Source organism: Plectropomus leopardus, chromosome 2, assembly GCF_008729295.1.
Source record: "Plectropomus leopardus isolate mb chromosome 2, YSFRI_Pleo_2.0, whole genome shotgun sequence".
In the NCBI taxonomy this organism is placed as follows: Eukaryota; Metazoa; Chordata; class Actinopteri; order Perciformes; family Serranidae; genus Plectropomus; species Plectropomus leopardus.
In genome coordinates this window covers 31,866,359-31,988,254 of record NC_056464.1, presented here as the reverse complement: position 1 = coordinate 31,988,254, position 121,896 = coordinate 31,866,359, and the positions used below count along the sequence as shown (strand labels likewise).

Below are 121,896 nucleotides of genomic sequence, written 5' to 3'. Positions count from 1 at the left end.
GACCGGGATATGAATAATCGAGGATAGGAAACATATTTTCGGACTTTATGACCGCTTCCAATATAGGTGAGTCAGCATTTTTTTTCTTGCTAGCCGCCCTGGTGGGTAAAACTTAATAAATAGTATTGGGTACTTTAGACTTCGTAAATTGAACATAGCAATCAAATCGTAGAGAAACCAGCTGAACTACAACGTGTAGCATGCCTTTAGTGGCAAAAGTTTAAATATTTGACTTATATTTTGATGCGCCCTGCTTAGCTGCTCAGAACTAGCTTAGCTGCTAACATAACCCGGTTTAAGAGGTTATTATAATCTTAAAGCCAAAACCAGTTTATTTGTAATAAGACGAAAACACGCTACCCCTCAACCTCATTTGTTGATATAACATTAAGCCTTTTATTCATAATTGCAGGGAGCAATAGAGGAAGTATGAGTATGACCAGAGTGCGGTTTACAATTGTTAGCTGCTAACATTAGGTTGTCATCATGCTTTCTCAACTATCAAAATCGTATTTTTCGTTTAAATTTTGTGATAAAGGGTTTATATTCTGATAGCATTTATCTTTCATCCCTTTTGCCCAGTTTATAAATTTGCTCATTACTTTGGTTTTTAACTTCAAAACTAATGACATGCATATCAGCCTCAGTTGTAGCCCAATTTGTTTTCCTTGCTAACTGAAGCGAAATACACTATGATACACGTGGCCTGTGGCTGTGAGGTTAAATGTTATGCTAAATTCACAGAGACAGCACTGAAGACTGACCAAAATAGTGAAATTAACATTCAGTTCATTTGCAACCTCTCTGATGGACACTTCCCCAAAACTTGCAGCACCTGTGGCATTGTGTTGTGTGATTATACTGTATATTTTAGAGTGGCCTTTTAATGTGACCAGCACACACCTGTGTAGTACTCATGCTGCTTAATCATAATCTTAATGTGGAACACCTGTCAGGTAAAGGGATTATCCTAGAAAAGGAGAAGTGCTCACTACCAGGGATTTAAAAAAAGATTTAAAAAACTGAACTTTGAGGATAAGTCTTTTGCATGCATAGAAAAAAGTGTTTAATATTGAGTTTATATTTTTTGTTGCTGCTTTTGAAGCAACCAGCTTTACACCACAGTGTAACTTCCTGCATCTAAAAAAGCATAGAAAAACTTATAGGGATTTAGTTAGAGAAAGACAATATGGACAACTCTTGTGGTGCTACAGTCACAGGACAATATTCTACACCCACTAGTTTAGAAAAAAAATTAAAAAATAAAGGAAGACATGCTGCATGTTTGGAGATCTGCCAATTGATAATGCCACAATATGGTAATTATTTAAAATCTGAAAACAAACTGCACTTTCTACAATGGCTGTTGGTGATATAGAGTAGTCCTTCATTGATGGACTTAAAAGATGTAGCGACAGAATCGTCAGTTTTTGCTGTTATTCAAAACCACTTTGAAATAGTATCAGATATCCTACACGGATACACAAACAGCCATTTCCACAGAAGTGTTTGCAGTAGGATATGTCATGTAGCATGTCCAAATATTCAAATTCCTCTGTTGGTTTAGTAATAGTATACTTGGCAGTCATAGATATCCATAAAAGGATAAACCACTAAACATGCAGTACCTGTGTCATGCAGGGGAAAATTTCTCTCTCTGGTGATGGATTTCTTGGAGCTGCTACAGACACTTTGAAACTTTAAATGAATGCATTTTGCACAAATATTCATTGTGCATAGGTGGAGATTTCAATATTATTGAACATGTACGTTTTTCTTCCCTTATAATAACATGAAAGTAGCAGAGGACTTTTATTTTGACAAAATTAAACACTCTTATACTAGAAATAAATGGAGAAAAGGAATACATTGGCGCATAAAAAATCACCAAAATGCAGGAAATAGTGTTAGTGCTTAGGAAGAAGTGTTTAATGCTCAAGTTTTCTGCCGGAGGACCCCCAAAACCTTATTTCGTGTCCGTGTTTTTGTGTCCACCTCACACTGTAAGCAATTGCAATTTTAAATTACAGGACACTACAGTATTTTTTGGAAACAGGGTGTTGCATAGAAAATTTCGAGCTAAGTTCAATTCAAACATCCTGTCTTTGAACACTTCTATGTGAGGTTTTCTAGTGTGCAATTTTAAAGTGAAGGACATTTTGTGTTACTAGGTTCATATGTGGTGTCATTTTTGTGATAAGAGAGCCAAGCTTATTACAGTATTTACACATTTAATCCTGTACTTAACATTGAAACATGCCGCATGCAACTGGAAATACTGAACTGTATGGATACTGTGAAATTACGGTACATTGCTGGTGTCCGTGTTGCCACCTCTTTACTGTTATTTAACAGTGAAATAATTTACAGTGCAGAGTTGAAACAATACTCATCATCTTTGGAGAGCAGCTTCATTTAAAGGACATATAAAAAAATCATCCTTTAATGATTTCCTCTTTAGTAATGAATAAGAGTTGTTAATGTAATTTTAGTAATGTCTTTATTTAAACAAAAAAATTAGGTTAATTGATACTTCTTCCATTTAACTGTCCTTAAATTTGGTCACGGTTGAGTCTTAGGGTGCACACAGAAATTCAGGTGTACTTTATCTGTGTGTTTATGTACGGAAGACAGTGTGTGTGTGTGTGTGTGTGTGTGAATGGGTGTGATGTCCATGCTCATGCAGGTGGAGAGCACTGAGGCGAGTGTTTGAATGGGGCCTGTGTAGACATCGTGTGAAAGGGTAATTGAGGACAAATATTGACTTTTGTTTCAGTGTGGATTCTCCAAAGCTCCTATCATATCTGTGATCTCTCGCAGCACTTGAGTCAATAGGCTTGTTTTGGTAACGATAGGTAACTGCTCATCTTTCCTGTCGGGTCAAACAGACCTTTAGTACTCGGGGCTTCCAGAGTGTAAATGTGAAGGAATGAGGTGTCGGAGATGGATGGTGGATAGCAAACTATAAAATATATGTAGTACTATAGGTCCTTTGTTTTTCGTGACACCGTGATTGTCATCACTTTTTTTGTGCTGCATTCAGACGCCTTTCACAAGCTGTTTGACCATTTGGGACCTGAACAAATTGCTACAAATTGCAAGAAATCAGGTGACAAGAAAATTACACATGTGCAGTCTCACATGTGTATCCTTATGTATGTATGTGTGTGTGTGTGTGTGTGTGTGTGTGTGTGTGTATATATAATTATAAGAAATTTCTATTTGAAATAATGTTACAGAAAAAAATTAATAAATATACATTTTTATTTTCAGCCTATTTCAGGTCATTTTCTTGTTTGTTTTTTCTTTTTAAATTCTAATCATTTATTGAAGTTTCTTGTTTTCAGGTAGTTTTCTTGTACTTGCAACTTTTTTCTTTTACTAATTTCTTGCTATTTTTTTTCCTGTCTTGTTAAGTTGCCTTCTCCCCATGTTTTTAAAGAAATCAAACCAATTTGTTTAGGTTGTAAAGGGTTAATGAGGAGAAGCGCTGTACTGTCATAACTTCACAGTTTTTTGTGCACTAAAAATGAATGCATGTTGAAAACGTTAAAGAGAAAAACACATTTTCAATCACCTTGTGCCAAAAATTCAAACTAAAATTAAAATGAAAATAAAGAACTGGTTGCTGTTGGACACTCAGGAAAATGCTTGAGGCAAATATAAATGTGTAATTTAAAAATCTCTTCCGCTGATTCTTATCTGTCAAAACTCAAATGAACCTCTCCATGCTTTTTTTTTTTGCCCCTCAGAATTTAAGTTCAAATATTAAAAGATGACTCTTACACTGACTTCTTCGGTATAATGCAGAGAGTATATAGTGAGGCTGATGGGTCAAGCGGTGCAGTCAGAGTTGGAGACAGGAAGCAGCCGTGTGTTTTCATACACCATCTGGTTGATAGAGTACCCTCTGCCTTGGAAGTATCAATGTGATTAGATTAGGGATGTTATTTGTCTGGGTGGGAGCACCACAGGCATCATAAACGACGACCAACATGAGCCAAACTTTTTGCAAAGAGGTGGCGCAGAGAATCAAGAACGATACTGATCATTTACTTAAGTTAAAGACGAGTTACTGCAATTTAATGATACTGCATTACAAGCAAAAGTCCTCATTCAAAATTATCAAAACATATGAAAAGTAAAACTGGCCCCTTTCAGAGTAATCTTAAATCATTAGCAGCATTATAATGTTGTAATTGGTCCAGGTGCCAAGTTTTACTATTTTATCCTGTATAGGAAGGCAACATATGTTATGAGATTTTATCTATAAAATCGTTATCTCCAAAGTTAAATATTCGCAACAGCTGTTGGGTAATTGTAGCTGATTAAAATGCAGATCCATCTTAAGTGTAGCAGATTGCAGCTATGAAGTTGCACAAGATAGATAAACAGAGCCAAAGTAATTAAAGTACCTCAGACATTGTATTTAAAGTTAAACCAATCAATATTTTCACAAAAAACTGCATCAAATCCATCACATGTAAAACTGTGACCAACTCTTCATCGTTCTTCATGTTTTATCTTCTTGTAACTTTACATGTCCAACATGTAACTTCACGGTTTTGCGTTACACTCACCGCTCTCATGTGTAACGTTTTTAGCCACAAGCAGCTGTTTTTTTGTGAAAAAGCTCTGAAAAAGCAACTGCTATTGTCCCACTCAGCACCAAAAGAGACAGACACAGTTAACGACGACCTGGTGAACAAAGTGGAGCATTTATTGGCTAAAGATAGATGAAAAGACGGTCCTCTCTGAAGTTGGTGGAGACCAAAAACAGAGCTAATAGAAGGGTGAATATTAAGCTGCTGCTGCACACGCATAGTCATCATCATCATACGCATCAGTTAATGCATTAGAGACTATTCCCAGTCTGTCTCTTTGCCTTGAAAAAGTAAGTCTTAGCTCAAAATGCAACATGCTAAACATGTTTAAGAATAGCTGTTTAAATCACCAGCTAATGTTTCTCAAAATATTACCAGAGCAATTTACAGCAATGTTAAAGCAATCTCGAAACCTAAGGAGCAAGGTTTTGGGCTGATCCAGTGTCCCCAGTGTATCCGGGCCAAGACCTCCTCTTCTATGCACTGGTCATGCCAACTAATCTCTATAAACAGATATTTGCATATGAATTGAGATACAGTTTTTAAAAATAGCTGATATAAATATAAATGTTCGTTGTGAGAAAAAAAAGTACTTCGACTTCATTTTGCCATTGTATTTTGTGCACCTGTCAATTTATTATGTGTAAATGTGCGAATATGATTTTTACCATTATGACAAACCTTTTTTTTAACAGATTGAACATGTACAAAACTTTAGCTGTAAGTTAAAACATTTTTCTTATTCTGCATAATGGATGAATATTACGTACACTGAAAAGCATTGTATTTTATGTTTCCAAGAGAGTGCATAATATTGTGCTCATTCTACCACAGAAGAGACTTGATGATAACTAAAATTAGGTAGGGAATAAAAGAGGATATATTAATATTGGTGTCGTTTATTGGCTAACTAAATTGTTATGTATCTGTAAAAAAAATCTTATATCATGCATCCCTACTCTAGATTAACACTTTTTCTAGATTTTTCTACTTCCTTCTAAGTCCTGCTTCAGTCACAATATGTCTTGTAAAGCATATTGTGACTGAAATGTCACGGCTTTCACCTGTAATATTTTTTCTGCCTCTGTAGAAGTAGCATTATTAGGATCTGTTGGTTGTCCAAAGTACTGAAATAAAGATGTGTACATGTTAGTTTTCTTTGGATTGGATCCATCCGACATCAAAGATGTGTTCCCTTTTCTTCGCCTCAAAGATCCTCCATAAAAGCTGTGAGGCTTTCAAACTTGTTTTTCTAGTTTCTGTTCCAATTCAGGGACAAAGTAATCAGCACTAACATATTCCCAAAGGGATTAACATGTTCAAGCTATCTCCTACATGGATATGATTCACCTGCAGAGACAGTTAAAACCTTAATATACAACTTTTTACCCTGAGGCAGGAGGTGTCCCTCCCTTCTTATCATCAAGTGTTAGTGAATAAATTTAACGTCTGTTGGATGCTTTGAGTTGAAGTTAGTGCATTGTTCTCTGAGGTTGATTTCTGTGTTTTGGGATTTTCTTCCGTTGATGAAAACTCTTCATTTGACTCCAGAGATTCTTGATTTCAGTGACTTCCTTCAGTAAGATATGTCTCACCCTGTGTGTCGTCAGTTTAATACAGAACATTATCAGTAGTGAAATCGGCAGGTTGATTGGTTGGTCAGAAGTGCAGCAGTGCTATCTGTCATCAGTAACTATCTGGCAACACAATAGATGTTTTGTGGTTTTTAGACATGTCTGTTCCTGTGTCCAACTTCCAACTACCTTCTGCTTCAGTTGATTTTTTTTTTTTTTTTTTGCTGCGGTGACATGCAAAGATGCATCTATTAAAAGTTTAATTATTGTCCATGGGAACAATAATAAATAAATACTCAGACATGCTTAAACTAATTTAATTTCATAACGAACAGGATGTGATCATGATTCAAATCTTTAACTTCTCTCGTGTTCATACAGCTATGACAAACATCTAGATTTGCATTCGTCAAGTTATTTTGACTGTTGGTCTGTCATGAAAATGTTACTATAAATTCAAACTGAATAAATTAGTTAAAGGAATACTCACTCTGTAAAAGATCAATTGAATATGAATTACTCACCCCTTCTTACAGTAAGTACATTTACATGCACAGTTAAGTCGATCCATCCATCCATCCATTTTCTTCCGCTTATCCGGGGTCGGGTCGCGGAGACAGCAGCCTAAGAAGGGAAGCCCAGACTTCCCTCTCCACAGCCACTTCGTCCAGCTCTTCCCGGCGGACCCCGAGGCGTTCCCAGGCCAGGGGTGAGACATAGTCTCTCCAGCGTGTCCTGGGTCTTCCCCGGGGCCTCCTACCGGTGGGACGTGCCCTGAACACCTCACTAGGGAGGCATCATGGAGGCATCCTAATTAGATGCCCGAGCCACCTCATCTGGCTCTTCTCAACACGGAGGAGCAGCAGCAGTTAAGTCGAGCTACGCTTAAAACTTGATTAGGCCATTTAATTGGACTGCTGTCCTTGTCCCAGTATACAAGCACCAGAGGAGAATCGATTTATTGACGGAAGTATATCTGACTCCACCACAGCAGGTGGAGATATGAGACCTCTAGTCACAGAATTACGCCCCCTTTCAGCTAGTTGCTGTAGACCCACATTATTTATGCAGCCTGTGATACAGACAGAATCACAACCATAACATCATTTGCAATAAATCAAATAAAAAATCAATGTCAGTTACCATATATGCAATATTTAGAATATTTTCTCGCTTTACCTTGCCGTAAGACAGCCCTTACCAACAAAGTTGTTATATCTAAAACTCCAGACTCCATTGAGAAAAACAGTCATTTTACTCGACAAAACAGGGAAGTTGTGTGTTATGTTTTGCTAAAACCCCGCCCACAGCAGTAGGTTGCTTAGCCTTTGTGGCGGTGTTTATGGGACTGCACTTTATTTATCAGAGGGGGTGGCTGGGGTGTGACTTTGTTGCTGCTAGCTGCTCTGCTCATTGTAGTTGTAAGGCTTATGGCAGACAACACCAAGTGGTCAAGAGTGTGGGCTCCCTTTTCTGAAAGTTTAAAAAGGACTGCTTAACTTGAATCTCCAACTTTCGGGGGGGCTAACATTGGTTATACACAAATCACTGGCTCATGACTACAAGTTTTATAAATTAATTGTTGTGTATACTTTCTGTTAGTATACATACAAACAGTGCATAAAAACAGCCATTATGTTATGTGTTTATTGTTATGTACGCGATTTTAAAGTTTTGTGTAAAAAAAAAAAAAGATTTGCTGGCACAGACTCACTTTCACACACATTTTGAATGCTTTATTCAAATCCAGCTATGGGATTACAAAGAAGCAGGCATCTATTTACCAACAGTTTATGACACTCACGGGCAGAAAAATCATGGTCTTGCAACACACAGCCAGTGACCTGATGGAGATGACATGGAATAAAAACTAGTGTGGCTCTTCTTTTGGTTCGCCTGCTGATCATTCAGCTTGTAAATATGCCCAAGACGGGCATCTTATGTTCACAACTATAGGTACATGTATTTAATCAGTTCATCAGAAAAGGCTTAAGATAAGAAAAAAAATCTATCCTGGGGAAAAATGCTATGCAGCAGTTGCAATACAAAGTGGAAACAGTATAAATATTAAAGCCTTGAAAGCTTTATCTAAGCACAGGACGAAGGATTAAAAACCCTCCACACACTTCCACCTCTGCATGTCATATCTGTCCCTTCTATTACATAACCCCTCCATGACCCCCTCTTAGCCCCCTTCTGTTGTTCTTGTGCACATCTGCAGGATCTGGCATGTTTCTGCAGCGTTAACTGATCTACAGGCAGCATAATGCCCTGGCAAGCTGCCCAGCTGTTGAGGTGGATCATCAGGAAATGGATCATAACGTGAGTTCAGACCTGTCCTTGAGAGGAGTAACGTTGTGGTTGAATGCGTCGCTGTCAATAAAGATCTCAGTTTGCTAAAGAGGAGGCCATTTAATGGGCGCCATTACTCATAATGTACTGTTGAAATGTAATTGGGCAAAGTTGTATTAATTAACTTCATGTATTCTATCAATAGCAGGAATATTATTGTTCCAGGAATATTATGTGAGATTAGAGTGTATTAGAGTGGTGCTCAGGGTGAAAGGACTTTGACTCAGGAGACCACTGTTTGAGTCCCGTGTGAATCCAAAAATCTTGTTGCGGGTCCAGTCTGAATGGACTGCAAGTGACTTTTATCAAGTCTGTAAAAAAAAAAAAAAAAAAAAACACTTTATTTTGAAGTAATATTAATTTCCACTGCGGAGCTTTCATTTTGAAGTACAGATTCTGTTTATTCTTGCAATGTTATATTTAATTTTGTTCTTAGCCAATGCGTTATATGGGGTAAAATATCTAATGTATGCACCTTGAACTAATGTTTAAGGAGGCCGCTAATTTAGATAACTCATGTATATATGAAATTTACCACAAATGTATGTCATCTCCTCAGTTACAGATTGCATTAAATAACATAATGTTTGTCAGTTAAGTTATGTAACAAACATACTTATTTCAACCTCCACCATGGTTTGTATCCTAATTTAACCTAACTGGTAGAGGTGTTAATTTTGGAAAAGCACCTGCGGCTCGCATAACAGGGCAGGAATAAATGGCTTATGTGGATTTGAGGACTTGTTGGATTAACCTCAAAAACAATTGGAAGCGCTGTCATAACTCAGGTCAGAGATGATAACTCACTGCATATTTTGACACTGTGACGCTTATTTACTGAGCAAAAGCTAATGGCGTTTATTGACTTTGCTAAAGCAACTTAGGTGGGTCATTGACACCTGTTTACAGTCGGGCTACCTGCACATGCGTAACTCGCAGTTAACACCCAGTAACACCGTCTGTTGCACCTTTTGGCATATTATCTTTGAACCATGACAATATTGTTCTGGAGTCAAGGAAAAGGTCAAACACTTGTTGAAGAAACTGCCATGCAAATTTTGTTGAAGGGACTGGATGTGGGTGAAGCCAAAAGCAAACAAATGTTTTCTTCTCATAGAAATGTGCAATTATTTGTTATTTTACAAGTAAAATATTAAAGTTATTCAGTTTAAATTACATTGCATTATACTATGTGCCGCGTCATGAAATTACACATTTGTGTGTGCAAGCACTCCTCACAAGTGAACACACACATACTGTATTTATAAATGAAACACACACAATTATGTACAAGCACACACAAATACACCCATTCATACACAATTTCATGCCGAATTGTCTAATGGAAGGATGTTGTCATTGCTCACGGTTTGATTTGGTGTGTCCACAAACACTATGCTGCTGAGAAGCCTTGACGCAGTTTGTGCACACCCTCTCTGTATCTCACAATCAGTCCATTCACACTGTGTAGGTAACCATATCAAACCCACAGCTCCTGCATTGGGAGTAAAAGAATAGAAAATATTTCCTGGAACTGAAAAAGAAAAAGAAACTTAAAGATGTAGCGGTTTGCTATCAGAGGACTGGCCATTTAGTGACTTGCATGGTGAATTAAAAGTAAGATTAGAAGGGAAAGATTAGATATACAGTAGTCTTAAAGTACTTTTATTGTTGTGGGTTACCACAGTTTTGCTAATAACAGGCTTTTCTTTGAAAGCCTTTCAGAAACACCTGTTCTTTCTGTGCTTTCGACAGAGCCGCATTGTTCAGACAGGCTCAAATTACGCACAGAACTCTACTAAAGGAGACAGTTTTTCATTACAATGCATCACTTTGAAGGCAGCAAACAGTCAACACAGACAGTTTTTGCATTTGTGGTCAAGATAAACTTAATAAAGGCAACTTTCAATGGTGAGATGTGGCACTGACGGCAGTTTCCTGTTGAGGTCCGTGTAAAAGTCAACATTCAGAAGTAGGACTGATAAAGATCTCAATAGGTGTTTGTTTTTGTTATTGTTGTTGGTCATCATGCAACTGAAATGCTGCAGTGGAATAACTGCAAATGAGCCAAAAACCTTATCATCCCCTCAGCTTAAGTGGTGCATTGTCACTTTATAATATAGATTAATTACTATATAAAGTAAGAGGATGATAAATCTGAAATGTCTGGCATATTCTTTGAAATTATGACACTGCTTTTATGAATTCTTGCACAGACTCACTTTAAGCAGTTTGGGTACTTTGTGATTTTGGCTTTTTTAGGTTTGCAAAATAGCATTTTGTGGAAAGTAGATGTCTGGACACAAAGGAATGGCAGCACCATATTTTGTAGTTTTAGCATCTACAGTTGCTGGGATAAGGACTATGTGATACATTTGTCGGCCTTGTGTCAAGACACATATTTAGGGTTAATATCATGTGAATGATTACTTTTTTTTTTGTACATTTTTATGCATAAAACATACTACCTCTTTGAAGATTCAGCAGTTCAGAGCCTTAGGAATTAATCCTAACACCCTGAAATCAGTTGGCTTTTCAGCACCTTTGTTTCCGTCAGTAGGTTTTTTTAAAGAGGTTTTTGGTTACAACTACAACATAAAATGCATTTTTAGCTTAGCTTTTGAAGCTTTAATGTGTCTAAAAAAAGGCAGGTGCTAATAAATGGTAATGTGAGACTAAAGAATGTCATCATGCCGAGCACGGCTACATTGCATCGTCGTGGGAGGGATGTCACGTGAATGTGGTTGATTGGTTTATAGCCTAACGTTAGCTCTTTACCTCTGGCGATTGCATTTAGGGTTGAAAAATCATAACAGTTGTGTTCATTTGTGTAGATTACTTTGTTCGACAAAAAGTGTAAGTATTTCTTTTTTTTTTTTTACCGTAGAGCTTATTTTTTTCAATAATCCAAAATGCAATGAAAAAAAACCCATTTGCTTTTTGAAGTGGGAAACAATGTGAAGCTGACTTCTATGTTAGTGTACAGAAAAACGTCATCCCTGGAGCACTCCCAGAAGTTGTAATTCCACTGTTTGGCAACTATGAAAATTGGCTTCAAAGCTCAACGCCCTTCCTGGGGGCCTGCATGCTACCTGTTTTAAGATTTAGTAACAGACTAAAAGATTGCGGCTGTATGACATAGCAGAATTATTTCTGTGTATCAATAAATACTTTCTTTTTTTCACTTAATTGTTGTCTTAATCTATTTAATATTCAAGTTTAGAGACAGCTTTTCCAAGTTAAAGTTAAAATCTAATCATCTTAACTGCAAATTGATTTCATTTTTTTCAAATATTGTCTCTGCAGAATCTCCAACTATGTATTTCCTTCTGCAGCATGTCACGTGAGTCTGAGCCAATGGACTGTAAAACCAGGACCTGGAGTGGAATCCCAGCATGTATGGGGAGAATATGTAAGCTCAACGTACTAATACCACAGTCTAAAGATGGTCCTTTACATGAAGTTAAAGGTAAAGTAAACGTTCTGCATTCAAAATCCTACTTAAGTGATACTGCAAAGCAATGTAAGCAAAATGTTCTGTGTGTATGTCCACTCTTTCGCCACCTAATTTGGAATTAACATCATACTATGCATACTCTTATCATAATGGCCCACCAGGAGATGGCAACATAAAGTACAATGCTTTTAAATGTATGTAATATCCATTCATTGTGCAAAATAAGAGAAATACTTCAATTTAGGATTTATGTTTTGTACATGTTCACTTTGCCAATTAAAAAAGAAAAAAAATGGTTTGTTATATAGGTAGAAATTGGCATGTTTCCAATATTTCATTTTGAAGTCAATATATGCTGATAACAATGACGTGCCAATATTATCGTGCATTCCTAGTTAAAACTGCAGCGCTTTTGTCCGTATGTATGTGCTTCAGTTCATTACAAATGTGTTACAACAATCCCACTGTAATAAGCTCAGAATCATTACTGTGCAAGACACCTTCTTTTCGTCCTGTTTCTACCTGTAAGTCTTTATTTATAACATTTTAACATTCAAAATGTGGATTTACAGTCCAGTAATACTATTAATGCTTACAGTAAGTTAGGCCTATTTCTATCTGAGCCTTACACCGAAGAGCATGAATGAACACATCAGCATTAAAGTGCTAAATAGACTTCTGTCAGTCACCGCTTGAGTCCTGATGATGCAGGATGACAGTCACCAAAATTGTCCAGTCACAAATTACTTGTCAGTCTATATAACCAAACTACAGGTGTGAAAGCACACTCTAACGGTGCTCGTTCTGTAGAAAAATGGCTCCTGTAGCTAATATACTCTACAGCAAGACATTATTACATTATTTTAATATTGATGCAGTAATGCTGTTGTGAGACAATTAATGGGATAGTAATAAAAGTTCTGTTACGTCTACCGGTACTATTCAATTTTGAATTTTAATGTAAAATTTACCTTCTTTTTTTATGAAATGTCAGATAGTTTTAGCTTCTTGGGTGCCTAAGAATTATTTAAATGAAAGCTGAGAAGTTGAGAGGAGAAAAACAAAAAGAAACAGGCTTTTCTGTAAGTCAATCCAAAACGGTTGGGAAACACTGGTTTAATCTTTAACAATGTATAAGTGTATGATTTTATCTAGAAATGATTAATCTGAGAAAAGTTACAGCAGTCAGATAAATATAGTTAAGTGAAAAGTGCAATATTTTCCTCTGAAATGTTTTAGAGTTGTGCAGTAGAAATACTCAAGTAAAGTACCAGGACCTTAAATTTGTAATTAAGCACAGCTATTGGTATTGGTATTGATACTTACAGTAATACACTGACCCGGTCCTGCTTTTATCATCTGAGGAACATAGACAAACTTAGGCCTGTAATCTTTCTAATCAAGAAAGGAAATGAAGATGCTAATACATGTGTTTATTTCATCTCGTTGAAACTACTGCCATTCTCTTTTCACGAGCCTCAACAAATCCTCATTACACCGTTTATAAACCATCCAAAATGCTGCTGCTCGACTCCTTACCCAATCAAATAAATGGTCACATATTACTCCAGTTCTAGCTTTGTTGCACTGGCTTCCCTATAAGTTCAGAATTAATTTCAAAATTCTGCTGCTCAGTTTTAGAGCCTTACATGGCCAGGCCCCACAATATTTCAGCGACCTCCTTTTTCCATGCACTACTAATCAAGCTCTTAGATCTGCCTCTCTGGGTCCTCTAAGTCTTTCAAAAGTCTTTCAAAAAACAGTCAAAACCTTCATATTCAGACAGGCATTTTAATCCTGTGCTTTACCTACTCTCACTTTGTATTTTGTCTTGGTTTTATTTTGATGTATTTGCTTTTGTTTGTGTGTTTGTGAAGCACTTTGTGACTGGTGTCTGCAAAAGGTGCTATATAAATGAAATTTGCTTGCTTGCTTGCTTGCAAAGCTTTTTATATTATTTTTCAAAGTATATGCTTTTGTCTGTTATAACTTTGAATTGTCTGTCTGGTACTGAGGTCAACTAGTAGTGTTTGAGAAGGTCTGACTCTAATCTGCAAGACACATGCCACTAAAGACTCACACACACACACACACACACACACACACACACACACAGGCACACACACGCACACACAAAGTAAACACGACTGCCCTATAAATATAAATTGCAGTCAATGGAGCTGGAATTCCTTTGCACTCACTCACTGAGTCACTTGCCCTCACTTCTTCTCAGTTTGTACACACCCCCAGCAGGTGCTTTCACTTGAAGTGTAGTTTGCAGTTGTGCTTTAGGCTGTGACTTTCAGGTTAAGTGTAATTCCACCAGAGAGCCTGGGAGGGTCCGAGGCCTCTGGGCTTGGGGGCTCTGTGACACTCATCAGGGGGAAACAGTGAAGGTGGCCCGCTGCTGGCTGCACCTTTGTCCTCAGGTAGCGCCCCGGCGTCTGAGCTGAGCGTTGGTGTGCATCAAGGACAAACGGCCATCCTGCATCCTTGGAGAGAACCAGAGTTGCGCTGCATCTTTAATCATCCAGTGAAGTCTTTGCCTCCGGCCATCAGAGCATCTTCGTGTCGGTAAGTAGATGCTGCCTTACGCAGTTTCCTTAACATGTGATGTGTGTCTAAAAAATTACAGTTTTTTTCCCCCTTATCATAGTATTACTTTTTATTGTTAAAGGATCATTTGTGTGACAGTAGTTGTGTTGTTTTCTGTCACTGATGTCAATATCTCGTCTTTCATAGAAAATAAATGGCATCTTCTGCGTGACTTACCTGGTACAGGATAAACAATATCCAAAAGATATGAGTTATTCATTGTTAGACTTAACTTTGACACCCAGTTAAAAAAAGGATATAAATAATCTGTTTTGATCAGCAAGAATTTTGGTTCGTCTTGAGTTCAACTAAGTTAAAATACAATGTGGGAAACTGTCTTTGGCTTCACAGCACAGGATTAATAACAACACAAGACAGTTGATAAAGACAGAAAAGCTGTTATCTAATTAATTAACCTCATAATTTCTCCTCCTTGTCATGTTTGCCTGTTTTACCTGTTTCTGTATATGTATAATTAGCTTTCACACTGGAAGATGGTTGGTGGTTTGACGCCACCACAATAATTAGCTGACATTTAAAATAAACGTGTCAACACTGTGTGGGATAAGACAGTGGGATTTAATTATGATATTTTGATAAAAGGTGGAAATTAAATAAAACGGCTGCTCCCTAAAGACAAGACTATAATAACAGTAAATTACCAGCAGAAATAACAGAACTGCTCAGTTGTTTCTATAGGTGCAGGTGCGTGTTTACTCTCTCAGTCAGATCTATCATTTTATGCTCAACTACGTCATCACTCTACGTCATCACGAAAAGCTGCGCAGACTCTTAAGGGAATGTGCAAAGTTTTTGAGGTGTGGAGGGAGGCTTTACTTTATGTTTTACATCTCACTGCAAATATTTTTGTGGACCTTCCACATCCCTTCGGCAAAGATTGCTGCATCCTGCCTCCTAAAATTTTAAAATGACCTCTTCATAAGGCAAAACACACATTTATGTTCCAGGGTGCACATGACAGTTGACTTAATTTTTTTAATATAATAAATCTTAAAGGAAGGATGAAATTAGACTTTAATAAAGGGTTAGAAAAGTTAGAAAATGCATGAAAGGACACCACCCAAAAAAATAAATAAATAAAAAGCTTGTCCACCCTCCGTTTAACAAGAATTAAAGATTGCATACCCTCTCCCTCTTTCTGAATATGGAATCTCAGACAGTCTGTCTTGTAAAGGTTGGACATGGATGAGACATGGAGAGCTCACCTTTGCCAAGACTCGGAGAGTTACAGATTTGGCCATGAGATGGTGGTTTAGGGAGGAGACCATCTGACAATCTGGAGAAGCTTACTGACAGCTTTAGTGTATACGTTTCTCTTCAGATGTATCCCAAAATTTGAATGAATTCCCAGAAAATCAGAAGAAAAAGATTATTGCCTTATTAAATCCACTTCTGTTTTACATAGTAGGAGGTGAGCACATCAGGATAAACAGTGGGGGTGCCAGTTCCTTTTGGGTGCCACTAAACCAAATGCAGAAGAAGAGGGCACACTGAGATGATGTAGTAGAGCGGTGCAGAAATTAGTCCAAAAACATGGAAATGAGTTAGCATTTTTGTAGTCCTTGTTCTCTCATTTTTTATTAACTTTTCGTCCTGCGCAAGTTATTTATTTATTTTTTGCAATATTTGATTTTTTTCCCCAATTTTTCTTCCACGTAGGTTCTTACCAAACAATAAATAAATAAATAGATAATAGTAATAAATAATTTTCATTATAGAGCACCTTTCATATAGCAGCACAAAACTAGATTTAAAATAAGGGAAATACATGTACTAAATGCTTCACTTAAAAATAGAATGAACATAAAACAGGCCAACTTTATTTACATTTAAATATGTATGCACAAATTGAAAATATGCAACAATATTATCCACTGAAATTCCATAAGGCCGGGTATGATGAAGCGATTTTTTTCTGTCCCATTCATCTACATGGTCACATAGGTGTTGGCTGTAACTATATCTTTAATGACACTTTCTAAAGCAGTGTAACTGTGTAACTTTTAATATTGCCATCAAAAAACCTTCTTTCTTTTGGATCCTCTGACAGTCACTACTTTAAATCCAGCTGCACGAGTTCATGCCTTAGGCCTCACGACAAGAGCCTCCATATCTTCACTATCTCGCAAAAACAGGTTTATTCCTCCATCTGTCCATGCTGCACCTCCAAATCTTCAGGTCCAATCTCAGTCGTGTGAGGTTTATCATCTGCATCACCAACTGTAAATACAGCCCTCTGTCAAAATTTGGAACAACAGCAAAGCTTACTCAGTGGTTTAGTGTTTCCTAGGATACTGGCCTGATGCCAACTGCACCTGACTAACTGCAGAAATTAATTAAAAAGTGCACCAGCTTCCCCCGTTGGCACTTAATACAACCAACTAATGAAAGAAAAAGAGTCGAAGATGAAGAGTATAATAAAATGTGATTACAAAAAGAGATGTGATGGTCTGTAAACTACAAATATTGTAAATAGCAATAAAAATTAGAGGCCACACGCGTAAAACATGCCTTTATTTGCAAATCATAAAATAGGCTACATCCATATAATTGTCCACCAAAAAATAGACTAATGCTACACCTAAGCCTGATTTATAATGTGAAAAGAGCACCTGTACATCTCTGTTGCCATAAAAAAGGGGGCTCAGGCAGCAGGCCAAAGATCCAAATCACTTCCTGCAGCCCACACACTTTCTTCCCAGCAATGGTTATATTGCAAATGTCTTTTTCCTTGTTCTGGGAACAATGACTTCCTTCGCTGGTCCAAGTTTCCCATGAGAAACAATAACAAGGGGAAAAAAATCTCCCTTTAACGCTCACATGGCAAACAGTCACGCCTGGCTGTACACACTCCTTTAACTCCAGACTCAAACAACACAGACCTTTTTTTTCTTTGTTGGTGACGAGCTGAGCTGTTGATGAACATTTTGTTCACTGTTAAAGAGATGATCTCAAATCTCTCACGAGACACTTTTGTTTCCAAGCTCAGATCGAGTCATCCAGGTTAAACCAACTTTTTAAAGAGCAGCCGACTTCAGCTTGTTTGAATCACTACTCATTAACTTTAAACTAAACACTTCTGTCACAAAATGTTTCAACAACAGTGATAGATTGGCTAATAGGTTAATTTCAAGCTAGAATGGTTGTATTGGTCTGCAACTTTTAACCAATTTTACTTCAAGAGAGGGTTTTAAAACTAGGTTTTAAACTTTCTTTTTTGACAATTCTTATGTGAAAAAGGCTACTGCGCACATGTAGGTGAATGTCCACTGGACACAAAGTTATATGAATGGGCAGTATTTGGATCCCAGTCGGATCCTTGTTCAAAAACGCCACTAATTTGTTCATCGAAGGTCCTTATGACTTTTTCAGTTTTGTTTTGTTTTTTTCAGTTAAAAAAAACCCACTTCACTTATTTATTATTTTTCTATTTATTTATTTTCAGTTCTTTTTAATGAAAAATCTAACACAAGTTCACTGTTAAGTCAGTATTTTTCTTCTTTTTTTCCTTTTTTATCAAGTGAAACAAACAGGTCCTGCTTTGGTCATTTTTAAAAAATCTTTTCCCTGTCCTTTCCCCCATTGAAAAATATAATACACAGGTCACTTTTTGGTCTATTTTTTTTTCCTTCTTTTTTTTTCCCCCTTTTAAAATGAAAAATATAACATGGGTCATGCTTTGGTCTGTCTAATATAATACATCTGTCACTTTTGGCCTTTTTTTGTTGGTGTTTTTTTTTGTCTTCTTCCCAATGAAAAATATAAGTTCACTATATAAATAAGTTGCTTTGGTCTTTTTTTCCCTTTATTTATTATTATTATTCTTTGCCCCCACCCCACATAATTCCAATAACACAGCTCCAATCATATAAAATCCAAAGTGATGATACAAACTTCACCTCAGATAATTACCCTCTTCACGTTAAATGAAACCAATCATGTGGAAGAAATATTGTTCCCAGGGTGGACGCCTGCACGGAGGGAGTCCTCCTCTGTCGGTGTCAAAGGCTGACTTTGCTGAGTAAATGGAGCAAGCTCTAATGCTCCTGAAATGAATATCAGCGTCTTGACCAAACTCATTTAGAGATCAGTCAGGGTCTTAATCCCTCTCTGCAGGGGTGTGTGTTTGTGTCTTTTTCTTGTGCCCCCTCTTCCTTTTGGAAGAAGGTAATATGGCTAAATTTGCTTTGCTAATGGGCTTAACGCAAGCTGTTGCAGAGCAGAGTTGACACGAAGCAACCAGGCCGGGATGCCAGTGGCTTTTAATCTGACTCCTGATGAGTGAAAGGGAGTGTGGGTTATAGTTTACGAGAAAGTTGGAGATAAAAGGAAGACTTTGGGGGAGGTTTTACAGTGGGGGGTTGAAGATTGAAGTCTGGAAGAGTAATCTTTTTGAGGGTGGGGAAGATAACTTCATTTAACTTTGGAGAAGTTGGGTAAATGTGTCCATAAGACAAAAAAAGCTTTGAGATGAGCGTTATGAAAGGGTTTGCACTCTTGAATCCAGGCTTTTACAAAAAGTAGTGGAAAGTGTGTGCAGCCAAAATCAATAGACAAAGACATTGTTGCTTTTTCAGCCCGATAGTAGCATGAGAGCTGTGCGTTTTTGCCGAGACATCACTGCTTTTCCTGCCAGATATAGGCACGAAAGTAGTGTTTTTACTAAGACTTTGCTGCTTTTACTACCCGATACCAACATAAAAAGTGGTTCAGTGCCACAAAAAGCAGCTGTTTTTTTTACCAAGATGTTGCTGCTTTTCCTGTTGCAACTATACCCCCCAAAACCAGGTGTTTTAAAGTTAAAACATGATCTCTTCCTTACCAAACTTGAACCTAACCACGTTAACCACAGTGTTGTTGAAATGTTAGGTTTTGACGTATCCACTACACAATAACAACAATTGTGTTTCTTTTGCTCATGTTGAGAAGATGGTGGTGAAATGTTCACTCAGGTTTTTACTTTTTCAAAACCTTTTGCCAGTGAGGTAACTTGACATTCTGTCCTATCAGAAAAGTATAACATCAGCTGGATTCATTTTTAACTCAACCCTCACAGATGGTTTTGGCTGATGGGTGTAGTCGATCATTTTGCAAATTTTACGAGACTTTAATTTCTTTGCGTCTTGGCAAATAAAGCCATGACTGTGAACATGTGCTCTGTGGGAGCACACTTCCTTTACTTTGGCATCAGGCTCAACCACTGATAACCTGGCGGGTGACAGCAGTGTGCCTTCCCATCTACCAGCTGTGGCAGGTACACATTATGGGTGTTATATTGCGAGTTCACCCTGAGATTACAGCACATGTGCTCAACCTGACGTCCATAAATGAACACTTATGATGGCAATTTCCTGTTAGGAAGAAGCTGTCGCCGCTATCAGTCCAGTCTTCATAAAACAGACGTCTTTTTTTCAAACATGGTGGACGCTCTTCTCCACATTATCTAACTTGATTAAAAACTCCAGCTGACAGTGGAGACAGAGGGCTGCAGGGACGGCACCTTGAAAGCCGAGGCAGGCGGCCGAGCTGCTTCAGGTCTCAATACAAGTCAGCTACCCCCGACACATCAGGCATTCTGGGCCACTGACCCACAAATAAGAGACTCAGTCAAATCCATTTTGCCCCATGCCTGTCAGCGCTGTGTGTGTTTTAACGCTCCTGAGGGTCATTTCCCCAGTTTCTCCATCAGGCCCCGAGTTCTTAAAAAGCATCGAGCGACACAGTCTCGCCCCAGTTCTGCCAAAAAACACATTACGAAAAGGGACTCTTGCCTGCAGCTGCTCTGATGGAGTTTATTACTAAAGAAAAACAGTTGGTGTTTTAGCAGCCAGAGAACTGCAGCGGAGGGACTGTTGGAGAAGGTATTTTGTTTTTGACTTGAAGTGTGACAGGATTTTAATCCAAAGTGAACAGCTTGAATGTTGCAGACAGGATTATAATTTTTAAACTATTGTCTGTCAGTGTTTCTAGAGGCTTCCTGCCTTGAGTGGCAACAAAAGTGGCTGTTTTTTCGGAGACATTGCTGCTTTTTTTTTTTTTTTTTTTTTGCCCGGCAAAATCACGTGAAAAGCAATTTTTTTTGCATATTGCTGCTTTTCACTCTAATTCAGAATCAGCCTCAATATTCCTTTAACAAACATTTTACATTGCACATAGGATACTTTTACACGTCTCTCAGTTCATGTTCAAGTAACTATAGATATAGTTTCATTATAGATTAAATATAGAGTTTAACCCTTTAAAACTTGAGCAAATTGGAATTAGTAGAAAAGAAAGTACAAGAAAATTACCTCAAAAAATATAACAGTTCAGTAATATCCTTAACTTTCTTTCCCTAGACATTTTTCCCTAGCTTTTTAAAAATAATTTTCTAAATCTACTAAAATCTTTCAATATGAGGAACATTTCTTACCAAGTTTCTCATTGCCTTTATTTCCCCAGTATTTTGGAAATAAATCGCACTAATTGACTTCAGTTCAAAGGTTTAAGTACTTGTAATAGGCCTCTTAAAGCAGCACTAGAAAGTTATGTCTCTCCAGAGCATTGAGGTGCAGAAGGGCTTGCTTTCGGGAAAGCCTGATCCCTGCAGCCCTTCAACAATAGGCCTCATTGAACGGGCCGGAGTGTGTACTGTTGTCTGTCATTATCTGTTGTTACTGTGTGCTGTGGTCTGATGTGTACAGTTTTGTGGAAAAAAAATCCTCTTGGGGACCATAAATCTAACTTGTCTCCAGGAACCAGTTATGTCAGATCCAGTGGGCAGTTTATCGGAGGGCACAGTGTATGGATCCCGGATCGGGATGACAGAGGACTCCCTCGCCATCCTGGAGCGAAACAGAGGCTCCGGAGAACCCTGGGACCTGGGCGAAACCAAACCAAACGTGGAAGCCCTGGAGCGTGGCGTGCCAGGCCTCTACCTGTCCTGCTTTGACATGCTCCTCACTGAAGACGCCACCTGGCTGGTGAAAGTTTCAGAGGCCTCCCCGACGCTGGCTGTGCCCATGACTCGCATGGGGCCCCAGGAGGAACCGGAGCAGTGCCCCGTCATCGACAGCCAGGAGCAGGGACTCTCTCCTGGGCTGGAGGGGCAGGAGGAGGAGCGCTCTCTGGAGCAGGTGCAGAGCATGGTGGTGGGAGAAGTGCTGAAGGACATTGAAACAGCCTGCAAACTGCTCAACATCACGCCAGGTAGGCTGCCGTTCACCGCACCTGCTGCTGCAGTTTGTCATCTTCAAGAGGGGAGTTACAGCACTAAAGACATTTAACTGACTAAGAAATAAATCTTTAAAGCACACAAGTTTTTTTTCATGACTAAAAAAGATCCCAAAGTGTTGCCCGTTACCTGCAAGTAAAGGGATATTGATTCAACTTAAGCTTCTGGATCTTGCCCCCAAAATCAACACATATTTGTGTGGATAGCCAAGACAAAATGACAGATCTCCTAAATCATATCCTGACTGACGCAGAGCTGTGTTTGCCTGCTCCAGGATCTGTTTAATCCTGACCTTTGCATGAGTTCTCCTGGATTGTGACAGTGCATGATGTCTCTCTCCTGCCAGTAGATAGTGTACACAGTCTTAAGGGCGAGGTCTCTACTGCTCACTGAAAGCAAACAGAGGAAGCATTATGTATTGTACGGCTTCTGGTTGCCATAAAGCTACACAATTCACAGGCATCTGTTCCACTGATTACAATTTAAGTAGCATAAAAGCGTGATTGCCTTGTGGTTTCAGTAAAAGTATTATGTATAAATGTGGTGGAACACAGTAAACACAGAAAAATAATGGGAATTTAACTGACAATATGACTTTGACAAATAACCCCAAACCAGGTCGTTTACAGCAGGCACAGCTGAGAGTTTCTCATCATTTTCCTGTCTGTTTCCACAGACCCTATCGAGTGGAACACAGGGAACGTCCAGAAGTGGCTGCTGTGGACTGAACATCTGTACAGGCTGCCCCACGCAGGAAAAGCCTTCCAGGACCTGACAGGAAAGGACCTGTGTGCTATGAGCGAGGAGGAGTTTCGCCAGCGCTCCCCGCAGTGTGGAGACACGCTGCACGCACACCTGGACATTTGGAAGTCAGGTGTGTCTGTGTGATTTTTTTTTTTTTTTTACAATTGAACTTGCATTTGAGTTTGTCTCAGGGTGTTAATGTACAGCGTGGATGGGTGGGAACAGTTCATTTTCTTTATTTGATTTTTCTTAGAAGTCACAAGTCTGTAAACAGTCTTACAAAGAGTAACAGATATAAGCAGTAATTAATTGAAGGTCAACTTTATTTTTTAATTAATTGATTTTAATCTTGTCTCTCCAGCTGCGTGGATGAAAGAGAGGTGTTCAGTCGGAGATACAAAAACTACCGGTAGGTTTGGTTTCCTCTGGATCTGCCTTCTAAAGACAATTTCAAACTTTAATCAGTAAAAAACTGCATTGGATTTTACCCAGAATTCTGCAAAATACTAATACATTTACACACTTGGAGTACAGACCACTGGACATTTTTGTTTACTTTGTAAGAGTAAAAGATTTTGGATGCCCATTAGCTTAGTTGGTTGACTGGATGCCCCCTCTGGATGTACAGAGGCTATGTCCTTGGCCCTTTGCTGCATGTCATCCCCTCTCTCTCCCCTTTTCATGCTCAAGCTGTCCTATTAAATAAAGGTGAAAAACCCCAAAATTTATCTTAAAAAAAACCCAAGATTTGAATTTTCATGCAAATCACACTTATTTTATGTACAATCCAATCGCCACAATAAATGTTGGCTTTGTACGTTTCTGCAAACCATGGGTGTGTGACGCTTGCACATTTCATATGAAGCAAATATGTTGAAACTTTATATTTTTTACACTTCAATTTTTAGTTTTATGTCAATAATGCTGTGGATAACACATGGTTAAGTTTAGCCACAAAAACCACTTGGTAGGGTTAAGGAAACATCACAATTGGGATTAAAATACCCAATTTGTTGCTGGAAACACTGCTGAACATGTCCCAAACTTGTTAAAAAACTTTTGTTGGTCTTGATCTCACCTCTGTGTCACACCATCTCCTCCAGATGTTCATTTGCATGCTGTCCCATCAAAGTCACTTAAGAAATGTTAATACTATGTATTGTATGAAATGTACAAATGTAACATATATGTGGTTTACAGAAACGTACAATTCCATCATTTTATTCGAATGACTTGGCTGTTGTGAATCTCCTGATTAGTTTAGCACTTTGGCCTTAAATGTTGTTTCGTGTTGTTTAGTTGGCGAGGATCTTTGGTCCGAGGCAGATTCGTCTTGTTCTGGTCAGCCCATTCATCTGTGGCAGTTTCTCCGAGAACTCCTGCTTAAACCTCACAATTATGGACGCTGCATCCGCTGGCTTAATAAAGAAAAAGGTATCTTCGTTATTTTTTAATGCTGCACTTTTGATATGTGTTTTTTTTATTTCGACTCTTAAGACTTTTAAAATTACTCTGGAACTTGACTTCAAGAATCATACTTATCTTGCTTTTAAGATAATCTTTGGAATAAAAGGGAAAACTTATAGTGATAAGAAACTATTTTATATGTTATGATTTATTGTACTTACAATTCAACTGTTTTCATCTCTTACCCTCACATGCGAACACTTCAACTGATTTCATCGCTTCAGCTGACACTTCAGCTCCTTAAGTGCTTCATTTAAAACTGTAACTCCTCTACATCTTATCAGCAAATTCATATCTTAAAGCTGTTTAACTCATTGTTGTTAAAATCTTAAAATAGTTTTTAAATATTTAAATAGCATATCAGGAGCTTTGAACTTCCTAGATACCTGCTATGCTGCTTTACAGCCCGTTCACCGTAGATTTAATCCCAATGAGACTACGGGTTTAACCCTTTGAAACCTGGATTGACATCACTTTTCTTGTGGTACCTTTCACAAGCCTTTAAACCTTTGAACCCTGAGCAAATTGGTTTGATTTCTTTTTTAAACTTGGGAAAAAGGCAACGAGAAACAAGCAGAGAAATTGGAAGATTTTGATTTTTTTTAAAGAACTATATTTATAATTATCATAATTATATATTTCAAATGATATTTTCAGCATTACTATTTTTATGAAGCATTAATAAGGTGCTTATTATATTACTCTACTTTGTTGTTTGTTTTTTGGCTAATTTGCTAGGTAGGTACTTTTTTGTACTTTTTATATACATTTATTTTTTTTGTAATTTCTGGGTCATTTCTTCTTTAATTGCTTTTTGCATTCCTCCCATGTTTTTGGAGAAAAACCAAAACAATATTCTCAAGTTTCAAAGGGTTAAACGGAATGAAATAAAAGAAAAATGCATGCAAATAGAAGACTAACATGGCTGTATGTAAAATCTAAACACTCACTGTTATGTTCGTTTTATTGCATTTTGTAACAAATGTCAAATCTCTTGTGATTCAGGTATTTTTAAAATCGAAGACTCGGCTCATGTTGCGAGACTGTGGGGACTCAGAAAGAACCGCCCCGCTATGAACTATGACAAGCTGAGCCGCTCCATACGTCAGTACTACAAGAAGGGCATCATTCGCAAACCTGACGTGTCTCAGAGACTCGTCTACCAGTTTGTTCACCCAGTATGAAGCGGCAGCGTGATGGGAGGAGACGGAAGATGATAAGGAGGAGATGGGAACCTACGAAACTAAAAGGACAAACTATCTCATCATGCACTTGAACACCTGAGATGAAAAGGTGATAGGAAGCACGTGCACTGATCAACACACACACTTTCACTGCCAACACTGACACTGGCAGCTGTTGCGTGACGGCTTATCTGTGCATGATGTGAGAGGAAGAGACAAAACAAAGTAGGCGATGAGGCTTTTTCCTGCTGCAGAATGAAACAGCCACAAACACAAAAGAAAACAGAAACTGCCTTGTAATTTGCATGATCTGCCTGTTTATTCTTACATAATGTGATTCTCAGTTATTATCATCCATTACAGCAAACAGTTCAAACTGATTGCTCTTTCGCAAGCTTCAGGAAAACGCCCAGGGCCCACAGCTACATTTGCTTTGTCTTCTTGTTTCGCACATCTTGACCACGGTCTCTGTTTGAGTTAAAGCCGGTTTTGCTGCCACGATTGAAAATGTGGTGAGGATTGTTTTGCCTCGTTTTTGGGTTTGGTCCTGGCTGTTACACACACAGTCAGCCAGGTCCTGTGACCCATCTCGTCTTAATCGTACTGAGAGGGAGACTTGAACAGTTTGTTGGATCTGGATCCAGGAGAGAAAAACTGTTATCAAAGGATCCTCAGCACCTGTTGTGTCATATTATTTTTAAAAATTATTTTTTAAGGTGTAAATTGGTAAAGAAACTAGCATGACTGTTTCACTGCTGAGAAGCCCTGCTTTTCAACTCTGGTTTGTGCTGCTGTACGTTGCATTTATGTTGTGGGTGTTTCACTGTGGACACCCAAAGAGTTCAAAATAAAAATAAATAGGAAAAACATTATGAAATCTATAATCATGTAAATAAATACAGGTGAAATTTGCTATACAACTATGACATTGTGAAGTAATTCAGTTTTTTTTGTCTTTTTTTCTATGAATGGCAATGTTGGTCAGTCCACCACTTTCGTACACACTAAAATATCCCAACAACTGAGGTAACACCATCAGCCTGTCACTCAAAACGGCCCACCCTTTATTATTTACAATACAGCCCTGATAAACGGGTAAAAAGACTTCACCCACTATACAGTTGTCACGAATAGAAAAAGTAGTCATAGAGACCAGGCTGTAAACATGTTTATTTCTGCTCTAAAGTTGAGCATTTTAACATGGGGGTCTATGGGGATTGGCTCTTTTAGAGCCAGACTTCAGTGGCCATTAGAGGAACTGCAGTTTTCTGCATTTATGTGTCGACTTCACTATTCAGCATTGAGAAAAAAAGAATTATTTGCACATCATGCAGGTGTAATGATGTGTCACACTGAATGCAAAGCAAGAGTTTTGAGCAAAGTCAGTGCAAAGATGCGAATAGACGCGGTTTCATGTTGGGCGGCACGATTAGAACAATGGATGCGACACAATGGAAGCAAAATGCGTATTTCACATCTTTGTGTTCATCGTGCTCGTTGAAACATGAGTGAGAAATTTTCGTGACACAGTGCAATAACAGCCTGTTAGTGTTAAGATCTAGTTGAGATTCTCCTGACGTTACTGAGATTTAGAAATGATGGACAAACTATGTCAGGGACAGAACAAATAAGCACCTGGAGGGCTCAGAGATCAGTGAGCAAAGCTATAAAGTTGCATGGTAAGCAATGAAAATACACCAGTGTCTTTTGTAAGCTGTTTTTATAACTTTTTAGCAAGATGCTCGAAGTAATTTAAGTTGGTCTTTTATTGTGGAAAGTAAATAACGGAGGGCCTTTAATGCGCTGCTGTGACGATGGATAAGCGATCAAAAAACAGTGTACACTGAGGAAAAAGGTAATGCCAGCACACTTACTCTATGCCACACAAGTTCAACGAAGACATCGTTTCAGTCCGACTGGGATCTGTCAGTTTTCAGTCCCAGAGGTCGCTGCTCTGATAACACTTGGACACACACCGAAGTAGCAACTTGCCATTCACTAGGAAGCCTAAATGACACCTTAATTTCCAAATAAATATCTTGCTGTATTAAAGAGGACCTGAAACTATTGGTTGACACCTTGAACACCTTAGGAAAATATTTACTGAGGTAATAAATCAAGTGAATTATAGGGTCATTTCCTCAAAGACTTAGAAACAGTCAGACTTCGTTTTTCAACCATTGCCCAGTGCCCCTGCTGGACATTAAAAGGAATGCAGGTTTTAGGCATTTTCTTCACTTTTCAGACCTGAACCTGACCTATTTTACGCAGTCTATAGTGAACACTGACAATGTGTGCATGTTTGTTTTAAGCATAAAGCACCACTGTTCCTATAAAGTACAGTCTACAGAGCAGCTAGCATGACTTTACACTCTTGCTCTTGTCAAAACTCAACCCAGCTATATTAATTTTTTAAAATTTATTTATTCTTTTTAAAATCAAACAGTTGATGTCATGTCACTTTTAAAGACAAACAGGGCAGAGCCAGTTATATAATTAGCTGTTTGCTAATTCAACCAGAAATAAATAATTAAATAATTGGATCTGAACTGTGTAATCTGAAAGACAGGAAACTTTACTGGGGGGAAAAGCTGTTCTGAAATAAAGACAGACTGAAAATAAAGATTGACGGAAAAGAGCTTGAAAGGAACAAAAATTACTTACAGTAAACTTTTATTTTGAAAGGAAGCTGGGTTAAATAACATTATGCTTCTATTGGATTATTTCACACTTTCATAGTTCTTTATTTTGTCTGGAATTACTCATATGAGTATGTTATTCTTATACATTTAAGTTTATGATTTCACACTCACTTAAAATATTGCTTATTTTATATTTTGGGAGATTACCTCAACGCCTGCCTGAGCGAGGAAGGATATCCAGGCTTCAAACAGGACTCAATAAACTTTTTTTCTAACTGAATCTGCATCTGTGTGATGTTTCGAACTCAAAAAGGGTGTGTGATAATTGTAAAATCAGCAATGTGTGGTTTGGAAAGCAGATTAAACCCACCTTTAACAGTTATTGGCAGCTGAACAATCGATATGTAATACTTCTTTTTATGTGTATTTTGTTTTTGTTTTCTTCTCAGCATTAACTGTTCTTTCTTCTTTCTTTCATGTAGACCAACAGGTTTTTAAATGTGTCATAACTGCTCTTACTTTGAACAGTGCATATCTGCCAAGAAAAGCTGGCCTTTAGCGATAATGACCAGTTCAGTCTTGCAGGTAAAGTGTGTCGTGGTAAACTTATCCCTACATGTATCTTTAAGGGTCTTTAAATCCCACTGTGAGGACGCATGAATTAGGATCAAGTGGAACTAAGATGTCAGACTGACTGTAAATTATCACTGTGGTAATGTGATAATGCACTGACAATTATGGAGCTGTAGAAAACAAACCGAGTTACTTCTGCACTTCAATGTGCTGCAGGTTGACTTTATTAATAAGCCTCACCCACTTCTACACCGCTGCTAATAACAACAGCTGTTTTAAATCAAATTATAATATGTTGGAAAATAATTTGCCATAAAAATGTCATAGTATCCCATACAAATATCTTGGTATAATATGATATGCATACTGTATGTCATTAAATTATTATTTTCTGCATTGCATTGAGTAATAACGTATGGATGTTGCATTGCTTATACCTTGGCTGTGATAATAATAACAATCAACAATAATAATAATAATAATTATTGCTTAATATTAAGAATAATAATAATGATAACAATGATAAACAACTTTATTGATGCAGCACTTTTCATAACAAGGTTACAAAGTGCTTTACTGAAGAAAAAAACCCAACCCAGAAGATTAAAACAAAACCTCAATAAACAGCAATAAAATAAATGCAAACAACACGGTGAGGAATAATGTGAATTTTTTTAAAAAGTAGAATAAAATGTACAAATATATCATAAATATTAAATGGCCTCTCCAATATTTAAAAGTAAAAACAAAAACAATGCAACACGTGACCTTTAACCTTATAAACTGGGAGCGCGTGCTGGACTCTGCGGGCTGTCCCAGGAACAAAAAACTCGCGGACGCTTCTCTTTTGTAGCCAGCGGGGTAACAAAAACCAGCGCACCCTTCAGCAACACTTCCGTTTGGCGCCAAAAGCTCGCATACGCAGTCAACAGTGGACTTCATGGACAATATTTACAACTTGGATACATTTTAAAATTAAAACCCTTTATTGTTTTGAGGGGTGGACCCTTACGGAGTCAAGGAATACCAATATTCGACGAATGGACATATTTTCGGACTTTATGAGGCTTCAAAGGTAGGTGAGTCAGCACTTTGTGTCTCTTGTTTAGGCTACTATTATTTGAATAAATTGTGAATTATACTTTGGTGCTTTTTGGTTTCCCTGAACTGAACTGGAACTGGAAGATTAAATTTGGAGAATATAACCGAGCTAACGATGTCCAAAGTTTAATGTTGCATAAATATCTTGATGCGGGATGCTAGCCCGCTAAAACCGGGCTAGCTCAGATGTTTTTGCAGCCAACACTTCCTCTGAAGTCAGGCGACCATCTTCGGCTCTTTCTTGTTAATATTAGCCTTTAATTTATAGTTTTAGTGATACATGGAGGGACGGAGAGTGGTGCTGAAAGTGCAGTTGAAAAGTGTTTGCTGCTAGCTTGTCCTAGTTTGTTACGAATAATAATTTTAGCATAACAAATTGCCATTGTTATTATTATTGTTTTATGTCTTACTACAGTTGTGTATGTGGTTTGTGCAAATGCGTTACACCAGCTCGGTACAATTAAACGCTATGCTGTGAGATTTGATATGATAACCTAACCATCTCAGGAAATACTGCAGTTTCAAGGCATCACAGTTTAAGGCATTACAGATTTATTGTTATATGTTATATTTTTGTGTTAAAAGTCTCCCCTTTGGAAATAACTAAAGATTTTCCTTCAGGTAGCTTTTTTTTAATTCAAAGCAAGTGTCCACAGTATTATAACCATCAATTTTAATGACACAGTATACCTTAAAACCGGTAAACCACCACAACTTAAGTACAATTAATGTCAAACACCGCTCTGTCTCTGTTTTATTACTTAAAAATGTATAAGGCTAGGAAGTGGATAATTACAATGTAATATACATAGGCTATACCAAACTTGATGTCAATGGCATGCCACCAAAAATAAGATTAAAGAAGTCTAAGTATAATATGTTGGGAAAAAATAGTATAGTATGCCATAAAAACGTAATAAAAAAATCATAGCATCCCATAAAAGAAATATTGTAGCATGGTATGTTTTAAATATGTTATTAAATTATCATAAAAAGCCATAGTGTGTCATAAAAAAGTTACGGTATATCATGTCATGAAAGGTGAGTGTGTGCACCTTTTCATATGCTGGCTCCCCAAAATGGCACTCAATCATCAAAACTGAAAGAACCCTTGATCTAAAAGCTGTTGAGTTTTTAAAAAGTTTTCCTGGAATATTTGATTACACAATTTGTTGATAGATAAATGGACCTCCCCAAATGTTGAATAGGTGATTAGAGCTTTGTATTATACCTTACGACTAATTAAACAATATCGTGTCTGTTTATCTTGAACAATGAATCTTTTCCCAACATGTGACAGAATGAGTCACTTTGCTTGTCAGAGGCTTACAAATAATAATATGTAGAAATTTAATAATAATAAAAGAGAAACTGTTGTAGTAATTGTCGTAACTGTACAGTAGTGGAACTGTTGCCAAGATGTGAGTGTCAGTTTGGCCAGTTGCCAACAGGAAAAAGAAAAACACACACCGCCCAGCCACAAAACGTTCTCAGAAAAGCAAATAGTAACAGTTGAAATGCTTTTTTTGCTTTTTCTCAGGGTTGACTTGCATACAGGTCATATGAGGTCTCAGGAAATGCCAAAATATCAGCAAAAAATCTTTATTGTCATCAACAGTAATTTCCATGATGACTAATATCCATTCAGCTATTACAACCAATCATGAGCATATTGAAGTTTTAAGGAACAAACAATGGGGAAGTCCTGTGGCACTGTGGTAATTTTGTTGGCTTGTGTTTGAGGTCCATTAACTGGCTGCAGGTGTGTTGATTGAGCAGGGTGATACTGGAGGATTGTTGTTGTTTGTGACTCAACATGATGATTAATGTGTTGAAAAGCTGACTGTGGTCACTACTGACCTCTAGTGTCAGAAAATGTTACTAAATTAAACCCAGGAGGCCACAGCAGATGGGAGCCACAGCCTTAACCTTAAATTAAGTCTTTCTCAGACTAGATTAAAGGTGAGGAAGTTCAGGCTGTCACCATTTAATACTTCAAATTCGCTTTAAAGGAGGCACTGCTCACTGGAGATGTTGAGACATGTGAGCTCAAATCCCCAAACCGGAAAACTGAGAAACAAGATTCATCATCTTTGAAGCCTCCAGCATCATTTATTTATATTCTGTTGGAGTTGTGTGACAAGCTATATAAGTTTTGACTTTGCGTTTTAAATTTTAATGTTTTTGGTTTGACTTTATGGACTTTAGTTAAACTGAGCACTGTGATTTGTATATTGATTTTGAAGTTGCATTTAAGGTGCTCATTAGAAATTCAGGCCTTTTAAAATGCGACATCATATCCAGCTCAAATTGTCACTCCATTTGGTGAGTGGCACAACTTGAATATTGTATGTCTTCCCTATACTATGGCATAAAGTAACTAAGTGCAGTTATGCAACTACTGCATGTAAATGCAGTTTTGAGGCACTTGTATTTTACTTGATTTTTAAATTTTTTTATGCTACTTTATACTTCTACTTAAGGAAATTTCAGAGGGAAGTATTGTAATTTTTGCTCCACTACAATTATCTGACAGCTACAGTTATTTATTCTGCAGATTTTACAATATAAGTTGTCTTCTAGACCCTTAATAACATTTTGGAGAGGCCTAACTCTTTGTTTTGAAACTATACTAAACTACCTTAACTGTATGAAAAGGTTATAAACCTAGCTCTTCCTTCCCGTAAAGTGATGCTTACAAATTAATGCATCAATGACTGACTGTTTCTGGTTAAACAATAACGAAAGGTCTATCTCTGTAGTGATCATTTCCATAATGTTGTCAGACACTTCTAATAATAATCTGAGCCATTCAGTGGCAAAAACCAGCACTTAAAGTGGGCGTAAATTGACACTGTAAACCTGAGTGTTGCAGCCTGTTCTGCAGCTGCCAGCTGCGGCCCTGTCGCTCAATACTGGACCGATTTAAATACATGTTGTTCCCAGTAATCACATAGACACAAAAACATGGGCAAATAGGATCCAGGTTGAATAATACCAAACTCACCCTCTAATGCATTGGCAACAATAACCCAATAATTTAAGATCTAATAGGATGACACAGGGGCAGTTTTGGATTTTTTTGGGATAATGTGTGATTTGCTGATAATGTTATTTATGCATTTTCTGATATCCAATCCAAGACTTTTCCTTGTAATGACGTATAAATAATGGATCCTTACTCAACCACTGTTTCCACAGTATCATGTACTTAACATTATCAAATTGTACATAACATTTTTATTTCACAGAGTCTCGTATGATGCCATCTTTTATTTTCGCGTGTGCAGATGAACAGGCACTACAGTTTGGAAATTACAGCACTATGCTAAAAAAAAGAGAGAAAGCCCTCAAGGAAGTTTTCCTCAACATTGCTGATAAATGTTTCCAGACAGAAAAGACAGAAGCATTTGAGTATTTTTCTTTTTAAATATGATTTACCGTTCTTCAGTGTATCGCAGGGGTTTCACAGTGGATGTTGCAGTCGAAGCTTTTACACACTCTTACAGTACACTTGTTAACAGTCCCATTCTGCTTCAAGTCTTTAAATCCATATCATCTTCAGTCAGACAAAGAGGGCCCGTGTGTGGTGTTGGTGTAAAGTGAGATGGAGAAGCAGGAGTCAGATTCTGTGGAGGCGAGCTCACTTTGTTAAACACGATGGTTGAGAGTCTTTGGAGTGGCGGGGTGGGGTGGAGGATTTTATAGTAAGGCAATATTTATTTCACCCCTCTGAGCCCGGTGCTTACAAGGAGCAACACTTTTTAAAAGCACACAGAAGCACAAGCGCAGTACAAGAAACATTTCCCTCCTGGATCTTATAAAAATGAACTCCTCTCATGCAGCAGGAAAAGGCAAAATGTCTCATCAATATTTCAGAGACGGATCCTCTTTCTGCTTTTTTTGTGCAGCACTCGTTGAAGCCTTTTCTATCTGCGTCAGTAAGACTACCTTCCTCGTAGACAAAGGTGTACCTTTCACCTGTGGTAACCAGGGGCAACAAACCAATCAACATGTACTGTACTGCCACATGCACTCCTGATCTTTTTTTGTATAAAGTTTTCTGATTAAAACATAACATTTAACTATCGATACGCATGTATATTAACCCCATCACTTGTCTTGTGCTACTTTCAGACACCTTTTAACAAGTGTTTAAACCTTTGCATCCTGAGCATACTGGTTTTATTTCTTTCAAATAAATGAGGAAAAAAAGCTATGAGCAACTTGATAAGAAATGTTCCACAAATTGTAACAAAATATATTTTAATTAAGTTAAGTTTTTCAATTGTTTTTTAATTTTAAGATTATTTAAAAATAAATAAATGAAAGGAAAAAATGTTAAGGGAAAAAAAACTAGGAAAATGTATAACTAGCCCCATAACTATGTTTATAATTACCATAATTAGATATTTTCAATTACATTTTTAACATCTTTAAGTACCTTTTACAGGTAATTTTATTGGGGTTTTTTATCTTCTTTTTACTAATTTCTTGTTAATTTTAGGGTCATATCTTCTTACTGTAAGTTTCTCATTGAGAAATAAAGCCAGTTTGCTCAAGGTTCAATGGTTAGCCTGAAGTTTGTTGCACATTACAATAGACCAATCAGACAATGTTACACAAATAATCATCATCTGGATAAGAGTTTTAAATCAATCAAAAAACAGTCAATAATTTGGGAGGAACAAATTGCAGCCATGCATTGGATCAGTTCAGATCAGAGCAGTAAACAGTGTGTGGGAGCAACAACATGCACATAATAATCACAGAGACATTTACTCATAGTAAAAAGTCTCATTAACTGCAGAAAAATAAATAAAATCTTGTTTGTGAAATGAAGCTATTTCCAGGCAGGTTTTGTTCAAGGCGCCGGTGTTATTATTAACACTGTCTGCACATAAAGGCAGGACGAGGAGACACTAACTGAAATGTAATAGCTATAATAACAGGCACCATGTCAGTAATGGGTGTGACAGCGGAGGTTAATGTAAACAACTCTTGCACTGTTTGGTAGAGTACATATTTCCATTTCAAAGCGAGAATCTGCTGAGTGACTGTGTGTGTTTACTGATGATGGGCTGTTTTTTTAATCTTGGCTCAAAATGCTAATCCAGTGACATGCTATGGAGTGCAGCAGGAAAACAACTAAATGCATTAAAGGAATAGTTTGACATATGCTTATTATTTTTATTTACTTTTGCAGAGTTAGGGCACGGTCACACATGAGCAAATGCAGATGAGTGACCCTCACCTGTTGGGGTCATATTCATGCTTAATATGTGCAGTAGTGGAAAGCTAGCTTGCTTCTAAATACTGCAAAATACAATTGTATTTGTATATTTTCCATGTTCTTCAATGCCTATCTTTCGACTCACTGCCAAACAGCAGTCATCAGTATTTTTTATGGCCAATATCATAGAATGTCACCTGGTTAAACACATTTGATGTTTAGTAATAACCAAGTACAGGATGCCAAGATGATGCAGATTTATTTCAATGGAGTTGCTCACCTGGCGCACACACCAAAAACAAGTTTCTAGCTTCCAGGTCTACTTTCACTTTACATCCTGTTTGAATTATGCCATAATTTACAAAAAGTGTGTTTGTCAATTTAAAAGAGAATTTTGCAGGAAAGTCGCAATTTGATGTTTAACTGTCCAAATTTAAGACTGAAAATATCGACATAGAACAACTACGTTAGTTGTATAGGTGACGTCTCACTGTTATCTCTCACTGAAGCTAATTGTCTTGCTCATCCTTTTGCTTCCCGGCTGATAAAAAGACCAGGATTCACTGGATGAAATATATCAAGTAAAATGACTTAACATCTGTGTGTGGAGCTAAGTCATAGTTAGGTAGCCAGTGTAGGTGACGTATATTGCAAGACGAGAGATTTAGTTTGCTGAGTGGCTTTACACAAAACTAAATACTACTATGACAAACAAACTTATATCAAACTTTGACTTTCTTAAAAAATGTCTTAAGTTGACAAATATCATATGTATTTTATGGCACAATTTAACACGATGAAAAAAAAATAATTTTTCGCCATTGACTACTGTATATATATTTTTCCATAATATGGTCTGATGGGGAACACCCGAAAAGGAGGGACTTCACTTCTCTATCCTTTGTCAACAAATTCCCGCTATTTAACTCCATATAAACTCCATATGATAATATTAAACATGTTTGATTTTATTGGATTGGAAAGTTCTGACTTAAGACAGCTCTGAGCTTTATGAGCACCTCACATCAAATGATCAACATCATGAGAGCGTGCAGCAACTTCAGCAAAACTTCTAATGACTCTAATGATTTTATCCTGATATTGGAAATTTGTCTGCAACAAAATTTTGAAAAGAAGTTTGTTTCGCAAAATGTCAAACTATTCCTTTAATGCTAAACATTTAAATATTTCATTGAGGGGAAAAAACACTGTATTCAATGAGAAAAAAACTGTACAAGCATCCAGACTGTAAAAAAAGATTAAAATATATACATAAAATGCACAATGCATAACTCATTCTCTTTATCCAGGCACAACTGACGATACCATATCAATACTGTGATGAGAGAACATACTGTATGGCATGTTAGCGTTACGTCTGAAATCAAACACACTGAAACACAATAGAGACTAAAATATTTTGCTTCAGTTGCGGTATGTTGATGATGATCCTGAAAGACTCTTCTTTGTGATGAGTGCGGAGATGAAGACAGCTCATTGTGCCCGACGGGAAGAGGAAGCTTTGCTTTCAAGTCTCTGGCAATGTGCAGTTATGACTGGACGGTTCAGTCTGGGTTTGCCCTCCGATGAAACAAGTGTCCTCAAATGGAAAAGCTAAATCGGCTCCACGTAATTGGCCGGATAAAGACCCAGCTGGCCGTTGTCTAGACGACCTTTACACCAGCCCTGTTCGTCCTCCTCCTCCAGCTTTGTCAGCTCGTCCCCTTTGTTAATGAAAGGACACAGAATTGTACTACAATTCTAATACGTTCATAAATCAAATTCTTGCTTGTTTGTGTTGTAAAAGCAACTGCAGGGATTCATAGTTTTATCCCCAGGTGTCACACTCACCTGCTCTGAAGCTGAGCTCGTCCTGCTCTTGGCCGTCATAGTCGTACAGCGCTCTCACTCTCACGCCTTTGCTCACGTCTTCGTCAAAGGGGTTCGTCCCTCCGTTGGTGTCGTTGCCTGAGTTCGGGGCTGTCTGGTCCTCGTCCGACCACTCTGTGGAGGCCGTGTAGGCCTGGTTTTTCTCATAGCTGCTGACACTGAACATCAAACATGTAAACCCTGCTTAACCCTCCTGCACTGTTTCAATTTATGACTAATTACATTTGGTACAAAAAATTTACCCTGTTAAAAAGTGTAGTGTAAGTGTTAATTCATCTTTTAGGATTTTAAAAAACACAGGTAAATTGCCCAATCTGGCAAAACAAAAAAAGTAAAATTTACAAAAACTCATCCAGGACCACAGAATGAAAGCCTGAAATTATGGGATGCATGCTTTTATGCTGGAATGACAGTGGGATAGTTTTAATGGGTTTTAGTGGTACAAAAAATGTACCAATAGTGCTATAAGGGAGTTTTTCATTTCTACAGTGTATTATAGACATACTCTATGAACGGAGGCTAAAATCTAAAGGAGAAAAACAAAGCAAACACCTTTGCCAATTTGTACGCAATATGCATTACCACAGCCAAAATGATCAAAAAATTAAAGTTGAAAAAAAAATAAATGTACCAATAGTTGTATGAGGGTTAAACAACTAATGGTACTACAACTACTGTTACTATTAATACAGTCATGGTAAGATGACAATAGTTAAACTACTCACTTATAAAACCCTTCTGAATAAAACTATTTTTTGTAAATATTGATAAAAATACAACCACATATTAAATATTAATTAGACACTATTGAAGAGAGACAGATTGTACCAGATGTAGTATGTGAGGACACACAAATGATTTACATTATCTCTGGGCATCAGGAATATTACAGCATATTTTTAGAGGATCTAACATCTGATAAATGAATATAAAGATATACCAGTGTTTAATCTCACCTTCCGCGGTCTCCAGCTTGAGCGTGCTCTACTGCTGTTGTGACGTTAGTCAGCATGACTCCATCACTGGCTTTCTTTGACTTTTCTTTCTTGGAGATGTTATGGGTAAGATCTGGGTTGTATTCCTGCAAAGATACAAAACATGTTCATCTTTGGATTTATTGGCATTGCACAGGAACTGCTGTTCAATTCCTGGTATCTCCTATACTCATTTATCACCGATAAGGAACAGGTTCTGGCTACCACACTTAATTTTGAACCGTGAGCCAAAAAATAATTTGGCTCTAAACCTGAAATGTTGGTTTCCCAGCTGAAACTAAGATCAGATTTTCTTGACCTGAAATGTGAACTGTGACAACATCAGCTGGGGTGTCATATTCTTCAGGTTGGCTTGGTGTGTTACGGCCTTAAGTCTTCTTTTTATTTATTGTTGTTCCTTTTTTGTGGTATGAACAAATACTTTGTTGGATTTAAATATTTTCCCTCTGTTCTGCATTGTATAGTGTCCTCCGTCCTTGATTACAAAGTAGGGGTTGACAGATTATAGGCCTGGCCGATTGTCGGAGCGGATATTTGGCATTTTGCAGATTATCTGCATCAGGATTTTATTTAATGGATGCTGATAAAATTGATTAATGAAAAACTGCATATTACACTCAACCAGCACCAGGGAAGGCAGTCTGCAACACATGCAAAGAAAGTATCAACATTGGAGGAACTTTTACTTTGTAAAACCTCAGGGAACTATTTTTATTTATTGATATTTTAATTTAAATTTTCACTGAATCTGATAAAAAAAATAGTTGCTGGGAACTTGCTGAATATGATATTAAAAGACTCAGTTTTAATTTGCTACAGGCATTTAAACAAAGTTTTGTGTTGGAGTTTTTTATATTCCAAATTCTAAATTTTGACAAATATTTTTTTGTTATTATAAAAGCATATTGGTTCCAAATATAGGTTATTGGTCTCATTAACTACTAATAATTGGTATTGCTGTTGGCCCTGAAAAAACAATATTGGTCGACCCCTACTAGAAAGAAAGTGATAAGCACACTTCCCAAAATATCAGACTATTCCTTTAATGATTGGATAGCAAATATATCAGAATACTGCAGGTCTTCAGAGATGGATCTTATAATAGAAGTTTCTTATTGTAATTCTGTACCTCAAACTGTGGCCAGTTCATATGCATGCCGGGGCCGTGGATGTTACTGAACCATTTAAGGTCTTCCTGTGGGCTGGACGATGTGATGGTGCGTTCAAGTTCTCTGTACACTGTAGTATAACTGTGCAAAGACAGCAAGGATTTAGTGTTCAAGTAAATACTGATCAGATCATGAAGTCTGATCATATCACACGTCATATAGAATTTATCAACGTCCCAAACCTTTGGTCTTCTGTGAGGTTGAGGTGGCGTTTGACATCCAACAGCACCTCCCTGAGGAAGCTCAGCCTCTTCTCTTCAAACTGCTGGCACTGATCAAACACCTGCTCCATGTTTTCCATGTACTGCGGAGTGCATTTACTCAGCTCATCCAGGGCCTTCTCATACTTCTCCTTGGCCTGGGTGGTAACACACACAAGCAACAAACTCTGAACAGCCTGAAATGTGTTATGTTATATCTCACTGACACAGGAATGAAAAATGTTTTAATGACACAGCATGCTCCTTTTCTGCAGTCAAAAGTGAACTCTATTCACCTTGAGAGAGCAATACATGTGTATTCAAGCACAAGAAAGAATCATAGTTCAGGAATGTGAAAGTCGAGGCAGTGCAGAGTCCACTACAGCACAGAACAGCTGACGTTACAGTGGTGGGGGAAGTGTGGTATTCAGTAACACATTAATAATGCTACACTGACTACAGCCTTTATAACACTTGGCCCAGAGAAAGCAGCTCTACATCTTGAAATAGCCTGAGAGTAGATTTGCTTTTCGCCTGACTGTGGGAAACAATTTTTGCATAATGGTGACTCCACACACAGACCTGTTAGAGATGCAACAGTCGATGCTCTCACCTTCTGTGAGTCTTGTTTGCACTTGTCCACTTTCTCGTGGAGTTTCTTTTGCTGGTCAGCGGTCACGGAGGCCTCTCCCTTACTGTTGGCCTCTCTAGTGGACGCCAGCTTCTCCTCTTTACATGCAATGTGGTAGGACTTCTTGGCAGCCTCAAGCTAAAGATACAACATAATATAAACAAAACTCCAAAACTTTTTGTGCACCAATCATGTGTGCTGTGTAAATCTGTACATGTGAGAAATACCTAATATGCAAGCATATAATTACTGGTTTTGAACTTGCCTTAAATTGGGCTGCAACTAGAGCCGGGCAATATAACAATATCATATTGATATATTGATATAGTTGTAGATTTTGGATATTCTAATATCTTAATATAAGTGTTGTCTTCTCTTGGTTTTAAAGGCTGTATTACAGCACAGTGATGACATTTTCTGAATTTACCATGCTGTTCTATTAGTTGTATTGTTTGCCTTTACCCACATTATACCCTCATTACTGGTTATTATTTATTTCAAATGTCTATTTATCACAAATGTCATAGTGTAAATATTTTGTGGAAACACCATTAGCCAACACAATCATCAACAATATCAATATGGAGGTTTTTGGTCAAAAATAATGTGATAATTTTCGCCATATTGGCCACTTGCAACTAATGATTATTTTCATAAGTGATTGATCTGACGATATATTATCTTGCTTAAGAAATCGTGTAAAATGCTCTTAAAGCCCAAGGTTCTGAAATTGCTTGTTTTGTCTGACCAGCAGTCCCAGACTTAACAATAGTGAGTTTAATATCAGATAAGATATACAAATTGTCACAATTTAGAAACTAAACTAAGAGAATTTTTCATATTTTTGCCTGTTTAGCATTATAAACTTTAATGATTTATTGATAATCTCAATAGCTGATTATTTTTCTAATTTTCAACAAACTTCTCTTTTAGGTCTTAAGTAAAGATGAAAGGATATAATGTGAAGTGACTGCAACTCAAAGTTGCCAGTTTCTTTATTGATTATAAAAGTTACAGAAAAATTACTTGAAATCATTGATTCAAGCTGATGCTATCATTAATTAAATAAAAGGTCAGTGCTTCTGAAATACAATAATATACTCAACCCTATTTTATTTTATTTTATTTTATGTAACCTTTATTTAAATGTAGGCTAAAATTTTCTAAAAGGGAGTCCTGGCTGAGATGTGGAGATATGCAGCAGCACAGGAAAAAAACAAGTAGTTTTAAACAGACACAAAACAGAAAAAATATATAAAAAATCTCATGAAACAAACTGCAGTACAAGTCTCGTGTATCAAAAATATTTTTTCTTGTCATGCAGATGGTCTCGTTTTTAATTGTGAAATATCTGCTGCTAGCAGTGTTGAGAATAAAATGAAATTATTCTCTTGGTGCTCATGTCACGGAAAATTTCTTTTTGAGAATCATAAGAGCGACACGTCTTCTCAGAAACACTGTTGAGTTTTCCAAATGTAATTTTTCAAATCCATCTGCACCACAGAATAAATCCTATTTACCTCTGATGGCAGTCTCAGATGAAGATTTCACTGAACTGACCCTTTAAAATGAGTCCAATGTCTTTGGACAGTCTGAAAATACGTCCACTTGGCTGCACATGAATAGAAGAGTAAATAAAAAAACACACTCTCTCACCTCTTTTAGCTTTTTGGCCCAGGGTTTCTGGGCCTTCTTGAAGCCCTCGTCTGCCTCTTTGGTTTCCTTGAATCCTCCCATCATCTGTTTGTGGTACAAGTCTTTCTGCCAGTTCTTCACCTTCTCAAAGTCGTCATTGATCAGGTTGTTTTTCACTTCCTGGTGAAGCTCGCTCACCTTCTCTGCCTCCGTCATCAGCCCCATCCAAGCTCGCTCTACTGTGCCGTACTGAGGCCCTGGTGTTGGAGGAGATGTTAAGTGATGCTTAAGGACTGCAACTAACAGTTATTTTGATTATCGATTAATCAGTCAATTATTTTTTCGATTAATTGATGAATCGGATTTAAAAAAATAGAAATAATGATAAAATAAACATTTTAAATAAACAGATTATCATTGACAACAGGGCAAAAAGTGCAGCTCGTTTACAGGCGGTTGCTTGAACATTATAACCGGCGTGCCATGCCGTGTCACTTTTGCATATTTTGCCACTAACACACTTCCTTGTTTTGTATAACGTGAAGTGCTCCCAAACTTTTGAAGTTTTTGTACGAAACGTCCTGTATGCCTCCATCATGCCTCTTCAAAACCCTGGCTTCTCCCGTCTGCATGTGACATTAACAGTCCCGCAATATAGCGAGTGACGTAATAATTGGGCGACACAACGAATTGATAATTTTATTCATTGCCAACACATTTAATTATCAATTCTAATCAATTTTATAGATTCGTTGTTGCAGCCCTACATGATATGAGTGTGAAACATTGCTCACCTTTATCAACCAGCTGTCTCCATCTCTTGGACCACTCGGTCAGCTGCTGTGAGTAGGCTTTCTCAATTTTGGCACGCTCCTGGATGCAGTTCATCAGGTCATTGCAGAGCCGGTGACCATCGTCAATCCGCTTCACTGTGCGTTTGTAGTTCCCGACCTTCATAAAAACAAAGTCTCAATATACTTTCAAATATATCAATGGAATAAGTCGGCATTATAGGATAAACTGTGAGAATACAGTGAAACATGCCCTATGTAATTTCCCAGAGCCTGAGGTGACATTTTTAAATAGTCCAGAATATCCAAAAAGTCAAAGCTATCCAGATTATTATCATCTATGACAAAGAAAAGCACCAAATTCTGACATTTAAGAAACATGAAACCACCAAAAGTTTGGCTTTTTTGCTTAAGAAATATGAAAATAACATAGCAAATTATTTTTTTGTCAGTCAACTAATCAATGCGGCTGTAGATTTTATTAAGAAAACTGCCGTTGACTGTACCGCTGTGTGAAGTGCTGCCTCTAAAAGGAGCTCAGCCTGCAGGTGATGCATTGAAAATGCAGGAGAGAACAGCAGGGGAGAGACTGCTGGTGTGAGTGGACTTAAGCAATGAAAGCAGGGGGCGGTTTAATGTCATATAATTTACAGCTCTCAGTGGATGCAGGAGCAGTAAGAGTTCGCTGTTGGCTTTGCCCAGAGAGACAGAGCGAAAGAGAGGCTAAAATTCCCAAATAGCTGGATTTATTTCACAGTTTTGACAAAGAGAAACAAATAGACTGCATCTTTGCTGAATGTGTAATCTGTGTTTATCTATGCATCACCCCAGAAATGACACTCAACAAATCTGAGACGTGGACTAAATGAAAGCAGGCGGGGGGGTGGATGATTGTATTCAACACCAGCGCTGTGCTTCAGCCGAGTCAGCGATCAGCAGGCAGCACTGCAGCAGCTCTGAGTGTCTGTGATGTAGTGACTGCGTGCAGGAAACAGACACCTTTGCTGCTCTGGCTGATTGCTGGTCGGCGAGAGGTGATGAGGATGAAACACAGCTGAGCCTGAGAGGAGATGGATTATAAAAGCCTGAAGTGACAATACGTCTTTTCTGTCGCAAATACTCATTAAGTGTATCTGTCACACACACTGTATCCAAACATGCAGCAACATGAGAGTCAATGTTATCTGTAACTTTCGATGTGCCAGGCTTTTTCCTGGTTTGAACACATGAACCAGCTCTCATAAATAATGGATGGGCTTCTGGGAACTTGTTGCTCAAATTACCCGGGACTGTTTGTACTCGTGTGGGAGAAACCAGTACAACATCCTGTCATCTCCAGCTAAAACAATAAATCACTTATTCATGAACACAATAATAATCTGCCAATATTCTGACAAATGATCAGCTGAGTCATTTTATAAGCAAACTTAACAGTCGCAGCTTCTCAGTTGTGATGATTTGCTGCCTTTTTTTGTCTTATGTGGTAGTGATCTGGATATTTGATGTGGCTGGATTATTTTTCGGACAAATCATAGTAACATGACATCATGTGAGGCACGTCACGTCATTTTCTCGTTTTCTTACTAAACCACTGATTCATTGTAAAAAAAATTATTGTAATATTAGTCAATAATGAATGTTATCATTAGTTGCAACCCATACCATCATCCATCAATTAATAATTTTCTAACTGTTGTTCTTTTTAACGATATATTTATGCATCAGAAAATATTTGGTCTCACCAACGACAGTACCAGACTTTATTTATTTATTCATTCATTTTGACAATCACAGGAAAAATAAAAATCTAACAAATGCAGTTTTCAATTTAATAGGCTGGAGTCATATAAATACAATAGAACTTTATTAGGACCTTAAAAAATGAGAGGAGGAAGATTTTTTTTATTTTATATTGCAGATTGAAAACAGAGTTAAAATCTTGATAACGAAGCTGAACATTCAGTATTAATGCCAGGCATAAGAAAACAGAAGTCTTTTGTTGTTTGGGATTTAGAGAATAAATTTGAAATGTTGAGAGTAATGTTGAAATGTGGGGAATACAGTGAACTCCTCTGCTCCATCAAGTTGTGTCTTGTTATACAACATATCCTCTGTATTGCATGCAGGTGTCTCCTTCTCCTTCTGAACAGATGCAATTTTTGGCATAATCCCTTTAAAGTCCTAAAGCTTATTACCGCACTGTGAGAAATAACTTTGATGTTATTAAAATGGATTCTGAGGTACAATTTCACCAACTCAACTACACAAAACATTTTGTAGAGGCAGCCATATGCGCTAATGTTAGTAGTTTGATTTATTCTCAAAAATTTGACTTTAGTACTAAGAGTCTGACTTTATTCTCAACATTTTGACTTTATTCTTATAATGAAAAACAAAAAAAACTTCCTTCTTTCATTTTTCTCTCATTTTATCTCATTTTCCTCTATCCTGGCCCGAATATTCTTTAGATAGCCTGTGGCTTCAATTTGCAACAATTACTTGTATCTTCAAACAGGAGACAACTGAGGAGTCAGTACAGAAGTAACTGAGTACATGATGAATCTTGTACAGTGTCACTGCAGTGATTGGAGGCAGATACAGAGACTTTAGCTTGATAAGCCCAACACCTTACTTATGAAGAAGCCAGTACAGCTTCAACTGACATTAAACTTTTAAGGAAAGTTTAAGGAAATATTGTGGACATAACCTTGAACACTCTGCATTAACTGTGCACTAGCTAGAACTCTAACAACTACAACCAAATACACTGTACAAGCAAATTAATAAAGCAACTACACTATATTTATCATCCATACTGGTAACCTGTTTCTGGCATTGTATGTGTTGTATATTGTAAAACTTAAAATATACGCCTCGTCACAATTAGGCGCCCAGTTCCTTTTACAAACCCGTTGTGGCTACACATTTTGACAAATAAAGGCCATGCAGTTCTTCGGATTTATAAAACTGGTTTGTTGGCTACCTGCTGGAGTTAACGTTAGTTAGCTGCTTAATCATGTATACAAATACAGTATGTATATATGTTTGAACTTTTGTAAATGTCGACATGCTTTTCACAGATTTCTTGCTTCTTCTTGAATAAAATAAAGCCAATTTGCCCAGGTCTTAAAAGGTTAAATAAATAATTTGATTGTATTTCCCATCTTTGCTGAACAACAGTTTCGTGTGAAAGGAATTTAGAGCCCTTCCCATAGAAACCTGTCCCAAATATTAGCCTGTTGAGTTCAGTGATTTAAGAAAACTATAGCCTGGGCTATTAATTAAAGTTTTACAGTATTTATACCTTACTGTTTTCTAGTTTTTTATATTCTGCACCTTACTCATATGTAATTTTATTCTATTTGTATCTGCACTCTTCCAACTTTACATTGCAGTTGCTGCACAGCAATTTCCCTCAGAAGTGATGTCCCATCTTATCTTATCTTGTCTGGTCTTATCATATCTTATCTTAACTTCAAAGGCCTCATTTCTAAAAGCTTAAATCTGTGCATAAGGACTGTAGCAATTGCAATTGCAGCTCACGGAAAAAGACATCAGTGTCATCTCAGTGTCCACAGATGAGAAAGTAGTCGGCAGTTATTGGTGACAAGTCCTTGATGGTTTCTCCGAGAGAGCAACCACATTACTGGCTGAACCAAAGCAATAATTCATTTTTAATTGTCGCATTTAGTCAAACCATTGCAAGATTAGCTGGCACCGTCAACTCAATTAGAAATAATGGCACTAAAATGTTGTCTCTCATTATACTGAGTAATTAAAATTAAATGTCATCAGCAGATCTGTGCTACCTTGGAGATCAGGTGCTCAGTGATTGATCACTATTGATAAATCTGATTCAGTGCATCAAATTAAGTGTTCATGTGTAGTCTGTGAGGCCTCGGATCTTTCCTCTCACCTCCCAGACGGAGCAGGTTCAGTGAGAGTTCATCTGAAGCGGTGTCAGTGTTAGGTTTAATCTGTCAGAGACTGTTCCCTGATGTCTCACCTCCCAGAAACTGTCTGTGGTCTCCTCCAGGCTGGCGGACTCGTCGTAGGCTCCAGACATGGTCTCCAGATTTGGCAGGACGGCTTCAGGCTGTGGCGGTCTGCAGCAGAGTAACGCTCCTCATGCACTGTGAGAGAAGACGAGCACAGAGGAAGGTAAACAAAGAGACTGTGAGAACAGTCGCATAAACACTGAAATTATGAATATGGTTATGAGCTGCAAACAATGTTGCTACAGTAACAGTGTCTCTGGAATCATCGTCTCACACGTTCGAGTTAACAGCATGAAGCCATGACGCTTTGATTTAAGCTTTTTTTGTGTCAGCCAGTCACATACAGATTAAATGCTTATTCCTGCAGCTCATGTGATCACAACATCATTGTCTTAGCATAGATGCTTTGTTCATGCTCTTGTTTACAAGGTAATAAAAGGAACAAATAGTTGAATAATTGTATTGAACAGCTAAATCTGATTCAACTGAAATCATTCTGCATCAGGTACAGCTGTACAAATATTTGGCATTGCCCAGATTACACAGGTTTTGGGAACTATTTTATGAAATGTAGTCTAAAGCTGAATGGACAGTTGTTTGCTGCTGATTGTTTTCCGATTAATCATCAACAAAAAATTCTTAAAATAATGTGAAAAATGTCATGATTTCCTAAGAGCCCAAGATGATTTTTTTTAGGATTGCTCGTTTTGCTTGTGCAGCAGTCCAAAACTAAAAGATATGAAGTTTACAGTAATATAAAAGATAGGATAGCAGATAATTCTCACAACTGACAAGCTGGATCCAAGTAATAAAAGTATTAGAAAAATATTATTTAAACGATATCTTATCAAAAATATAAAAACAAATAGTAGCTGACTTATTTTCTTACTTTTCTGCAAATAATGATAATTTAGAACTTATTTTAGCTCTTAGCAGCAACTGACATATTTTGATCAAAAGAAATTCCCCTCCTAATATTCGAGAGCCCAAGTTAACATCTTATAACTGCTTATTTTGTATGGCCAGAAGTCTAAAATCACAATTATATTCAATAAATGATGTTACAAATTGGAGAAATTACTATTTAATTAATTATTTTTGCTTGAAAATCTTCTATTCTGTCAATCAAATGATTCCGTCAGCTCTAATAATTTTCGCAACATTGTTAACAGATACTGTAGATAAGTCAATAAATATACATTTGTACAAAGTCCAAACTAAAGGTGACAAGATAAGCAATTACTATCAGGGAAATCGAAAGTTCACATCCAAGCATTTTGCTTTACATAATACTTTCTGTACACCGATAACATTCAAAATCACAAACACACTTATAACCTTGTGAGTGCTTCTGGCTTTTTCTCCCTCTCCTCCCCTGAGATGACGCTGTCAGTAGATATAATGACTGGCTGGTAATTATCATTCACATCAACTCGCCCAGCTTCTGTCAGAACACGGTTGACTAATTGCAGAGTAATCTTTCATCATTGTAGTCAGCTAACATTATCACAAGACTTTGCTGGAGTACCTTATGCTGCTGCAGAAATGAATAGCTGTGACATGGCTGCTAATGATGACGTGCTGAAATTAGGGCATAAACATTGGAAGGGGAAAAGAGAAAATGATCCATCTATCCATCCATGGATGGACTGCTGAATGGTCCTACCAGGCACAAGTACTGGGGTTTATGGGCTTCTTGTTTGAAAGTCAATCAAATGACTAAAACAACATAAAATAGCATCACAGAGACAAAAAAAGAATAGATGCAAAACAACAATTAAGAAAAGCAAAACAGCCACAGATAGATGCAACATATGGGGTTTGCAAAATGAACGTAAAACAACTACGAAGATGTACAAAGCAACCACAGAGACGCAAATGACAGCAAAAACAAGCAGAAGCAAAACAACTGCAGAGAGATGCAACATGACCACAAGGATGCAAACGTGAAACTGCTGCAAAGACACAAAAAAACACCACAGAGATGAAAACTGAGAAGCAAAACAACCACAAAGAAGCACAGGAAGACCACAAAGAGACACAAAAAGACCCTGAAATTAAGCAAAGCGACCACACAAAGAAAAGCAAAACAGTTAACAGAGAGCTAACAGAAGCTGCCAACAGGAAGCAAAATGAGATACAAAACAACTACCAAGATGCAAAAAAGAACCACAGAGATAAAAATGTCAACAAACAGCAGCAAAACAGCCACAAATAGAAGCAAGACAACTACAGAGAGATGCCACATAACTACGAGGATGCAAAATGACATGAAACTGCTACAAAGACACACAAAACCACCACAGAGATGCAAAATAACAAGCAATTACAAAGAGGCACAAAAAGACCATGAATAGAAGCAACGCAACCACAAAGACAAGCAATTTCATTTCTTCTTAAACAGTGTTTAAAAAAAATGACAGTAAATATACCTTGTACTTGTACCTTGTAAAAAAAACACTAAACAACTAACAGAGAGGTGATCGAGATGAAATGAGATTCAAAACAACTACAATGATGCACAGAACTACGACTGAGATGCAAAATAGAAAGCAAAACAATCACAAAGAGACACAGGAAGACTATGAAGGGAAGCAAAGTTACCACAAATAGAAGCAAAACAACTATATAGAAATGTGTAACAACTACAGAAAAAAAGGAAATTACCACAGAGAAACACAAAAAGAGGTAAAAACAACCACAGAGAAACAACACCTGCAAAGAGACCAAAACAACTACAGAGAAATGTAAAACAGGAGACACAAGCTTTTGAGTACAGAGGCCCAATTTCTGTAAATCTGTCCATGTATCTATCTAACTGCAGAGGGAGGGGTTAATACAAAAAAACCCACCAAATAACACAGAATATGTCGGTAGTGATGTATGTTTAATGATGTCTGACAGCAGAAACTCAGCGTAATAAGTGAGTGAAGACACAGACAGTCACTGAATTCATCGTCCTGGTGCTGCTGCAGCCTGATCATCGCATGTTCAGCTTCAATTCACAGCCCACAAAGCAGTTTAAAAGGAGACTATGCTGTTAAACTGCCACATGTTCACACAGCGTACTGAAATTATGATGAGCTCTAAGTAAGAGGTAATTACTCGCTGCCAATGAGTTTTGTTACGGCTTCATAAAACCTAATTGCAGAGAACCTCTGTTCTTGTAATGATGTCTGATGCCGTCGCCAATTCGTGACCCTAACCTTTTAACCGACCAAAAATAAAAAAAGATACAAAAAAGTAATCAGATTTGAGTCAAAGGGGTTTTCAAAAAGGGTAGTTCTGTCATTTATTGCCTAATAGTAATTAGTCTGATTTTGGTTTTGATTGATTATTAGGCATCATCATTCAGTAAAACCTGTCTCCATTACCACAATATCTTTAGTATAAATGTTATCGTCAGCTTGAGAGAATCAAATAAGCTTCTTTTTTTTCTACATTCTTTTAAACACTAAGTCTCTTGAATCTGTCTGAAATAAAGCAACAGTCTCCCCCCTGAATTAGTTATTGTAGCTATATGCACAAGAATCTACTCTGGGAGAAACTACATGACTCTCCCAAAAATATGTGTTATTTCCTGGATCTCTGCAGTGACGAAAGTTACAGTCAGAATGGACACACTTTTGGGAAAAACTGTTGAGAAATATCTGAATTTTCCTTTAAGCCTTTATTTTCGGAGCTTCCCATTTGCACATGAGCTCACCGGACTTTTTAATCAATCTTTACTTTCAATTGCACTTCCCCTCTATGATAACACAAGCCCATACTTATTGTTTACTTTAGATATTTGCACAAGAATAAATCACAGAAGTGATACAACACTGAGATAAAAAAAAATGCATTACCAAAAGTTATAGTAAGATATGTATGTGTACCGTTGGTGCTACAAACAAAACACAAACACACCAATGAACAGAAACGGAGATAAAGATAAGATGCAAAGTGAAAATACAAATGAACTGGATGACAAATATGAGATGGCAACAAAGCAGCTAGAGGAGTTATTTGACAAAACTGTTATCAGCACAGTAAAATGCCAGCTGCAGCAGCAGACAAGTTTTACTGAGCCTCTGCTGGAATAAAAAATATCAATAAACAGATTATACTGCGAAAGCGTTTTATGAAGGTTGTTGTTCTGATGCTGTTATTATGCATGGCTGCAATATGTGAGGTCATTTTTCTCACAGAGCTTTTTAAAAAACAAAAGTATGGTGAGAATATATTATCTAAACTCTGATGAAGGATAACATTTACATGTGGAAAAGTTTGATAATTTGGTATATACTATTCACTTTCTTTCTCAGACTCTTAGACTTTGTGCCTGACTGTACAGACAGGCAGTTTATGTGTTGGACTATTTTTTCATTGGGAGAAATGAATGTATATAAATCTGGTTGATACATCTCTATTTCCTTCCATCGTACAAAATTTAAGCCAAAATATCCCAACTTTTGTGGCAACTTCATGTGAAGTCATAATCTGGGCAGTAGTAAGTTCATCATCATCATCTGACCAATCGCGAGCAGCGCTATTGATCACGAGCACACAGATTGGTTCATACATCCTGCCAATCATAACGTAACAGCATCAAATAACGAATAAAAACCAAACATGTCAGAAAAAGGAACACTTGAACAAAAATTAGCATGTTAAGAACGACCTAAAATGACAGAAACCATCATTGGAGAAAATTTATTTTATGTGGACTTTGAGTTTTTATTGTGGCTCATGTCCCGTCCACTAACATGAGGGGGTTATGACCTCTGCTGCAGCCAACAAGCAGGGGTCATCGAGCTGTTTTGGCTTCGCTTTTAGGGAGTTGTCATGTTGTACATCTTTATATACAGTCTATAGCTTTGGTCACAATAGTATAGCCTCTGGGGGGGAATGGCCAATATTTCAGGAGATCCGATGTCCTACACAGATATCCTTGCAAAGACTTTGTTGTCCGTGCGCCGGTCATTTTGGCTAATTTCTACAGACGGATATCTGCATATGAATGCAAATGAATTTTAAAAAAGCTAATACAAAGACTATAGCGGATGGTTTCTGAGATTGTACGTCTGCCAATGCGTACTGCTTCTCCACGCAAACTGTTTACCTGCCGTTCAAACATCATTGATCAAAAAAATGCAAACAGACTGCTAACCGAGATCATAACACTTCCAACAATAAAGTCTTGTCCTGTTGCTTACAGATTCTGCATGCATGCATGCGTGTGCAGATATTCATAGAGATCAGCTCAAGAAAACATAAAAATCACAATTTGAGTTTCTGAAGCATTGATACACTGTTCCAGGTCAACACTATCTATGAACTCTATTTTTAGCTCATGTCTCTTTGAATGGCCTTCTCCAGCTGAGGCCACTGTGTAAGTAGAAAATGTAAGATGATTTTCTCACAATAAATAGAAAAATCTCACAAAGCCAAAGCTGCCGATGAAGAAGGATTTGATGCACAAGAGCCGTATATGAAACAATAGGTAGAGAAAAGGCAGAGATGTGTTTTGATAGGAGGTCAGGGGGAGGGGTGTAAGCTGCATGGGTATTTGGGTCAACTGTGGACCAATGGATGGAGCAACACTTCTGACAATGAAGGGCAGTGATGAAATGAGAAAAGGGAAGTGAAGGAAACTGTGAAATCCCAAAAAATCTAGTTAATTAAGGAGGAATTTCCTCAGCCATCTAACCCAACGGCTTCAGGCAAGACAAACGCCTCGGCCGGATGCAGCGTGGAGTATGGCATGAGTGGGTGTTTATCATGCTTGGTTAATCCATTAGCTACATGCCGAGAGGGGGCTTTTGTTCAGGGAAGCCCTTTGCTTGCCTCGCAGAAAGGCAGATAGTAGTGTAGGAAAACACTTTTTAAATCAAAGCCAACAAGTAGAGAAGAAACTAAGTTAAAAAATAATGCGATTAATCTGTCGTTATTTCTAATTTAATAACACCCATTCACACACACAGACCCAAACACTGGCAGCCTCCAAACCCAAGTCACCATCACTCTTCTTCTCTTTCATCAGTACAACCTGCAGTCTCAATCAAAACATTTGCATCCTCACAAACAAGCAAGCAGATTAAAACAGCATCACTGGGAATCCCCGTCCCTCTAAACCAAGTGGCATTATAAAGCACCACAACTCATAGCAGCATGGCGAGACAGCAGCATCAGCACGTCAAGAGAGTCAAACCTCGAGACAAAGACCGTCAACACACCCGGAGAGAGGGAGAGACCACAGCCCCCCGCCACAGCAACAAAAGCTTACCCCCAGTCCTCCATTAACAGCGGCTAAGGCTACAGCTAGGAGAAAAGAGACACGTGGGCTCCTCCAGCAGTCAGCCCCTCTCCTCCTCTTCTCCCCCTCCTTTTCGTTTATTTTTGCTCGGCGTCCTCTCTGACTGACTGAGCGATGGAGCATCAGCGTGCAGAGCAGAAGAAGAGGAGCACTAATCTGTGATCTGAGATCTTCCTGCCCGGGAGCACTGTGCACTGTGTGTCTGTGTCTGTGTGTTTCTCAATGAGTGAGAGATAATCCTGTGGTGCTTTGCTTGAATGGCTCAGACAGAGCAGCAGGCCAGAGAGCGAGGGAGCGAGGGAGAGAGGAGAGGGGTGGGTGGAGCAGGGGGGTTGCTGCTGTTTATGAACACTGTGGATGCTGTAGTGTGGATGTGTGAGGAGTTTAATGATCAGCCTTTGGTGGAACGGAAGATGGTTGAGACTTGAAAATCTTTAAAAGAAGTCACACACAATCATTATTGAGCTTAAGTTTTTAGTCATGGACATTTTATTAAATGCTAGGAAACACACAGATAAACTAACTAACAAAAAAGCAGGAAGACTCTGGGACTGGTGTACAATCACACTAAAGGTGGATAATTTGGAAAATTTTATAACTGTACCTGACTCAGAATTATGCCAGTTGAATCTGATTTGACTGTTTAATACTAATATTCAATGATGTGTGTTTGCTATCCATGTAAAGTTTTAAAGTTTGAACAGGATCCGCAGAATGTTTAATGTGACTGAGGCATTCACATCATATAGTTAACGTACGGTGCGTTCTCTTTCTCCCTTTGTGCCGCTGCCTGCATATCTGCAGCTGCACTTACTCTGCAGCAAAATCTGGGGACCAAAACGTCCCCAGAAGTACACTGCACAGATAAAAATACAACTGCTATACTTGAAGCAATCTCTGTTGATTGAGGGTCTCTGACTTTTAAGGGACAGACCTAGAAAATTACTTTTACATGTGAGAAAGTGCCACAAAATGTTGTTGTTTTTTTATGTAAACATCATTGCATTTCCTGCTGGGATAGTGCCACAAAAAAGCGGTTTGTTTTTATCGAAACATCGCTGCAATTCCTGCCAGTATGGTGCCACAAAAAGCGTTCTGTTCTGACTCCTTCCTACTCTCTGTTATGACCTATACTGTGTTTTAAGACAGCCAAACATATGATTTAGTTATCATTTAGACATTTTTTTCTGTGTCTGTTGTTTGACACCATAATAAAAAAAAATTCTGATCCATTGCAGGTCATGATGCTGCTCCTGATCTGCTGCAGTGAGACTTCAAACATCAATCGTCTATTGACATTTACGGTTACAGAAAGGGTAAGAGGTGACATAAAATTGTCATTTAACTTTACTACCACAAAGGCTCTTGGTGTAACTCATTGTTTTACAAAAAGCTCAGTTTTATATATCTATATAAAGGGCAGCTGGAGTTTTCAGATTTATACACTCTGGAAATGGACTCTGGGGAAACTCATTTTTCGGTGTCACTGGCTTAGTGGAGGCAAAATGCAGAGAAAACAATGAAAATATAAATGTTTTTTTACTTATTTTGACCTAGTGTGGTTATGTTCTGTTTGGGAGAAAGGAAAGACCAGATGACAGAAAAAAACTGTTTAAGGTGGATGAAAGACAGTCTCCAGATTTTGGTTTAGTGATCCAGATAATAAAAGAGGCTCTGTTTCATTATGCCATAAATTCCTTCAGTAAGCTCCAGTGAAAAACAGTCATGGCACAGGCTTGCTAATGGGAGTCTAAAACAATAACAAGCTGAGAATATGAAGGGTGGAGGTGACCCTAAGGTACATATCTGCGTAAGCTGCTCTGAATGTGCTTGAAGGCCAGAGAGCAGATCTGTGCTGACTTGGTGGCCATAAAATGATTAATCATTAGACAGCTATTCATAAAACAGAACAAAAGTCGAGCTATACAGCTGTAGAGAATGTTGGGTGTTACTGCAGAGCAAATAAATTCATAAAAAGGTTGATCACAAATGTTCCAAATATAATATAGTAATAATATAAACAGAAAAAAGTTAGTCTTCTTTGACAACACTAACACCTCACATCTGAGACATTTCACCAGCCCTCTCACTGGCAGCATCATTTAAAGCTCAGTCATTATCCGAGACATCCTGTGCATTCAAAAACTGGTAGAACAAGAGAGGAAGACCTCCGTCACAGTCTCGGCTGCAGCTCGGTCACCGTGCCAACCAGACTGACGTGATGTCACCGTCTGATGTCCTGACTGTCACGTTGAGACAAGACCCAGTGGAGCACAGAAAGCAGAGAGTGCTGACGAGTGTTTGGCTTTGTTGAGTTGTGAATGAGACAAGGGAGATGAGGACGATGATGATGAAGACGACGTGGTGACTGCATTACAGTCTGTAGTCAGTGCCGTTACAAATCCAAAAGCACAGGCAGCAGCTCGTGGTTTGAGATTTACATGTGCTTAAAGTCATGCAACAACTCTGTGAGGTTGTAGTTTGAGCAGATGGTAATGTCATTAGTTTTTTAGGTATATGTGTAAACCAAAGAAAGCTTTTGGCCTTATGGTGGAGCTACATGAGACGATGGTAGTATTAGAAACTAATAACTCGAAGCGTACGATAACATGACAGAATACTAAGTAACTTACTACATAAATAAATAAAACAAGAAATAATTTGATCCCTACGATTATATCTAATAACTTTAACAAAAACATAATAAGAGGGAGAGAGCAACATAGTTAAAACATAAAAAAGGGGATAATTTTACCTTTTCGACTTTTTTACTGAGAATGGCATAAATGTCTGTACCAAACTGAAAGGTAATCCGTCCAATAGTTGTTGAGAAATTTCACTCAAACTCAAAGCAACACCAGTTTAAACTGCTTGTTTTGCTCTAATTTATTTACTCCTCTTTTGACAGTTCCTGTCTTTGTTGATATGTTTTAACTGCAAGAGTGCAAATTTTTGGGTGCCCCAGTAGCTCTCCTGAAAGTGCGTCCCATTTACTAAGGCTGAGTCCTGAGATTTGTTTCTAACCCAGTGCGTTTTGTTGTGTGCCGTCCCCACCTCTTTCTCTCTTCATGTCCCCCTTTTCTGTCTATCTTTGGTTATTATAAAACCAAAAAAACCCACAAAAGGATTTAAAAAAAGAAATATGACAAATTTTCGGCAGAAATCAACACAATATGTGCTGATAAAACTGCACAACTACGTGTCATGTTAGAAACTATATTGTTAAGCTTAATTTTAAACAAAGTCTTCCAGAAAAATTAAGCTTCAGCTCACAATCAAACCTTTCTTACTTTGCATAGTGTTTTGTCTTCTCTGGCTCTCGGTGAAAACTTGTGAGAAACAGTCTTAAGTCAGTTCTTTATAATTGAGGTCTCCACAAGAGAAGTAACTGAAAAATAAAGAGCGTGCATGTTTAAAGGTCTTAAACTAGGTCACTAAATTTCAAGGAAGTATCAAATCTCAGCAGGTGGAGCAAAACAAGCTGATTAAACTTGTATTCCCATTAAAAACTCTGGAGAGTCCACAACAACAAAAACACAATGTCTGCTACAACAGGAAAAAACAGAAACATTTCTCTTGGCTACACCTAACCAACAACTACAGAAAAACATGGACGGCCATAGATCATAGTTGACAGGCTCTTTAATAAATATCCACACTGCATAAATTTTTTGATCAAAAATCAATCCAAGACAGACTTTGTACTAAGACTACTTTGCATTAAAAACAGCCTCAAAATAACAATAAGTGCAACGACTCATCAATCACACTGAATATAAGATATAAGACAGCAGGAAAGAGAAAAAACACAACAAAGGCTGTTGCCATTTTGCAAAGCAGTTAATAAAAATTAGGTGACACCTCAAGAAAAGCCAAACAAACCCTAAGTCACACGGTAGCTTTTAGTGCTGTTGAAAAAAAAATGAGCAGAGATCAATTAATGATTTCCACTTTCTTTAACGTGGTATACTCTCACACACCAACATAAACAGACACACACTGTATCTCTCTCTGGAGCCGCCCTCTGCCCTCTGAGCACAAATGCCTCCTATACGGTAAAATCCTGGCCACATTATTCAAATGCAGCACTTTTTTGTTCCCCCAGGACAAACGGCACTGCTGGTGCTGCCCTCATCGCATTCAAGTCCTATATATAGAGTCCCATTCATCAATAATTCAGGCTGCTGTAAACAGATAGACGAGATCACCAACCTGAGTCACGTGGAGAAACTCTTAAAGGTTTGATGTAATCTCACGTCACTGTCAAGACAACTGGATTATGAAAAAAGAGATCAATAGAAAGAACTGCAGCACAACAGGCCTGATAAGAACTTAAAATCTGTTTTACACAATTGGGGGTATCAGAAAGCTAAACGTCACAGCTAATCCCAACAGCACAAAACACATACTGAAAACTAAAGCCCCGCTCAGTGTGTGAGCTTATTTGTAATATAGTCATATCTTGCTAACAAACAATACACCTGTCTTGTGTTTAATATCACCACTGACAGTCCCTGATAAACAACTCCAGCCGTGCAAAACATCCTGTAGTCTCAGCTGACGTCTCTGCTGCAAACACGAGTGTTGCAGCAGGTAAATAAAATGTGAATGAAGAAAGAGAACCTGCACGGCTCTCGCCTCCCTCGACAGCTGTTAGTGTTACAGAGGAAGCCTCGATAAAAGACATTTAACCCTCAGCTGCTCTCTTGGTGTTGGAGCCAGCAGAGGGGGATTGTAGTTGTTGTCTCCACTACAGATTTGTGTAGCTGTGTGTAAAAAAGTAGGCTCAGGCAATCAGACACATGCAGAAAAAGTAGTTGATGCTGCATCCAAACAAATAAAAAGATTACTTCTTGTTGAAACATTTCAAGCAGCTGACAACGACTTTTCAAAACTTGACTGACTGAAACTCACTGCTGCGTCTCTACAATATTCATGCATCATCAATAATACAGAAGTTCTGGACACAAGCAGACTTAAATACCTGTACATTGGCCCTAATTTGAGCTATTACCAGAACACACTCAAACCTCCGACTACATAGTCTGCAGTCAAGATGCATTGTGGTGATGTTGGTGCAGGGTTTTGATGAGGAAGAAGAATGCATGGATTAAAAATGTCTGTGTATTCTAATATCCATGCTGCCATACTATTAAGTATGCCAGAAAAAAGATTTTGTATATCCCAATATATAGTATGTTAAATGTAGTTCTCCAGAAATACCAGGATGTCCTACTGCTCCTGGTCGCATTTTGCAGTACGATATGCAAGCAAGCATACTCCTCTGGCTGTTCTGACCCACAGTCCTCTACTCAGTGGAAGATACGTAACATTGACTGAGCCACAGACAGATGACAGATGCCAAAAAAATGTATGACAGTGCATTCAGGTGACTGATGACAAGTCAAATACATAGCACAGATAGGAATAGGATTTTTTTACCTGAACAAAATAATCAAAATATGTGACAACACATTCTCACTCCCAACTCATCAAAAACTGATGATGACCCTTTAAGTCAAAATACTATGCACTAGGTACCCATCCTGTGTCAGTTTGGGACGTTTAGGGATGGCGTGTCAGTTTATACCTGTTACATGCATCGTTTCTTTTTCAAGTAAACTTAAAACATTGGTAAAAAACCCTTCATTTATACGTTTACTTCCTGAGGTTTATGCAAAAACATAATGTTTTTGCTTAAAATAAGTACATTTGTTCCTCAGGTAATATAACATCACGCGACAGGCGTCACTAGCTTGCTTCACACAGTAGAGACCCAGTCTTTACTAACGGGTGAAAGTCCAAGGTTTGTTTGACCCATACCTGCGTAATACTGATGATACTGACTAATGAGTTGGGAGTGAAATCCCGTTGGTTGTGAATATATTCCTGAATTTAGGAATCTACAGTGTATGCAGTTATTACTTAAAAGTAAAACTACATAAAACGCATATACAACAGCAGAGCTCTCCAGGTTGACTTTGATGAATTGCATTTTGTATCTTTCCACGGTAACTTTAAATGATACTATTGAGATCTGCTGTGTTCCAAATAACATTTTCTTTTGATTTTAAATTTCATGCTACAGACTGTGACAGATTATTGAGGGTCGCAGAGGGTCAAAGTTCAAGGTTCAGTGGTATGACAAAGTAGTATGTCTGATAGTTTTAGCAACAATATGTGCTTTGTAAGAGCAGCTGCAGTACATACTGAAAGTAAAAAGAGGAAGTATGCAATTATGAATGCAGTATGATAATATTTTTGAGTCTTTTTTGTAAGTCTAACAACAGTTACAGCAATTCAGTGCTTTATCAGTGGAGCATCTTTTTAAGTACATACCTTCAGCTAGATATAACAAAGATCAAGGTCTGTGTGTACTTAATCTAAGGTGACTTTCTTGGCTCTTTTCAACCATAACGTGTTTAAAATAACACACAGTAAAATGCCCTCATCTTCTGTACAGAATTCATCATCTGTTATACGATAGCAAAAACTAGTGGAAAAAGCTCACAACTATAAATCCAGCTACACAACTGCAAGCGCAAACTATAAGGTCTAAAAGTAGACATGAAGACATGTTGTTACAGATCAGAGCACTTTACTGAACCTGGTCTGTCCTCTGCGGCTGCTCAGTCCTCGACAGTGTCCCTCCAAGTAATCTCTGACACCTGAATCTAACAGCTAAGGAGCGTCACTGCTCAGGTGCAACCATGACACATTCTGCGGTCTTGCACACACACACACACACACACACACTGAACTTTGACATATCCCTGAGAAGACACATTCGGCCATCAATAATTAGCTAGCTGCGAGGCAGGGTGGAGACTTGAGGGCTCTCCCTTGTCACACACACATTAGACAGGTGTCATGTAGCCAGGCAAAAGAGACTGATAGAGAGAGAAGGACAGAAGAGACAGAAAGTTAGTCATCGCAAAGATAGAAGAGGCAGACAGAGAGGGAGAGGGGAGACAGTCACACAGGCGGGTAGATAAGGACAGACAGGGATGAGTCAACATCAAGGTATCAGGTCAGCCGTGCTGCATCCACTCAATCAATACAGATTTGCTGATGTGGAATAAATTGCAACATGTGGAGGATGAATAGTGAGTGTCTTTCATTTGAGGGGGAAACATGTCTGACATCAATATTTTAAATAGAATTACCTCTATGCGGTTTTAGCCTCCGTGCACCACTCACGTTGCACACAGTGTCCTAGACCCTTGACCTGAAAGAGCAAGTACTGTTGCAAAACTTTGCAGGTGAAACTCGCACTCCAGAGTTTCTGTTCCATGCCTGTAGGTAGTGGATATAAATGCACTATTTTGACTGTTTAGGTCACATGACGTTTCGAATGGATTTTGCAAACTGGTCAGAACGTCTTGTCACATGACCTTGACCTTTATCCACCAAATACTAATAAATTCATTCATTAATCCAAGTGGATGTTTGTGCCACATTTCAAGGAACTCTCTCAAGGCCTTCATGAGATAGGTCACAGTGACCTTGACCTTTGACCACAACAATCTAATTTGTTTTTCATTTAAAAAGTGATGCATGAATAAAAGACTACTGTCAAAGTAACAGAATTTATCTTAAAATTCTTGAAAATATAATATGTGCTTTACACACAACTTTTTTGTTAGTTGGTGTGATACTGTGGATAAAAAGAATCTGTGTGTGTGTGTGTGTGTGTGTGTGTGTGTGTGTGTGTGTGTGTGTGTGTGTGTGTGTGTGTGTGTGTGTGTGTGTGTGTGTGTGTCATCTGACAGCTTCCCACTGAGGCACGTAGCTACAACATCCGCACCACACACAGCAGAGGATAACAACTTGCAGGATTGCTGCCTGAAATCCTTTAAGTCATGAAAAGCCTTTAAATAAAGCGAGCCGTCTATCCACGCAGACAGATGCTCGTCTCCCCATTATGTACCATCTGTGTATCATCTAATCATGTTCCTCCCTGCGGGGCCCACTCCATTTGACCCCGGCGTTCTATCCCATTATTGCAGGAAGTAATATACGACCCCTGTGTGGGCAGAAGAAAAACTGAAAGGGCTGTATGTCTGGTCTTGTAGAGAAAACACAATCTTATTAAGGTGGGCGTTCCTGCTGTGATTTTATGACGCGAGGTCACGAATAAAAGTCCCCCCCACCACTGCCTACCTAAAATATTAAAAAAAACTTGGATTATTTGTAATAATTGTATTTTATTTATTAAATAAGTATATATTTGCTATTTTTCTCTGGAATTCAACCAGTACTGAAACCATAAACTTAACGCAACTTACTTAAAACTTTGTCTCTTTATTTTGTATTTAACGAGATTATGTTTTAATCAATGAGGAGGCAGATTTTTTTTTTACCTTTGGACAGAGAGTGTTAGAGATATCGGCCGTAGAGATGTCTGCGTTCTCTCCGATATACAGTTGAACTAGATGGCACTTGACTCGTGCGGCTCAAAGTGACAAAAACATACATTTAAAAAACTCACAGCAGTGTTTCTTTCCAGAAATCATGACCCTGTTACTCAAGATAATCCACAGACTTTGTTGTGAGCAGTTTCATGTAGAAACTATTTTCTTTCTCCCAAACTACGTTCATCAACTGTATCACCTTGCATAAGGAAGCGTGGATCTGCTGCTAGCTCGCCTAGCACCACTGGGCTAGCTAATGTTAATCTATTATTTGCGTTGTCTGTCGAATCTCAGAATATAGTGAAAATTGTGTATTTTTATTAATATTTAAGTTTCCCAGAGCCTAAATTAACATCTACAGATAATTTTTTTTTCTCTGACAAATGCACAAAAATCAAAATGTATTCCACTTACTATCACATATGTTAGAAATCTTTACATTTATGAAGCCATAACCAGAGAATATTTTACATTTTTCTGTTAACAATGACTGAAAAAAATCCTTGATTATCATATCTATATATCCATATTTAAATTTTCACTTGGCTTATTGTTTTACCACCAATTGTTTCAATGTAAATGTTTTTGTGTGTGCTACAGTAGGTGTTGCTTGCTTTTACAAAGAAGCAGCAATATTTATACCTGTTTATTTTTTGTTGCTTTCAGCACCGCAAGCTGAATCCCATCCTGTTTCATTATATTGGAAAGAAGACAGACGTCTCTATGGCCGATATCGCGATAACTTTGCAACTCACACCAAAACAATCCGGACTGATAAACAGCAGTGCAGGTAAGAGAAGAAATATGTATTTTTGATTTTGGAGTGTACTGTCCCTTTAAGGGAGAGAGATGAAAATGGTGTCAAGTTTCTTATCTCAATTTTAATAAGAATATGTATGTTTAAGTTTGATATTCAACACTAGTTGGATATCCAGAATGGCCACCAAAAGGCATATTACTTCATCTGACATGCCACAAATATTGAAATGTAATGAAACTCAATGTAGATATGGTGATGAGTTTCATGCAAATCAAAAGAAACAAACACGCACAAATCAAATCAACAAAGCTTTTAACATAACTGAGAAAAATCTCGCCACAAGCTCCATTCCATAGTTGTTCTGGAGCTCGTCATTCGGACATTTAAGTGAAAGTTTTTATGTTGGCTTAAAAAATGAGACTGGAATTTCACTCCTGACCTTGTTAACTCACAATTTTAGTTTCACTTCACATTTGGAATTCATGGCACAGTGGAGAGATAAAACTCAGACACAAAATGTGGCCTACTGGTTATTTTAGTCAATCATCAGGAGGCACACACACGTCTATAAATGTTTTGCAGGTGCTGGGTGACAATCTGCACAAAACACAAAAATACACGGGTTAACAGTTCCTATCTAATATTACGGGGACATGACAATTCAACCATGACCTCTTTGTCACATAACGTCTCCTGCAGATTAAAGAGAGAGAAAAAACAAATTTGTATGCGCCTGTATAGTTGTGGAGCACCACTTAATATTCCACGTAGAGCCAATTTCTCATACTCCAGGGTTAAAAGAATTCAATCAATACTTCAGGGCAAGTGTAGAGGACCTCTGTGCTCTCCACCCCACTTCCTTTGAAATCAATAACTTTTTTTTCCCCTCTGCCCGGTGCAGAGAGTCAGTGTGGACGCTGTTAATTGAAGCCTCTGCTTCAGCTGCTGGAGTCAAAGTGTGCACACACTGAGACTGATACTGGGCAGGAAAATGGAAATGACTCATTCAAAGACAGTGCAGCTGCTAAAAGCTCACACACACACACACACACACACACACACACACACACACACACACACACACAATCACACACACACACACACACACACACACACACAGAGAGAAAGCCTCTGTTGTTGTCTGAATGAGACGCCTCTGGCTGTTAGAAGTGAGATCCACTGAGAGGAAACACCATCAGTGATGCAGTCAGTGTGGAGGCGGCTGTTCAGTCAGCAAAGTGAAAACAGCTCTAGCAGGTATAAATATTGCTGTTTCTTTGAGTAAGCAAGCGACACCTGGTGCAGACACAATAAATACAACCATACTTAAAAATCTGTAAAAAAAAAAGTTGTCGGTCAATTAATTGATTAGCTGAGCAACAAAGACTTTGAGTATAGGTGTCATTGTTGACACAAAAATGCCAAATATTTCCTGGTTTAAGCCTCTTAAATGTGAGGAGAGAAGGCAGACATCTCCACAGCCAATATCTCCAACACTCGGCAACTCACACTAAAACAATCTAACGGGTAAAAGGAAAAAGAAAAGTACTTTTGATTTTTGGGGTGAAATGAAAGTTTGAAAGTTAGAAGTTAGCCTTGGAAAAAACAGCTGACAGAATAATTTCATTTCCATTTTTAGCTTTTCTGGAACTTTAATATCACATGAGCTTTTTCAGCGGATGGAGTTACCTCACTTGTCACAAATAGCTGTGAAACTAAGGTTTTATTCCAACATGAAAGAGGTGCTGAGACAGGAACATTCGGGCATGTGTTGATTGAAAGCACCACAACAGTTAATTTAATTACTGCTTGTTAGTTTTAGAGCAAAAATGCAAAACAATTTCAAATGTGAGCTGTTTTCAACAATTTTCTGAAATTTTATGCAATAAATAATTGCTCATAATAGGGTTAATGAAGGTTAATCACTTTTGGAAATATGCATTGGGCTTAGTCAAATCTGTAGTTTTACATCTTAGTTTCAATCAACAAGACTGTGATTAATTTTTGCTAAAAAAACCCCACATAAAACAGCTTTTCTGTCTTACATGATAATAATAAATCAAGATTCACCATATTACCAACACATCAAAATCAGCAAACATGCCACAACAGATGCCACAAAATGAGTAGAGAAAAGTTAAGAAAAAATGTGTGCATTGTTTTAATGTTATAATAATTATAGTAAGAAATCTTTGGGAGCTTCCTAAAGCCCATAAAGTTGTGCTTATGAGACTGCAAAGTGCTTCTTTTTTACTGTTAACTGACATTTTATTGACCAAATGATTAATGTATGAATCAGGAAAATAATTTTCACTTACACCACACAGACATCATCTTTAACAAACCCAGTCACCATGGCAACACCAAGCCCTCTTCCTCGCTCCTCCTTTGGCTCTGAAGCACTTCACTGACACTATAAATCTGACACGCTCCAGCCTCAGAGGAGCAAAGCAAACCTGCAGCCAACAACCTCGAACAGCCTCTTCTTGTTCCTCTTAAGCTGTGAGATGGTTTTGTAATGTATTATCTACAACAGTGGCGCCCGGAGAGACAACATGATTCTTGCGCTACGGAAAGTGAAAGTGTACCCACGTCACATGATGAAGATTCACAACAACTGGTCTTGTGACCCCTAAAATGAAGCCAGTTTTACCTGAGATACCTCATGGCAAGTTAGGGCCTTTGGTGTTAACAGCTACGAGTTGAGCCCTCAACAAAACAGTGATTATTCCCCCTAAAACTGTTTGTTTTTAAGGATTTTTAGCGGCCCAAAACTGCTCCAGTGTTAGGAATCTCTAAAGAAACCACCAAAAATAATAATAATAAAAAAAAACTTGAAAGATGAAGTACATGTAAAATGGTATGAAACAATCTAATTTGTTCAGTCTGTAATCATCTTGTAACCCCTTAGATTTGTTACTGGATCACATAAAGACCCAGATTAGGAACTACAGACTGATTTTCGCTCAGGATGCAACTAATAATTGGGCTAAAACTTTCCTCGATTAATTGATTCATCTAGGGCTGCAACTAATTAACTAATTTCTTTTAACTAATTTTAACTAACTAATTTCCTCAATTAAATAACATTCTGACAATTATAAAATATTAGAAAAACAGTGAAAAAAAAGCCCATCAGAAGATCCTGTCGCCTGTGGTGATTTTATTAAATGTCTCACATTTCTTGTATTAACATGAACATAATGGAAAAACAGAGAGAAAACCACAACATTTTCACATTTAGGCAGCTGGAACAATCAAAATTTTGGTCTTTTTGCTGAAACAGTTAATCAATGATTTAAAAAAAACCCAATAGCTACAGATTAATTTTCTCTAGATCTAATCAATCCAACTAATCAGTTAATCAACTTATTGTTGCGGCTCTAGAGTCATTATTAAGCTTCTAAAATGTTCTAAGATAATGCCAAATACAGTTTCCTGAAACCCAAGGTAATGTAGTCAAATTACACCAGCAGTCCCAAAACCAAAGATATTCAGCAAACAGTCACAAAAGACAAACAAATGCATCAAATCTTCATAAATAGGAACCTGGAGCTATATAACGTTTGAATTTTCGTGCTTAAAAAATGACCTTAAACGAGCATTATATTTTTTTTCTGTCCATCCATTCATCAAAAGGTAAAAGTGTAAATACTGTATAAATCTTGGGGCTGACCTTAACTGTTACTGTCTATCTGTTGTGAATTTATTATCAGGCAGTGACCTGGATTCACCTCTGTAGAAAAGATCTGTATGGTCGGACTGTGTTTGTTGCCGGTCTGCATCGTGCAGCCTGCTGGTTGGACTTTGCTGATTCAGTATCTAAAGGCGCCGTGCAGCAGAGTCAGAGAGTATAGACACAACGGGGAATTTATTATCAAAGTCTGGGAAGATGCTTCCAAAACATCTCATATATTAAATACAGTTCCCATTGAGTTAAATAGAATAGATTTGACTTTTATGCCTGATTTGCTAAATCAGCTTTTGGGTGAGAACTGGGAACTAATTTGGGACTCTGAAAATTTCTAAGCTACAAAAGATAACTACCTAGACAAGTGCTAATGTGTGTATTATTTATATACAGGGAATATGTCAAGTTTTAATGATTAATTAATAAGTCAATCAACAGAAAAACAGTCTTCCACACTTTTTCTGTGATAATTTAAGTATCTTTTTAAGAAAGAAATCCTGGTTTTAGCTTCCCAAATGTGAACATTTGAGGGTTTGCTTAAGTTGTGTTGAAATCACTTCATTGTTCACTTATTTGCAACTCTGCATATAATCAACATTCAGCAGTTTCCTCTACAGTGATGAGTAAACTGAGATTTTGGGATACTTAGAAACCTCATCATTTTGTGTCATCACTGAGTCAGAAAAACGTACATTTTAAATCTATAAAATGCAACTCACTGTGGGATTTTGAAAGTAGGAAGTTGTGATACGTGGCTCAACACTGACTTTCTAAGTGGTTGCTAATAATCGTCATCAGCTTCTGGTTTTAAAAGATGATTGCCATTTTTAACCATTTCATATTTTGAGTAATCAAGGTACAATGCATTGACTGGTGAGCTTTTTAATGAGAAAGAAAAACAATGAACAACATTTATTCTGAGTGAAGACAGGACGGCTCTCTTGTGCAATTGTCGGTCTGAAACTCCAGTTTAGCAGTTGCTCAACACAGTATGTATGCCCTGGTACCCCCTGGGCCTTTAAGGAAACACAGCCTGCCTTTCTCCCATGATCCCCTGTGAGGATCCTGTCTCAGGCTCCAATTACCGCACAGTTCAGGCCAAATCCAAAGCCCTGCGCTCTGTCCCACCATCCTGTCTCTGAACACGTACAGAGGAAGCTCTCCATTCAGTGGTGTACATTACTGACTTGATGTTTGAAAAGATGCATCCAAATCTACTCACTTAGACAGTTTTAGGAGAGTAACTTCATAATAATTTTTAACGTATTGTGTTGTCTTCATTCTCAGAGGAGCCGAGATCAAATTAAAATTTAAATTGCATTGATCCAAAACTCAGACATAAATAGAAAAGGCTTGGTTACAAAAGGCAAAAGGGACTCATAGAGAAGAACAAACTTAATTGCTTTCAATCAGCTAATGTCAAGAGGAGCTCGTCATGAGCACCAGGTGTGACATGTCGAGCTTGTTAAGTGCAAATGGAAAGTGGAGGCAAACAGTGGCGTCAGTGCCCAGAGGGAATAACGTAGTAAAATCTATAGTTATTTATACAGAAAATGAAAGAACGACTTAAGCTTCAGTCTAATTAATTACATTAGCAATGACGGCTCATCTGTCATTGCTCCAACAAACACAGAGACGAGTTGAAGCTGGTGCCGCAAATCAAATGAGTGTCCCTCATTTGTCACATGAATTAATCCAATTATGGGACACACTCACATGAAAGCACCTCAGCATGAGTGACACACACAAATCCACTCATGCCTCTCTCTCTAAATGACCCTCAGATATTATATTTTGGTGAAATACAACACTGAATTTGTAGATACTAGGGCATGCAATTAATTCTCTTAACTTCATAACCCATGTAATTAATCCTTAAAAATCTAGCATTGTGTTAAACTTTACAATAACTCATGCTACTTTTTTAGTTCTTGAAAAAAAAAAATTGCTTGCTCACAGTATATTCCTCAGTTTCCACTTCCTGCAGCCAAGCAATCCCCTCTTAAAGCACAAATGTGTTTGTTTAGGCTTTGTTATTGCAGGTTTATGGTTTGATGATTAGAAACGATATGACATCATTTCCTCATGACACACCACACAAGATGCAGAGAATTTCTACTCAGTTGCTTGACAGCAAAAACTGAATGAAAATAACCAGTATTCAAGCATTACTTTTGTGTATATCTGAATGTCAAATCGGACATTGTCAAATTGTGTGTTTACCCTGAGTTACAGTGTAGAATCCAAGTGTTCACAATTTACAATCATTTTTAATAAAGAAGTCCCAAATGACATTTTTGGGTCCTCAAGGCTTCAGCGATAATTACCTGCTAAAATTCAAAGCTTAGGATGTGATGTGATGTGACCCCTATGGGAGATTAGGTGGAGAAGGTGGACTATTGCACTCAGTGTTTCTGTAAGTGAGTGATAACTTGAACGACTGGGGTCAGGCCCATTAACTGTATGAATAATGGATGTAGCTGCTGTGACATCACACATTGTTTGTCAGTTGCCTTTTGAAGCCTCGAGTTTGGCCTTCTTGGTGTTTTTGAAGTCAGAAGTAACCATTTGGACGAGAGAAATAATACTGGAAATCGAGGAGACTATCTGCAGACAGCCTGTCACTCAAGGGGCCCTGCCCTTAAATATGCATAATTTGGGGCTTGATAAAAATTTAAATGGTGATTAATATAAAATGTTGAAATTAGCTGTAGAGATTAAAACTGTTTTTTTTTTTTTTTATAACATGCTATAAACATGTTTATTTCTGCTTTAAATTTGGGCATTTTAACATCAGTGTGTGTGGGGATTGGCCCTGTTTTGGAGACAGCCTCATGTGGCCATTCGATGAGTTGCAGTTTTTGGCATTGGCTTCATTTTTTAGTCTTGGAGGTGTCCGCTTGGCAAGGCTGCATCACTAGATGCAAAGCAAGCACTTTACTACAATTACCAGCCCTTGATAACTGTCCACAATTCATCTCATACATTCCTTTTCCTTTTTGGAGCGACACTTTAATGGTTTGAACTGGGGGTTAATGACTGTGCCGAGGACGCTGGCATCGTTAGTGTTCCACATTGGCCACCCACTTTCGGTTTCCTCCAGTAGTTTGCTGGTGAAAATCTACCGATTTAGACGCTGACCATGGCAACATTTGAAGCTTTCAGGTCAGCCCTCACTGTAAAACAGAGGAAGTATCGAATCTTCACATTTAAGAAACTGTAACCAGCAAATATTTGACTTTTTTGCTTGAAATGGGACTGTGATACATAATGAAGTGTTAAGCACTGCTTCATCGTTGTCAGTTAATTTGTGATTAATCAGCTGGTCATTTAAGCACCAGTGAGATGATGAGAAAATGACTTATTAAATCAGGCTGATGCTCTTTTTATCCAGTGCACAGTATGTGGAAACATAATGTAGATTCCTCTGCTGCAGTTTATAAAATGCAAATCCAGTGGGTGACATAAGATGTCAGGCTGACTGTCTTCACAGTGTTAGGCTGTTAAAAAGATTTCAGACACATAAAGTAACTTTAAAGGCGTACTCCAGCACTTTTGTACTGCACTCCCTCCAGGCTGGGAGGCTTCAAAGCAGCAAAGGCTGAAATATCTCGATCTTTACTCCGTATTATCAGAATCAGAAATATTGTATTGATCGTCAAGAGGATATTGTGATACATTACAGTCACTCTGATATACAGCATAGGGAATTATAAGCAAAAAGAAGTATGAAAATAACAAGTAAAACAAGTGCATCATGCTTCAGTGTTTAACACTATGTAAGATATTAAAAAATATATCTTTGTAATGCAAAGTATATTATGCACACTGAAATATAAGCAAATAGCCTATGTGCATAACATTACAATGTATGAAAAGCGTGTAACGTTTTAGTTTTTTCTATTAATGATAAATGGACTTGCACTTTTATAGTGCTTTTGCAGCTGCACAACCACTTTGTGTTTTCACCCTACGAGTCACATTCACCCATTCACGCACACAATCATACACTGAGGCTGCCGTGCAAGGTGCCAACTGCTAGATCTATAGATAGATAGACTTGATTGTTCACCTCAGTGGAAATTTATCTTTGGCCTCGCTCAGACACAGCAAAGATACATACAGACACATAAAACAATACAAAATTAAAAATGCACAAATATTCAATATATATAGTGCAAACAGGCAGGTATGAGCAATAAATCATATAAATAGAAATAAATAGTGAAAGAGAGCACGTCATAGTTTTCCCTAATACAGTTATTCTGTGGTCATTGCCTGAATGGCATATGGACTAGAGGACTTCCTATAAATATTACAGCTGGTTTTTGGGACCCTAAATCAATAGCTAGACAGGAACAGCTCAAACTCTAAATGTAACTGATGGATTGGATGTAATGGAGTCATACACAGTCACATCCGACAGGCACAAACACTGGGAACATTGCCCAAAGATACTTTTAAATACAAACTAGAGAGCAAGGATAAAACCGCCAAACTTCTGGCTAGAGGACGACCCGCTCTACCTGCCCAGGTCAAGCCCTTAAAGGCCAAGTGTCAAAAACACTTGATCCTGCACTTCCCAAAATGCAACACAGTTGCATCTTTTATAAAACTTTGTAAATGCACACGTCAAACACATTTTTTCTCTCATTATACATGTTTTGTCTCTGAGTCAAAGCATAGACGATCCTAATATTTTCCACAAATATACAATCGTTTCAAGCAGTAACTTTAATTATAAAAACTGTGGAGTGGCCCTTTAAGACATTAGAAGGAACACAATGTTTTTTTGAATAAACTGACTCATGTTTAAGGCTTACATCAAACTTTGGCTAAATTAATGACTTTAACATACAAAATATAACTGAATTTTAAATCTGCAGATATTTCATGTGTAAATTCTTCATATGAGAGCTGCACAGTCATCAGTGTGTGCAGCCGCCTGTTGTGCTGGTGTGAGTGTAGCAGTCCATCAGTAATGAGAGTTCAGAACCGTGGACAGAGCTCACTCACACATCAGTCTGAGCTCTCACTGAGGTCTGAACCTCCCAGCAGCTCTGATCTGATCCTCCAGCTGCTCTCCACTGATGAATCAAAGAAATGTGCTGGTCTGGAGGAAGCACCAGCTCTCTCTCTCTCTCCCCAGAGACGAGCTTTTTTACTTTAGACATCCCTCCCTGCCCTCTGCTGCAGCCAACACAGACTGCTGCTGCTGCTGCTGCTGGCTCTCTATCTGCATCCTCTGTCTGCACAGCAACTAAATGTTGTGAATCTAAACTATTAACCTCAATATACATAGACCCTGATTCATTTTTTAAATGAGTGACATGGAACAGGAGCACGGGCTGGTGGTGGTTCAAGTTAACTCGCACTTCAGCATAAAACTGCAGGTTTTTATGTGGCAAACAGACAGAGAGGCTATAACAGCGACTTTTCTGCTCAAAACAATTAACTTTTAATGCCATAGACTTTCATTTATCCGCAGCAAAAACATCACTGTTCTCACCGATATCAGATGTAACGGTGCAGCATAATTAACTATAAATTAAGCTACTTTATCCTCAACAAACCTAATCTATATGTGGATGCGTCGCTTTGAAATATCAAGGAAAACGTACCGGGAAGAGATTTTAATCCAGCTTCTTTGATTATTTTTCAAAATGTGATCATTGTTCATCAGCAGGAGCTGCCTCCGTTGTATCGCCGGTAGATGTATCGCTGAAAGGAGCCGCCAGATGGGGGATGGTCCGGGATTTTAGGTCAAGGTAGACATAACGAGCAACGAGACTTCCGGGAAGCTCTTTCAAAATAAACGTTTTTGAGAGGGAAAAGCGGAAACGTGTGCTGTGAAAAATAATCAAAGATTAAAATAAATAAATGATAAAACGACAATAAAAATAAGATAAAGAATAAAAGTAGTGAAATAATGAAAAAAGCAATACTCATCATAACTGGGAATAAAAAAGCAAAAAAAAGGTTTATGTCAAGTAAGGTTTTACATAAGAAATTTGATTTTGTGCATAAGGAAAAATAGGAAGTCAGAAACTAACTAATAATTTATAGTAAAAAAGAGAGAAAGAAAAAAATATTTTTCAAAATATGTGAGGAAAATAAATCTATTTTAAAAAATGAAAGACCTATACGGTATTTTAAATAACAATGATAGATTGTGAAAAATGTTGACCAAGAGAACCAATGTTTGAATGTAGTGCTAAAACTTTTTTTAAATTATCTAAACAGAATTAATAGAACATTTTGATGGTGGAATAATCAATTAGGTAATTAAATCAATGAAAGACAAAGCTAAACATTGTCTGGTACAGATTCTCAAATATGAAGATTTGTTGCTCATACAAGTATGAGGAGTTACTGATCGTTACATGTTGAACAAGGATTAAAACCTCCTTTTTGGATGAGGAAAATAAAATCAGATAACAGTACATACCTAAAATTAAATTGAAAAAAAAAAAAAAAAAAAAAAAAAAAAAAAATATATATATATATATATAATATATATATAATATATATATAATATATAATAATATATAACAGAAATAATATATAATAATAATAATAATCATAGTAATAATAACAATAATTATAGTTATTATATATCTGACTATTTATCTTCTTAATTGTTTTATTCCCAATGATATGATTTTGTCTTCATATATTTTCTCTTATAATATTTTCTTTTATTGCATTTATTCTTATATTTTCTGAAATATTATTAATTTAGTACTCAAACTGCCTTTTTGAGATCTGTCTGCTTTATCCCTTTTATTCCTTTTAATTTTTGCTTTATTCTTGTTGACCTTTTCTATACACATTTAGTTCTTGCCTTTTGGTTATACTTTTATAGAATTTTCTTTGTTAAGGTTTATTTTATTTTTCCTGAATTCCTGCCTTTGCTTTGTATGTCAAATCCCTTTGTGGTGCTGTATGAATGAAGTTATTATGATATTATCAATAATAATAATTGTTATTATTTGTATTATTAGTCGTAGTAATAGTAGTACTTGCTGTTGTAGTAAAACAACAATAATAAAAAAGATAAGACATGCTGGAAATAACACTGCACTAGCATTAATTTTAAAAGGAGGAGATTTAGGCATTTACAAACTCATATATGCCCTCCTAATTGATAGTATTTTCCAAGAGTGTTTGATGGTAATTGATATGCCATAAAGACATTATTTTGAAATGCTTTTTATTAAAAAAAAAAAAAAAAGCATAGAAACCCAAACAAACCCAACAACAACCTTATACTAACTTTAAGGTGTTTGTTTATAGCTCTATAAATACTGTAGAGGCCGTTCCTCCCCTCCGCACCAGCAGGGGGCGACACAGCTCCGGCAGCCCGGGCCGAGACGATAAACCTTCCCGATCAACGACAGTCGTTCCTTCCGGCTCCGGTCCCTTAACAAGTGGAAAGGTAAAGACAAACCCAGCGCTGTAATCTAAATATATCTTCAACATCTCATGTCCTATAAAACAAAAATAATAGACGGTCGATTGTTGCTAATATCATCATTAAAAGTGTAAACGTATTTCAGCCTTAAACCGTTTGCAGATGTGGATATTTGACTTAGAAGTGGGGAAGTAACCCCGGTACTGATATTCACCAACGGCTGCCATTTTTGTCGGTTAACGCGGTCCGCGTTAGTTAATGTTAAAAGTGTATAGATAGCTGTGTATATAAGTGTATAGATAGCGAGGTGAACACTTTAAAATAAGTTACCATGTTGGCTTAATAACGCGTTATTTTGGGGCTTTCCGTCGCTCTGTTTTATGTCAGTATGTGTAGCCAAGTCTGCTAACAGGCTAGCTGTTAGCTATAGGAAGCTAATGAAAGCTCTCTGTAACGTGCCTTTGCGGGATTTGAAGCATAAACATGTCACTTCACACAGATGCTGATGCCCAAGAAGAATCGTGTTGCTATCTATGAGCTCCTCTTCAAGGAGGGAGTCATGGTGGCCAAAAAAGATGTCCACCTGGCCAAGCATCCGGAGCTTGCTGACAAGAATGTGCCCAACCTTCATGTGATGAAAGCGATGCAGGTGAGAGACCAGACGGTGATGGGTGGACACTGATATCGTCACTTTTTTATGTGGATAAATCTTAAATCTAGCTTTATGGATGAGCAGTGATGTGTTTTCCTGTAGAGCCTAAGTGACAGGTGAAGCCTGAGTACTGACATTAAACTGTGAGGGTAGATTTTAGGCAAGGCAGCTTCACCTGTATACTACATTTCATTCAACAAGGTGATTCAAAGAGTGCTAACATATTAAAAGATAAAATGAAATGCCAAATACTTGGAAAAATATTTTTAAAATCCCCATTAAAAATAGCAAAAGTGCAGGCAAGAGGTGCAAAGATGAAAATGTTAATTAAAATCTTATAAAATCAAGTTTAAAAATGATACAGCAGTTAAGTCATGTTGTTTCATGACGTTACGGCTTTGTTAAACATTGACTGTTGAAACTGATGCTTGCCTCTGTGACCTGAATATATGTTAGTACAGGAGGAGCACAAACTGTGGGTGGGGGGGTATTGTAACTTGTGTGATGACATGTACATAACAAAATTAAAAAATGTGGTGTGAAACTGTATTTAAACTTACATTTTTTGATTGATACATATGCAAAAGTGATCCTCAAAAGGCTGATAAGATGCAGCTAACAAAATGTAATCTGAAAGCAAAATATGTTGAGAACAAATATGCTTTTGTCCGAGGAGAAACAGGTGCTGGTTGGCAAGCTTGTGTGTCAGTATCAGAGAAGCTTTTTGTCTCTTTCAAAACTTCAAAAAGGTTGAACTTGCGCAGCAGAGCCCTTTGAGAATCATAGTATAGAAACTTTTAATGCTCTCAATGAGGGTATTGTAGTAGAAGTCAATGGCACTTCTGTTTGGTTGAGGTAGATGGGTGGGCATGAAAGTAAAATGTAATAAATCAGCTACTGAAGGGGGGAGCATGGCAGAATAGTCTGCCTGAAAGGATACGCATAATGTACTAAGTAATATATGCTTTCAGTAGCTGGGTTGATACTCAGTGTGTAAACTACTTTGTTTGTGCTTTTCTTCCAGTCCCTGAAGTCCTGTGGGTATGTCAAGGAGCAATTTGCCTGGCGTCATTTTTACTGGTACCTCACCAATGAAGGTATCCAGTACCTGAGAGACTTCCTCCACCTTCCCCCTGAGATTGTGCCCGCCACCCTGCGCCGCCAGACCCGCCCTGAGACCGCAAGGCCCAGGCCCAAGGGTAAGATCACTAATGCACATGTAATGTAGGTTTGGTTGAGTGTTTGCTTTTTTGCTGGAATGCACTGTATTTCTCAAAAAGCTAATGGTACAACACGAGAACACTGATAATAATTACTTACGTTATTTTTTAAAGTCACGAGAATAATAATGTAGTAATCTGTCTCCAGTTTTTAGTCTTTAGTACATCAGATTAGTTGTAGACTCCCTCTGAATTTTGCAATCTGATAAAAATCACAAGTCATTAGCTGTTGATGTAAACCTGCTGAGTGGACGCATTCCAAAGAGATTAACAACATGGAGTCAAAAGGCTGCAGCCACGGCTCGGTGCTGTGAGTTCAGAAACTCTGATCGTTTAACGTCTCCAGCTGAGTTTTAGCCTCAGACGACCTGAAACTGAGTTATTTTATATAATAATAAAAGGCGAATCCAGTCTCAATAAGATTTTCTGCTCATGTAGTAGGAAGGGCTGGAATTTGTGGGGGAATCACAAGCCAGATTATCATCTTCCTCCATCGGCACTTGTCAGATTTTGGTTTCGATGTGAATCTTGGATTTAAAACTGAAATGTCGTCACCAGATTCAGAACAGCAGATCCTTTTATTATAGTTCATTTTTGCTTCTTACATCGAAATATTTAAAACCAAGAAAATGTTGTGCTTTGGGGAATTTCAGAGTGATATAAATTATTACAGACATCAGTACTAAAACAGATCATTAAAATAATCATGAAAGTCAAAACACAAAGAGGAAATACACGTTTTAGAACACAAACTTTTTTAGAGCCTTAACTTTCCCTAAACATTACAGTATTGTAAACTAGTTTGTAATACTATAATTTTTTTTTAAAGTTGTATGGTTGTTACAATACCAGAATTTTAAAATTCTATGTAATACCAATATATAAAAAATAAATACCCATTAATACCTCTTTTTGTACCACAATAAAGTTCTAGGCACAAAAACAAAATGTATTTTTTAATAAATTAACAACCTACACATGGTGCTTTTACAGTCGCTGGACACATGCCTCAGTCATGTGGTGGGTTTGCCGTCACAGCCACAGGTTGAGAAACCGTTAACTTTCTTTATTGTGTCATCTGTGCAGCTTTGGGTTTCCTTGTATAACTTCAGTACTTTCAGTTTTATAATTTACAGAGATCATTTAAACATAAGGATTAAAAAAAATTGATACTCAACACAACCTAAATATTTAGACAAAGCAATGACAGACCTCAACTCCATATTGATAAGCATGGATGTGGTACAAAACCCATTCAAATAACTATTTATTGGGCTGATTTAATAGTTACCTCAAGTTGTTGGATTTCATGTTAATACACTGCTCTGTGGCATCAATGATTTTTCTCGTCCGTTATCCTCCCTCTGGTGTGTATGTGTAGACACTCGCTGCAGACAGACGGCTGGCTGGTCTCAGCCTCAACATACACAAGAATTCAACTCATTAGCAGATACTCATTAGGCTCAACTGCTGCATACGATTGGTGTTCCTTTGTAGCTGATAGAACAATTCACTTCAGTTATAATTTAGCTTGGTGTGTCTGTAAACATACCAGGATTTAGGTTTAGATGTGGCACCAACCTGAGAACGAGCAGAGGGGTCAAAGACTTTGCATTTCAGCAAGTTAATGCTCTGCTTGTTCAAAGGGTGTTTGATGAATAGCTGGTACTGTGGCTCTTACTGGCAGTCTTTGTTGCTCTTATGGATAATGAGCAGTGGACTCCACTGTCTGCTGTGTGTGTGTTTGTGGAATAATTATTGGCTAAAATTCTATTATCGGAGCAATGATTTAATTTTCCTATCAACTAATGTGTCATCACACATCATTCATCCCTCGCTCAAGAGTTTAAGTGCAGGATAAAATGTGATCGTTTCCCCCGTTAGCGCACAGATGACTTAAAGTTGGTCATACATTTGCTCTTGAAAGATCTCCCTGAGACTCAATTTTCTAAATACTGTTCCCTATTGTAGCACACATGTATTTAGTCACACCCCTTGGCTTTAAAGCTGAATTCTTAATTCAAAATGTACGAATGTTTCTCTGATTTTATATTTTTGTGCAGCAAAATGACTCTTAATGATCTCAATTTTGTGTTCATTTCTGCAGGAATGGAGGGAGAGAGGCCCGCCCGCCTCAACCGCGGGGAGTCTGACAGAGACGCATACAGGCGATCTGCTGCACCCCGTAAGTATATACCTCTAACAAGTATCACCCTTATGATCTGAGTCATTTATGTGGTCTTGTATTGAATTTATTTTTTATATGAGCAGCATAAAGTCATAGAGAGGCATGTAGAAATGGTGACTTAGGTTAGGAACATTAGGTCGATTCTTAAGATGGTATTTTGTGTAGAGAATGATCTATAAAGTTAAGTTCACACTGCACAACCTGGCGTCTTGTAATCGTGACTCTTGAAGTAATCATGGTTTTCACTCTGTGACTGACTGGTGACAGGGTCACACACCACAAGCTCTGTCATTCATTCAGCCTTTATTTAAATCTGGAGCAAGCCCTTACGTCATTAATGTCAAGAGCACAGAAAACACAAAAAACAAACAGTGTGAACACAATTAAAAACAGTCATATTAAAAAGTGAAGAAATTTGTCATCATAGGTAGATCATGTGGAATAATTACTATCTGACCAGTTTCATAAAGTGCTGAGGTATGTTGGCGTGTTGCTTTTCAAGACTTTATAAATGAAAAGAAACCAATGCGTTTCTTTTTTTACAGATAAAGGTACTCATCCCACCTTATCATATAAAATGCAATTATGGGTGGAAAAAGTAACCATTACCAGAAGGAATCCCCTATGAGTATTACGCCTTTTCTTACAGCGTTGTAGTGCGTCTTGGGTGATCAGATGACAGTTGGACAGCGGTGTATATACAGGTGTAAACGCCTCATTGTGATCTGATCACTCACTACTGTCCACTCATCTACTGTCCTTTGTTAACACTCATACGCCCCGATGTTTCCCTGACAAGGACGACATCATCAGTGCAGGACGTGGTGGTGGTTTTGGTGACAGTGCACCAATGCTCTATAAACTAAATAGCAAATATCAAAGTGAAGAAGTGACAAAGTTATCAGGCTGTGAAGAACCGTTGCATGTGTAATCCATCCCCTCCGTCTTTGTCACTGTCTTCCTCTCAAACACACACGCACCTTGGACAGTTTCTGTCCGCATTCTGTGTTTTCTGCTCTCATTGGCTGTTGGCTCCCTGAAAGGTCACGATATTTTCTATGTAGGCGGAGCATTTAAATGCAAGTATTTTGCTAATTTGGCCAAACAAACTGTAGATGTGGAAGCTAACTAAGCTATGCAATGCTTGGTTTTGATGTTAGCTTGAAGGATGGTCTTGACTGGTGATTTGATAAAACAGTTGAATGATGTGCTGCGCTTTCTCTACGATAGATACTTGGGGATTGTCTGCGACGTTTTAGTGAGCCTCTCGGCTTGCGTCTTTCGACAGTACATACATAGCGCTCGGACATCGATTTGCTAGCGCTCAGCCAAATCAGATTTGTCTCTGATCAGAGACTTTGGCAGGGACCTTTTAAAACTGACAGTCACCTGAAAATCATGGCTGAAGTTGTGAAGTGTTCACTAGGCAACAACTTGATCTTGAGAATGCAGTCAATTTCAATGATGTGAAGTCCTGTCGAGAAAGTCATGACACAAATATGCACATTTTAAAGGATATTTAACAGTGTAAATGAGGCTTTAATGCGATAAGCGTTGACCGTGTTGAAGTTTCACAGTCCAGAGACAGAGTTAATGTTAATTACCTTAATGCAGTCAAGACTACCTTCTCAAAATAAACTTTTGTGAACAAGTCCTTATTTTGCAATGTGTCTTAAAGCTCATATGATGAAAGTTGACTGACATATTTCTAATTTTTCCATCAGCTGGTGCTGATAAGAAAGCAGAGGCCGGTGCTGGAGCTGCCACAGAATTCCAGTTCGTAAGTACAGCTGACATGTTCCTACTGTAACATCATGTGAATTATGTTTCTTTAAATTCCCTTACGGGAAATTTTTGGTTGACTAGAGCAGCATATTTTTGGTCCTTAGTCATTTTTCTTATTATGGTAAACAAAGAATGTTTTCCACAGCAATTATACAACAAAAATGTCAAGCGTTCCTCACAGAAACATTGTTAGCTTGTGGGTGCGGTTTTACAATAGTTTGAACAAAATGTCAGCAGGCTGACTTTGGTCTGCTGTTGTAAAATTGCTTTTCTTCTGTTGAACTTGGGTTGACTGATGTATTGACAAGAACTTCTCCCTGTTGCAGAGGGGAGGCTTCGGACGTGGCAGAGGACAGCAGCCTCAGTAAATTTAACCACCTCTTTCTGTACAATAAAGAAAATCAAAACACAGCACGATTGTCTCAGTGTTGTTTGTACGTGACCGTCCTGTCGGGGGTTAATTTATAAGTAAACAGCTTGTTGGACAGCAGGTTTAAAATTTAAGAGAGTGAGCGCAAGTCAATTTTACCGTGTGCAGATATATACTAAAGAATATAAAACAGGATCCAGTTAGTGAGACTGAATGTAAAGTGCCGCCGTTCTTTGATCATTAATGAAGTGGTAAAGGGAGAGAAGCACATGTGGTTCTAAGCATTGACAGTGAGCCAATATGCACTTTAACCTGAACCCTGAAACTGAAGCAGCTAAATGTTCAACAAGTGTTCCCACAGATCCTTAAAAAGGATCTAAAAACACAGCCTTAATTGGCATTCAGATGTCCTAAATCAATCTTTCAAATGTCTTAAAAATGCTCTGACATTGTAAGTAGGATAATATGAATCACTTTTTTCTGATGTTTGTATAATCTCAAAATATTCTCAAATCTCAACATTTACTGAATGCCTCACATTACCGTCATGCAGCTCAGGTAAGAAGATGAGAGTTTAAATTTTTTGAACATTTGCAGTAGACTTTTTAACTTGACATTGTACAATAAACATTTGGGTAAAATTGTGAGTAATTAGTTATGTCAGTTCATGTCCCTTTTCCTTCAGTTTTTGTTACTGTAAAATTAGACTTTAATTTTGAATGGTATTAAAAATATCTTTAAAAGTCTTGAATCTAACCTGCCTTAAGCCTTAGTTCAACCATTTTATAACAAATGTTTTCTCTACTGTGACATGTCTGTGTTTTGTGGAAAAAGGCCAATGGCGTATTTGGCTCTAAATTGTGCTCGGGAGGAGAAGTCGGTTAGATTGAGGCCACTTTAAGTCCTTGGTGCACCCACACGGGTGTTTCCACCTGATTAGACCTCTTCTCAGGACATCTTTTACAATTTTATTACAATATACGTTTGGCAACCTCAGGTAATTTCTAAAAGGTCCACCTTAACAGAGAGGACCTTTATAATGCAGTAAAAGCGTAAAACCCTGTGTGGGTGTGCAGGGCCTTAAAACTACAAATGGAGGATGGACAAATAATAGGAAACATGAAAGCTGTTGTTCAGATTGCACAGAATTAAGTGAAGTCTTGTGTCTAAAGTACAACGAAAAGCTTTGCCTTCAGGGCAATGCATTTGTGTTGTTATGCACATTAAATGGCACGCAACTTTTCTTTGATTGTGAAGTCATGCCCATTATCTGTCCCACTCTCACCACATACTAATTTCGAACAGGTTTTGAGTGTTCATACATAAAATACACTCAAAAACTTAATTTCTGACTGTGCTGGTTATATACACTACTCACCCACGATGCAATTCACAGATGAAATGGATGCAGCTTCCCAAATCTACGCTACATACTAACTATACAGTATAGTAGTATGCTGTATACTCATACTCACAGTATGTTATTATTTTGCAGAAACAGACTCACCAGTAACTATTTCATACAAACACGAAATGATACTTGCTGTTTAACATCAATGAAACCTCAACTTTAAGAATTTAACTGCCAATTAGACTTCCCTGAGGGAGACAGCACAGCAGTTTTTCCCAAGAATACTTGGTGTTGTTTCCTGACATCTTTCTGAGGCCGTTTCACCACAATCCACAATTAATTAAAATATCTTCCAGCTGCTAGCAGCTCCCCATCTCCTTTGTGCATTGATTGTGGGAGAACAGTGAACATCAGCGGCATGCTCGGGAATCAGACTGTTTGAGCACATTATGACTGTATGAAGTATATGTTTTTTTTTGTTTCTGATTTTCCATCATGAACACCTTAAACCGCCTAAATTCAGTATGAAGTATGAGTTCGAGATAAAGTTAGAGGCTCAAGCTGCAGCTTAAAAAACTTTTTTGTGTGTGTGTGTGAAACAGCTCCTGAAAGATTTTTTTTCTAAATCTTAAAGACATATCTGTTGGTAGCTGTCGGACTTTTTCTTTATGACAATTATTTGCAGCGGCATTCTGACTACACAAATATTCTATCATTTATTGTTAGTATAAAACCATTGAGTGTGGTGATTTATTGTATTCTGACTGCAAAAATAGTTTACTGTAAAGGTTAGTATTTAGTATATACTGTTGGGGAATTACTATTTACATGTAACGTAGTTATTCAACTAACAAAATAAATGTAATTAATTAATAATAATGTAATAATTTGATTAGATAAGGATAGAAATATTTAAATTCCAGTTACTAATCAAAAGTTTGATGATTTCAAAGGGGTTGCATTTCGTTAAATTTTTGTCCAAAATTTTTTGTCCAAAAAGTTTTTATGTACAATATAAAATTCTTTATTCACTATATTGAATAACTACATAAAGGTTTGACAGTAATCAGTGTTTAGTACTGTTATGCCGTTTACACTGGTTTAAATCTGATTTAAGGACTTAATTGCCCAGTTATAATTTACTGTAATAAATTACAATACAATTTGATGGAATTAAAATAGTAAGATTACTCATGACATTTTTAAGAGTAACTAGTTATCTGTAACCTACCACATTTAAAATGTAACCTTAGCAACAGTGAGAATTATGACACTGACCACAAATTTATGACTTAAAACTTGAATAAAAAGGAAATCCCAGTTCAATTAACTCAGCGTACAAATAATCAGTCCGCTAATCTAGATTCCAGTGTAGTACTACTGTATGAAAATAGCACTGCTCAAACATTAAAATATATTTCAGACATGAACACAATCACTACACCGGCCTGAATGTGAAATACTGGTGTTTATTTGTTGGCACATTTATATTACAATCTTCAGTCTTCTCGCACTGGTTTTATTCCACAGTCCCAAATGACAAAAAAAGAGGAAAAGAGAAATTCCAGTGACACATTTACCTTGGAGAAAGTCACTTCAAGGCTGAGGTCAGGTGCATAAGTGTTTAGTTTGTTATTCAATTACTAGTAGTTTGGGGGTAACCTTTTATTAACCAGCTTAATTCAGTCAGTTTCTAATTATTACAGTCATTCAGTTATGAAAATGACCATTTGGCCTCAGCTGCAAAGTGATGTACTTTTATATATTTTTTGCTTTGGCCACAAGATGGGGCAATACATATTTAAACCATCACCTTTGGTAAATTATAGGAAGTGACTTTATCTGAAGCCTTTATCTTTCTGTCAATAATTTGTCTTATTTTTCCCCTAAAATTCAGAAGCTTCAATGTTGTACAAAAGAGCCGATTATGACAGAAATCCATCCTAACTTCACATTAACTCATACATGCTTTTACGGAGAAACGTACTTCATACATTCCCACTTTATTTATGACAGGAAGTGCCTAAATTTTGACTTACAAGGATTTTTTTTTTTTTTTAAGCGGACATTAATTCTTATTGACTGTAGCCAAAGTGTGTCCTCTGGCTGTAAGGGTGCTGTGTTAGCTATATACAAGCCATTAGCTTGTCAATAACACAACAGATCAAAGAAAAGAAAAAAAAGGTCAAAAACAAGTGGTCATTAATAATTAAGTCACTGGCTTTTACTTGTGGAAATCCTCCTCACATTCATTTTGACAGTACCTGTCACCTGCAACCAACCACCAAGAGCGAATTAAATCACTGATTACTCTGAGAGATTTTTTTTAAGCCATATATCATCCCCTTTTACATCCGAATGCACATCTCAATGCAGACTAAAAGGTCTAATTGACACTTATTAAGTGCCAGGTGGGGCATCGTAAAGCAAGACTTTGACCAGCACACCTTTCTGATACACGGCAATAAAATCAGGTCAAAGTCCCAAACTCTTCTGAAGGAGACGTTACTCACCTACACATTCAGAAATAATAACTTTCATTCCGGGATTATAAAGACGTCAGTCTAAAGTTTGATTTTGCTGGCCGAGTTATGCCCCTCAAACAATAACTGGGAGATCATGAATGAAGACAAACACCACTGCTGCCAGCGTAGAGAGCCTTCTCGCCTCTTTTCTAGGTTAGCTTTAGATCCACGAACATTCAGTTCAGATCAGTTTCCCATGAGGGCTTTATTTAGTCAGTTTGCGGATGATTGAATCAACATACTGGAGTTTTCTGTCCATATTTGAAGTTAAAGAAGCATCTGCTGCCTTACTGAACCACGTCGTTTCAACCAAGATAAACATTTTTACATTTTTTGTTGGCATTTAAAAACTACAGCTCCCATGAGCCCTGGCAAAAGCTTCCTAATATCTAATCAGAGCTGTAATTTTGTTAGTGTTGGCAAAATAACCACCGACTTCTCTGTATTAAAATGACTCAAAATTTGCCATTCATAATCTTAACTCTGAAGCTGCTATTGTAAATATTTGAGTATCGACAGTGGTTAACATGTAGGGCTGGGTATCGTTTTAAAATATTATAATACCAGTACCCTTAAGGATTATTTCATTTGGTTCTTTTCTGACCTTTTACTTCATTCAATACCCATTATCTGAATAGAAGGATTTAAACGCGTAAAATGTCACCAGACAGGCATGCCATACTTTTTAATGTTTTGGGTGCATCTCAGCACGCAGAACATCCACCTTCGTCAAAAAAAAACTGCTCGCAACTTCACAGTAAAGACTGTATGGGTTTTAGCTGCTAAGCAGTGGGCCAATCACGTCACATTAAATCAAACAACACTTGTAGTGATTGGATACGAGCAAAACCATACAAATTAGCTTCTTTTTTTTCTACATCTGGCTACAAAAAGGATAAAAAAAACATCTGGGTTTTTGTGGTCAGTACCTTTCAAAGGTACCAATATCCAGCCCTTTTCACATGACGACTCGTTTAGTGATTACCCCGCGATGGATTATCAACTCACAGCAGTTCTCATCAAACTTAGCATCTTTTTGATTTTATGGCCAACAGCTTTGATGTTTCAACTCACTCTTGACCCTCACAAAAAATTAATACCTAACTGTATGCTACCTGCCTAACATGACATCAAACTTACAAACTAGCTGGTGAGCTTGATATTTATCTTAAGAATCGGTGGACACAAACACCAAATGAATGCCAATCTTGCTTCACATAAACCTGTAAATAGGCAACTGTTCGCCAACATGTTACATATATAAAACTCATTTCTGCTGCTCCGAAATAGCAACAACATCAACAACAAAAATTAGACAGAAAACCACAGCGTCAAGTTTTTGAGATAGACCAACAAAATAAACCCTCTATGGGAAAAATGGGAAAAGTGGAACAGCAGCTTGCTTGAAAAGAAACTTCAGGTCTGCTTCACTTTTGAACTTAATAATGGTTTGGAAATTCAGATATGAATTGGTAAAAGAACAGTGATTCCTCATCATTGCAAATTTGTTTTCGTCGTGAAAGACGTAAGGACTTTAAGAATAATCAATAATAAACAGGCCCTTAACTCTCATTAACAGTCCTCGTCCTCTTTCTGTAGCCTCAGATGTGCTGTAAGCAATCTAAGAGATAATTCAGCTCCAACGCCACAAGTTCAATCAGTCCCTCCAGCCTCAGTTGAAATCACGGATGTGTAAGAGGTGTTTTTGTCATTTGTACTCTCACCTTTGATCTATACAGAAATAAACAATTTACAATAAAAACCTCTAACATGCTATCTACAGCGCCTCCAGTTTCACAGTATTGAGCCAGCTGCCTCACGCCACATCGAGGCCAAAGTGACGCAGCTCGGCTAAAGAGACTTTTGCCAGACGTTAGAGAGAAAAAACATAGAAACAAAAAAAAAAAAAACAAAAACAAAAAAAACTAGTATCCAAAAGCATTTTACATGTTAAAAACGGGGTCTCAAACTGTACAAGGCTTGTTTGTTCTTCATCATCAGCATTATAGATTTCGTTACTTTCGATGGCAAGCAGGTGTGTTGATTGTTTTTGGGGGATGCAGATTAAATACTAAAGAAAGAGAAAAAAAAAAAAAAAGACCATAATGAGTGCCCACTAAAGTCACCTGTGCCATTAGGAACACAGTGTAAACAATTTAACCAAACTGAATGTGAGGAGTAAAACATGGAAATGGGTTTTAATAACTTAAGTGATATGTGCTGCATTTTTTGAAATTACAATAAGTCCATGATTTTTTTTATATCTACTTCTACCCTCTGTGTTTGGAGGAAGACTTTGTAGTCAGTCACAAGAAATCAGTTTTAAAAAAAGGAAAAAGGATTAAAAAGGAGGTAAAGACACTGAGGAGAAAGGTGGTTCATTTGACATTGTGTTGACATTCTTTCTCTCTCTTTACAGTATATATATCTGCTGTTGGAGAGTGAAACCTGTAGTGCTTGGCTCGCTTCCCAAATAAGAGAGAAACACAGTTGACACTTGAAAAAACTAGCAAGGGGCCGTATCCTTCTGATTAAAGAGACATCAATAACCACGATAAGGAGCAAATGAAGAGACCTTACCACAAGTCTGTTGCACAGTCAGCATCAGGTCACTCGAGCGAGTGAGACACAACATAACAGTGCTCATGCAAGACACTTCCCACAGTTCTGATCATTCAGATACAGACAACATTTCCTATCCTTATTAACAGGGGGGGAGGGGGTACACTAATGGGAACATTCATTCACAGAAAAATAACCGAAAAGAAAATGGAGGAGACTTTAAAAAGACCACCAAAAGCCTTCAGCTTAAGCACTAAGTATACACTTTTACATTACAACAGTAAAAAGTAGTTCTTGCATTCAATAAACACCACGCTAAGGGCGCGTTAAGGAAAGAGAATGAGGGGGGGGACATTTCATGCAGATGTCAGTAAAAAGAAAAAAAAAAAAAGAACAGGGGTCAAAAATTACATTTACATTTACAAAGTGTTTCAGACTATTCAACCAACACTTGTCATCAAGTCTGTGCCGCCGCTCTGGCACAAAGGAGTTGGCAAGGCAAACCATGTTATTGAGACAGCAAAGAGAAAAGAGAAAGAACAGAGAAGAGAAATGACACAAGTAAGAGCGCAAGTGGTGGTGAAAGCTCCCAGGAGGTGTCAGAGTTAGGGTTTTAGTTATCTGATACCCGAGACGGAGCTCTGATTGATGCTGTAGGTAGGGGAGAGGTCCCCGCCTATCGTGGCCACCAAAGGCGTTCCGTTACTGGTCAGGCAACTCTCCTGGAGAGCCTCGAAGTAGGTGGCCTGCACGGGCTTGTGACACTGCAACACTTGTATGGCATCGTCTATTTTAAACCATTCCCTTTTCCTCCCTGTCGACAGAACAAGAAACCATTGTTGGACAAGTTAAGACACGTGTGAGACAACACAAGAGAAAATAACTTGATAAAACGAGTAATTATCAGTCCTGTGCACGGTGTTAGAGTGAAAATCACAAGGGCAGGAACAAAGCTGGTGTTATAATCTCCCCCCACAAACAAACATACAATAAAATCCCTGAACTGTAATATCACCAAGGCCTAGGAAAAGAAAAACAAAGCTACAGACAGCATGTGACTGCCTGAGAACTTTGTCCGTATGATCCCCGTTTTGACAAGTAAACAAATGCCTTACCAATGTTGACTGAGTCCTCCCAGTCCTCCAGCAGCTCTGTTACAATAAGAACGTAGACGTAGGTTCTGTGTTTCCTCTCTTGGTTCTGTGGGGAGGGGAAAATAATTATCATGTTTTCACTTCTCATTGGCAAACATGCTGCAGTTTGTTGACATTTGCAGAAAAAGTCGACAGTAAACAAACCTCACCTCAAATACTCCGACTAAGCGACCTAAAGTCCCCTTCACACCGGCCTGTAGAATAAAGAATGATAAAAATGCTGAGCAAATTCATAATACAGCATGCAGCTACAACTGAGCACTGTTCTTAAATATGAAGAGGCAGACTGGCAGGACAATGAACTCTACATTTTTTAACTCCCTAGTGCTTTCCTGGGACTGTAATTTTGAAATTGTTTGTGTAGCAGTGGATTACATTACATCATAAGATCGTTGTTATCCCCTGCAAATTCACTCCATCTAATTCCTGTGTTGAATCCTCAAAGTAAAACACAACTGCAAAACATGAACAAAAACATTGAGCAAAAGCTGAAGCCATGATGTGCATGTTCTGATTCTTTCTTCATTAATTTCACACTTCAGTGCAAAGAGGTCTTATTTAGCCAAAGAGTAAGTAAAGTAAGTAATAAAATTAGACTGCCAGTCTATGCACTGAAACAAAACAAAAAAAGCAGTCAAGAAGAGAACCTCCTTACATCTTGCATTTTGGGTGATTGGATTGCAATCGGATCGTGCTTGATCACGTGAAAGTCCAGGTCAGGTCCAGCCCAAAATGCATTGAGGAAAAAATGTGAGCCGATCGGCCAAACCACCTTCAATGGTCAGTGACACATTGTGATCATATTTCATTTTTTATCCACATACAGCAACTACGTGGGTGGGAATACGTAATCATGCACAGCTGTTCCAAACCAGCGAGGTAGCAGCGGCTCTCCTTCACCTGACACTGAAGCTGCGTGATGCCCAGTGGTCTCTTCCCAGCTGATGCTAATACTACTGCAATGCCTCCCTGATCACCCTCTCTACAATCAGGTATGTCTGCTTCATCCCCGTCAACCTTCGCTGTTGCCTTCTAAATCTTTCTGACTGGCATATAACAGAGAACACTTTGAATCAGCAAAGATTTTTTTAAGAATTATTTATTTTATTTTTATGCCATCATTTGCTCTAAATGATCTTCTGCCATGCATTAATTTCATATGTTTGGTGCTGCACCCTTTATTAGGAGTGCTATTGGAATACATATATACTGTTCGGTCATTGATTGCACCACACTCTGGGGGCACAGAGCATACTCTGGGCACAGACGAAGCAGTAGAACGTCAGACGCAGCAAAAGTAAACTTGTTCTGAGCAAGTTCTGAGCAGATTGACAGATCAATAATGCACCATGCAACTCAAACTGCTGATGATGATAAGAAACTGATGACAAGTTCCATTTGCGCTGTGTTCACAGCACGGACCCACAAAAATGTCCGAATTCGGAGAGGGGAGAGAAAGATGCAGACCTAAGAGTTTGTTGGAAATCAAGTTTTTGAACTTTCCTGACCATTTGTAACTGACACTACATTTGAATTTACAGTGTAAACTACAATGAGGTGGGAACTAACAATTATTTCCATCATTGATTTTATTTGCCAATTATTTTTCAGATTAAGTTATCTATCCTTTGGTCAACAAAATGTTATAAAATGGTGAAAAAATACCCATCACAATCATGTGGATCCCAAACCTCATGTCTTGTGTTTTTTTAAACCAGTGGTGAAAAACCCAGAGATATTTAATGAATTAATTATCTAATTAAATAGAAAGAAAATCTGCTCGTAGACAAATTTGAAAGTCTAGACCCAGCAAAAGTATGCCATTTTTCCTCAAGAAATGACTTTTAAGAAACTTTCTGTCATCCAGAAATTGTTGCAGTCTTAAATTCTACATCTGAAAATACATGTAAACACCTCCGTTCAGCTATCGCTTACTGTCACATACTGACCGCTTCTCTACAAGATATTTGGAGTACCATAAAAGATCACGTAAAAAGGTCACAACCAAACAAACAGGACAACTGTGTTCATTTGCCGTTACTCTTCCTATTAAAAAAAAACATCCAAGCCATGCAAATATGTCACACCCTTTCCTGGAGAGAGGGCAGCTTGTTAGTTACCTTTAAAAAAACATATTCTTATAACAAAAATAATCCCCAAAGAAAATCTAAACTCCCAGAGGTGGATAGGAGGTCAGGTTTAGATACAGAGCCAGGCCACTTGCTGACATCTTTGCAGCTTCTTCTTCAGGTTCCAGTTTCAGTCTATAAATAAATGTTGACTGCGCTCACAGCACCAAGGACTCGGAGCTGGACTCTTCTGGCCTTCAGCGCGATCATATGGAAAAGAACAGGCCCACCACTAGAAACCACAAAGATGTGCCAGGGATTAAGTAATAGGCCAAAAGTCAACCTGTATGTTTTGGGATGGAAATTGTCTCCAAGCTCAAGCATTCGAGTAACCGAACACTACTGGGCATCATCTTGGGAGAGGATGCACAGCATTGAGGCTGGTTACAAGTTACGCAATATCGTCCTCTGTCTCCTCCGTGCTACCACTACCGGGCATGAGCTGAGGTCGTGAACATTGAGATAGACAAAGGAGCCCTCTGTAACCTTTGGCCTGCTCCTGACTGCTGCGTCTTCACTCTTGTCCCTGGCAAGCTTCCAAACCAATAAGCAAAAGCGATCACTCACCGCTCATATGGTCATCAAAATCAGCTTGTCAGGATTAGGATATGTCCTGTTACACCACCGTCCAATAAGGAGCTTAGGAAGCCACAGAACGTGGTGATGCACTGAGTACCACTCAAAGTCACCGCAAATTTTCTGAATGCGGCCTTTTTTAGCAGTTTTAAACCTCAGCCACGACGTGACATTGCTTCTGACCCTGTGGAAATGTGCTGGCAAGCTGCAGCATCCTGCAACCGCCAAAGCTACCAAACAGCAGGAGCCAGGATAAGGGATGATATCAGCATCCCTCAGTGTGATGGATCACACACAAAGAATAGGCTTTATACAGTCTGTGACCCGCCAAGAGCTGACAGCCGGGTGAGATTCAGTGTCTTCAGTGCCCTGTCGCCACTCTGATCAAAATGCCCGAGCGATGAACAGCTTTTACACAAAGGGGGGATACAGGGTTCGTACGAGGTGCTTGAGGTGCTTGATGTCCTTGAATTTAGCTTTCAGAAATGTAAGTACTAGAATACCTTAAAAAATCAGATGTTTTTTTTATTTTACTTGGTCCTTGAAAAGTACTTGAATAAAAATGAAAGGAGAACAGCTACTACTGACTATTTACTGGCTGGTAAATGCCAGTAAATAGTTACGTAAGGATGTTTCTCTAGCCTGCAAAACACACACCACACTTGTCTGGTACTCTCAAATGAGTTATTTATGTTTTTTTAAGTTTAATGATATAAATCATCATCATCATAATCATCATCCATTTTGTTTATAGAGCACTTTCAAGGTACCCAAAGACACTTTACATAAGTAATAAAAGATCATAAAATAGAATACACTAAAAGTTTGCATAGTAATTGTGTGCTTGTAAATTACTTTAAACCTTTAAACAAACTCTGCTGGGGAAATGCAGGTTTGTACATGTGTGGAAAGTATTTGTAGTTTGTAGAAAAAAAATTCTAAATGAAATTTTGTGAACAAATTATATGAACAAAGAGGATTCACAAACAAGAACATGTGAGTCAGGGGTTAAAGAAAAAGAGTAATTAATGTGGCCAGCTCTGCTTTTTACATTTTCCTGCTTTGTTTTCTCCTTTACCAATCACATGCCTGAATAAAGATAACAAGTTAATTTATAATGAGTTAATTTTAACCCCAGGTAGCATGTGTTCACTCCATTTAAGAGCACTCCTTTGTATGTTTCTCTTGAATCAGAATCAAAAAACATTTTTTATCTCACATATAAAAATGAATGCTTGAAAAAGTCCTTAAATTTGACATCCTCCTATCTGTGCAAACGCTGGGGATACCTGATTTTTAAGGACAAACGTAGGTGGTATAAGCAGTATAATTGATTTCCAATGAGCTGTAGGACTGTTTACCAATTGCTATATCTCCTCAAACACACACAGAAACAAAAATAGGCACATTTTACCCTTCAAACTGCATCTGAAGCAAGCTGCTGTTGCAAAAATAGATCTTTCCAAAAAATACAGAGACTTAAAGCTGATCGTTTCCCTTCATTCGCCGACTTTATGGGATTGCAAAGTGCTGTAGTGCAACCGCTGGGCAGCCAGTGTTCAATCTCAGCGTGACCTCCACTGACACCTAAACACTGCTTTGTAACACGACGCTATGATACAGCTTACATGTTGCTAGGCTCTCTCGCTCTCTGTCCATCCAAACAGGATGACTGCGCTGACGAAACGGGTTCTGAGAGCAAGGTATTAGGGCCCAGTGTTAAATACAGACATGATTTAATAGAAATGAAACACAATACTTCTTATAAGCTTATACTCAAAGTAATTTGCCATGCTGCGGATGGAAATCCATTCTCAGAACAATATTCCTGGCTATGAACTAAGTCTAGAGAGGCATGTTTCACACCCATGTTTTAGATACCAGGGTTGAGTGAAGTTTGCCAGAGCACAGTCTACATCAGAGGAAGAAAGTGAGCCCACAATGTAGCCTTTGAAACCACCATCAACATCACTTTTCTTGTGCTGCGTTCAGATACCTATCAGTCATTTATACCTTTGAAACATGAGCTAATTGGTTTGATTTCTTTTGAAACATAGAAGAAGAAAAAAATCTTGTTAAGTTGGGCATTGCCTTTTTCCTATGTTCTGTGAAGAAGGCAAGTCAATATGCTCAGGTTTATAAGGGTCAAACTAAATCACAATTGTGAAAAATAGTAAAAGAACCAACCTCTTCACACACTTCTCGAGCTGCAGCAACATTGGGCTCCTCCTCGGGCTCCATGCCCCCTCCAGGAACGATCCACTTGTCTGGATGTCGACTACTGCTCACCAGCAGCACCTGTAAAGCATCCAGTAAAAGACTGATTAGGCCTTACACACCATGTTGTGTGGTAATCATGTATTCGTTGCACAAGTGATGCTGCTTGTGAAACATTATTCAGTGATCTGTGTTGGTAATAGACGGAAGAAGAGCCAAAACCCCAACATGTGACACAATACCTAGCAAGTATCAAGACGATAACTGAAGTGACTTGTGGCCAAGTTATCATGAATGTAGTTAACTCGTGCAGTTTTTCCATCAGGTAGTGTTGCTTTATTTGCATTTTTCTACACAAGTATAGTGAGTTCATGGTGTCAGTAATCTCTTGGGAGACAAACTGAGGCTGACTAAAAGTTTCTAACAACATGCAGTTCATACTGGTGTGTTTTTAGTCACCAAAAGCTCATGTTTTTCATAACCTAGCCTTTCCTTTAACCAAAATGAGGAATTAGTTAAGTCTCTATTAGTCATCACCCCCAGTAATAATGTCTCCACTACAAAGACATCTTTGTGCTTGTTGTTGACTAGACATCAGCTTCCCAAAATTACCTCTGATCTTAACTCACCCTTTGAAGGCTGCTTTTAGCGGTTTCAGTGAGAGGGGTGCATGAATGTACAGCACAGCTGCATTAACTTTGTGATGACATTTTTACACAACCAAACAGGTTTCAAGTTTGTCATTTAACAGAGTAAATTATTCAGATCTTCATGTGATGAATTTTAAATGCAAAATATACAACTAAAAACAGTAGTACAAAAAAAAAAAAACAATACCTGGTGTCGCTACCATTGTCGTCTCTTGGTATGTTATGTTTACGTTCTAAATGAATATAGTAACATGATTAAAACTGGCCAATCTCAGGCACTCAAATAATAGTCCCAATGGGTAGACTGATTTATACTGGTCTACAACCCTAACAGGGTCAAAAATAAACATATCTTTTATAACTATATAAAATTTGTTTACATATTTCCATTGGCCAACTTCTTTTTAATAATTTAGCCTAACAGAGTGGTACTTTAAGTCTATGACAAACCAATTACCATCACGAAACATGGAGAACGACTGAAGTGAAAGCTTATGCTCACCCCACTTTACTCATATGAGTTCCCTCCAAAAAATGATGTCATTACCTGATAATGGTCTCAAAGGATTGCAGTCTTTTTTGTTTTGTTTTCTTTATGAGAAGGCAAGAAACTGTAAACTTACAGGGCGGAAATTTTTTTATATATCACCCCTCACAACCTTCTTTTACAGGAAGGCTTATTTTAAAAACATAATATATGTTGTTTGTCTGGTCTCCCTCTTTTATCACTTTTAATATTTGTTTTTATGACTCACACTGATTTATTTGATCTTAGCCTATGCTCTAAATTTTTATTTATGCTAATTTATTGAAGCAATTAGTAACTTCGTTTTAAAAAGCACCATAAAAATAAAGTTTATAATTATAATTCTGTATTATATAAAACCAGAGAGTCTAACATTACCAAAAAAACGACTAAAGAATATTTAGAGTATTTTAAAATGTTATTGTTTATAGTTGTTGTACAAGTTGATAACTTTACTTCGACAACACACGAGCAGAAGTTTAAACAAGAAAAAAATAATAATGTGCATTATTTTGTTATCATGCGATAAAGACAACCTCACTTCCAAATTTAAGTTATTTGTTATACACACATTTGTCATACATATTATAGACGACAATATACATATTTTCAGGAGAATTTGAGGAAGTAATTCATGTGGACAGATATGTTGCTGCAGGATTGACCCTAACACAGTTGACAGCAACTTAGCAGTTATTTTGCTCGCCAAATCATCTGTAACACGAGCCGATAGATGTCTCAACTTGTCACTTTAAAAAGTGAAACAACGCTTTCCCTCCAGCCAGGTCTGATTATGATAAAGTCACCGCTCATCACAGCCGGAGCTGAGGGCTGTGGTCGCTGGCCGACAGCCGGCTGCCTACAGCAGCAACACGGCTAGTTAGCAGTTAGCATTAGCATGCAGCTAACAGGTTGAAAAGCCCGAGGTTGGTATATTATGCACGGCTAAAGAGGCTTACATAACACCTGGGTGAGTACGAGCTCCAAACTGACGTTTAATACACAACAGAAGGGGACGATAACAGAGTCAAAGACACAAGAGAGCAGTTGTTTCAAGCTGGCATCAAACCGCAGCTGTTTTGATAAATACACCGATTTACAGACAGACAAGACACTGGCAGCAGCTACGGATGCTAACGCTAGCTTGGCCCGCCAGACAGCGCCATCCCCGGACTCACCTCCTCCTCCGTCTCGCTCCTGAAGCACAGGCAGGCGGCCCGCTTCTTGTAGCCGTCCCCGTCGTACGTCCGGGTTTGGTTCGACTTGAGCTTCATCATTTCAAAAGGGCACAAAAGTTGAAAAGTACAGCTAAGTTTACCACTTATAAAGGTGATGGTTGTAGACGCAAAGTCCTCCTCCGGGGAACCTCGGCGTTTTAGTTAAAAGAAATAACTTCTTCTTCGCTTCATTTTCACAAACCTAGGCACATCTACGGCACGGTCGCCATTACAAGGAACCGCTACGCCCACGACGTAATATACCCTTTAACAGCTCGGGGGGGCGTAAGAAAACTACCTATCAGGCGTTGAAGAATCCGACTAACGGCGTGAAAGGGAGGAGGGAAGACGCAACACCACGCTCCGACTGGAGTGAGCCGGTGAGGGGAAACTGGCACTTTTGGCTCCAACTAGCTCGTCACGGCCACTTGTTTGAGGATGATATAATGAAGTAAGATTGTACCACCGTATTTAAGGAGTTAAAATGTGACGTCAACCATGTAGTGCGCCGTTAAACTTTCAAAACGGTTGATTGATGCTGGTTTGATTAATCAGTTTCAGCACCGCAGGTAATGGACAGCGCCAGTATGATCCTCAAAACTGAGGCAATTTATTTAATTTTACTTGGGGACTGTTGTTTATTTTTCACAGGAGGTGTGTGGCTTTTTTTTCTTATTTTCCCGTCCACGAAGGTACAGATATTTTTTCTTGATCCTCAATAAGAGACCTTAGGAATTAATCATAAATTAGTCGTAATATTTTAAATCTTACCCTTTGGTGTTTAAAGGTTTTAAAGAAGACAAAAATCCTGGAGTTAAAAAAAAGCCTGGGTTTTTCCACTCTTTTTTGTTTTGTATTGAAAACATCACAATATAAAAAAATTACAAATAAAAATAATGATGCAAGTAGCTACAAACAAATAGGTAAAATTAAATGAAATAGAACAAAATAAAAATAGGCACAAATACACACAGAGGTTTACCTAATTAGTTATATAGTAAAGCAGTAAGATTTACATAAATTAATAGTTTTATTTACACATTTCTAATTTTGATATTGTTTTAAGTTATGTATTGAGATCTGATATTTTTAAAGTGGTATATTAGGGCCATTTCTTAGAAAATATTTTATGAATGTAAAATTCAGATAAAATAGTGAGCAAATAATGATATACTATTTATTCTAGGAGAAATTTGGATTTTTCCAATATTAGTAACAATCAGGTTCTTTGAGTGGAATATTTTTGCCAAAACGTCTTTGGAGATACCACAGAAATCAGTCCAGAAGATTTTCACATGTATACATAAAAAAGTGTTTACATTCTTACAGTAGGTGCATTTGTCATTCATATCAGGAACGTAAGTAGCAAAGTATACTGGATAGTATCTGTGTATAAGTTTAAAAAGCTACTCTTATTTGTTGGGCAGTACATATTTCTAAGGAAGAGTAAATACAGCTGTCCATATCTCAACATCAAAGGCCTCGATTTTTCACTCTTTTCGTGCATGCTGGTTAGTGCAAATGTTTGGTTTTTTTTGTGCAAAATTTGAAATGAGACATGTAGAATAAAGGATGTGAAAAATGAAAAATCACTATTTTAAGCTCAGATTTGATTATGTTTTTTGTAATGGAAGCATTTGTCCCCCCTAATTTTTTCAAGGACTGTTGGAAATGTGAAAATCCAATGATCATCTCTATTTTTACAGTTACTTGCTACGATAAATGGTGTAATTATGGCTAAGAAAACAAACCAATGGGTTTGGATGGCAACTGTGGTCAGATAAAACAAGCAATTTCAATGTGGCACATTGCATTTTCCTAATTCTGACATTTTATAAAGATAAAAAATAATCAATTTAGTGATGAAATCAGCAGCTGATTATTTAATAAGGAGCACCATTGTAAGATGCAACTCTTGAAGAAATTACATACTATTCTAATTTTTGCAATTTATATTTTATAGTTTATGATAGAGCTAGCGCTAGAAAAAAAATCACTGATGTTGATACTGATATTGTTACCTCTTATTTTAAGGGACCTATCATGTAGGTTTAATTTGAAATCTAAATAACCATTTTCTTTAACTGTTCTCTGCTCCTCAGATACATGTTACAAGGCACGACTGTTTTAAGCGTAAATTAATTTTTATGGTGTGAATTCTGCTAATGAAGAATCGGTCGAGCAATTTCAATATTGCGCCTTGAATTTTTCACTATTTTCTGACATTTTGAGAGAACAAGTCAGTACAGAGCAGCTAGCTAGTGGGATACATACTCAGGAAATCACATGCACTAACATGCATGCACAACCGGACCGTTTAACATGAAAACCAACAGAGAAGTTTGGATTATAACAAAGGGAGAGTGTGACTATATTCTTTGCTCAGGACGCCATTACTCCACTATAAGTTCACATAGCACACAGCGGTCTGCTCGTATATTACTGCTATCAATGTCATATACAGCTGCTATAAAGTAAAGTTTTAAGAAATTAATGTTTTTGGGCCCTCGCACCATAAAATACATATTCATGGACCTGCTGGAAGAGAAAACAATAATCAATGCAATATGAGATCATATGCATTTAGATAATGACAAAAGCACTTTACATTGTATTTGCATAATAAGCAGCCTCTGCCTTGTGGTCGACTTTAATTGTACAAACTCATTTTGAATTCTACTCACTCAACACATACAAACAATATACACTGATTAACAGCACATAGGAAAGCCTGGAGCTTCTGCCCAGCAATGCTGTCTCCCAGTGTGTCTATTTCAGCCATAAAAATATTCAAAAAGATTATTATAACATCAGTATTTTGATGCTTTGGAAGTCTTGCTATCAGACAAATAGCTGGCCAAAAGAACTGACTTAAGACCAAGAACAAAAGTGAAGTTGTGCAGAGAAATCGTTCTTGAGAGCTCAGAGGACTGACGAAAGCTTAGTCAGAAGTCTGTCGATGCACACTGAACTCTGTTTTGACTCGCTGCCTTCAGTAATGACAGCACATGAATAGATGTGGATCAGAACTCCTCAGTGTCAGTCAAAATGGTTTATATCTGGGAGTATCATCAGAGACGTAGGGGGTAAAAATGTCGACCAGCACTGCAACTTCACATCAGAAAATCTGAGTTTAGTCAAGCTGAATTTGATAGCTGCAAACAAGTAATGCTTTAAAATCCAAGATATTTAAAAAATAAAATTAAATTCACCAACACGTCCAATTTACATGCACTAAAACTCATCAGCATAATCGTTTCTGACATGAAGCCATAATTGTTTATTACATTCTGTTGGTCGCCTCATTACTGGTATTAGTTTGTGTCATTTTGTTGCATCTTTCATACCCATTGCCATTACTGCTCCAAAAATCCAATTTACCACTAGGGATCAATGCAGTTCCTTCTTATCTTATTTGCTTATGTTCCCTCTGAAGTTTCTCCCAGCAGATACTGACATTTGAAGTTGATTCCTCTTTCTTCTCACTACATCTCAGACGGCCCTTCATTAAATCAAATCCCTGCATTTTCCCTTCCAAAAACAGTTGAGTGTCAAACTGAGAAAACATTCTTTAAAATAATAACACCCCCTATTCTTCTGCAAATATGTACAGATTATATTATACAAATATGCATAAATATATATAAATTTACCATGTATATTTTTAAAAACATGTATATATCAAGTTAGAAATCTTTCACTTTATCCTTTTTACACTACTGTTTTAGAAATGTAGAATTTGTTTAGGGTGGCCCTGAGGGTAAACACAACGACATCTCATTAAACAAAACAACATTTCACACAATGTTTTGTAAAATTTTGAAGTGTTTTTGAAATGTTTTTTTTCCTGTGACGTGTTTTGGAAAATGTTTTTGTGTTTTGTGAGATGTTTGTGTTCTGTGGAACTCTGTTTTATGAAATGTGTGAAAAGTTGTCGTGTGAAATGTTGTGTTTTTTTAAATGTTATGTTTTGTGAAATGTATATTGTGAAATGTTGTTGTGTCAGTGTTGTCTTGTCTTGTGAAATGTGTTTTATGAAATGTTGTATTTTGATTCTCGGGGCCACTTTAATTTTAACAATTACAGCCTTTACAAGCATAAACGTAGATATACAGGAGGTTAAAACAAATTGCACACCATTGGGCAGCGTTACAGTCTGCAGGTGTTCATGACATTGTGTTCACCACCCCACTGTGTGTGGCTCCGTTGCAGCTGATATATTCTAGTATATATTACAAAAAAAAACATTATTAAGTGCAAGAAAGAAAATTTAATTAGTTTGATATGTTGCCTGGGGCCAGCTGTGAGCAGTAAATATGTATTAACATAATATAACTATAATTAAACTACAGTAACAATAAAAAAAGAAAAAAGCAGAAGTCAGGAGTCAAGTAAACATATTCTGAGTTGTAGGAGGAGAAAGAGTTTCACGCACTGTCATTTAGCACTGGAGGAAGATTGTTAGAAGACAGAATAGGGTGTGATAAGTTTAAGACTACAAATGGCACACAATCTGTTTGATTATAAAGATGCAGCAAAAAAATATGCTTACCAGCTTGCTGCATATGTATACACATATTCTGTTGATGTGAAAAGTAATAGATTTAAAAAAAAAACATTTTTTTAGGCTAAGTGGATTGGGATCCATTTATTTTAAAATCAAGAAGCAGATTTAATCCAACCCAATATAATTAAAAAGATAACCCTTATGTAATTCTAGATTTTTGTAATTAAATAAATACAGTCAGACATGTTGCAAAACGAATCATCGAAGGGTGCTTCATACTGCGCTTTCTTGCCTCTCTGTTCTTCCTGGGGGGATGAGAGCAGGCTTTACACAATTAAACATGGGCCTATCTGTATAGGGTCATACTCAAGAGGTTGCACTTTTACTATCTGCAGTTGCTACGGCAACCCATTCTCTTGTGGTGAACCATTCACACGCTGGAACAGAGACACAGCGCCGGTCATGTCCAAAAGAGGGCGCTCAGCTCTTACAGTGAGCGTCCACAGCTCGGGTCAGGCTGTGAAAAGGTGTGCCGCTCTATTGTTTAAATGCTTATGAATTATTTATAAAACCATTCAGTCTAGTAACTATTTGGGCGTATGGAACTGCCGTATTAGATTTAGTTATCATCCTTTCCTTTTTGTATATAGGGGAGACTAGGGGCATTTGTAATTTTTTGATGTCATTGCTCAAAAACCTCTTAAGCTATTTGGATACAATTTTTTTATGTAATTATCTCATATCTACGTTCAGCTTGTTGACAGTCATCAGTTGTTTTTACATGCAGTGATAGAGTCACAATATTTATTGAAACTTATCAAATGTTAGATCTGCCTTTATTATAAAAAACAAGTGTTGCACACCATGGCTCCGTATGCATTTCTTTTATTTCGATGATGATGTTTTGATTATCGAAAATGGAGCCAGAGTGTGCAACACCTGGTTTCTATAATCAAGTCTGCTGCCAGTGATCAGCACATCACCATAAACCCAAGTGTGCGATACGCTTATATTTAAAATCTTACATCTGCCCCCATAGTATACAGTCTATGGTAAGAATGATTATGACAGCAAATGGGCAATTATAACAACATACGTAATACCTTCATATGATTACCAAGAATGACAATAAACTCCCAATAGTACAGATATTGTTTAAAAAATGCAATATTAATTGAGCATTTTATTCCAGTTTAATTAAAGCAGTATAATTAATCTTATCAAGTATTAGACCTCAGTTTGTCCGTTGGCAGGCAGAGACGGATCATTACACTGTTGTTTGTTAAAACGTGTGTGCAATCTGGTGCAATTTGAGATGTTACAAATGCGCCTTGTATAAAGTGTGTGAAAATTTAATGGCTCAACTAGGTTTTAAATCTGAGTTTCAAAGCTAGGTGACTATTACAAACCAAAAATAATAGTTAAAAAAGACATTGATTTCCAGCCAATATGGCAATATTAAAACAGTAAGTTGAGACAGCTTCTGATTCTTAGATACTGAAAATATTAAAAAAATGAGAAATTGGCTCCTGGCAGGAGTTGAATGAGAGTCCCAGATTTAGAGGCAGGAGTTTGATACACTGGACTGTGCCACAAAATATATAGTAAGTAGAGCGAGGATACTAAACTAACTTTGCTTGCGGGCCACTTTTGCAAAATTAAATCTTTTTGACATTTCTAGGATTGTCGGATATTTGGGGATTTTCAGGCATTTCTCATATTTTAGGAAGTTCCTCTGAGTTTTCTAGGATTTTAGGACATTTCATAGAATTTTATGATGTTTGACATTTCTGGTATTTTAGCACTTTTCTCGGATTTTAGGATTTTTTAAAGGACTTTAGGACATGTTTTGGACTTAAGGATGTTTCTAGGATATCAGGACTCTTTTAAGACATTTATATGGTTTTAGGCTGTTTTGTAAGATTTTAGGACGTTTTTAGGATTTCAGCACTTTTCTCATATTTTGGAATGTTTTTTGGTTTTGAGGACATTTCTTGGATTTTAGGACATTTCTGGGATTTTAGCACTTTTCCTGGATTTTGGGACATTTCTAGGATTTCAGGACAGTAAGGGCTTAGCTAGGGCCTCTGTCGGGTTATGGGGGATCCTCTACTGGTACTTTTTGCAATAAACAAGCCCTATTTGATGCATTTTGGCACCTTACTTATACTACAAATCCAAAAACATTTTGCAGTGTGAATCATATTATTTTTATTGTGAATTAGAAAATGCGTTGGGGCCACCCTCTCTATCGGAGACCATGTTTGGCCTGCAGGCCATAAGTTGACTTTTCACTGAAACAGTGTATACAGAGTATACATAGACATGCAAATGAAACACTTTTCCTCTTGTTACAATGACCCCTGGTCTCTCCTAACTATTGTCCGTCCGCTTTGGGGGAGGGATCCTTCTGTTGCTGCTCTTCTTTAGATTCTGCAATTTTCTCATTAAAAAGTTGTTTTATTATGGATTTCTTTTGCTATGTGAATTGACCACTGGCTGTATAGGTGAGGCTTTTTAGGGTTTCTGCCATATATGTCAGACTGAGTATAAGCATGCTTCAGGGGGCTATGTTTGGTGTGTGGGTGCAATTGGAGGATGGTTGTAGCCTTGCCTGAACTCTTGCACTCTCACTGTCTATTGAAACATACAGTATATAGGGGACATGACTCATAAGATCAAACTGACCATCAAGCATGTGGGGGACAGCTAATGTAGTTTAGCCTAAGCAGATGCAACATAAGACCGGGTCAAGCCGCCAAGTATCTGCTCTTTGATTCACAGGCAGTTTAAGTTAAATTTAGGTCAGAGATAGAGAACAGTGTCAGAGGGCCCAGTAGATTTATGACAGCACAGCCTGATGCCCACTGAGGGGCCTAATGATTGGTCAAAACATCCCTCGCTGCGCTTTCATAGGAATGCTCACCCAACTTTTGGCACATTTCACTGTGTGTGTTCATGCATAAATAAAACTGGCATGACATGACATCCAAATCATGCAGGAATTGTTTTTCTGTTCCTGAATCAGAACGTTTGACCTAGACAGGAGCCTAGACTCTAGAGAAGAGCACTGCAAAGTTATGTTTTTGTTGTCTTTGTTATCCGAGAAATTCTGCCACTGCAAGCTGCATCACAGGAGTCGGTTGCACCAACCCTTCTTAAGGTCAAGCACCGTCCAATTATTACATTAATTTGTGTTTATTGAGCGGAGATTTTCCCCCAGTAACTGTCAGATGTAACTGCTAGTGAAACTAACTGACAAAGCTAATATTAGCTCGCTAGTAAACGACCAATTTAGAGCGAGTGAGAGAAGTTATATCAAAAAAATGTGTCGACACATTTTGAATTATGTTTCACAAAACTAACAACATATCTCAAAAGAAACGTGATTCCATTTTTTTTTACCTTCTAACATAATCTGTATTTTTCTCTTATTCTTAACAGCATGAACCCTGTTTGCATATATAAATAGAAAAACCCAGCAGTTCAATTTAAAGTAATACGTCACCTCCCAAATGTCCCTTTGTTTATCAGTTACTTGCCCAGTGTTACTTTGAATTCAGGAAGAAAACTCCTTGGCATGGCTCCACTGTGAACCAAGAAACCATTAACTGAGAAAATACTTGATGAATGGAAGTCATAAGGGTCACGTTTAACAACAGTAAAACTAAATTAAAATGTGTGTTTACAAACTCTCACACAACTCCTTCAGTATAATCTGTAGTCTCATTTATCCAGTCATATGCTCAGTGCTTCATAAACAGACAGCTTTCCCACAGGAAAATCAACTTAAAGTGAAACATAACCATGTTCTCTTCAAAGCAAGACGCCATTGACAAAAACAGTAATTTTACCTCACTGAAAACAGGAGCTGCTGATCTGCCGTTTCTTTGATCAGTCAGTTTGTGTTTTTGTGTATCTTCGGTGCTTTTAAAAAGTTAGTTCAGATTCATCAAAGTCACACAAAAACACAAACAAACTCACTGATCGAGGCGTCTGCAGACCAGCAGCTACCATCTTCAGCAAGGTAAAATTACTGTTTTTGCTAGAGTTTGGCTTTAATAAAGCAACATAAATAAATTTCACTTTTTGTACAGTTCACCATTGAAAATGTCTGTTTGTTTGGGAAGCACTAGATAAGTGGGATTATATTGCACAAGTGGAATGCAGTTTGCAAACATATATTTTGATATAATTTACCTGTTAATAGCAGCCCCCGACTTCAATTCATGAAGAATTTTCTCCATTGTGCAACACAGGGTGAGTACTTATTATACAAATGATCATTTATGGGGTGAAATATTCCTTTAATGCATTGTTTCTCACTCTGAAACTTTGTGGAAGTCATGTTACCGTGTTAGGACAGCACTGGAGAGGTTCTCTAGCAACTGTTTTACACATTACTAAACTAGCTAAGACAAATATGACATTTTAAAGGTGCAACTAGATTTAGTGAATCACTAGTTATAAACCACCTCGAAAGAACTCAGGAGAGACTTCACATACAAACAGTAACAGTAGTTTAATGGGTTTACGAGCTGCTGCTGCAACCCAGAAGGTGTTTTGAGCTTTTTTTAGAAGAGAAATACAGTTATAAAAGTGTGATAAACTCCGTTCTCGGTATATTGTATGATAGCAGCAGACAGAGCAATCACAACCAGAGCCTCATTGTGGTTAAGGTAAACAAGCTGAGAAATTCAGCTCTCTATCTCCTAATATGGCAATCCCTGTGAAGATGTATGACACACAACCAAAGGCTACGCAGCAGCTGAGGTTTGTTTAATCGAAGGCTGCAAAGATATTGGCAACATTAACCTTTCGAGCACCTTTTTTTTCTCCAGGTAAATATGCGCGTTAATGACTAAATAAGCTGGAGATTGTGCTGTTCTGCCCAGGGCCAGAATAGATTGTGCTTGGCTTCACACGTAAGAGAGGCAATTTGCCGTGTTGTGATTTTCAGGGCTTAAAGTGACATTGCCCTCTCTCTCTCTGTGTTTGCGGTATGCTTTTCTAAAAAGTATCAGCAACCTGACATGATTAAAAATCAATAGTTTCTTTTGTTATGTAGCATATTGTCATTCTTTATTATGCTCTGTAAAAAAATTAAAGGCTGAATTGCTAATATCCATCTTTCTTGTCATTTGGGAAAATATACTTTAGATGTGAAATTATCGCAAACAAATCACTGCTATTGTTCTTTAGCTCATCAGGTTAATATTCCATTATCATTTTATGTCTCACAAATTTTATCTGCTATATGTTTTCTATCAGTTCTATCTTTGCACATTTTTGACCTAGTGTGAGTTTTTGCACATCCTGCACAAAACTGCATCTTATTCTGAAACAGCTATTGTACCAATTTGTATGTTACAGTTCTTTTTGAAAGTATCTTTCATATTTTTGTTGTAATTTTTCTATTCTTTAATTATATTTTTTGTGTTGCAGTGCCTTACCTTATTTTTGTTCCTCTTAATATGTTAATTATGCACCAAAAACAAAGCGAATTCCTTGCAAGTGAAAACCTACTTGACAATAAATCCTTCAATGAATAAATTCTGATTCTAATTAGTTAAGTTAGAAGTTAGAATTAATAAAAGGGTTAGATTAAAGTGCATAATATGAAAAAATTTAATGAAATTTAATTTTTTGATGCAAATACTATGTATGGCTTCTATACGTGTTATATTGTGCTGTAGTTCTTCAACCATTGAAGTATCCAAAGATGTTAGGTGTCATAACCACCAGGGGCTGCTGTCATGCCAGTTACAACCGGCTCAGACTCATGTTTCTGGAAACATTCAACAATTCAACAACAACTTACATATAAATGCCAAAGAGGAAAGGACCATATAAACAGTATTGAATATAAAATCAGCGAAAAACAAAGTTTTCCATTAATAATTGTGACAATATAGAAAAAACACTTAATGTTTTGTGTACAATGTGATTCCCCCAGTTACTGCACAAACATCTGTCACAGTAAAGCAGGTAACTGTCCTTGAATAATTAAGCTTTTCCATGATTTATTTCAGGGTCTTTTCAAAAATAATATCCACAAACTCCAAAGGCACACATGAGGTTTTAGTGAGGAAGAAAGTGGAATGAGTATGCTTCCACTCTACTCAGCAGACACCCACAGAAAATTGATATTTTTAGAGTAAAGGTACATATAACATCCATTTTATTGTACTTTTTGTGATTTTGACCTCCACTAGAAGCACTCTTCCCTGTCATCTCCAAATGCCACAACAACAAAGTGCTTTCTGAGTTGTTTCTGGTAAATGATTATCTTGTTTAATTTTTTGGTCTATAAAATATAAGAAAACAATTGGCAAAAAAGCCATCACAGTATCCTGGAGCCAAGTCAGATGTTTTGTCTGTCAGTCCAAAACCAAACAATATGAGTACCTGGAACTATTATTATTTTTATCATGATAAAATAGCTTAAATAGTTCATCCAATTCCAAAATAGTTGATTGAATAATCATTATAGCTGTAGCCTACGTGGTCTTTAAAATAAGCTAAATTAGGCTGTTTGTTCAGTAAAGAAACATCGTAACAAAGAGACACACAACCTCTAAAGCTCCAGTGTGTAGGATTTAGGGAGACGTATTGGCATGAATAAATATGATATAATAAGTGTGCTTTCTTAAGTGTACGATCACCCTAAAATATTAATCCTAGTGTTTTTGTTGCCTTAGTATGAGCCGTTTATTTCTACATAGGAAACAGGTCCTTGTCTTATGGACATCGGCATGTTGCCCAGAATGGACAAACGTTTTTGTGTCTTTGTATCGACCACCATAGTCAGCAGCCACTGTGCAACAGATTTTTAATGCAAAACTGCTTTTTTCCGTCTTTTTTACTGGTTTGAATTACCTGTCTGTTTGTTTTGGAGAGGAAGAAACCTCTGGAAAAAAACTGGCTCAGAGTAAAAAACTCCTAGATGTTTAGATCTTAAGTTATCAGAGAAAAAAATGTCACCTGTTTGCAATGAGCCGAACTGGGCTGCAGAAACACTCATTTTTAACATGAATCTGCTTTATTTAGGTTTTTGGGTTTTTTTTGTTTTTTTTACCAGTTTTACTCACCTGATTGATTTGTTTTGGTGAGTAAGAGACCTCTGTGGACATTTTGAACCCGAAACACCTCCTGAACGTGAACACGGAAAGAATTCTAACCAGCAGTTCATGCTTGGCACATGGGAGAAGTTTCAGCTGGTTGCAAACTGCAGTCATCACCAACAGATGCCACTAAATCAAACGCAATAGACCGTTAAAGTCAGCATGTCTGTCTGGAGGTATAAATGGGATTTAAAGGTGCATCCTTATTCTACATTTCCCATCCTCACTTGATCTTATTACTCTTATTTGGAACATTTTCTACTGTTCACAAGTCCACTTCCTAACTCAGAAGACAAGACAGTGATGTGATATTGCCTGTTTGAATGTTTGAAATCATACTGCAGATGAAATATGCACGTTTTCCCTGTGCACACTCTGTACCGTAGATAGAACTGTCACTATGGCTCGTCCCTTATATGAAAAAGCTTTGTCGAGTTCAAAGGTCACACCTGTGACAACTGTCAGCCAGCCAGCATCTCAAACGAATATATCACTCACGCATGAAGCATATGGCCGATCTGCCCTGTCTGCCTGTTTCATCTTTGTAAAATATTGCTTCAAACAGGCAGTGACAAACGGACTCATTTCTATGTCGTCCAACTTGTCGGCGTGTTGGAGCTCAATTTTATATAATCAAATGTCAGCAGATAGTCTGTGTACCCGCAGAGTTCAATATGAGATGACACAGGCGCTGATGAAAAGATGAGAGATACAAACATCATATTTTGTTCCAACTATTAGATTATTATTTATTTCATACTGACAGACTTCTGAGTCTAACTTCTTCTACTTATCCTCATATGTATTCGTTAGTTGAAAACTTTTAAAGCGGCTCTTTTTCATTTTTAATTAAATTCTGTTTTATTGTAATGTGTGAGTGGACAAAACAACCGAAAACACGTCAGAGTTTGTCAACAGCAGAGGGTCACTCTAAAGCATACAAACTGTGCAGGAGCTTTAATGAATCCCGTCAATAACGTGAAAATCTCGAAACCTCAGAATTTACATTTTGACTAATTCCCCTAATGTATCCATGAAATGAGAGACGTCTGGGGGCAGGCGATTATGCTTCAGTGGCTAGTCTTTTTCACCGGGATTTTCACTAGTGACTGGAATTAACATGGCTTAAATTCTCTCCGCCCCATAGCTAATTGAAACAAGTAATCTCTTGGGCTCGCCTGCACAGAGGGACGGGGAGGACTCAGCGGCGTAACATGTTATCCTCAGAGCAGACACGTTCAACAAGATCGTGTCCCGGTACACTGCAGCAGAAAGCAAAGCAGCGACGGGTCTCCTGGTGGAAATAACTTTTGTATCCATTTTCCACAGCTAAATTATTCACTTATTATGCTAACTACGCTGAACAGAAGTAGAACACTGGTTTGAGGAGTCTGACAGATGGAAGAGAGCTGATGCTTTGTGGGGTAATAAAGACATGTAAAACACTTTGTTCGGTAATGTGCACAAGTTAGCTGTGTGAATTTTTTGCATGACTTACAGGGTCCCCTGACGGCTCACAAGACTGTCAGTCAGTCAAGCCGTGTAGCTGGAATTTGCTCCAGCAGAGGTGGGGATGAATATTCAGAGGCTCAGCTGCCTCCAAGGCCCACAGAGACATGACACACACCCCTTAGAGGACCCCTCCCTCCCTCGTCTCTCCACACACACACACACACACACACACTCCTCCACTTTCCCTTGATGTAGTGGAGTCGGTCCAACACTCCACAGGTGTGACCCACTCAGACCTGTGAGAGCCTCCACACACCGCTCGGCCCTGTGATCAGGAAGGCAGGAAAGAGCAGCTGCGCATATACAGGAAGCAAAGGCAGAATTATCACCATGAGCCTCTATTGGGTACTATGGAAAATTCATCAATCTCTTCCTCCTCCTCCTTCCAGGCATAGATGGATTACTAAACGGGCCGACTGGGCACAGGGGCCCAAAGTGTCAGGGGGCCCCCCTGGTCTTCACCTGCGAAATGTCACTCAGATTAACACGTACCGACCAGGGGGAGACTCAAAAGCACCACAAAAAGACCATAAAGACATGCACAGGAACTGTAAAAACACACAACAAAAGTACAAAAATGGGAGAGCAACCACAAACCGGAGCAAATAACTACAATAATGCACAAAACAACCACATGAAGATACAAAATGGCTTCAAATGACATTAAATTCCCTCAGTAAGACACAAAGTAACCTCAATAAGATACAAAATGACCTCAGTGAGACACAAAGTATCCTCAATTAGATAAAAATGACCTCTGTAAGACTCAAAATGACCACAAGAAGATTCAAAATTACCTCAAAGAGACACCTCTTGTATTGTACCTCAGTACAATTCAAAAATTATCCTAATAGGACACAAAACTACCCCAAAGAGCGACTAAATTACCTAAAAGAGGCACAAAAGACACAAAATTATCTTAGAGACGTAAAATTGTCCCAAAGTGACACACCCGACTATGAAATGACACAAACCATCCACAAAGGACACAAAATGATTTCAGACACAAAACAACCAAAAACGTACACAAAATTACCCCAAATAGACACAAATGACTACAGAAAGACACAAAATATCCACAAGAAAACACAAAATGACTTCAAAGAGACACACAACAACCAAAAATGACACAGTTACCTCCAAAAGACATAAAATTACCTTAAACAGACACAAATTACTTCAGAAACAAAACATTCAGAGGAAGACATAAAATGATTTCAAAGAGACACATATAACTACAAGATGACACAAAACCTCCACACAAAGACACAAAAAAATACACAAAATTACCTCAGTAAGAGTCAAAATTACATAAAAGAAACCTCAACCATAAAAAGGCACAAAATAACAGAAAAGACAAAAAAGCTACCCCAAAAGACTCTAAACACCCACAAAGGGCGCCAAAAAATGCCCACAAAGACACAAAACCACCTGTAGGTGATGGGGCCCCATGTATATCTGCGCCCAGGGACCCATTGTGTCATAATCCGCCCATGCTTCCAGGTCTGCAGGTTGCACCTGTGCAACAGTTAAACTGATAGATGGGGAGGTCTTCTGTCTATGTGCAACACACTCTGTAGACTTTTGAAGGTTAATAGCCAAAAGATTGATCCATCAATCGCGTTAAAGTCTCATATAATACCGTCCCATGCTTGGTTTAAAAACTAATTTCTCGCTTTTTTGCTGGATAATGTTGGACACATATAGGCATGCCCTTGGACAGGATTTCATATACTCTGCTGCAGAATGTGGCTGCTGCCGCCACACACACACACACACACACACACACACACACACACACACACACACACACACACACACACACACACATACATGCATCTAGATTGAGTTTTCGCTCTCAGTGATTGGACTTGATATGTTCGTCAACGTCAGAGCAGCATCCCAGGCGCTTTGAGACTCAACACGCTGCATATGCTGCGCAACAGCACCTGTAACGTTTGAGTCGACCCAGAAGCGTCATATTTGAGACCATCACTGCACGTCCTCCGTTGCCACCGTGGTAATTGAACTGATTGCGCGCTATCATATTGCAGATAGTCCCAGAAAATCATTAGATCTGACATGACAATATTAATTTGTCAGAGCAGAATTGTTGCATCAAGTCCAAATGATCTTACCGTGTCCTTAAATAGTGAGATGTTTTAGTTTAATTAACTGTCAGTGCAGACTTCACAGAGAAAAATAAATGTGCAAAAATGCTGAGAGGTAAAAGACACCAGGCGGCCAAATCGACGTAAAGATTTAACAAATGGAAGCCTTCATGTCACACTTTTGACTAAATGCATCCACTGCCAAAGCGCTGGTGGTATTACATGCTGTAATCTGGCATTCACACATTTTTCCCCCTCCTCATTCATTGATGGTGCATTTCTTCCCCCCGATAAAGGCGGTGTGCTGCGATGCTTGTAACATCAATCACATCCAGAGCACGGGGCGCGTATCGTCTTCCGTCTATCAGCTTGAAAGTGCTCTCCGCCTCGGGTGTGTGGGATATGCGCTTCTCCGCTCCATTATCCCGTAAAAATCTGATTCTGTCTTCTCGGGAGCTGTATTAGTGAGTGGACGTGCCATTTATTTCCTCACAGCCTAAAGTTGGGACTTAAGACTTTTCAGCACCACTTTTCCCGTGGACAGCGCTCGCGATGATTTTGGGGGATCGACGCAGCAGCTTCGACATGCGTGTGGATTCGTTTTGGATACTATTCAGAAATGTTTAGATGTTAATTTAAAACAAAAAAAGCGAGGAAATCCTCCTCTCACATATTGATAGATTCACAAAAAATACAATTTTGCTTTGGATATGGGTCACTTCTTATGAAAGGATTCTTCGCGGGCAGGAGATTGGGGTAAGTACAGACGCCCAAGCCGCAAAAAAATGGGTCATCTATTGCAAATCAAATGTTTATAAAACGTCGTGACTTAAATTTAGTTAAATCTCAAGGCGGAGCGAAGAGACAATTAGGATCCACGATGCAAAAACATTTTTGTGCACCTCTTTTGTTAACACAAAAATCAATTTTTGACTCATAATTTTAGGACAGTTTTGAAAAGTAGATGTCTGAATTGAAGTGCAACGCCCAGGACTGTAGGTGCATTGATTGTTTTTACGCGTTAAGGCGCAGCGTTTTGTGTGTGGAGCTCTGTGCCTCGCTGCGCTGCAGAGGCGCCCCAAGTCTCTCACACACACTAAAAATATGATAAAAAAAATGACTCAATATCCCCAAAAAACAGCCGGAGCTACAGGCGTAAATGTGATTACAGTTTTGAAAGAGATTAAACCAAACCGTGGACAAATCTTTTTCTTCAATACAATCCAGTTTGATTCTGAATGGCAACAACAGGATGCAAACAGCCCGCTTCTTCTTTATCCCTCAGCTCCCCCACATTTATCTAATCTCCACCTCTGTGTTTCCCTCTCAGCCTCTGAAACAAGTTGAGTCACGTAGGGGAGCACCCCGGCTGGCTGGGTGGTGTTTTGTGAGTGTTTTGGGGTGGAGGTGGAGGGAGAGGGGAGGATGAACGGTGTGTGAACCATCGATTGTCAGTCAGTGTGCTGTGCAGATGTGCAGCCTCCTGGCAGTGGAAGCGAGATTGGAGACAGCGGTAGAACTGCTGATGTGAGACTGCTGCTGTGTTCCCCCAGAGCAAACTTTAATAGGTTACTTAGGCATGCATGGTTGTTACTTCAAGGCCATTATTTTGTTGACAGGGACGTATATTGTGCTTCATTTGCATGTTTGTCTGCAGTGGCAGACTTTTTTCTTTTGACTGGGGTGGCCCAGGTGGGGCACTGAAGTACGAGCGCTGCTGTGAGCACACGCATTGGCATAGCTTTAATTTACTATTTTTGTCTCCACTACCCATACCTATTTAAATTACTAACACTACAGTTTCTCAAGCCTCCTACAGATTGTGAGCTTTTAGCAATCTTTTAAGTGTAGTGCAAGCAACACTGCGACGTGGATCTCACAATCTTGGGTACGACCAAAGACTATATAAAAATGGACGAAGTGCCCCAGCTTACCCCTGCGATGCTTAAGTGAGGCTAAAATATCCGGGATACAGGTGCTTCGATCTTGCACTAGTAATGTCATTGAGAGCCAGAGTCTGATATCTGTGGTTCCTGGCAAAACAGCTGTCGCACCAATCAGGAGCGGCTCCACTGAATGCGAGCACATAGATTGGCACACACAGCTGTCAATCAGGGCGGAAAATCCCCTTTTTGTATAATTGAATGACTCATTAAATCCAAACTTATCATAAAAACAAACACTTGAACTAAAACTACATACAGTGACAGAAACCATCTTTGGGAAAAATGCATTTGGTGTGTACTTTGACTTTTTAGTTTGGCCTATGTCCCATTCACTAACATGGAGGGGTGGGCTTTATGACCTCTACTGCAGACAGACACCAGGGGGCATTTTGAGATTGAGAAGCTACATTTTGGGGGAATTGTTATGTTATACATCTTTATACAATCTATGTGTATGGTATGGCATGATGTGATGTGTGCAGACTGTACAGTGACGACAGCAACTGAATTGCAGGCTATGACATACGTCTATTGACATCAGTACGCAGGAATTATATCTCTGGCTGTGTTTATCACAAGACCGTGGCAATGGCCGACCTTGAACCTTTCTCACTGTGCGACATCAGACCATCGCTTTAGAGCCAAGACCAAAGGTATCACCACGTGCCTGTCACGATGGTCATCTTTTATCCGGGACAACCCAAAATCGAACAGTGTATATCGGCTTTACATTCCTGTTTGAAGTTTAGTTTAAAAGATAAATAGACCTACTAGGACAGCACAACAAACTGACACCCCAAAAATGTAAAATAAAGCTTCCATACTGTATTAAAGAAATTGTTCCTCCAAAAGTAACTAGTACAATAGCAAGTATGAAGTGCCAACAGATTTAAAGTGCCAAAAGATTAAAATAAATTGGCCTGTGGGAACAAACTTTTGAACAGTTGTATCAGTTTTTTTTGTTTGTAAAACTAGTCAGGCTAGACAATACTCCGGCACATTACTGCCTCTCAGGTGTAAGACTGAATTGCACATAAGCAAATTTTATGAGTCTGGTCTAAATCGCATACTAATTTTTTAATACTTCTTTTGGTACTACAGCTGCCCTTTCATGGTATATACTGTTGCACGAGTATTAACACAACTGGGACATACTACTTCTTCATAACACTGTGCCCTGAACTTTGACTCTCTTGCTGATATATCTGTTACCATAGAGATCAAAGAAAACACCATTGGCGGAGCTCGTCAGAGATGGAGATCAACCTGCAGAGCTCTGCTGTTGCTTGGCAATGTATGTAGTTTAACCCTGAAGTTATGACTGCATACATTATGGATTCAAACGTTTCATATGACTAAAATTAGCCTAGATATGCATTTCTCTGTTATAGTTTTGCCTATATTTTTGTATGTTGGTAATCTTTATGATTATTTCTTTCACTTCAATGATGAATGTAATACATTTATATTACTTTTCAATTCCTCGTCATCAATCAGTTTCATTTGTCTCATTCATCTGACAGCTGTCGATCAGCTGGCAATCGGCAGAAAAGCATGCTGGCTTGCATACTGCAAAATGTGACCGAATGTAGTAAAACATCCTGATAATTTTGGCATACTGCATTTGAAATACAAAGTATTGGGACATACTAAATCTTCCTCTGGCATGCTATATAGTATAGTAGTATGGATAGTGGAACAGTTTACTTGTCAAAAAGTTCAAACTGACTAGGCAGGTAGAAAATCATAATGCGGTGGCACCTGACGTAGTCAATCAGATTTCAGGGGTGGCCTGTGCCACCCAAGGCCACTCCCTATACACGCCCCTGTTTGTCTACTGGCATATAAACTTGTGGTCAAGCACCATAAGACAAGCAAAGACACCTGACACACAAAGAAAGCTCGTTATTAATATTGCTTCCATTTTGGGCTGCTCCCTTGGGCCTTATTGTGGGGCCAGAGATTAGCTTTGTGCTATCTAACTCTCATTGCTCCAATTCATGGTGGGGGGGGACTGCAGCCAAATATGCCATTGTCTGCATTCCCTGTGAACTTACAGCCAAGAGGGGAAATGTTCCTCATATCAGTGGGTAATTATCTAAAGAGTCTGACTCAGCAAAAAGATAGATTTTAATTCAATCTCGCCCAGCCTGCATGGCGAGCCCCCACGAGATAGATTTTATGTCTTACGTTGGGTTATTCTCGTTGGCATGCTCTTCACAACTGCAGTGACTGATAGCCTACCTGGATCTTGCTACAAAGCATGCTTTAGAAATCTCCCCCGGAGAGAGATTGGGAGGAATACTGTGTGTGTAGATTGTAGCCAGCAGGAAGGTGCAGGGGCTTATTCAAACAGCCTTAGATTTACTTTTCCGAGCTTTGCCTGGCTTATCTTGTCCTCCGAGTTAGTTTAGCAAGTGCAGACTCAGCGTAAGACCCCTGGTTTGCCTGCTGCAAAGTTCTCTTTAATGTGTCATGGGCCAGAGTGTAAGCAGATACTGTAGCATTGCTTCATTCTATGCTTAATAATACACAAGGAGGACACACCATCACGCTGTAGATTTGCCTGCCCAGGGAATACAAGAGCATCTTTACATTTCGTTCTGTCGGGGTCAAATAATGAACACATTCGCTTGATGGAAACCACAGTGATCAAAGTGATTGAAATCTTTCCAAGAGGGAGGAAGGGAGGGAGGGTTTGAGCCTGCTCTCCAGCCTGCAGAGAGACTCCACCATCCAAAGCCTTTACTGTAACTGCAGCATGGATCCAAGAGCAAGACGGCAATAAACAAACGCGTGCGCTGTTTCCCAAAACAGACCCATGGTTAAATTCCCGGCAGACCTCTGTTGTTCCCTTTTACAAAGGCTTTTGCTGCAAATGGAAAAATGTGTGCAGATAGAGAGTCCAGGTTCTAGCTTCATTCTCCTCCCGGCAGACGCCATCTGCTCACTGGGGAGGTTTTCCAAACATTTCCATAGTAAAGACAGGGGAAATGAGAAACATGGCTACACTACAAACACAGCAGGCTCTGTGTTTTTTTTTCCTTAAAATGAAAAACAGGTCATTTAATCGGGAAAAAAAAGAAATGGGTAAATATACCTAAATAAATACATGACAATTTCAAATCCCTGCAGTATTTCATGCCTTTGTGTTGCATATCTGTGTGTGTGCACACATTGGTGTAGATTTCTGGGATGATGCAGGAGACGAGTCCCCCTCAATATTTATAATGTGTGCATTCGTCTCCCGCAATAAAACATGAAAGTAGCAGAGTACAAAATTTAAGACATTAACACCATAAATTGATGCATATAAGTGATAAAGGTCCAGTGTGAAGGATTTAGGGGGATATACTGGCACAAATGGAATATAATATAATAAGTTTGTTGTCTTGAAAATAATAATTGTGCTTTTGCAACCTGAGAATAAGCAGTTCATATCTACATAGGGAGTTGGTCTGGTTTTAATAACCTGGTCCATTTTTTTGGAGAGGTAGAGACTTTTGTGGATAATTCGGTTCCTGGTAAAAACCTCCTAAACACGATGATGTGTCAGCAAGAGTTCATGGAGACCATTTAATCTGAATTATGGTGGATCACTGACACTGAAAGGATGCCTTATCTTCTGATGGATGTAAATTAAATGTTTGTCCTTGTAGCAGGTAAACAGACACTATTATCTCTTTGGCTTCTGCTATTTCAATTTTGTGCATTAGGTTGTAAATTTAGAATAAGGCAACAGGTAGAAATTAGACCCCTAAATAGCATTTTAACATCGGCGATCCATCTTGTGAAGTAATTCGCTACAAAATTCTGACTTCCAGCGACTTGTATGAATTGAACACATAGCACGGGTTTGGCCCTCATTATGTTCCTGACATGTCATAAATCTGAAATAGTGTGGAAAAACGATTGGATTTTGAAATTATTAACAATGGAGAGAAACAACAACAGAAAGATCCAGAAGAGTGATGCTGTGCATTTCCTGAGTCATCATACACACAGATTCTTCCTGGGGCAGCGTTGTGTGAAATGGAGTGTGAAATGAGTGCACTTAACATCCCTGCAGTGGATTATACACATTATCTTACACAAGGGTTCGAGAGCATCTTGCCTCTCGCCTGCGAATCTGTCATCAAGTTACACTCACCTTTACTCAAGTCCATTTAATGTTCGCTGCATGCCTGAGTCCATTTGTTCAATCAGTCCACGCCTGGAGCTCCAGGAAGTAATATCTTTGAAGATTTCTTAGAGTTCAGAGCATCCCGCAGGGTATGCTTCATTAGTGTCCACATAGTTAATTGTCATTCACTAAGAAGTACCAAAAACTGACTTTTAAAGTGTCTGAACTTTTTTGTGCCCTTTGAAACCTGAGCAAATAGGCTGTATTTCTTAAAAAAAAAAAAAAAAAAAACATGGGAAGAAGGAAATGAGCAACTAAGTAATCGATTCAGCAGTAGACCAGCAACTCCAGTATCTTGCAAAGTAAAATTAATGTTTTTGTCAATCGAGTCTGGTGGCTTTGACAAAGAGCTTCAGTAACCTTTCTCCTTTTAAATCATGTTTCTGTCTGCTGCTTTCCTTTTATTGCAGTAGCAAGACACAAATACTTTCGAGACTGGTGCTACATGACCAGAGAAAACATACAAAAAAGAACAGCGGCTTTTGCTTTAGCTCAAGATGTAAAAAAAAAACCTACAACTACCAGAATGCACTGCGCCACATTAGACTAATAGATGCTACGGTGAATGACGTAATGCAAACTTGTGTTACAGTTAAACAAGAAACTAAAACATGTTATTGGAAACATAATGAGCAACACAGTAAGAAAATCTTGGGTTAAATTCAGTCAGTGCTGCTTAGTTTTACCGTTTAATTGGAGTTTGGTCTGAGTTTGAGAGAGAGGGAGGGAGGGGTCGGTCTACCGTTTGATCCACTTCTTTACTCTTTGTGTCCATGCTGGGTGCATGGGTGGCGGGCAATACAAAAGTGGGAAAGTACAGCCTGTAGTTCAAGCAACAGCACAAAACTTGCTAGACGTGGAGAGGTTTACCAACTTCATTTACACATACTACTCACATTGTTATGATACAAAGCTGGTTGAAAATTAGCAAAGTGTCTCTTTAAATATTGATGTCTAGTTGTACGACAGTAAGGTAAAAGGAAATCATTTTTGCTCAGTTGAATGTGAGTGAATGTATAAAGATAACATAAGAATATGAAATGTATCCATTAGATCCACCCCACAATTCATGTGCTTTAACATAAACGTGAAAAACATTTTCGTTATCCACAGACAACAATAAATATTCTGTAAACACAGGTGCAGGTGGATCACGTCTGTTAGATTGCAGTACGCCTGTTACACTGATAGAAGGGAAATGTGCTTTGTTGTGCTTTTATGTACATAATAAATACACACCTCCATTGAAGTAGAAATTCAACTGAAAGCACTTTGACACCTATAAAAGCAGCTTTTGTTTACCCACTGTGCATTTTTGGGGCCATTTTGTTGTTTGTGATGTGTTTTTCATATTTATTTGGATAACTGGCTAAACATAGAGGGCACAGTGGCACATAAATATGTCTGGAGTGCATCAATGGAAAACTTTTTACCTTTTTAAAAACATGACAATATCTGAGTGTTGGGTGTTTTTTCTGTTGTTTTTTTAAAAGCAGCATACTGCACAACTATGTAATCATACTTGGTGATGATGCCTTTTTTTGTGTTGACAGTAGGTCAATGAAACGATTAGTTCTTTTAATCCTGATTAATGACTGAATATCAACAGTTACCTGTGATTGTTCATATTTTTTCCCCTGCATGTTTAAAATACCATTGTTTTGAAATCCATATAGACAAGGTAAAGCAATTCTTACTAGATTGTTTGACTGGGAATCAAATGATGGCATTTGTACTCTTTAGGAGCTCCAGATTAGTTGCTTTCCCTGATTCATACAGGTCCTGTATGTGTGAAACTATTGTTCCCCGCAATACTAAGGCATATGGCTTTTCACAATGTGCCAACCTGAGGACGTCACTTCAGTCTTCCATGATGTCAACTGGTCTGCAGTCAGTTTCCACCCATTTAGCAACGCTGTAGTTAACTTCTTCAGTTAGGTTTCATCTACAGCTCTGTAATGATTTGCAAACTCCAAAATAGTGCCTTGCTGTCTTTGGCGATGCAGTTGCCCACTGACATCAGACTGATTAGCTGCACCTATATGCTCAGCTCATAGGTGATAGCAAGACTCCAAAACGCAGAAATATTCAAATACAAAATGACACATTTATACTGCATGCAAAAAACTGCATGCTTTTTTCCCCCCAAACTGCATGCGACTAGCATACAGTGGGCATCTCTGTCAGGGAGAGACTCGTGGGTATCCATAGAACCTATTTTCATTATGATATGTTGAGATGGGGGGGTCAAGGGACTCCTGTGAAGTGGCGATGCCATTTTTCCTCGCCAAAATCGATCCTAACTTTGGAGCATTATATAGCCCCCTCTGGATACCATAGGTCTTCTAGTTTCATATGATTACAGGATCATTAGATAGGAATGTCAGCCGGTGATTAATGCAATTTTAAAAAAAAGTGTGTTCTGTACAGACCTTAATTGCATTGTGGTTAAGGTGTTAACTCTGACAGCCCTTGTGTTTTAGTTTATTCACAATTATGCTGACAGTTAACTAGATTCAGAACTTGAATTAATAAAATATATCCACGATTTGACATCATAAAATATAAGCAATACATAAATCTATGTATGCACAAGCAACTATACAGCCATAGATTTACAAATACAACAATGCATACACTTTAAAATGCCATAAAACAACAAAAGACAAAAAAACACAAATATAAAAACTAGATATAATGGATTAGGATAAGTAAAAGAACTGAAATAGTAGACTGATAAAATACACAGAGAGCAGCTCTTTCTATAGTGCACCAATGTTCAGCGTTCACACAGGGAGCAGTCGGCCTACATCACAGAGCGGGTGGAGGCATCACTCTTTCACTTTTACTCTCTCTACACCATAAGTGGCCTCAACAGACTAAAAGGCAGCTGGGGGAAAAATACTGCAGGAGTGGAAGGAGCAGCCGAGATCACAGTTACATATTCACACGCTGGATGTGTAGTTGTACTCGTGTGCCCACAGGTCCATATGTGCTGAAAAAATTACTCTAACATAGTCGCTCATCTTCTGTTGGGGATGTCAAGAGGCATTCTGGGAAACTTAGACCACAGGGAACCAAGAACTTTAGTAGAGATTGAAGAGAAAGTGAAACCTTGAATGCATTAACCCTGTGAAACCTGGAACGACATCAGTTTTCTTGTGCGGTGTTCAAGATGCCTTTCATATGCATTTGAACATTTGATACGCGAGCAGACTGGTTTGATTTCTTTTGAAAATCTGAATATAAAGGCAATGAGCAACTTGGCAAGAGATGTCCCACAGAAAAAGAGAGAGAGAGAGATTAATTGAAGATAATATAAAAAAAAAATAGGGAAAGAATGTCCAGAAAACTAAGTTTACATTACTTTTATTATTAATTATTATTATTTATCTATATATTTATTTTTTGTTTGTATTTTACATTTTTTATGATTTCTTTTCTTTTTTTTTGCTAAGTTTTGGCCATTTTTCTTGTAAATTGTAACTTGTCATATCTTCCAGGATTTTTTGAAAGAAATCAATCCATGCATGTAAGTATGCAAAACAAAACAAGAAAAACCGGCAAGCATATTCAGCAACCAAAATAATTAAGTTGTATAAGGAGTAGGAAGGACCAAATACTTAGCCCACTTTTCTATATTTTCCCAGTAAACTTTATGTTCAACTTTAATTTCCCAGCTTCACGCCCCTGTGTTCCCCATACACACCTTGACCAAATCAGATCAGAATGTGAGGAACAAAACAACACAAATAAAAAAAACAACCTACATATCTTGTAGTCTTACAATGCCAGGAACATCACACACTAAAGAGAAACTTACAATAACAGATTTTTAAGCAAACATCTGCCTTGTTACAGATTCAGCAGACAGGAAGCATTATCATTCATTTGGAGTTCTGTTTTTGGCCACCTGGTGAATGTAAGACTGAAATTTACTTTCTGTTGCTTCCTCCTGAGGGGAATTTCTGTCTCTTCGTTCACCAGCTTGTTGCTAACTGTATTTTTCTGCTGTTTGGTGCTGGGCAAGTTGCATTTAGTTCATTTTTGCTGTGAAATGACGGATGTAAAACAATGGATGTAAACTGAGGCTATGAGAGTGGATCCAAACAACTGAGTTGTGGCCTTTAAATCATAACAAGGAGCCATGAGGTCGGGTAAAACCGCATATAAATCTTTGTGACCACAGGGGAAACCTCTCATGTCACAGTTTTTTGATCCAATATTACTATAAACACATTGATTAAAGGAATAATTTACCCCCTAAATGATCGTCATTTACTCACCACGTTTAACTTTTAATTCTTTTACAAAAACCTTTGTTTTTCTCACATGCCTTCACAGTAAACAATGAATCCAAAAACAGAGAAAATTCTTGTTCTTGAATTGTAGTAAAAGCAGGTTGCATTTAACAGAAAAACGATATTAAAAAAATCTGATTACGAACTCACTCAACTCGCGCAGTATAATCAAAGTCTCACTCAAGTCATACGTTCAGTGCTTCCAAAACAGACAGGAACTGAACAGGAAGTGAAATTTATCTTTGCTCTCTTGGAAGCCAGACTCCATTGTCAAAACCAGTTTTAGTTTGCTGAACACGGGAGCAACATGTCTATCGCTGCCTTAATTACTCACTTTGTTTGTGTTATTGTGTGACTTTGGTGTTTGAAAGGTTAGTTAGGAGGCAACACCCTAACTTACGACTGAAAAAATAAGACTTGGATCATATACAAGAGTTGTGTGAGAGTTTGGAAACAGATGTTGTGATATCATTTTTTCTGTTTTGGGATTTTTCGTTCACTGTGGAGGCATGTAAGAAAAACAAAGATCTCCTCATGAATACTACATATCAAAGGGTGAGAAACTGATATGCAAATGTTCTTTTGTGGGGGTGAAGTATTCCTTTAAATCTGCTTCAAATACAATAGTATTCACTGAACTACACAATAGTTAGTTTATTTGCACACTCATAAAACTACATAAAACCCAGATAATTAAAAATAAGAAATGTGTCAGGAGAGGTCAAGAAGCCAAATGGACCCCTCTCAACTTGAAAACAACAAACAATAACGAAAAAAAGAAGAATATTTAAAAAAAACAAAACAACTAAACTAACATCATAGAGAAAAATACAACAAAAGATACCAAAACCATCAGTTAGCATTAATCAAATCTAATAAAAACCAAGAAATACATTCGGAATATGGGCTATGTTTTGTTTTGTAAAAAAGAAGTTAAAGGTGAATTAATAATAGACCTATAGATAGGACAATAGATCATGAGGCATTTTAATACCATGACTAATTATAATTTGGAATATGCACCTTTTTGTGTTGAAATAGTCAGTCAGATAAAGTGGAGATTTAGTCATGATTTCATTAAACCAGCCAGGGAGGAAACAAATATTTGAGGAATAAGTCTTTCAATAATCACACATCAAATAAAATCCACTAAATCAAGATATTAGATTTCCCTTCCACCCTTAGCTCGTTCCTCAAAACCACCTCCACTCCTTCTTTGTCCCCACTATTCCCTCCTTTGCATTAATAAACCGCATTAACATATAGACATGGGACCCTCCAAGACAATCTATATTAACGAGCAGCTCCTGAATGCATTCTCTGCCCGACATGAAATTATAGCAGCCATAAAAGAGCTGCAGACTCCTGTGTTCGCTTCTTTTCCACCCAAAGAGTGACAGTTACAATGACACCAGAGAGCTGAGAGCCGTGACAGGCCTGATGTTACCAGTAACTGTTGCCTCCTATTTTCCCAAACTATCACCTGTGATTTCTTCTCCCGCTTTTCACGGGCGGTTGTGTAATGTTTGCTGATTTCAGTGCTTCTGCCGAATCGCACCTGCATAATGAAATAATAGAAAAAGAAGCAGCTCTCACACAGCAGCTTTTCAGCAACCATTTTTAGACGTACTTTATCTTCCCTCTCCTCCACCATTATAACCCAGCACAACCAAGGCGCTTTTAGTGATGTAAGAAATACTTCAGATAGTTAGATAGATACTTTCTGAGCTGTTTTTTTTTAAGTTGAGCTCAAGCGTGGCCTGAGTAAAATTTAACAACATAGCAATGCTCCTGCTTGGATATTCTTTCCACCTCTGAGTGTGGGTGTAACCGGACAGAGGCACCATCCACTGTGATCACGCTGCACTGCACTCTATATATCCCATTTGTGCTCACTTTCCCTTGAAACCTCTTCTCAGATTAGCATCTTTGGACAGAGTTTAGTGTGCAGTTTCTCTCAGTTCTTAAAAAAGTATATCAAGAATATATAACATTTAAATTGTGTACATTTTTTCAAGATAACATCTCATTTGCAATAAAATGTCAATTAAATGTTGGCATCGTAGATTTCTGCAAACCATGAATATGCGGTGGAATGTAACTAGTACACGTATTCAAGAACTATACTTAAGTACATATTTAAGGTACTTGTACTTTACTTGAGTCTGTTCTTTTCATGCCACTGTATAATGCAATATAGTATTACTTTAATTACAACTTTATTACAGTTATCTGAAAGCTTTAATGAGTAGTAACTTTGCAAATTAGAGTTTTGCATAGAGAGGATAAGAAAATTGTATAAAACACAAAATGTGATATTTTATTGCAAATGATACTGCCCAACAGTTAATAAAAGTAAACCTGAAACAATAAGTTAATTATTTGATCAGTTTATTGCCAAAAAAAAATAATTGGCAACTATTTCTGATAAACATTTAAGTCAT

General features: G+C 37.9%; 4 protein-coding genes across 7 annotated transcripts; 2 read left to right on the top strand and 2 right to left on the bottom strand.

Annotated features, from left to right (window-relative positions):
- Positions 1-13,894: 13,894 nt before the first annotated feature.
- LOC121953606 (SAM pointed domain-containing Ets transcription factor) lies at positions 13,895-25,702 on the top strand. The gene is made up of 6 exons (XM_042500791.1): positions 13,895-14,561; positions 21,338-21,791; positions 22,493-22,690; positions 22,922-22,969; positions 23,860-23,994; positions 25,033-25,702. The coding sequence occupies exons 2-6, from the start codon at positions 21,347-21,349 to the stop codon at positions 25,209-25,211; spliced, it is 1,005 nt and encodes a 334-aa protein (XP_042356725.1). The 5' UTR covers positions 13,895-14,561; positions 21,338-21,346; the 3' UTR covers positions 25,212-25,702.
- A 10,285-nt stretch (positions 25,703-35,987) lies between these two features.
- Positions 35,988-70,929, bottom strand: pacsin1b (protein kinase C and casein kinase substrate in neurons 1b). Of its 4 annotated transcripts, none has more exons than XM_042508825.1 (10): positions 70,854-70,929; positions 46,078-46,204; positions 42,075-42,231; positions 41,302-41,537; positions 39,628-39,783; positions 38,997-39,172; positions 38,775-38,895; positions 37,607-37,731; positions 36,612-36,808; positions 35,988-36,484 (listed from the first exon to the last, which is right to left on the bottom strand). In XM_042508825.1, the coding sequence occupies exons 2-10, from the start codon at positions 46,135-46,137 to the stop codon at positions 36,375-36,377; spliced, it is 1,338 nt and encodes a 445-aa protein (XP_042364759.1). In that variant the 5' UTR covers positions 46,138-46,204; positions 70,854-70,929; the 3' UTR covers positions 35,988-36,374. The 4 variants fall into 4 exon arrangements, with proteins under 4 accessions (XP_042364759.1, XP_042364766.1, XP_042364773.1 ...); XM_042508832.1 differs by lacking the exon at positions 70,854-70,929 and adding an exon at positions 63,860-64,039; XM_042508839.1 differs by lacking the exon at positions 70,854-70,929 and adding an exon at positions 58,975-59,003.
- Positions 70,930-72,588: 1,659 nt separating this feature from the next.
- Positions 72,589-78,902, top strand: rps10 (ribosomal protein S10). The gene is made up of 6 exons (XM_042508861.1): positions 72,589-72,670; positions 73,146-73,295; positions 74,323-74,497; positions 76,626-76,703; positions 78,431-78,486; positions 78,818-78,902. The coding sequence occupies exons 2-6, from the start codon at positions 73,146-73,148 to the stop codon at positions 78,857-78,859; spliced, it is 501 nt and encodes a 166-aa protein (XP_042364795.1). The 5' UTR covers positions 72,589-72,670; the 3' UTR covers positions 78,860-78,902.
- A 5,888-nt stretch (positions 78,903-84,790) lies between these two features.
- Positions 84,791-94,000, bottom strand: nudt3b (nudix (nucleoside diphosphate linked moiety X)-type motif 3b). The gene is made up of 5 exons (XM_042495518.1): positions 93,730-94,000; positions 91,346-91,456; positions 86,603-86,647; positions 86,415-86,499; positions 84,791-86,113 (listed from the first exon to the last, which is right to left on the bottom strand). Exons 1-5 carry the CDS (start codon positions 93,826-93,828, stop codon positions 85,917-85,919), a joined length of 537 nt encoding a protein of 178 aa, XP_042351452.1. The 5' UTR covers positions 93,829-94,000; the 3' UTR covers positions 84,791-85,916.
- Positions 94,001-121,896: the final 27,896 nt, after the last annotated feature.

Coding starts and splice junctions, on each gene's coding strand:
- LOC121953606 (XM_042500791.1), top strand. CDS start 21,347: ATGTCAGATCCAGTGGGCAGTTTATCGGAGGGCACAGTGTATGGATCC. Junction 22,691..22,921: donor CCTGGACATTTGGAAGTCAG/GTGTGTCTGTGT, acceptor TTGTCTCTCCAG/CTGCGTGGATGAAAGAGAGG. Junction 23,995..25,032: donor CTGGCTTAATAAAGAAAAAG/GTATCTTCGTTA, acceptor CTTGTGATTCAG/GTATTTTTAAAATCGAAGAC.
- pacsin1b (XM_042508825.1), bottom strand. CDS start 46,137: ATGTCTGGAGCCTACGACGAGTCCGCCAGCCTGGAGGAGACCACAGAC. Junction 39,173..39,627: donor GCAAACAAGACTCACAGAAG/GTGAGAGCATCG, acceptor GTTACCACCCAG/GCCAAGGAGAAGTATGAGAA. Junction 36,809..37,606: donor CAAGCTGGAGACCGCGGAAG/GTGAGATTAAAC, acceptor TTTGATGTTCAG/TGTCAGCAGCTATGAGAAAA.
- rps10 (XM_042508861.1), top strand. CDS start 73,146: ATGCTGATGCCCAAGAAGAATCGTGTTGCTATCTATGAGCTCCTCTTC. Junction 74,498..76,625: donor CGCAAGGCCCAGGCCCAAGG/GTAAGATCACTA, acceptor TCATTTCTGCAG/GAATGGAGGGAGAGAGGCCC. Junction 76,704..78,430: donor CAGGCGATCTGCTGCACCCC/GTAAGTATATAC, acceptor TTTTTCCATCAG/CTGGTGCTGATAAGAAAGCA.
- nudt3b (XM_042495518.1), bottom strand. CDS start 93,828: ATGATGAAGCTCAAGTCGAACCAAACCCGGACGTACGACGGGGACGGC. Junction 86,648..91,345: donor CTCGAGAAGTGTGTGAAGAG/GTTGGTTCTTTT, acceptor TTTATTCTACAG/GCCGGTGTGAAGGGGACTTT. Junction 86,114..86,414: donor GGAGGACTCAGTCAACATTG/GTAAGGCATTTG, acceptor TTCTGTCGACAG/GGAGGAAAAGGGAATGGTTT.